We start from the raw sequence: 144,179 nt of genomic DNA, 5'->3' as shown, positions 1-144,179 counted from the left end.
CTTTAATTAACCTTCTGCAACAGTCACATATATACCTTCCCTTGCATTCCACCACTATCTGACAGACTACTAAAAATGCAGTGAGCCTGCAGCCATCCTCGCGTGGGGGGTGATCCCTCCATCTTTGAGCTTCGGCACACAGGTACGCGGGGTGTGCAGGTGGCATGGGGCACAGAGCACCACAGCTCCCAGTGCCTACTACATAAAATTCTCCCATCCTGGCCTTCAAATTCATCTTTGTTTTCCCTGAGGTCCTTAATTATCCGTCTTCCTTAAGGAAATGATAACTTAATGATAATTCTTGAAATGATCTTTTGTATCTGAAGGTTATTGGAATATGCCTACACTGATAAACACCATTAGGCACCTTCAGCTAGGTATAAATCAACTAGCTTGGACACTAGACAAAATGTAGCTGAGACAACCTCAAGCTTTGCATGTGCTAAACTCCTTGGGAGGGAGAATGACCTGTAATGAGTGCCATACAGCTGCGTCTAAAGTTTTTGTGATATCCAAGCTAGCCTGGATACTGTTAAGGCAATTTGCATCTTCCTATGTCAAAAAAGCCCAGGGCTTTTTCAGGAGTTGTTTGGTGATAAAATTTGAATATGGCAGGGACAGGGATTCATGTTCTGTATTTATGCCTTAATTTCTTTCTCTAGCAACTTATTACTGAATTTATGATTTGACTTCTTTAGCAAGGTGTTCGATATGGCCCCTCTTATTCTTGAATCCAAATTGGGCAGGTATTTGTCAACAAAGACAAATACAAAGTCTTGCACCTGTGCTGGAGTAATTCTAGACAAGAGCAGAAGCTGGGATCTGGGGGATCCAGACCCAAGGGACATGGAGACTTAGAAAAGGAGTGGTGGGCCCTAGTGGACCAGTCAAAGCTGAGTCAGCAGTGTGCCCTTGCAGTAGGGAAGGCAGAGCTGCAAATTCAGCAGTGTTAGCAAAAGCATATTCAGCAGGTCAAGGGAAGCAATTATTTCCCTCCATTGGGTACTTGTGAGGCTACATCAAGGATACCATGTCCAGCTTGGGGCCCCAGTACAAGACAGTTATTGGCAATCTGGAGTTTGTGGGTCCAGAGGAGGATGGACTGGATGCCATACAAGGAGAGTCTAAGGCAACCAGGATGGCTTAGTCCATGGAAGAGAGAGCTGAGCTGGGATCTTAATGATGCCTTCACCTATTTAATGGGGGATGTAGAGAAGATGGAGACAGACTTCTCTCAGAGGTGCACAGTGAAAGGAGAGGAGGCAGCAAATGCAAATAGCAGCTAGGGGAATTTCTACTGCATATAAATGTCCTGGTTTCAGCTGGGATAGAGTTAATTTTCTTCCTAGTAGCAGGCACAGTGCTGTGTTTTGGATTTAGTATGAGAAGAATGTTGATAACATGCTGATGTTTTAGTTGTTGCTAAGTAGTGTTTATATTAGTCAAGGACTTTTCAGCTTCCCATGCTCTGCCAGGTGCACAAGAAACTGGGAGGGGGCACAGCCAGGACAGTTGATCCAAACTGCCCCAAGGGCTATTCCATACCATACAGCGTCATGGGCAGTATAGAAACTGGGGGGGGTTGGCCAGGGGGCAGCGATTGCTGCTCGGGGACTGTCTGGGTATTGGTCGGCGGGTGGTGAGCAATTGCATTGTGCATCACTTGCTTTGTATATTATTATCATTATTATACTGTTACTATTAGCATTACTATTTTACTTTATTTCAATTATTAAACTGTTCTTATCTCACCCCAGGAGTGTTTCTCACTCTTACTCCTCTGATTCTCTCCCCCATCCCACTGGGGCAGGGGGAGTGAGCGAGCGGCTGTGTGGTGCTTAGTTGCTGGCTGGGGCTAAACCACGACAATAAAGAAAAAAATTCTTGAGGGGGTGGAGTACATGCTGGGACAGGTTGTGCAGAGAGGTTGTGGCATCTCCATCCTTGGAGATTTTCAAAATGTAATTAGCCAAGACCCTGAGCAATCTGATTTAACCTGGAGTTAGCCCTGCTTTGAGATGGAGGTTGGACCAGCCACTTCTAGAGATCTCTTTAAACTTAAATTACTCTCTGATTTTGTGAGAATTACTATTAAATCTATCCTGTCCCATCCTATCTACCAGCATATAAAACCTTTACTGTTTGCATTGCTCCACTAGTGCCTTGTCATTTCATTTGGGTTTTACCACCTCCTTCATTCTGATTCTGACTTAGAAGGCATATAACAGATATTTATTGCTGTGAACAGAAAAGTTTCTACTCTTATTTCAACTGTGTTACCTTAATGTCATGGTTTAACCCCAGCCGGCAACTAAGCACCACACAGCCGCTCACTCACTCTCCCTCCCAGTGGGATGGGGGAGAGAATCGGAAGAGTAAAAGTGAGGAAACTCATGGGTTGAGATAAGAACAGTTTAACAGGGAAAGCAAAAGCCACGCACGCAAGCAAAGCAAAATAAGGAATTCATTCACTACTACCCATCAGCAGGCAGGTGTTCAGCCATCTCCAGGAAAGCAGGGCTCCATCACACATAACGGTTACTTGGGAAGACAAATGCCATCACTCCAAACGTCCCCCTTTCCTTCTTCTTCCCCCAACTTTATATTGCTGAGCACGATGTGATATGGTCTGGAATATCTCTTTGGTCAGTTGGAGTCAGCTGTCCCAGCTGTGTCCACTCCTAATTTCTTGTGCATCCCCAGCCTACTCGCTGGTGGGGCAGTGTGAGCAGCAGCAAAGACCTTGACTCTGTTCAAGCACTGCTCAGCAATAACTAAAACATCCCTGTATTATCAACACTGTTTCTGGCACAAATCCAAAACATAGCCCCATACTAGCTACTATGAAGAAAATTAACTGTATCCCAGCCAAAACCAGCACAGGAGCTTAATGTGCTGATGTCTCAAAAGATAAGTTCCAATAAACCTAGTGCAGTGGTATAGATTCAACATTATGTTTAAGTTCATTTTTAATAGATCTCCTTTACTGTTGTTCTTTCTCTATTTCTTCTTCTGTGCTGGAATAGGTATTTTATGTGGTTTCTTTGTTTTCATTCTGAATTTTATATTTGTGGTTCCCTATTTTTTGTTATTGTTGAACTTCCTGCTCTGTTGCAGTTTATTAAATTATTCAGTTTTTGCTTGGCTTCATCTGTCTCTCTCTGGAGATCAGGGTTTCAATAAATGTATTTCATATGGCTCTTACAATGTTTCTCCTTTTTATTTTCAACCCAAGGGATAAAGAAAAATAGGTCTAGAAATCAAAGAACACATCCAGAGATAAGTAAATGTGGGAAGGAGCCTCATTCCCTCTGGAGGAACAGCATCACTTCCCAACAACTCCTGAACAAGTCCTTCAGGACCAACACAGGAGATGAGGCATTTATAGCTAGCATCACTCTCTCTCCTTTCTTTATGAGTTATTTGTTGTGGGCACTTATTCAGTTTATTTCTGAGCTGGTTCTTTCAAGGCTCTAAATAATTTATCGTAGAATCATAGAATATCTTGAGTTGGAAGGGAGCTATAAGGATCACTGAGTCCAACTCCCTGCTCCTCGCAGGACTACCTAACACTAAACCATATGACTAAGAGCGTCGTCCAGATGCTCCTTGAACTCTGACAGGCTTGGTGCTGTGACCACTTCCCTGGGGACCCTGTTCCAGTGACCGACCACCCTCTCAGTGAAGAACCTTTTCGTAATGCCCAATGAAAAAGGTTCTTCACTGAGAACCTTTTCACTGTTTCAACAGTGAAAATTGCCATCCAAAGTACCCCCATAAATTCACTAATGACACCTCAGCTTTTGAAAGATGAGACAACAAAATCCTTCCAGGATTTGGCTGGGACAGCTGACCCAAAGTGACCAAAAAGATATTTCATACCATATAACATCATGCTCAGTATATAAACAAGTGGAAAAGCTGTCCAGGGGTCTGCTGCTCGGGAACTGGCTGGGCATCGGTCAGCAGGTGGTGAGCAATTGCATTGTTCATCACTTGTTTTGTATATTCTTTTATCATTATTTTTATTTTCCCTTTCTTTTCTGTCCTATTAAATGTCTTTATCTCAACCCAAGAGTTTTACCTTTTTGTTTCGTTTCTCTCCCCATCCCACTGGGTGGAATAGAATGAATGGCTGTGTGGTGTTTAGCTGCCTGCCAGGTTAAACCACAACAACAGGAAAGAAATGGACCTGTTGGAGTGGGTCCAGAGGAGGGCCACAAAAATGATTAGGGGGATGGAACACGTCTCCTATGAGGAAAGGCTGAGAGAGTTGGGGTTGTTCAGCCTGGAGAAGAGAAGGCTGCAGGGAGACCTTATCGCAGCCTTTCAATTCTTAAAGGGGGCTTATAAGAAAGATGGGGACAGATTTTTTTAGCAGGGCCTGTTGCAATAAGACAAGGGATAATGGTTTTAAACTAAAAGAGGGTAGATTCAGACTAGATATGAGGAAGAAATTTTTTACAATGAGGGTGGTGAAACACTGGAAGGGGTTGCCCAGAGAGGTGGTAGATGCCCCATCCCTGGAAACGTTCAAGGTGAGGTTGGACAGGGCTCTGAGCAACCTGATCTAGTTGAAGATGTCCCTGCTCATTGCAGGGGGGTTGGACTATATGACCTTTAAAGGTCCCTTCCAACCCAAAACATTCTATGATTCTATGATTCCATTCTATGATCTTGAAAACTGGTGTTTAATTTCACACTGTTACTATTATTCCAGACTTGCAAGTTATCTGTTTCTACGTGTACCATGTTCAGATGTCTTTCTGTGCCAAGATGTCTCCTGTAAGTGGCTAATCAGCAAATTTCATTAACACGCTGTTGTGGTTTAGCCCCTGTCGGCAACCAAGCACCACACAGCCGCTCGCTCACCCTCCCCCCACGGTGGGATGGGGAGAAAATCGGAAGGGCAAAAGTAAGAAAACTCGTGGGTTGAGATAAGAACAGTTTAAAAATTGAAATAAAATAATAATAGTAACAAAAGTTGTAATGAAAAGGAGAACAATGAGAGAGAGAAACAAAATGCAGGGAAAAAAAAATGAAGTGATACAACTGCTCCCCATCTGCCGACCCATGCCCAGCCAGTCCCCGAGCAGCAATCGCTGCCCCCCGGCCAACTCCCCCCAGTTTATATACTGAGCATGACATCATATGGTATGGAATAGCCCTTTGGTCAGGATGAGCAGGTACATGGTGCGCTGGGTGAAGAACTGGCTGAAAGGCAGGGCTCAAAGGGTTGTAGTGAATGGGGCTACATCTGGCTGGCGATCGGTCACCAGCGATGTTCCTCAGGGCTCAATTCTAGGGCCAGTACTGTTCAATATATTTATACCAAACTGGGAGGTGCTGTTGACTCTTTTGAGGGACGAGAGGCTTTGCAGAGGGATCTAGATAGATTGGAGCACTGGGCAGTGATTAATGGGATGAAATTTAACAAGTCCAAATGCCGGATTCTGCACCTAGGACAGAGTAACTCTGGGCACAAGTATAGATTGGGAGAGCAGTGGCTGGAGAGCAGCCCTGCAGAAAGGGATCTGGGGGTGCTGGTCAACAGCAGGCTCAACAGGAGTCAGCAGTGTGCCCTGGCAGCCAAGAGGGCAAACTGCATCCTGGGGTGCATCAAACACAGCATAACCAGCCGGTTAAAAGAGGTGATGATCCTGCTGTATTCAGCACTGGTGCAGCCTCACCTTGAGTACTGCGTGCAGTTCTGGGCCCCACAATTTAAGAAGGATGTGAAGGTCCTTGAATGCATCCAGAGGAGGGCAACAGAGCTGGTGACAGGGCTGGAAGGCATGTCCTGTGAGGAGTGGCTGAGGACTCTGGGCTTGTCTAGAGTGGAGAAAAGGAGGCTGAGGGGCGACCTCATTGCTCTCTCCAGCTTCCTGAGGAGGGGAAGTGGAGAGGGAGGTGCTGAGCTCTTCTCCCTGGGGTCCAGTGCCAGGACGCGGGGGAATGGTTCAAGGCTGTGCCAGGGGAGGTTCAGACTGGACGTTAGGAAGCTTTTCTTTACGGAGAGGGTGGTCAAACACTGGAACAGGCTTCCTAGAGAGGTGGTCAATGCCCCATGCCTGTCAGTTTTTAAAAGGCATATGGATAATGCCCCTAATAATATGCTTTAACTTTTGGTCAGCCCTGAAGTGGTCAGGCAGTTGGACTAGATGCTCATTGTAGGTCCCTTCCAACTGAAATAGTCTATTCCTATTCTATTCTATTCTATTCTATTCTATTCTATTCTATTCTATTCTATTCTATTCTAAAATGAAGTTGTCTTTGTTGATTATCTCTTTCCTCCTTTTCCAATAGATAGTGTGCCAGACTTTCTAAGGTGGTCCTCCATTCATTTTGGTCTGCAGCCCATTCCTGCAAGGTTTCCTCCTTCTTTGTGAAGCAAATTCTAGAGAGCTCCTTGCAGCTTTTATTGAAAAGACATTACAGGTCTTCAGCTGAAGTACCCTACAACTCTTTGGCCTGACTGGCTTCACTAATAAGTTCTCTCACCTTCTGAAATCTGTGCTCTTGAAACTGAAAATCCAACTTGGTTTTGTATATCCCTCCATTTCATCTAAAACAAATTAACTCATTTTCGCTTATGGCTCAGTTTAGCTATGAAATTAATGTTAGTCTTTCCACTGGCTGTAGAAACTTGGATCTGTCCTGTTCTCCATGGCTGAGGGTGTAACCACAGTATTATGGGCCATTGTTTCATCTGTTTTAAATTGCTAAAGCTCTGCTGTACTCTGGCCAGTCACGTGGAGTCTCCCTTGTTTAAGAAGCTGAAGTTTTCATCAAAGTATTTTGGAAGCAACTGCAGTCTCTTAAATTACTAAGAAAAGAAATATTTTTGCCATCTTTCCACAGATGAAACTGCAATAAAATCTATGTTCTCACACTGTTTATAGTAGTCTCCAAATTAATTTACTGTACCTGTCATAATATATTATCAATGCCTTCCATGTGCATTATCTCATTTGAGACCCTATTCTTGTTGTTTATAGCAAATGGCAGGAAAAATTTAATCTGATACAAATAACCTTTGGACTGATTTAACTCTGCATGCCCAGCCTCTCCCAGTCCTCCTACTTGCGGTGATTGCAAGTTAGCATTCAGACTGTAGCAGCAGTAATGAGAAGGAGAGACCAGCATCAGTCTTCAAAAATCTCCTGTCAGTTAAGCAGAACAGGCTACAAAGGGGCCAGAGGCTAATTATCATATCAAAGTTTGAATAAGGGGTAGCACACTGAATTGGACAGCAAGATTACACAGTCTGAGAGTGTTAGATCCTCATTGCTTCTTCCCCTCCATTAAACTCTATCACATCCCTATCACTGGGCACGTCTAAAGACATGCCAGAGGAGAGAAGAGGAGGACAGAGAAGTCAAAAGGACTGTAGCTGCACAAGTAAAACGTACCAGTACCCTCTGAGGGCATTTTGTATCTTAAGGCAAAATAATATATTTCCATAAGGTTAAGGGTGAAGTCGTTCAATGCAAACTAATAATAGCAAAGCCCATAATGGCTTTCTGCCACCCATCACCCAATGTTAATATTGCCTGATAGCATGTGGTTACTCATTCAGTAATAATACAGTGTTAGCTAGTGCTGAATAGCTGCTCACACTTAACATGAAGTATTGGTATGGGTAACTCCTATGTACCGGGATTTAAACAAAGGGAGGCGTGAATTCCAGCATTCAGCTCATCCTTTCATTCCTGCATCTTGTCACTTATACCTGCTCTAAAATACATAACAGCCTTATCACAGGCTGCTCGGTTCATTGTAATAGGTAGACTGAGAGCAAATGTGGTTTTCAATGATTACCTACCTGGTACAGGAACACAGGTTGGCAAACATTAGCCTAAGAACAAGCCACTTCATTTTTGACAGGTATTATAGACTACCGAGGAAAACAAACTAGTCCTCTTTCTATTTTTAACTCTCTTATTGACACAGTGCCCATTTTAGACTGACTGCAAGCCCGACTGTTGGACTCTGCCGATGGAGAGGAGGAGGACTCACACCTCTGATGAGCTGCGGGGCAGGAGGAGGAAGCTGGAAGCAGCAGTGCAGGGAGGAAAATGGAGGCAAAGATGAGTCTGTTGAAGGCAGGGGCAGCTGTTTCAGCGGTAGATGCCTGCTCACAGTCTCAGCAGCGGATCAACTGAGGCTGAGCTGAAGAGAAATGCTTGAGTCTGAAAATGTGTCCATTTTGCTTTTTTTCTTCCCTCCAAATCTTTCCTCTCTTAAGGTATTGAATCCAGTTCAGCATTAGGTTAGTGCAACTCAAACCACTTGGGCCACTCCAACACCAAGCTAAACTCTCAGCGGTCCAGTAACTAGTCCATCCCCTCTTAGCATACAATGTCTCCCTGAGGCACAGGTCATAGTTTTCTAAAGACTGAAAACCGTCAAAATAAGTAGGAGTGTCACCAAAACTCAAACACTTCTTGATCCTCTATAGTTTATACTGCACTCATTTCTGACATGGACCGTACATTATTATTAGCCTTAAAGAGCAAACAAACAAAAAAACTTTCACGCTCTTTTTCTGTCTAACGTGCAAAGCACCGTTTCCTTTTTGGAGGAAAAATCCAAGTCCCAGACGCATGCACATGAAGGCAAGAAAATAATCATAGTTTATATTTGTGTTATACCAACTGTTTTCAGTTTGGGTTTTTTTGCTTTTTCAGTGAAGGTACAGACACCTATATAGCAAGTTTTAGCCTGCTAACATGGTCTTGCTTTTCTCAGTTACATTTTGCAGATTCCATAGAGTTATCCCACAGATTCCCTGGGGTTTCTGGGGCCGTCAGGGTTAAAAAAACACCCACTGCACTATGCTGCAGCACAGAGCTGAGGCTTTGGTGCACTGTGGTTCTGGACACTGTTTTTGCAGCAATGTTAGAAAGCTGAATTCTACGCAGGTAACCTCTCTGGATAGAGGAAACCTTATTTAAAAGCTGAGAAGTCTATTGTAGTTGGAAGTTAAGGTCTTTCCTTTCCTCACCAGGAGACACTGTGGGAAAATGGAGAAAGGGATATCATTAGGGTTTATTGAACTTAGATAATTTAGGATAGTGGGAAAGTCTGAGAAAATCTATTGCTTAATGTGTTGAGTTTACGAGCTTGGCTACATGAGATATTTAGGGGACTGTTAGTGTGTAGAAGGTAAAAATGGGAATTTAAAAGCCTAATAGCTATTTCTACGCTTGTGTCCATTCCACACTTCTTCCCTGCTATGTCATGTAATCTGCATATAGTTTATGTATGTAATATTTATGCATAGTTTATAGTATGCATACAGTTTAATCCAATAATTTTATGCCATTTAGCTTAATCCAGTTTGGAAAGGCCAGCAGAAGACACTGCAGCTAGTACTGTGATGGCTGTCCCCCACCAACTATCATGCATTTTCCCCACTGCTTTTCAGCCAGACCAAATACATCAGTTCTTCATTTTCCTACATTGGTGCCAGCTGCAGTGTCAGAGACACATGCAGCTCTCAAGGAGAACAAGTGCATCTCCCAGGCTGGAGGCTCACCAAGTGACTAGGGCTGGGTGGTACCACCCTGAAAGCTTCAGGGAAAGGTTCCCCCTCCCCCCAGCTTCAGGAGGCAGCGAGCCCACAGGGCCTGCCAGGGCTCTTGGCAGAGGCTGGGTGGAAGATGCAGTGAGCCCTGGCTAGCCCACTCTGGTCATCTCCTGCCCTTACAGTTCACACTCAGAAGAAGAAGTGGGAACAAGTTACTGCAGTGTAAGGTAGGGTGTGAGCTTGCAGTGCATCAGCTATGCTGGGGAAATGCTGTACACTCTTGCCTGGTGGATCCCTCCAAAAAATACGGGAAGTAGCTTCTCACCCTGGGGAATGGGGCACTTTTCTGTCTTTGTATGTCACCATGCAGGGTCTGGAAAGCTGCCTGCAGGCTTATCTGGCCCTGATGGCATTCCGAAGACTTGCAATCAGTCTCTGATGTCCTTTATTGTCCTTTTCCTATAGTTTGTTGTGTTGCCGTCATGCTGCTTTTTACATGAATGATGTTGGTACGAATTTAATTGTGAAAACTTCCAGTTATCAGGCTCGATCTTGACTGTTGGTACCTGGAGGAGCTTCTACTCTTTCCTGCCATTACTAATTCATGTGAGCTTTTTTTTTTTTTTAAACAAGCACATAATAATGCTTAACCAGATCCATAATTCCTGAGCTGGAAACTGCAATGATAAGCCCTTCTAAGACTGTTGTCATGTGTTTGTCCCTCTAGTTCACCACTAGAAATGAGCACTGAACTCACAGCATTGAGGCCAGGTTTAAAATCTGACATCATGGTACTTTTTGCTGTGATTGGGCCTGGCTGGTTAATCCCACTGTTGCTAAGCTCCTCTCCCTTTTCAGATGACCAGGGCCAATGCAAACACCAGGTAATGGCTTTCTCAGCTGCAGGTCCTCTGTCCTGGCAGAGCCACGGCTGCTCTCTGACATTCCCCTGCTCTCCATTTTCAGGATGCTGGTAAAGCCATTAGGAGCACCACATGCTCCTCGCTCTACCTCACCACAAATAGTTTTTCTGTCAACATGGACAGTGGATATAGATTAGATCATCTTCTAGATTGTTCTAGGAGTCTCTTGGGCTCAGGCCAAAATAGCCTGTTTCAAGAGTCACTTGACTGTAAAGAGCTTTTTAAATATCCTTTTTTTTCCCTGGGCTTTGCTGGGGGGCAGAGACTGTCCTTTAAGCTGAAGCATCTGCTTCCACGGTGCTCTCTTCAAGAATTAAGAATGGGGCTCTTTATTTTATCCCAGCAGTGTGATGTAGGATTGAGGTTGTTACGCTAGAAGTGGTTCATGTTTTTCTGAATTATGCTCTAGAGCTCCTTACGTTTTCTCACTGCTGAACAAAACAGTTGTTCTGACTCTGCACCTTATCTAATCCCCCCGATGTCCTGCTGGGGTGGGTATGTGCCATTGCCACCTCTGGTCCAGCTCCAGGGAGGCTGAGGAAGTCCCCGTCCCCTTCAGGGTGGGAGTCCATGAGCGGAGGGCAGCCGATGGCCCTGCAGCTGTGGCTGGCTGTGAGGCTTCTGCCTTCCCCATTTTGCAGCTTTTATAGCCAGCAAGAGGCAGTAGGTTGCCTTGCTAGAAGTGAGTGGAAATACTGAAGGGACTAAGGACTGTAACAACAGCGTACGGTGTGAAAACCAAGACCATTAAACACGCTTGCAAGCACCACAGTGCATCGGTGTTGTGCCAGCTTTGAAATAAGTGATGCTGCAGAGTGGGGCACATGGCCCGAGAGCCGGGGTGAGCATCCCAGGGCAGCTCTGCTGCCACCCTGCCACTGGCCAGAGGGGAGGACAGGTGGGGGGATTGCAGGGTCTCAACATGGCCAGGCAGTGGGGGTCTCACACATCCAGGCGGGCTGCATTTCTCTCCTGGCTGCATGCAGCATCTTAGTATAGGGAAAGAACTGCCAATACAGTGCTAAGGATTTCCCTTTATTTACTGGCCAAGGGCTTTGTTTTGTAAAAGCCATAGTAAGAAAACAGCAGCTTGTGTCAAAAGAGAAAGTGAACAAAAATGATGGGTTGTACTGAATTTGGCACTGGCTTCCAGGGTTTGTTAGGAGGAATTGCAGGGGCTGGCTGTCATATTGTCTCATCTTCTTGAACCATGGCACCGTGTAAATGTTTGATTTACTCCTGCTGTCTCCATCTGTCCTGGTTTTGGCTGGGATAGAGTTAATTTTCTTCCTAGTAGCTGGCATAGTGCTGTGTTTTGGATTTAGGATGAGAATAATGCTGATAACACACTGATGGTTTAGTTGTTGCTAAGTAGTGCTTACACTAGTCAAGGACTTTTCAGCTTCCCCTGCTCTGCCAGGTGCACAAGAAGCTGGGAGGGGGCACAGCCAGGACAGCTGACCCAAACTGCCCCAAGGGCTATTCCATACCATATGACGTCATGGGCAGTATATAATTTGTGGGGGAGTTTGCCAAGGGGCAGCGATCGCTGCTCGGGAACTGGCTGGGTATTGGTCAGCGGGTGGTGAGCAATTGCATCGTGCATCACTTGCTTTGTGTAGTAGTAGTATTATTATTACTACTACTACTATTTTACTTCATTTTATTTCAATTATGAAACTGTTCTTATCTCAACCCACGAGCTTTCTCACTTTTACTCCTCCAGTTCTCTCCCCCATCCCACTGGGGCAGGGGGAGCGAGCGAGCGGCTTCGTGGTGCTTAGTTGCTGGCTAGTGTTAAACCATGACAGCATCCTAAAATATTAGGCCAGTGAGAGGACTCTCACTGTAATTTATGATCCGTCAAAGGAAGATCAAAATGTGATTAAAAAAACTCCAACAACAAATCAGAGGAAAGGGAAGACTAGCTGCTTGAGAGGCAGGCAGTCTCTTTGTACCCATCTCCCTTCTTACAGTCAGACAAATCTGACTGTGGCTCCTAGATGAAATTACATTCATCTAGTGAACTCAGCTTTCATTATTCAGGATTTCTGTACTTTTTTAAACCCCAAAAAGTTTGCTTGCTATGAGCGTAGTGACCTGATATGCTAGTGAGAGAGGTTTTGCCTTTAGCAAGAGTTTCTTTTGAACAAACTGAATGGTCTCTTGTGTCAGTCCATTCCCACACAGCATTTTCACCCTCCCACGTGCAGCCCAGATGGCAAGAGGAGAGTTTCAGAGCATCCTGCTTCTCCCAGTCTGTTCATTTGCATGGATGTTCCCAGGGTATCTCACAGCTACTTGTTTTTTCTACTGTCGACAGTCTTTCTAGCTAGAACGAGTGATAATGAAAACAACACTGGCACTTTCACAAATGGAATGACATTAAAAAAGTCAAATCCACCATCCAAACTACTCGCTGAGGTGAGCAGCACTGGCACGATCTGCAGCGGAGTGCTCTGGCGTGTGCACAGGAGGGGTTTCTTGAACCAGGGGAACCTCAGGGGGAGCCAAGAGAGCCGCCAGGAGCCCGCAGCTTGCGAGACAGCAGCTGACAAGACCTGGGTGGGGCCAGGAGCAACGGTGGCCAAGCCCCCCCCCCCCCCCCCCCATATAAAAGAAGCCCCTGGGGAGCACTAGTGACCAGGGTGGGCAAACAGGGCGTGGTGCGGCAGTATGCGCAGAAGGGCACTGTAGCTCTGCCAGCTTGACCAGGGAGCAATGGTATCTACCTGGCAGAAAGCCATGGCCTCTCTAAGCTCTGCACCTGCCACGATTGATGCAGCTTCCCAGACAGAGCTCTGATGGGAACATGCTGCCACCCAGGTGTCAGGCTGCAGGGTGTGCCCTACTCTTATGCCAGTATCGGATGGCAGTAGTGAGCACACCTGTGGGAGGTGTGCCCAGGTAGAGGAACTCCTTCACTTATTGACAGAGCTCTGGGAGAATGCGAGTAGGCTGAAGAGTATCAGGGAGTCTGAGAGAGAGATAGACTACTGGAACCACACCCTTAACCGACATTAAGTCAGCCTGTGCCTTGCATCAAAACTACTTCCATAAAAAAAAAAAAAAAAAAGGGTCGTTGTCATAGGAAACTCTCTCCTGAGGGGAACAGAAGGCCCAATATGCAGACCAGACCCACTTCTTAGGGAAGTCTGCTGCCTCCCTGGGGCCCGGGTTAAAGATGTGAAGAGAAAACTCCCTACCCTCATATGGCCCTCAGATTATTATCTATTATTGATTTTTCATGTAGGCAGTGATGAAGTTGAAACAAGAAGTCCAAGAGCAATCAGGAGAGACTTCAGGGCCTTGGGATGACTGGTTAAGGGGTCAGAAGCACAAGTAGTGTTCTCCTCTATCCTTCCAGTTGCAGGGAACGATGAAGAAAGAAACAGGAAGAGCCAGCAGATCAATACCCGGCTCCAAGCCTGGTGTGACCAGCAGAATTTTGGGTTTTTTGATCATGGGTCGGTCTACACGACACCAGGCTTGCTGGCGACAGATGGGGTACACCTGTCTCAAAGGGGGAAAAGGATCCTTGCACAGGAGTTAGCAGGGCTCATTGAAAGAGCTTTAAACCAGATTTGAAGGGGGGAAGGGAGAAAACCAGGCTCAGTAGAGATAAGCCTGGGGGCAGAATGCCAATGTTTGAGGCATGGTGTGCTAGCAAGGTCCTTGGGTCTGCCATCTCAGTGGAGGTAGGGGACGGAGATCCACGTGGCAGTATGTGGAGTGATTGCTGGAGGTGACTTGGACAATAGACTTAGATTTACGATTTCAAGAAAGGCACAGCATTTGAAGAAGCAATCCGGGTGGTATACAGCTGGAATTGATTCCACAGGAAGTTCCCCAAGCCTGTAATCTTGGATGTCGCAACCCAGGGGAGCCTGGTGTGCTGATTCTAAGAGGAACTGCCCAGGGGGTGGAGTGGTGTGGAGACAACACGGCCAAGCCCTGTGATAAGGGAACTGGGAGGGGCACCATGGCCCTGATAAGCTGCATAAGTGATACCCGGAGGCAACAAACTGTCATGAGGTTGACAAAATGCTGTCCTTTAGTAACCTTTACTCATGATAATGTCATTATAATACTAGAACACACTCCCATCCCAAAATCTACCCGCCTCTAAGGTGAGACCACTCCTCACTGAGCCTGCGCTCTGAATTTTTCTGAGCCTATACCTTTAAAACGAAGCGAGAAAACTTTACACCAATCGTAACAAAGTATGTATGACTAGAGTCCCTCAAGCTCCACCTGAAAGGTAAAAAATAGTATAAATTAGCCTAAAGAGAGAGGGGATGTTGGGGAAGATACCACCGTGTACTACTCTGACCTCTGGGATCAGTCGACGGGCTGAGCCTCTCTTTCCGCCCCCCATTGGGATGCCTTTGGGTAAGAATCTAACACTTGGTTATACCAAGTGCCTCCCTGGGAAACTTAGAAACCTCTATAGTGTCACTTTTATGTCTTTTGATGCATCTGTGTTATTCTAAACTTTGGCATTTGTATGTGCCTTGCAGTCAGTGAATTTATCACCGGTAATCCAAAGAACCTGTGTGTCTGTTGCTTTAATAAATTGCTTTGATTTATTGGTCTAGCGTGATAGTGGTCATTGAACGCGACCAGACGCTTTAAGTGTGGCCGTGATAGTTCATGCAGCACGACTAGACAAAAGGTGCCTACGTTATTTGTGAATCCGTAATCGTGATAGTTCAGTGCACTGAACGCGACCGGACTTACAATGATAAATTGGGTACCTTCCAAAGCCTCTCTTGACGCAACAGAGTAAAGACGCAAGGGTTATTGATGTGTTAGAAACCGCGGAAGTGCCTGAGAATGGTCATGTAGGAATTAGGGCTTCTCCCCCCAAAAAGGTGGCAGGATCAATAGCCCAACTGAAGTGCATCTACAGCAATGCATGCAGCATGGGCAACAAACAGGAGGAGCTGGAAGCCATTGTGCAGCTGGAAAACTATGATAGTTGCAATCACAGAAACATGGCGGGATGACTCACACAACAGGAGTGCTGCAACGGATGGCTATAAACTCTTCAGAAGGGATAGGCAAGGAAGGAGAGGCAGTGGGGAAGCCCTGTATGTTAGGGAGTGTTTTGACTGTCTAGAGCTTGACGATGGTGATGAAAGGGTTGAGTGTTTATGTGTAAGAATCAGGGGAAAGGCCAACAAGGCAGATATCATGGTGGGAGTCTGTTATAGACCACCCAACCAGGATGAAGAGGCAGAAGAAATATTCTATAAGCAGCTGGGAGAAGTCTCACAATCACTAGCCCTTGTTCTCATGGGGGACTTCAACTTACCAGATGTCCACTGGAAATAAAACACAGCGGAGAGGAAACAGTCTAGGAGGTTCCTGGAGTGTGTGGAAGATAACTTCCTGACACAGTTGGTGAAGGAGCCAACTAGGGAAGGCGCCCCGCTGGACCTGTTGTTTGCGAACAGAGAAGGACTTGTGGGTGATGTGATGGTTGGAGGCTGTCTTGGGTGCAGCAATCATGAAATGATAAAGTTTTCGATTTTCGGAGCAGTAAGGAGGGTGGTTAGCAGAACTGCTACCTTGGACTTCTGGAGGGCAGACTTTGGCCTGTTTAGGAGCCTGGTTGACAGAGTCCCTTGGGAGACAGTCCTGAAGGGCAAAGTAGTGCAGGAAGGCTGGACATTCTTCAAGAAGGAAACCTTAAATGTCAGGAGCAGGCCATCCCTATGTGCCAAAAGATGAGCTGTCGAGGAAGAAGACTGGCCTGGCTGAACAGAGAGCTTTGGCTGGAACTCAGGAAAAAAGAGAGAGTTTATGACCTTTGGAAGAAGGGGTAGGCAACTAAGGAGGACTACAAGGATGTCGTGAGGTTATGCAGGGAGACAATTAGAAGGGCCAAAGCCCAACTAGAACTTAATTTGGATACTGCAGTAAAAGACAATCAAACATGTCTCTGTAAATACATTAGCAACAAAAGGAAGGCAAAGGAGAATCTCCATCCTTTATTGGATGTGGGAGGAAACATAGTGACAAAGGATGAGGAAAAGGCTGAGGTACTTAATGCCTTCTTTGCCTCAGTCTTTGATAGTAAGACCAGTTGTTCTCCGGGTACCCAGCCCCCTGAGCTGGAAGACAGGGACAGGGAGCAGAATGGAGCCCCCATAGTCCAAGGGGAAATGGTTAACGACCTGCTGCGCCACTTAGAGACATGCAAGTCTATGGGACCGGATGGGATCCACCCAAGGGTACTGAGGGAGCTGGTGGAAGTGCTCACCAAGCCACTTTCAATCCTTTATCAGCAGCCCTGGCTAACCGAGGAGGTCCCAGTTGACTGGAGGTTAGCAAATGTGACGCCCATCTACAAGAAGGGCCAGAAGGAGGATCTGGGGAACTACAGGCCTGTCAGCCTGACCTCAGTGCCAGGGAAGGTGGTTATGGAGCAGATCATCTTGAGTGCCATCACGTGGCATGTACAGGACACCCAGGTGATCAGGCCCAGTCAGCATGGGTTTATGAAAGGCAGGTCCTGCTTGACTAACCTGATCGCCTTCTACGACAAGGTGACCCGCTTAGTGGATGAGGGAAAGACTGTGGATGTTGTCTACCTGGACTTTAGTAAAGCCTTTGATACCGTTTTTCCACAGCATTCTCCTGGAGAAACTGACACCTCGAATACTGTGTTCAGTTTTGGGCCTCTCACTACAAGAAAGACATTGAGGTGCTGGAGCATGTCCAGAGAAGGGCAACGAAGCTGGTGAAGGGTCTAGAGAACAAGTCCTATGAGGAGCAGCTGAGGGAACTGGGGTTGTTTAGCCTGGAGAAAAGGAGGCTCAGGGGAGACCTTATCTCTCTCTACAACTACCTGGAAGGAGGTTGTAGTGAGGTGGCTGTCAGTCTCTTCTCCCAAGTAGGAAGTGATAGGATGAGAGGAAACAGCCTCAAGTTGCAGCAGGGGAGGTTTAGATTGGTAATTAGGAAAAATGTCTTCACCAAAAAGGTTGTCAAGCACTGGAACAGGCTGTCCAGGGAGGTGGTGGAATCACCATCCCTGGAGGTATTTAAAAGATGTGTAGATGTGGCACTTAGGGACATGGTTTAGTGGTGGACTTGGCCGCGTTAGGTTTATAGTTGGACTCGATGATCTTAAAGGTCTTTTCCAACCTTAATGGTTCTATGACCCTCCTTTTAAACATCCAGCCCAGCACAGGAAATCAAGGTGCCAAGAGGAGCTGTGCTTCAGTATGAACTACTTCTGAAGCAGCTTGAATTCCTGCATATGCTGCTAATATTTCTTTTTCAGTCAGGGTGTAGCAGGCCTTGGATCCTCTATATCCCCAGCTCCAAAACTCTAGAGGTTGACCTCAACTCTCTCCAGTTGCTTTCTGCCAGAGGCTCCAGGTGGGGCCATGGTCCCTGGCTGCAGTGTAAAGCACATTTTTTACATCTTGTCCTGTCCAGACTGACCCAAGGGCTACCGCACAAACTATCTCCCATTTAATTTGTTCAAAGCCTTGTTGCTGCTCAGGGCCCCGTTCAAAGTTGTTCTTCTTCCGGGTCACTTGATAGAGAGGGCTTACGATCAGACTATAACCTGGAATACACATTCTCCAAAAACCCACAATGCCTAAAGAAAGTTTGTGGGGTTTTTTTTTTCTTCGCTGGTGGAGACAGAGCTGTTATTTTATTGATCACATCCATTGGGATATGACAACGCCCATCTTGCCATTTTATTCCTAAAAACTGGATTTCCTGTGCAGGTCCTTTGACCTTACTTTGTTTTATAGCAAAACCAGCTTTCAGAAGAATCTGGATTATTCTTTTCCCTTTCTCAAATACTTCCTCTGCTGTGTTGCCCCATTCAACAATGTCATCAGTATATTGCAGGTGTTCAGGAGCTTCACACCCTGTTTTAGTTCAGTATGTATTAATCTATAGGAAATGGTAGGACTGTGTTTCTACCCCTGGGGCAGTGAATTACAGTTTTACCGGATACCCCTTGTGGGAAAATAACAGAAGATTGGCAAGGAGGATCGTAAACACGCTCAAGTGACTTGCAGTTGTGGTTTAGAAAAACATATCATACTAATTGTTGTTTAGCCTTGTGTGTTGGACAAGTAGAATTGTGTTTAGATAACATAGGCCTGTGATAGACTTAGAGGCACCCTATCGAACATGCTTGAGATTCCTGCCCTGCTGTGGGAAAGATCAAAGCACAGTGGTAAACTCCACCTGCACAATAAACAGGCAAAACCAGCAGGTTTGGTGATCCTCTAGCATGGACCAAGGTCCATGGTGCCTGCGTCCCCACTTGTGTGCCTCTGTCCGGGTGCTGCCTCAGGGATACCCCAGTTGGCAAGGTAACAAAAATAAATTTGCTCTTTGCGTTTCATCTGTGGTTCTGTGGTTGTTCCTGCACCCTGCCTGTGCTGGCTCACACACCCCTCCACGTGAAAGCAAACTGTGGCCTGCACTCTGCTGCCAAAGGGATCAAGAAAAATACATTAGTGATATCAGTTGTGGCATACCACTTGGCTGCCTTTGGTTCATACTGGAGTTCTAGCATGTCTGGTACAGCAGTACTCAGTGGTGGTGTGACTTCATTCAGGCCACAATAGCCCACTGTTAGCCTCCACTCTCCATTAGATTTTTGCACTGGCCATATAGGACTATTAAAGGGTGAGTGAGTCTTGCTGATCACTCCTTGGCTCTCCAGTCACCAAATTAGGTCATGGATGGGAATCAGGGAGTCTTGATTTGTGTGATATTGTCACTGGTGCACTGTCATGGTAGCAATCAGCACCTGCTGTTCTTTAACCCACAGCAACCACTGTTTGGAAAATCTCATTTCCTAACTATTGTACCAATTAGCCTTTATTGTATGAAATTGTATGAACTTTCTTAAGATTATATATAGTTTATGTTGTATACTGCATAGTCATGACTAAAGGACCCCAGCTTATTGCAAGGAGGATGACAGCACACACCCTGAAGAATAAAGGGTACCCCTGGACTACCCAGATCACACCAGCATCCCAGCCCCTCTAACACCTCTCTGAAACCCTCCCGTTATCTGGCATCATAGATAAGTAACTGTAGCAAGACCAACTCCAGGGACATTTAAATCAAGAAAGAAGCAGATGGATGATGACGCCATAGAATTATAGTTGCTTTGCAAAACAGTAGTATGTGTGTGTTAAATAGTGATTGGTCGAATCATGTTGTATCTGAATGCCTGAAAGGTATAAGAACCAGCATGATCTTTTCAGGTGCTCAGTTCAGTTTGAGACAGTCTGTATCATAAGGGAGTCTAACTCGTTAGACACCAAATTAACACAGATTTTTATTTCCTCCTCCTGATTTCAGAGTATCTCCTTGTGTACTTTAATTCCTATATTCAACCAGCATCTAAAATTTGACATAACAGATCACATCAAAGATGATGAAATGATGGGACAGCTGCTTTGAAAATATAAGAAATATAAGGATTTCATGTGAACATATTTTAGCATGTTACAGTGTCCTGGTTTCAGCTGGGATAGAGTTAATTTTCTTCCTAGTAGCAGGCACAGTGCTGTGGTTTGGATTTAGTAGAAGACTGTTGATAACACGCTGATGTTTTAGTTGTTGCTAAGTACTGCTTATGCCAGTCAAGGACTTTTCAGCTTCCCATGCTCTGCCAGGTACACAAGAAACTGGGAGGGGGCACAGCCAGAATAGTTGATCCAAACTGACCAAAGGGCTATTCCATATCATATGACATCATGCTCAGTATAGAAACTGGGGGGAGTTGGCCGGGGAGCAGCGATCGCTGCTCGGGAACTGTCTGGGTATCGGTTGGCGGGTGGTGAGCAATTGCATTGTGCATCACTTGCTTTGTATATTATTATTATCATTATTATATTGTTATTATTATCATTACTATTTTACTTTATTTCAATTATTAAACTGTTCTTATCTCAACCCAGGAGTGTTTCTCACTCTTACTCCTCCAATTCTCTCCCCCATCCCATCGGGGCAGGGGGAGTGAGCGAGCAGCTGCGTGGTGCTTAGTTGCTGGCTGGGGCTAAACCACGACACACACGAAGTGACAGTGCGAGTACATGCCTGGTAACACTGGTTGGGTTTGCAGCTGATGTTTCTCCACTGGCAGCAGTGGAGGTCTGCAAGCACAGATCTCTCTTCTCTCTCACTAGAACGAAGTCCTTCGGCATACACATCACATCCAGACCTCCTTTACACATTGTTCTCCTTTTATTTCTCCGCTGTTCAGGGTGTTTCCCTTCTTTTTCTTCCCACTTTGTCAGCAGCTTGTTAAAAGTCAGCAATAGTTCTGATAATGAGATGCTAACACTGGGTGCAGGCCAGCCTTGCCTGCTTGTGGTTTAAGCCATTGCACACGTTTCATACATTTTCAAGTATGTTGAAAATACAGTTCCTTGAGGTTACTGTTGGCTCTGGTAATTCGTCAACATATGCTTAGCAAGAGAGTGACTATGGATTTCTATACTAGGTTACCTCTGGTCTCTATATTGTCTTTGAAAGTACTACATAGATGCTAGCTTTCTAAAATGTCTTTGCAAAATTAAAATTGAGTAATATAAAGTAAGAGAGAAAGTTTCTCCAAAGGATGACCCTAGGATAGCCATGCTCACTGACTGAAACATCCCCACTGCTAGATTGCAAACAGGAAAGGAAAATGTTCAAACTGATTGTGACACATAATTCCTTCCCTTTAGCACACTCTTGTATGCTTTGTAGAAAGTTTAAAAAAAAAAAGTGGTTTTGCATGTCTGTAACAATGTCACTCTTCAAAATATTATTACCTGCCCCTGACAGGACTCTGGAGAGTCAGATGTGCTGGGGCTGGAAAGCATCAGGTGGAGACCACTGCTGTGGGGTTGCAGGCAAAGAAGTGACCCCAGCCAGTCAGCTTTGCAATGTGCTTGGACTGCTTTGGATGGCATAAAGTCCATAGACTTGGTAGTTATAACATCTGCTTTAACCAGTAAAGAGGAAAGTTTCACCTAAACCCAACTCAGAATAGACCTTCTCTTCAGCATTCCAGTAGAGCTAGCCTTGAAAGGGTTACTATCCATTTTAGATAAGTGACATTAAAAAGAGATATCAGTTAATCTAGCCTGGGCCTCAACTTGACACCCAGCTTCAATTTACTACCCTGCAACTGTTCAGCATGTATCTTACTTTTGTCTTAAAGTAAGAGTACAATTCTCATTCAGAAGCTTGAAAAACAGATTAAATCAATGCCAGAAGTCATCTGGGGAAGTAAATTGACTATGAACACCTTTGACAGAAATCCCCAGATGCATGAGTTGCTTTTGCCTTGTCTAGCTGTCTCTGCTGTTCTTGGACTTGTTTATATCCCCTTCCACCTTCAAACCTAGTTTAAAGCCCTCTCAACGAGCCCCACCAACTCCTTATCCCCTTTGGAGACAGCTGATCTCCATCAGCCGCCAGCAGGCCCGGTGCCATGTAAACCTCCCCATGATCAAAAAAACCAAAATTCCACCGATGGCACCAGCCTCTGAGCCACCTGTTAATCAGGTGAGTTTTCCCAGTCCTTTCAGCACTCTTAACTGCCACTGACGGGATTGAGGAAAACACTACCTGCGCTCCCGACCCTGCGACTAATCGCCCCAGTGCCCTGAAGTCCCTCTTCATTGCTTTAGGACTTCTCTCTGTAATCTCATCACTGCCAACCTGTACAACCAGCAACGGGTAATAATCGGAGGGCCTCACGAGGTCGGGGAGTTTCCTAGTAACATCCCTAAGCCGGGCCCCAGGGAGGCAGCAGACTTCCCTGTGGGATGGGTCCGGACGGCAGATTGGGCCCTCAGCTCCCCGCAGGAGGGAATCACCCACCACAATTACCCTCCTTTTTTTCTTAACAGGGGCAGTCGTAATCCGTGAGGCAACTCCCTGGCTGGACCTTCACCTTCACCTCCCTCCCGGCTTGCCTGGCCCTCAACTTCCAGGGCCCCATACCTGTTATGTAAGGGGCAGCTGGGAAGGTGAGGGAGGCCGGGAGGGGATTCGCCTGCCACCCTGGGCAGGGACCTGTTTCCATTCCCCCCCATCTCTTGGATCCCCTCCTTTTGCTTGCCGGCAAGAGGGCAGGGGATCCTCCGCTCCTTGTGGGGCCTCCGCCTGCTGCCCTGGCCCCAGGGACGGTCGGGTGCGGCTCCACCAGTCTATTTCCCTCTCACACTCCCTGATACTCCTCAGCCGTTCCACCTCCTCCTTCAGCTCTGCCACCAGGCTGAGGAGATCATCTCCCTGGTCACAGCCAAGACATTTGCCATCTCCGCTGCCCTCCGGTACGAGTGACAGGCTCAGGCACTCCCCGCAGCCGGCAACCTGGATGGCTGCATGTTTGTGCGGGAGCTCCGGCTGGGTCGCCGCATTCCTTCTGGCAGAGGCTTTCGGGTGGGTGGTAACCACAGCTGCCAGGTGTTCTCCTGGGCGGACGATGAGCGCTGCCTGAGTTTCCCTTTGGAACTAGGAGCGGGGGCACTCGGCCTTCCCCGCGCGCCCTGACCACGCGAACTGACGCGCAAACTTCCGCGCCACGCCCTCCTGACGCGCCGCGCCCTGTTTGCCCATCCTGTTCGCCGTCACTCCGGGCCCCGCCCATGCTGCGTCAGAGCTTCCCCACGTCAGCAGCTCGCCCTTTCCCGCTCTTTCCCGCTCAAGGCGGGGGGCTGGGCTGCCCGCTCTCGCCCTGTGCTTTTTGCCGCCTCAGCAAGGGTGCCCCGGCACGAGCGGCCGCTCCGGAGCCCTTCGCCTCGGAGACTGCCAGATTCAAGAAACTCTGTAACCTGACTTTAACTGCACACCCTTATGTTTTTGAGATGGAGGAAAGTAATCAATCAGTAGGAAAAGTTAAGGCCTTTCATAATTTCATGGCCCAGATGTAATATAATAGACTATTTCAAACACACCCCCAAAAGTCACACTCACCACATCACTTAAAGGAAGACAGCAGTGACATCTGGACTTTGCTGTAAGAGACAAGTATCCATATTCCTCAGGGGGAGTCATAAGGAACTTTCCAACCTCGAAAACACACTGAAGGCCCTTCTTCCCATCTCAGTACGACTGTATTTGCCTAAGGACTTTTCAAAAAATCTCCAAGCACCAGCAGAGAAACACCCACCCACAAATAAATTCTCTCTCCTCTCCCCCTCTCCTTACAGAATTGCATGGTCATGGTAACTTACCAAGGAAACTGATTCTATTACAAATCATAACACATATCCAAACACCTACTGAGCAGGAGCCACCAATACACACCCCAAAAGTGGCTAGCGTAATCTCAAATGCACCTGCTCACCCCACAGGGACAGAGTAATCATTATATTCCGCATTGTAGGCTAACGTCCTTTCAGGTAGTTGTAGGGAGCGATAAGGTCTCCCCTCAGCCTCCTTTTCTCCAGGCTAAACAACCCCAGTTCCCTCAGCAGCTCTTCATAAGACTTGTGCTCCAGACCCTTCACCAGCTTTGTTGCTCTTCTTTGGACATGCTCCAGCACCTGTAGTGAGGTGGGAGTTAGTCTCTTCTCCCAAGTAGGAAGTGATAGGACGAGAGCAAATAGCCTCAAGTTGCACCAGGGGAGGTTTAGATCGGGTATTAGGAAAAATGTCTTCACTGAAAGAGTTGTCAAGCATTGGAACAGGATGCCCAGGGAAGTGGTTGAGTCACCATCCCTGGATGTATTTAAAAGTCATGTAGATGTGGTGCTTAGGGACATGGTTTAGTGGTGGACTTGGCAGTGCTAGGTTTATGGTTGGACTTGATGATCTTAAAGGTATTTTCCAACCTAAACAATTCTATGATTCTATGATTTTATGATATGTGGGCAGCCTAGGTAGAAAACAGGAGGAGACAGTGGTTGCAGAACTATGACATCACTGGAGTTAGCAAGCCAGATTTCTGGAGGGTGTCAGAGAACTTGTTAACACACTTGCTGGATGGGCTGACCGCAGTGATGCTCTCCTGGGTCTGCTACCCATGAACAAGGAAAACTGGTTGGGGATGTGACAATCAGTGGCAACCTTGGCTATAGCAATCACAAAACAGTGGAGTTGAAGATCCCAGGTAGAATGAACAAAGTGAGTAGCAGAGTACAAACCTTGGACTTCAAGAGAGCATACTTCAGCTTGTTCATGAAGTTAGTAGGTGGGATTGTGTGGGAGTCAGCTCTTGTCGTGGTTTAACCCTGACCGGCAACTAAGCACCACACAGCCGCTCGCTCACTCCGCCCCCCGGTGGGATGGGGGAAGAGAATTGGAAGAGTAAAAGTGAGAAAACTCGTGGGTTGAGATAAAGACAGTTTAACAGGTGAAGCAAAAGCCGCGCATGCAAGCAAAGCAAAACAAGGCACTCATTCGCTACTTCCCATCAGCAGGCAGGTGTTCAGCCATCTCCAGGAAAGCCGGGCTCCATCACGCATAACAGTTACTTGGGAAGACAAAACGCCATCACTCCGAACATCCCCCTTCCTTCTCCTTCCCCCTTCTTCCCCCAGCTTTTTATTGCTGAGCACAATATCATATGGTGCTGGAATATCCCTTTGGTCAGTTGGGGTCAGCTGTCCCGGTTGTGTCCCCTCCCAGCTTCTTGTGTACCCCCAGTCTACTTGCTGGTGGGGTGGGGTGATAAGCAGAAAAGGCCTTGACTCTGTGTAAGCTCTGCTCAGCAATAACTAAAAGATCCCTATATTATCAACACTGTTTTCATCACAAATCCAAAACATAGTCCCATAGAAGCTAATATGGAAAAAATTAACTCTATCTGAGTCAAAACAAGCACATTCTCCACCCCTTATTCCATACCATTTATGTCATGCTCAGGTCCCACACTATCCAATACATCCTCATTAACCACCACCCCCCTTCCCATCCTTTGATATAATACACAGATATCATTCCCTTAGTCTATGGACCACCCCTGTAAAATGTCTTTAAAATGTCCACAAAATGTCCATTGAGTTCATGTAGTCCATGACCTTGGGCTCCATCTCTTATGGTGGTCACTCAGGACAGGAGAGGTGGTGTGTTGCGTGGAGTTATTGGGCACCAAAGCCAGCTCAGGTTGGGTCACTGCTGCACTTGCACTGCTTCTTGTAAGACTTGTCCTCCACTGTTTCGGCGGTTCCTGCTATAGTAATTCCCATAACATGCAACTCAAATCCCGGGTTACAGCAACTTAAAGGTATATCCTTTACAATCTCCACCCTGGTCCCTTTGGACCAGACCATAGGGTTTAGCATTGCAATGAACTCATCCCCTTGCCCCTGCTCTGGCTTGGACTTATCCATAGACAACAGTCCTTTAGGGGTGTACCTGCTCCAAGTGGAGCCTTATCTATGAGCCACAGTGTCTCCAGGGGAATACCTGCTGCGGCATAGACTTATCTACAGCCACAGTCGCTTTGAGGTGCACGTGTTCCAGCATGGCCTTCTCCATGGGCCACAATGCCTTCAGAGATATACCTGCTCCAACATGGCCTTACCCATGGCTGCAGTCCCTCCAGGGGTGTACCTGCTCTGTTGTGGGCTTATCCATGGCCACATGCTTTGAGGTGCTCCAGCATGACCTCATGCACAGCCACAGATGCATCGAGGTGTACCTTCTCCAGTGTGGACTTATCCTTTGGGCCACAATCCCTTCAGAGGTATACCTGCTGCGGCACAGACATAACCACGGCCACAGATGCTTTGAGATGTATCTGCTCTAGCATGGGCTTATCCACGGCCACAGATGCTTCAGGGTGTCCTGCTCCTGTGTGGACTCATCCACAGGTCACACTCCCTTCAACTCGAGTTCACACTGGAGTTCCAGCCTGTCCAGTACAGCAGCACAGAAACAGCAGCGATGCCCTGGGCTGGCAGTCAAAACAAGCACAGCTCTGAAGGGCAAAGGAGCTCAAGAAAGCTGACAGGTCTCCAGAAAGCTGACTGGAGGCCAGTTATAGGTGGAGTACTGCAGGGTTCTATCCTAGGACCTGGCCTGTGTAATGCCTCTATCGGTGATCTGGTGGAGGTGGCAGAATGCACCTCATCAAATTTGTGGATGACACCAAACTCAGGAGTTGCAGTCGATATGCTCAAGGGTAGGGCTGCCATTCAGAGGGACCTAGACAGACTGGAGGAATGGGCTAACAGGAACCTCATGAAATTTAACAAGGACAACTGCCAAGTCCTGCACCTGGGAAGGAAGAGCCTCTTGCAATGATACAGGCTGGGGACTGAGTGACTGGCTGGGGAGCAGCTCTGCTGAAGAGGACCTGGAAGACAGTAAGCTAAACATGCGTCAGCAGTATGCCCTGGCAGTGCTGAAGGCTAACAGTATCCTGGTCTGTATCAAGAGGAGCGTAGCCAGTAGACTGAGGGAAGTGATTATCCCCCTCTACTCAGCACTTGTTAGACTGCATCCAGTTTTGCCCCCCTCTACTCAGCACTTGTTAGACTGCATCCAGTTTTGCCCCCCCCCCCCCCCCCCCCCCCAATACAAGGAAGATGTTGCTAAATTGGAGCAAGTTCAGTGGAAGTTCCTAAGCTGGTCAGGGAGGTGGAGCACTTGCCCTGAGTCAATGCTAAGGGAACTAGGCTTGTTGAGCCTGGAGAAGGCTTTGGGGGAACTAATAGCAGCCCCCCAATACCGAGGAGGTTGTCAAGAAGATGGAACCATGCTCTTCACAGCAGTGCACAGCAGGAGGATGAGAGACAATGGGCATAAGTTGAAATGGGGGGAAGGGGGTCTGACTGGATATAAGGAAAGTTTTTCACCATGAGGACAATCAAGCAGTGGAACAGGGGCTCAGAGAGGTTGTGCAGTCTCTATCCTTGGACATTTTCAAGACCAGACTGGATACAGTCCCTGAGCAACCTGTTCTGACCTCAGCTGCCCCTGCTTTGAGCAGGAGGTTGGACTAGAGTCCTCCTGAGGTGTCTTCCAATCTGAATGATTCTGTGACAACAGCAAAAATGGACAAGACATGAAGCAGCTCCTAACCTTAGCTTCAGAGAAGGTATATGTTTGTACCTATGTGCATGCTCCTCTTATACCATTCTTTCCATACTGTCATCCATCTTCTTCCTTTGCTGCTTGCGCACGCGCCCTTCCTTCTTATTCCTTTTCCCCTTCCCTATAGTCTCCGAACAGCATCTATTGCCTGCTGTTCCTTCCCCCTCGTCTTCATACGCGGAACCGGTGCGCGCGTCCTTTTCCCTCTTCCCCTCCTCCCTCCTTTCCGGGGCGGTGAATGCGACTCCTGGCCCTGGACCGAGCTGCGGCGGAGGTAGTGGCGACGGGCGCTTCTCTATATTTATTCTTTTTCTTTCTCTCACTCCTGGGACGTGCGGGAGCAGTGAGCGTGGAGGGTGCTTCGCTACCGCCATACAGATCACGCTGAAAACACTGCAGCAACAGACTTTCAAGATCGACGTAGACCCTGAAGAGACGGTGCGGGCCCCATGGTGGGAGAGGGTGGGGGAAGCTCTCTCGCGCTCTGTTCTTTTAACTTGCACCGGTTCACTCCTGCCGCAGGCGCTGCACCTTCCTTTCTTGGAAAAGGGTGGGGGGGGGGGGGGGGGCGGGCGAACACCCTACCCCTTTCTTATTAGGGGTTGGCGGGCAGGGGCAAGAAGTGAAGCGGGGGGCGCAGTGTGTGTGTGTCCAGTTCTCCATAACCCCTCTCAGTACTGCCCTTTCTCGTTTGGTTGGAGAAAGCCTGTGTGGCAGGTAGAGGAGGATAGCATGAATTGTACCTTTTTCTTTGGAGGAAGTTGGCAAAGAGAACTGTATGGCGTTATAACATTTTTTTTCTCAGTAGCATGTCTGTGTGCATATGGGTGGGTTTTTATTAATTTCCTTTTTTTTAAAAAAAGACCAAACCTGTCAGCACAACACTTGAGCATTTGCCCTCCTGTTCCCCATCAGAAATCAGTAATTTAAAAGTCAGGAAATACTAAGTGCTGAAGCCAACGGGCTAGCATTTTGCTATTTATTTCCTTCTGCCAAACTCTGAAAAATTCCTTTGTATAAATTAAACGATGAAAAAAAAATGTTATTTTCAATTCTATATCATTACAGTCAACATAACAATGCTTCTAAAATGTGTGTCCACAATATATCAGGTATACATTTTTAGGAAAAGGAAAAAAAAAAAAAGACATTCTAGGCTTGTTAAAAGGATAATGGTCCCATATTTTTATTAACAGGTTAGCAAACAAAATCCAATGGATTACAATATTTACATGTTATATGAAAAATAAAATAGTGATAAAAGCATGTCACAATTGTTTCATTTTTTTGTAACTGTTACAAACATTCAATCCAGGTATGAAACTTTTTAAAGACATTTGAAATGAGGCCAATTAAAAAACAAATACAGGCACAAAATTTATACTTTTCCCTCCAGTGTGTTTTCTACATGATACTCCCTCCCTTCTTCAAAAAAAGCACCCCCCCCCCCAAACAAAACCAAAAAATCCTGCAAACCCACAACTGACAAATCTTTAAAAGCAAAACACCATGCTTCTCAAATAGCACTAATTCAACAAATGCAATTTTTGCCATCGATTTTATTTGAAGCTGTCTAGGGCAACATTTCCTCAGCAGCTTCTTTACCCCCCCCCCCCAACCAAAAAAAAACCCCACCCTCAAGACAAAGACACATGCATTTCTAAAACTAGGTTTTAGTCAAGTATTTCCTACTTTTTGGAAAGAAATTCTTTGTTCAAAATTAGAACATACCATGGGTACCAGATCCTGTATTCCTTATTCAGGCAAAATTACTGTTGAGTATGATTTCCACCAAAGAAAAAGTGCAGGATCAGCCACAAGGTATGTGGATTCCTATTCATTCTATACTGCTCCCCTCATGCTAAAAGCTAAGGAGTAGGGGGGAAAATTACCAACTCCCATCTTGGATCAAGTAGCTCTCTAGACTCAATGTATTATGTAACTATTTCACTTGTGCTTGCAAAAAGATGCAAGAACTGACATAATTCTCTCCCACTATACCAAAACAAAAAAGCACACACACCCACCCCACAGACTGGGGCGGGCAGGGAAGAGATGATGACACCAATCTTGACAGAAAGTACTGGTGCGAGACGAATAGATGCTCATTTGAAAATTGACAGAATTATGAGGACCGATGTGTTTGGCCCATAAGCTGCATAGCTGTGCTGTTAGTTTGGTTCTTTAGTTAAAAAAAAACTTATTTTTTTAAAACGCTAAACACAGAAATAACAAGTTTTATATTCACAGGAACTCTTTTCCCTGTCCCCTTCCCCTTTGGAAAAAAATAACACCACCACTCATTTTGCATGAGGAAGTTAATTGTGTCATTTTTGCAACAGTTCAAGCTGATAGGAAATAAACATCTGGCAAACAAAACCACACAATCAGTCACATGAAATCTATCAAATACTAAAATTATAGTTGAATATTAACAAACAGCTTACCTGGAATAAAGGATGGCAATTCACAAACCATTATCTAGAAATTAAAGACTCTCTCTTTTTTTAATTTTTTTTTTATTTACTAAAATAATTAAAAAAAATCACAGTATTTTAAGAAATAAAATCCACAGTGGGATTTTAAGCACAATTTGTTTTCCTTTCTTTAAAACTTTGTTTCTTCCTCCTTTCACCACCTTGCCCAGCAGTCTCTCTACTTTAATCATAATGACAACAGGCAGTACTAACAAATGCAGAGATGTCCCTTTGTTAATTTTGAGGTATTAAGAAACAGGTGGCTGTTTTAAGCAAAGCAGTTTCTGTCTTGTTTTTGTTTTCTTTTCTAAAGCAGTTGCATTCAGTCTGGAAAATCATAATGTATTGAAATTAGAAAAACACACCAAAATTTGCATGTTGAAAAGTTACACCACCCCCCAACCATGTTCATTATGCTTCTGTTTGCAGACAATACAAGTCTCCACTGCAAAGCACATCATGTAACGTAGAGACACAGGGAGCTGTTTCATTAGTCCAATATGAATGTAACTTCGCATTGTCAAGATCCAGAAGATAAGATGCAGTGATATCATGGAACCACTTATTCCATCATTTAAATAGCTTTAATATACACACACTCACATAGGTACCAGTGTTTTGAAAATAGATCATTCATTCCTAAAAGCAGCTTTGTTTCTTCCTTCTGCCCACCCCACCTACCCATCCCTTCCCATTCACCACTGTTCAAGTAAGTTGATTAAAATCACACCAAATTTTTATTGATTTTTGGCCTCAGAGATCTCTCGGAGAGGTTTGTCAGTAGCTACAACACTGACTGTAGTTTCACTGTTGTGGGATAAGTCCACCACCATTTTCTCAGTGCTTTCCTTTTCTTCTACTGTCAGTGTATTAATAGTCTTTTCTGTGTTCTCCTTCAGTTTGCTGTCCTCTCTGGTCCCTTGCTTACTTTCATTCAGAGCCCTGAAAATCCAAGCAGCAGAAAATGGAAACCTTTACAGTCCAAACATGCTTTGGATACAAGCAAATAGGGAGAGTACGTCTCCTAAAAAGTTAATAAACCAATAAATCTTATTAAAGCTTGCAACATTTCAAGTACTTTTATTTAAACAGACATGAAATAATACTTTCTCTTACCCTTTATCCCTCCACAGCCTAACTACAATATTACATTCAAATGTTTTCCACATGCTAGTAATCCTGGCTGAGATCTCCTCTTTGAAGAAACTAGCCAGCAAAGACATCTGTTCTATTGGATGCTGTCCTGGTTTCAGCTGGGATAGAGTTAATTTTCTTCCTAGTAGCTGGCATAGTGCTGTGGTTTGGATTTAGGATGAGAAGAATGCTGATAACACACTGATGGTTTAGTTGTTGCTTAGTACTGCTTATGCCAGTCAAGGACTTTTCAGCTTCCCATGCTCTGCCAGGTACACAAGAAACTGGGAGGGGGCACAGCCAGAAGAGTTGATCCAAACTGACCAAAGGGCTATTCCATACCATATGGCATCATGGGCAGTATAGAAACTGGGGGGGGGTTGGCCGGGGAGCAGCGATCGCTGCTCGGGAACTGGCTGGGTATCGGTCAGCAGGTGGTGAGCAATTGCATTGTGTATCAATTGCTTTGTATATTATTATTATTATTATTATTATTATTATTATTATTACTACTACTGCTACTACTACTACTACATTGTTACCATCATCATTACTATTTTACTTTTTTACTTTACTATTTCAATTATGAAACTGTTCTTATCTCAACCCAGGAGTGTTTCTCACTCTTACTCCTCCAATTCTCTCCCCATCCCATTGGGGTAGGGGGAGTGAGCGAGTGGCTGCGTGGTGCTTAGTTGCTGGCTGGGGCTAAACCACGACAGATGCCTATTATTTCACAGCATGGACTGATATTTATGAGCATGAAAGGAAAAGATTTTTGCTATTAACTTCACCATGTGCTTTTTGGGGAGAGAGCACACTTACTGAGATTTTCCTTCACTTGAAGCCCTTAACAGTTCTCTGTACATAATTTTTTGCACTGGAACTCCAAGTTTAGTTGCAAGCATGCTAAATAGAAATAATAAGGAAGAGAAAAGGCCAAAAGAAACCCAGATTTCATATAATTTGCTGCCATTTCCATGCTGCTCTACTAGCAAGCAACATCAACAAAAGATTCAAGTAATGTTAATTTTGGACCAACAAATTGGTATTCACCTTGAAATTAAATTTAAGCTTTAGGATCATAGTAAAGAACATTTATGTGCTACATTTGGATTTAATAACACTAGATTTTAACTCCCAAACAGAGGGAATTTCTGGAATGATCTGTATTCTGGAAACCCTTGGCCATCTGTAGATAAATTTTCTTTCAGTTTGAGGTCTGATCTAGACCTGAAACTGGAAGGGTGTTTGGACATATGGAGATATTTTGGTACAGGTTTAAAAACAACAGTTACCTTGGATTTCTGGGTTCCTGGGTCAAACAGGATGGACAGAAGCATCTAGTTGAGTAAATACATCTGATAATTGCATCCAACAATGTTTGTGTTAGACAGAATTCTTCCCTTGTTAGAATAATCTGTCATATCCCTGTGTTTGCTTTCATTACAGGGATTTTTTTGGGGGGAGGGAGGAATGGATGGGGAGATGCACAAAGATCAACTGTTACATTTGGCTGTTATGCAAAGGAGTCTGCAAACCAACTTACATGCCGTGCCTCAGCACATGTCGTTCCCACTCAGAGCCCTCTGTAAATGATCGGCCACAGAACTCGCATGGAAAGCGCTTCTCTGGAGCTCCACTGTCAGGATACATCATGGACTCTGGGAGAGAACAAAATTATCTGCACATTCATGAGCATCAGGGCAAGAAGGGACCTTTATGATTATATTCTGATCTTCCCTGCTGCCCTTCAGGGAAGAAAAAAGCAAAAAAAGATTTTCCTTTAAAAAAGTAGGTATTTCTGAAATTATCCTCCCTATCCTAAAAATGCAAGGTGTGAAAATTCTATAACCACCACTATGAGAAAAGGTCAATTAACTACAATATGGAAATGGGGGGTGGTGGGGACTTTCAAAATAATGGAGTGCTTCACACTTAGACACCTACACAAACAGCCAAGGTTTTGTATTAATACCTAAAAGTGAACTGAGGTTCTCTGAAGTGACCAGGATTTCAAGAAGCTACAGAGCCATCCTGAAAAGTTACAACACACATTGCAGCTGAAAAATCCCATCCTCCATCTTAAGTCTGTTATATCTATTTGCAGAGATGTTTTTTTGCTCCCTGTATTTGAACAAGTGAAGAGATTGTGGGGTTTTACGTCAAAAACAACATTGAGAGTTTAGTGTGGAAATAGCTTGAAAGCAAAACCAAAAGAGAACACTTGAGTCAATATGTAATTTTCAAATCAGTGGTGCAAATCTTAGGAAATTGAGACTTGGTATACTTGGCATCTGAGACTCATAAGAGGTTGTCATCCCCTCAACATGAAGTCTCATGAATAAGAGAATATCACTGAAAGGATGGTATCTTAACTGCACAGGTGTTTCATCTGATCCTAATAATTTATACAAAACATTTAGGGCCTCATTTGCAGAAGTGTCAAGCACCTAGCTTTGCATCCAAAGTCACTGGCAGCTGAGGGGACAGCATTTCTGAAAGCCAATCCCCATGTGAAAAGAGCCAGCTTTAACAAAAGATGAAACATTTTCTAATAAATTAAGATCACCACATAAGCCTTTAAAAATAATTGCATGGACCATCTCACTTTATTCTTTACAGTGGAAATGAGACTGCATATACTCAGAGCATTAATTTCTTAGCAGGAATTATCTTAAGTAAGAAATCAACAGAATGTCTTTCTGACTCCTCCCAAATTACATAATGAAAGAAAAGGGATTTTGCTTCATTTCAGTTCTTATATCTGCTCGCTTGGTTTCTTCACTCAAATTTACTCCATTAGAGATCAACCTATAAACTCAGAACCGCCCATGTACTCACTTTTCTTCTCCATATGTTAAATTTTGTAAAGCTATTTTTGCTACATGTTTCCCACTGGTTGTCCTTTAATAAAGTTCTAGATGGAATGGTTCTTTACACTTTTTTTTAAAAATCCCTTCCATCTAAAAGAAAAAAACTTATTTCATATTTCTTAGCATCAGTGATTTACTATGTGGTTAAACAACAACAAAGCAAGGTCCCCTCCTGATATGAGCAACAGAAAGTAAGTCAGTGCCATGGGCTCCATTTACATCTGGAGCTGATTCCTACAGTTAATACCATATACATGGTCCAAATTTATAAATAACACTGAAACACATTGCCCCTGTACCATGACTAATCCAACACCTACGGAGGGTAGAAGTTTTGGAGGTGACAGCTGCTCTTCTGTACAAGAACAAATCCAGAGTACAGTAGACGATAGGAAATTTATTCTAGGACTGTGCAGACATAATTGAGCCTATTTTGCTCAAATGAGTAGGGAGAATTTATACTTATAATTCCCATTAACAAGCACTACCCTAACAATTCTGCTGTCCCTTCTGAATACATTATATGTTCTCACCTGCTTCCCCATGAGTCCCTGATTAGTTTGTTTTCTTGGACTGTGAATTCAGACTGCCTCCTAGAAAGAGTAATCAGGCTGTGCACTTACCTGGGATCTACAAAAGAGGGGTAACATATTGCATAGACACCTGACTTGCATTTGATTTTCCCGCATTACACACACAAACTCACATGCACACTTATTTTTATCTACTGAAGAAAAACAAACCAGAAAAAAGATTCAGATTTCTTTTAAAAGTAAGATATAAAGGTCAGTAGAGAAACACAGTCCCTCTGGGATGCAACTTCTAGCAAGAACAGCTACTCTTAACCTAGAGTATCTCAGATGAATAACTTAATCCTTTTCCATGCGCATCTTCTTCCTTCTAGGTCCAAATATTTTCTTTTGTCCTTTACCAACAACCAACCATTCCTTTCCTTTCTCCCTGTACAGCTTTTGGCTGGAATAAAGTTTTCTTCATAGCAGCCTGTATGGTGCTGTGTTTTGGATTTGTGACCAAAACAGTGCTGATAACACAAGGATGTTTTAGTTATTGCTGAGAAGGGCTTACACAGTGGCAAAGCTGAACATGGGTTACCAACACAGAATAATCTGACAGCCCACTAAAATACTCCACTTTATTTTTCTAAGCCCTCACAGATGTTACCTGCACAGTCACAGATGTTACCAGCATTTTCTCATAACCTTTTTTTTTTTTTTTGTGCATGATTTGGTTTTCTTAAACAGAAATCTTGTCATAAGCATTAGAAACACAAAATTCCTCCAGGAAGTGTCTTGACAAAAGCTCCATTTTGCCCATACTGACAAGCTTCCACGACTTAAGGAATCTGCTGTAGAGTCAACAGTTGATCTTGCTTGATGGAACTGGCAGGGTCTGTTACAGTATCTAGCATAAAAGAAAAAGCAACTATACTGACCTCTTTCTTCAGTCTTGTGGCTTAACTCTTTTTCTTCCTCATCGCTGCTGGAGCTCTCAGTTTTTCCCTTCATTTGTTCCAGCTGATCCAAGTTAACCCGTCCAACTAGCTCAAAATTACGACTCACCTTAAAAGAAATGGTTTCATCAACAATCAACACCATCATCAACTATTGAAAAAACAACCCACCAACAAAGCTATAGGCTGAACTGGGAAATTTATCATTCAAATTAATACTCATTTCCCTTCAAACACAATTACATTCGCTGTTAATGATTCTTCTTTCCTTTTTTATACTAAATTTCTCAATTTTCCTTCTCAAAATTATACTATTATTTGAGAAGCTTCCCTTATTTTGAGGTATTGAAAGTAAAAAAAACAAGCAATGCTAAGCACTCTGTTGTATCCCTCCTTTCATGGGAGTGTAAAACTGGTAGGATCAAGCATCACTATTGCACACCATCACTGCAGAAAAATCCTTTGTTCAGCTTCATGTGTGAAAAGATGGGACCTGAGTGACCACTTAGAGCCCAAGTCATCAACTGTTCTTATGGACATTTGGGGGTGGGGAGCATGGAATGGGGGAATAGCTGCCCTGGTGTAGGTTCTCCATAGACTGGAGTCCCTTTGAGAGTATCTGCTCCACCATGGAGCACCTCCTACTCTGTTGTTCCCCCCCAATTCCCTCCTCCTCTCAGGTTCCTCGTTCTCTCTGCGTTCCCACATACTATCTCCATCATTTTCTGCCCTTTTTTAAATATGTTTTCTCAGAGTAGCGCCACCAGCTTCACTCATGGGCTCAGCTTTGGCCAGCGGTAGGTCCATTACTGAGCTGGCTGGAACCATCTCTGTCCGGCACAGGGCAGCCCCTGAACTCCCTCCACAGAGGCCCACCCCTGCAGCCCCCCTGCTACAAAAACCTTGCCACATCCACCTAATATAAACATATAACTTAAGACAGTACATATTGTGAGAAGAGATCAGGAGCTGCCCTGTGCCAGAGCCAATTCTAGCCAGCTCCACAACAGACCCACGGCTGGCTAAAGCTGAGCCAATCAGCAAAGCCAGTGGTGCCTCTATGGTAACATATTTAAGAAAGGGTAAAACACTGCATGGCAGTGTGAGGAGTAGAGAAAATAAAGTGTGAGAAACAACCCTGCAGACACCAAGGCCAGAGAAGAAGGAGGGAGAGGAGGTGCTCCAGGCACCAGAGCAGAGATTCCTCTGCAGCCCATGGAGAGGACCACACCGGAGCAGATGGATATTCCCTGAAGGAACTGCGGCTCATGGAGAGCCCACGCAGAAGCAGGTTCTCCTGACAGGAACTGCAACCTGTGGAGAGGACCTATGCTGGAGCAGTTTGTGAAGGACTGTGTGCCCTGTGGGAGGGACCCTATGCTGGAGCTGAAAAAAAAGTGTGAGGAGGAAGGAGCATCAGAGAGGAACTGTTATGAAATGACTGCAACCCCCATTCCCCATATCCCCTGCACCACTCGGGGTGGGGGGAGAAGGTAGAGGAGTTGAGAAGGAAGGAGTAAAGTTGAGCTTGGGAAAAATAGGCTGGGGGGGAGGGGGAGGTATTTAAGTTTTTTTGTCTTTGTTTCTCACCATCCAACTCTGTTTTAATTGTCAAGAAATTAACTTAATTTTCCCCAAGTCAAGTCTGGTTTGCCCCTGATAGCAATTTGTAAGCGATCTTCCTGTCTTTCTCTTGATCCACAAGCTTTTTCATCATATTTTCTCCTTGTACTGGTTTTGGCTGGGACAGAATTAATTTTTTTCATAGTAGCTTGTATGGGGCTGTGTTTTGGATTTGTGACCAAAACAGTGTTGATAATACAGAGAGGTTTTAGCTATTGCTGAGAAGTGCTTACACAGCATCAAGGCCTTTTCTGCTTCTCATGCTGCCCTGCCGGTGAGCAGGCTGGGAGTGCACAAGAGGGGACACAAGGAGAGGACACAGCTGGGACAGCTGACCCCAACTGACCAAAGGGATATTCCAGACCATATGATGTTGTGCTCAGCAATAAAAGCTTTGGGAAGAAGAAGGAAGGGGGAGATGTTCGGAGTGATGGTGTTTGTCTTCCCAAGTAATGCGTTATGCGTGATGGAGCCCTGCTTTCCTGGAGATGGCTGAACACCTGCCTGCTGATGGGAAGTAGTGAATGAATTCCTTGTTTTGCTTTGCTTGCATGCACAGCTTTTGCTTCATCTGTTAAACTGTCTTTATCTCAACCCACGAGTTTTCTCACTTTTACCCTTCCCATTCTCTCCCCCATCTCACTGGAGGGGGAGTGAGCGAGCGGCTGTGTGGGGCTGAGCTGCCCACTGGGGTTAACCCACAACACTCCCCCTGTCCTGTTTGAGGAGGCGTAGTGAGAGTGACTGGGTGGGCCTCTCCCTGCCTGCCAAGATCAACCCACCACACAGTAGCATATCAGCAAATAGCAAGCTACCCTAAATACAGCAGTGTGTTAGTATCATGTTTCTAGAACTGACAGCTGTGTTGACATGCTCTGACTTAACAAGTTACCTATTAGATTTAAGCAAAGGCGGCCACATGCATGGCACTTACTGTGAGTCAGCTCATGCACAGGAACTCTTTAAGATGCAGTAAGTTAATTGTGCACCTGAGCCCAGAGAGTGGGCACAAATTAGCCAGATAATATTTAGAAATGATTAAAGAAAGATGGGGGAAAATAACCCTTACTACTGGGAGTAATCACTTCAGGTTTTTATTGGGAGAAGGGAGATCCAAGTAGAGGGAAAATCTTCCCAGCCTGATGCACTCACTCAGAGGGGTGGGGAATAGTGCTTCTTGGATCTCCTAGGACCCTTTCTGTGGTCACTGGGAGATGTGCAACATCTCAGATAACAGTTAAAGTGTAGAAAGATTCTGAAGTAGCAATAAGGAGCAATAAAGGGAGACAAGCATACCAAGCCAACATAAGTTCACAGTGTTCATTTTTAAAATGCAGTCAGTTTTGCTGGTACTTTTGACACTCATTTTGTCAATTTTTTTTTTTTTTGGGGGGGGGGGGGGGCAAAATGTTGTTCAGTCAACAAAGTATGAACAAGTTTTTAGTGAGAATCAGGCAGCTCAGCTCCTGATAGTTGGATTCAATTAGTTCCCTCCCCACAAACTGACAAAAAAAATACTCTGTAAACATGCCTCAGTTCTAGAATTTTGCTACCCTCACAGCAACACATCTGAGAACTACAGAAATCCAAAGCAGACAGAAGTCGGTGGAAAGCTTTCTAGTGACTTCTCCAAGTATGGATCAAGTCTGCACTCAGAAGGTTCCACACAAACACCAAAGTAGCCTTAACTTAAGCAATAAGTATAACAAGCTTCTATCTTTCCCTTGTTAAAGGTAAACTGGAATGTACTGCCTTGTGTTACTAAAATATGCATGGCATGTCACTTTGCCCAAGTTGCCAAAGGAATCTTATGCTTTGGAAGCTCCTGTGTCTTAGAGTGTCTGAATCACAGCCTTAATGTTGTTTCATAACTTTAAAAAAAAAAAAATAATCTCACAATATATACAAATGCTTTTTCTGAAAAAATACAGAACTTGTGAGAAATTGTAATCCAGCACAGAAGCCTTCTCCAAAGTTTTGAAAAAAAATGCAGGTTGGCTATTCAGAGTGGACATGCAAATAAACTAGATATAGCATTTGCAAGAAGTAGATTGTTACCAATTAAATCCCTTTGGATGTTACCTTGTGCTCATCTCGAAGATGAGTGTCCAGCTCCTCTGTGTGTTTGGTCTCATAGTAGCAGAGTTGACATTTGTAAGGGTTAAGTTCATTGTGCTTCTTTATGTGTTGCTGCAAACTCTCATCGCTGGAGCAGGTAAAGGTACACTTATCACAGCGGAAAATAACTCCCTGCAAGTATTTTGACAGTTTGGAACGGCAAACTTCAATGGGAACAACCCGCTCTTCTGTGGGGAGAGGGGAATGTTTATTAAGCTTTAAGAAATAAAAACCATCAGGCAATGTGTCAACAGCTTGTAACATACCGCCCACACAAGAAACAGGATCTGCTATTTGTGTATGCAATGCATCTACCAAGCTAAAACTGGACCAACAAAGAAATACAAGAAAATTCCCTTTCTGTGCAGACAGAGTTAATTCTACATGACTACAAATGCAAGTGTCCTTGCAAATGTAACCACTCATTAGGTGAACAGGATGTGAAGAGATTTGGGGCAGATAAGAGTGTTGGAGCAGATTTGTGAGACAGAGTAGCAGAGCCTAGGAATATAAAAGCAGACATAAGTCAATCAGACCAAGCTCCATTCTGGTTCAATACATGACAGAAGCCAGTAAAAGGTGCTAGAACTGTAATAAACAGGGAGCATGTAGGGTGATTCCCAATACATCACCCTCCCAGCTTCTGATGATCAGAGCTGGTATTCTTACCATCACATTTAATGCTACTCACTGGGGGAGTGAGAGGTTGTATGCAGCAGTATCTTCTCCTGAAGGTGGTTGTGCAGAGATCAGTCAGGGGCAGAAACTTTCAGTTCACCCTCAGCTTTTTAATAGTTAAAATTCAAAATCCACACATACTTAATTTCATGCTTCCCACAATTCTGATTATGCTACAAGCATGTATTAAAAATGCTCTCACTGAGTTATTAAACTCTCTACTTCCTTCCTCTCATGCAAAACACACACTTTTAATAGGGCAGCACAATTAATTTCAGTCTTTCTATAGAGCCAGAATCCTGATGCATGCAACATTTATCCACTGTGGTTCTCTGAGCTGTGCATGCAAGGGAAATCCCAAATTTGACCTTTCTGCAGAGGGTCACCAGAAGATCTTCACTACAGCTTTTGTTACTCAAATGTCTTTTTGAAGTAGAACACTGAAATGTAGTGCTATTATTCTTTATGGACTGCAGATTAGAGGAAGAGTTTGAGCTTCCTCATGAAGATCATCATTAATGATATCTTCAAACAAACAAACAAACAAAAAAAATCCCAGGCCTGATTCTTAGAGGGTAAACATGAAGGGTAGGGGAATTGTGTGCACTGACACATCTCTTATAATTTCTATAGGGAGGCAAGAGCTACATTTGTCTTTGGCCAATGCATAACCCCCACTGCTCATGAGCTTAATTTTCCACAGCCCATCTAAATATTCCCCCCTCCTCAGTTTGTTCTCCTCCCTGTCCTCCAGGGGTTTTTTGAACATGGAAGTTTTCCTACCTCGGAACTTTCTCTTTGTGCACTTTAAAAAGTGGAATTTTTCCCCAAAGCTATATCTGAGTGAGACCCTGAAAACTTGTGGTTCCTCTCCAGCTAAAGAAGTTGTTGCAAAAAATTGCTAAGTTGTGTCCATTGAGGGTCAAGTGGGAAAGGGATGGGGTGCACATGCTCTAAGAGCTAACAGGAGTTAAAGCTGTGATTTTGAATGCATAACAAGAATATTTTAAAAGATATTTACAGCTCTGTGCAATTCAATTCACTGAAATAAGGTAAATTGTTTTTAAAAATTAAAAAAGTTCCAACAAAAAGTTTTTAAAAGAGAAACACTATTTAAAGCATTTGAAAAATTAGATTTTTCTCTAGCACATGACACATTTTAAAAAACATTAAACCAGGGGATGGTATAAAAGGTTTTATCCACCACTTTGGAGCAATGCACCATCCTAATTCATATCAGTAAAGCCCATCATCTCACTGACAATCAGCCCCCACCCCCCTGCCAAATCACAGGCAACACAACATAGACTGACTTCCCAGCCTGATCTTGGACTTGCCTTATCACCATGGACCTGCTTGGCAATCACTGGATCTGGTTCTGACCTGTGGTTTAACAAAAGCGCAGGGCAAGAGCGGGCAGCCCAGCCCACAGCCTAGAGTGGGAAAGGGCGAGCTGCTGACGTGGGGCAGCTCTGACACAGCGTGGGCGGGAACAGGAGTGTCGGCGGCCAAGTCCGGTGAAGTCCCTGCTGACTGGAAGAAGGGGAATGTTGTGCCCATATTTGAAAAGGGAAGAAAGGAGGACCCTGGGAACTATCGACCTGTCAGCCTCACCTCTGTGCCTGGGAAGATCATGAAGCAGATCCTCCTAGAAGATATGCTCGAGGACAGGGAGGTGAGTCGATACAGCCAGCATGGCTTCACCAAAGGCAAGTCCTGCCTGACCAACCTAGTGGCTTTCTATGAAGGAGTGACTGCATCAGTGGACAAGGGAAAAGCAATGGATGTCATCTACTTGGATTTCTGTAAAGCGTTCGACACAGTCCCCCACAACATCCTTCTCTCTAAATTGGGGAGATATGGGTTTGATGGGTGGACTGTTCGATGGATAAGGAATTGGCTGGATGGTCGCATCCAGAGGGTCGTGGTCAATGGCTCAATGTCCACATGGAGACCGGTGACAAGTGGAGTCCCTCAGGGGTCCGTACTGGGACTGGTGCTATTTAACATCTTCATCAGTGACATAGACAGTGGGATCGAGTGCACCCTCAGCAAGTTTGCAGATGACACCAAGCTGAGTGGTGCGGTTGACACACCACGAGGACGAGATGTCATCCAAAGGGACCTGGACAAGCTAGAGAGGTGGGCCTGTGTGAACCTCATGAGGTTCAACAAGGCCAAGTGCAAGGTCCTGCACCTGGAATGGGGCAACCCCCAAGATCAATACAGGCTGGGGGATGAAGAGATTGAGAGCAGCCCTGCGGAGAAGGGCTTGGGGCACTGGTGGATGAAAAGCTGGACATGAGCCGGCAATGTGCACTTGCAGCCCAGAAAGCCAACCGTATCCTGGGCTGTATCAAAAGAAGCGTGGCCAGCAGGTCGAGGGAGGGGATTCTGCCTCTCTGCTCTGCTCTGGTGAGACCTCATCTGGAGTACTGCGCCCAGCTCTGGGGCCCTCAGCACAAGAAGGACATGGACCTGTTGGAGCAGGTCCAGAGGAGGCCACAAAAATGATCAGGGGGCTGGAGCACCTCTTCTACGAGGCCAGGCTGAGAGAGTTGGGGTTGTTCAGCCTGGAGAAGAGAAGGCTGCGAGGAGACCTTATTGCAGCCTTCCAGTACTTAAAGGGGGCCTACAGGAAAGATGGGGGAAATCTTTTTAACAAGGCCTGTTGTGACAGAACAAGGAATAATGGATTTAAACTAAAGAAGAATAGATTTAGACTAGACATAAGAAAGAAATTTTTTACACTGAGGGTAGTGAAGCACTGGAACAGGTTGCCCAGAGAGGTGGTAGAGTCCCCATCCCTGGCAACATTCAAGGTCAGGTTGGATGGGGCTCTGAGCGACCTGATCTGGTTAAAGCTGTCCCTGCTCGCTGCAGGGGGGTTTGGCTAGATGACCTCTAAAGGTCCCTTCCAACCCAAAGCATTCTATGATTCTATGATTCGTGGCTTGATCTTGGATCTGTATCATTGCTGGAAATTTGCCTGATGATCTGGACTCTTGGTAGAACCTGGCCATTGTCTCTGGGTCTGCCCTGCTTGCCTTGCTCAGGTACTGTGGGGCTGGTCCCTGGCCAGCAAGGCTCCACCCCTACTGTCCATGTTATCCTCCTCTACTCCCTGGACCTTGGGGAGTAGCTAGCCCCTTGCTACTCCATGACAGTAATGACTTAAAACTTAAATGTGTATGTATTCATGTCAGTGAGCTTTATCCAAACAATTAACTTAAAAATTGCAAAGTGATTTGAATGTAAAACATCATATTTAGCAAGTTGATGCTCTCATAATCTCTGACCACTTTAATAGCTGTCTGTCATCACCCCTCCTCCCCATTCTCTATATTTGGCTACTCATTTATACACTTATTGTATCTGAGCAACTGGCAAAATTGCAACAAATGGTGAGTCCTATCCAGAAATTGTGAAACTTAGCTTTGGCTTCTGTACACAAATTTCATTAAAGTTCAGCAGTGCCCAGAAAGGCTATCATGTATGCACTGTAAAAAGATGACATGCTGTGGAACAGTTTAGCAAAAGGACTAAGGGGACCTCTCCCCCCCCCCCCCCCCCCCAGCATCATCTCTGAAGAAATTTAATCACTGCTTTAGACTGAAACATTTGGGCTATTTGCAATATAGATCTGAGATTAAATAAAAAAGCAATTAATGTGCTAAATATTTATAGTATGTAAAGTCAAAGAAGCATATGTTTTGCTCACAACATGGGGAAAAAAAAAAAGCGTTAATACTCTAAACCCCTTATATATGAAATTTTACTATTCCAGAGAAACAGATGACAATTCTATGAAATGGAAGGACAAAACAATTATTTATATCAAGAAAAAATTAAAATAATTACTAAAAAACAAATGCCTTGAGGATTAGAAACAAGGAGCCCTACTATTGATCTTGGTGGGTTGTGTTCAGTGCTGGAAAAATATCAAGGCATTTCATGATAGGAAAATTTGCTGGAAGGGATAATAAAAACTAATTGCACTGTCTGGACTAAATGAAAGGCCAACAGCTCTGCTGGGCATGGAGCAGGAGTTCAGTCTCCATTATGAAACTTTCAAGTTTTTCCTGTTATGAAGGCCAAGAGAAACTCAAGAGCAAAATCTCTTCTCACTGTTTGCCTGTAGAGTAGCTATTGACTTTGTAATTTCCATACTCACTCCCTGCTTCAGCCCACAAAGGATGAATTGTGCTTGACCAACCTGACTGCCTTCTATGATGAAATAACTTGCTCAGTGGATGAGAGGAGAACTGTGGACATCATCTACCTTGATTTTTAGCACGGTCTTTGACATGGTCTCCAACAACACCCTTGTTGACAAGCTGGAAAGATTTGGAGTGGAAAGATGGACCACAAGATGGGTAGAAAACTGGCTAAACTGAGCCATTAACCACCTTTTGAGGTAAGAAAAGTCAGACTGGCAGCTAGTCATGAGTGAAGTTCCTCAGAGGTTGATTCTGGGTCTGGTACTGTTCAATATCTTTATAAATTATCTGTATGTCAGTATTGAATACACCCTCACCAAGCTTGCAGATGACACCAAACTGGGGGGAGAGGTAGATACACCAGAAGGAAGAGCAACCTTACAGAGACTTCGACTGGCTAGAAGAATGGGCCAACAAGAATTGATTGAGGTTTAATAAAGACAAATGTCAAGTCCTGCACCTGGAACAGAATAATCCCAAGCAGCAGTACAGGCTGGGGTCTAACTGGCTGCGGTGGAACTCTGCTGTAAAGTACTTGGGGATCCTGGTGGGCAGCAAGCTGAATGTTAGACAGTAGTGTGCCCTGGTGACAATGAAGGCAAACCAATCCCTAAAAGGTACTTATAGAGAAGATGGAGGTACTTCCTTCATAAGGATGTGTGCTGACAAGACAAGAGGCAATGGGCACAAGTTGCTTCAGGGGCAATTCCATCTGGATATAAGAAAATTCTTCACTATTAAAACAATTAAACATTGGAATAGGTTATCCAGAGAAGTGGAATCTCCCTTGCTGGAAATATTCAAGACTTGGCTTGACAGGGCCCTGGATAACCTAATCTAAGGTCCTGCTTCCAACAGATGGTTGGACCAGATGATCTCCAGAAGTCACTTCCAATGTAGACTTTTCTATGATTCTATGAATCAAAGTTAAATCACTCAGAGGAACTGATTGAGCAGAGTAGGTGACACATGACAGAAGGCTCTCAGTGGCAAACTGGCAACATCCTGCTGGCCATAACATTTAATAACATTGTAGCTCGGTAAGAATCAACTTCTGGAGCTATTCACTAAGAGGCAAATAGTCTTCATTTCAACTGCATGCTGCCAAATCAGGGACTTGGGATGCCACCATTTTGAAAGCTATAATGCAAGTTAGAGATCTATAACTGTTTTCTCGCTTTGCTGGAGGGGTTTTTGCATAGGAGAGAAGATAATACAGAAAATGGATCAAAACCTTCAATTTTCTGACTTTATACAATGTACTGCTTCCTCTACCTGGAGAACAAATGTGCTTAGACCACAGCTTGAGACTGTCCTTGTTTTATCAATCCAAATGGCTACAAGTAAGGAAGGCTATCTGAGACTGTGCAACATCCCTCAGTCCTGTCTGCACAGCAGCACCTTCTTTCTGTGCACATTAAACCCCATCAAAATCCTCTGCTTTAGCTGCCACAATTAGACACAACAATAGGTTTTAATCTGGATATATACACCAGAAAGAAAAAAATTAAGGACGGACCTTAATTCCTTTACAGTCTGGGTGCTGCATGCCTGAGAAAAATCCTTGCCCTTCCCTCAGGGGCCTATAAAACTCTTTAAAGGCTAAATTTTCATTTGCATTAAAGCCTTTATTCTGTTTTATCTCCCCCAATGCTCTAGTGAGCGTATAATCACATCCCTTCCTAGTACAGTTTTGTTTCAGCAGCACAAGGGCTCAAGGGTGCTTTGTGCAACTGAAGCTACAGCTATACAAAAGAACAGATCCGGTGTCACATATTCGGGGGTAACCACCCCTGCTTCCTAGCATTTGGTCAGAAACAGCTCTGTAAAGCTAGTACAACTGCTTGAACCCATGAAGTACTACTCCACTGTTGCATCTCGACATTCTTAGCATTGTCTGTTTTTGCTCGATGTTTGCCAAACTAGGCCCAGCAAGATCTCCCTCTCTCTGTTTATTTGCATCTGAACTATCAGACCTTCTCCACTTGATCTTGGACACAGCCACAAACCAGAGAACACTATCTCACAAGATGCGCCTAAGCCAGTATTTGGAGCCCCAGGGTTTGTGTTCCCTGCCCCCCCTCACCTTCCAAACCCACCTTTTTCTCCAGAGGAGTAATCCTGGAGCATGCCCTAAAGCTGGACAAAATACAACACTATGATACCTTCAAGGACAAGCTTGCACCTAAGTAAAAGCACCTCTTGAACCCTTACACTTACTAAGACAGTTTCATTATACACCTTTTGGGTCCTTGAACAGTCCTTAGTCTGTTTCTTAAATACTCCTTCAAAATAGCCTTTACAGCAGAAGGAAGTTTGAATGATATACATATACTTCACTGCCTTGGTACAGGAAGGACTCTAAATAACCGGCATTGAAAAGTGGTTTGCTACAAGGGATTATGACAGTGGTTGCAACACCAGAAGCTCCTCCAAGAAGAAGATGGCATGTGAAATGTGTTTGCTCACGAGGAATACAATACTCAAAAAATCTGCCCAACCTACAAGCAGGCAGAGAACTATCCCAACACAGGTTTGAATTTTGGTAGCCAACAGACCTACAAGCATTAAGTGTGATAGCTCTAGGCAGGTGTACTGGGTCTGGCTGGGATGGAGTTAATTTTCTTCATAGTAGCTTGTATGGGGCTGTGTTTTGGATTTGTGACCAAAACAGTGTTGATAATACAGAGAGGTTTTAGCTATTGCTGAGAAGTGCTTACACAGCATCAAGGCCTTTTCTGCTCCTCACACTGCCCTGCCAGTGAGTAGGCTGGGGATGCACAAGAAGTTGGGAGGGGACACAGCTGGGACAGCTGACCCCAACTGACCAAAGGGATATTCCAGACCATATGATGTCATGCTCAGCAATAAAAGCTTTGGGAAGAAGAAGGAAGGGGGGACGTTCGGAGTTATGGCATTTGTCTTCCCAAGTAACTGTTGAGCAAGGTGAAGCCCTGCTTTCCTGGAGATGGCTGAACATCTGCCTGCCAATGGGAAGTAGTGAATGAACTCCTCCTTTTGCTTTGCTTGCGTGTGCAGCTTTCGCTTTCCCTATTAAAGTGTCTTTATCTCAACCCACAAGTTTTCTCACTTTTACCCTTCTGATTCTCCCCCTCATCCCACTGGAGGGGGAGTGAGCGAGCAGCTGTGTGGGACTTAGCTGCCCACTGGAGTTAACCCACAACAACAGGAATCTCAGTCCAGAGCGCCACAAAAGATGTCTTTTCTGAGCTTGCCTGTAGTTAATAGATTAAGAATCCCTAATCTTGCTTTAGCTGGATTAAAAGAAAGAAAATGGGGGGAGTCTTAAAGAAAAAAAAAACATTCTAATTTTTGTCTTGTTCCTAAGAATGGGTGAGGAAGATGTTATGAAGAGAGAAATTTCAAGCAAGCAGTCAAGGGATATTTTTAAGCCTCTAGAGTTAATTTATACATCCTACCACAGTGTTTATGATAGCAAGCACTTTAGAAACACATACATAGGAAACAACCTTGGCCTAGGTCTGAGTTGTAAATTAGTCTAACTCTTGCTAAATAGGTACTTGACGACTGTTGACCTCTCAAGAGGAAAAGCTTAAAAAGGATTTTAAATATGCCCCACTTCTACATTGGTAAACTTTATATTTCACAGAAAAGAAGTAAGATGTACTTAGGCCTGATCTATTCACCATATCTGAGCTCACATACAGAGAAAAAACTTAAAGGATCAATCTGAAAGTGGTGTTCTGTTCAGCATTCTCTTTGTCAGATATAGATATATACAGGGACATCTTTACCTCTGTGCAGAACTATATGATCAATCATGTTACGTTTGTATTTGGTGTGATATAGGCAAAGAGGACAACGAAGGTCTTTGGGTCCTTCCTCAGGAACTGCCGAATGCCCAGCTTCCACGTGCATAGTAAAAGCAGATCTGTGAAATGGGAGGGAGACATGGAAGCAGTCAGAAGAGGTGTGTATGGAATGCTGAAGTGTCACAGCTCTATTACAGAAGTGTTGTATAAAATGCTACAGATACCACTCAGCCTTCTCTTCATAAAGCCACATGGCATTTCAGCAGGACTACTCACATGGCTATCACATGAGCATAGACATTTGCAGGCTCATATTCCTAAGTAACTGAACACACATTCTGCACAAGATATTCTTTTGCAGTGATTGCTCTATAGTCACATTGCTATAGTTAAGATGGCAAAAGTATTTCCAACTTTTGTGCTCATTATTTGCTTGACTTTGGCAGAGAGAGACATTTTAGCAAGTTGAGTAAAATCCTTTCAACTGTCCTAGACTCTGAAGGGTGAAAACCCCCTTATTTCTGATGAAAAAAAAACCTCAACAACCTCTCTCTTTGTAGGACTAGCCCCACAACAGCTGAAATGTTCAGATTCAAGATATGAAATAGACTTGCACCTACAGTAAGTTTGACACCGAGTTGATAAGTTTGAAAGCCTCAATTATGAGGACCTGAAAATGCAAGACTGAGAATACTCCACAAATGAACAGTACTTTTGCACAACAAATCTCATACAATTAGCTGCATACTTAAAAGATACAAGAGACATACATGCAGAGGAAATTAACTATGCACCTATCAGTCCACAAGGTCAAGTACTAAAATGAGAGGTGTTTGTAAACTTGGGGGAATTAGGTAATTTTTTTTTTCCTGGGGTAGTGCTAAAGCTTGCAAGAGCTAAGCTGCTGGCCGCATTAAATTACAGAATTTAAAGCCCCTTTGAAAGTTCTCCAAGTCTGTTAGCTTGCATGCAAAACAACTTACTAACACAACTGGCTTTGGGCCTGATCCAATGGTCATTGAAGCCAATAGGTGAGATTTTATCAACTTCAGTGGATGCTTTCATGTATTTAAGTCTCTATGGTGACTGGAAGTTTTGGGTTTTTTTAAAGAGAGCTCACGTGTGTATGTTGTACATTTAAAGAGAAAGAAAGAAAGACTTAATCCCAGAAAGACTGAGACACCACAATAAAGAACACAACTCTCTTTATGTAACTATGAACATATGAAATTACAGCTTGATTTAAGGCAATTTTGTTTAATCTTGAAAGGTGAAAAGGGAAATAGGAAAATGTGAAAAGACACATTGGACCTGTCAAGAGTTGGAAATGCTTAAAACAAATAATAATCTGGAGCAGCGATAGTTATAGCAATCTGGAATTAAACATCAAGTTATGCCATGTAACCAGAAAGCAGCTGAAGCAACAAAGCCTGATCCCTTATGGATGTATAACTTGAGGCTACTCTTGTATGAGGTCTCTCATGTCCTAATGTTCAGCATATAGATAGACACGTACACAATACGAAGGGTGAACAATTGGCTGATGGGTCAGGCTCCAAGAGCTGTAGTAAATGGGGTAACATCTGGCTGGTGGCCAGTCAATAGTGGAGTTCCCCAGGGCTCAATTTTCAGGCCAGTTCTCCTCGGTGTTTTTATCAATGACCTGGACACGGGAGTTGAGTGCACACTAAGTAAGTTTGCCAACGATACTAAACTAGGAGGAGCTGTTGATTCCCTCGAGGGTATGAAGACCTTATAGAGAGATCTTGATAGATTAAAGCGCTGGGCAATCACCAACCATATGAAATTTAACAAGGACAAATGCCGGATTCTGCACCTGGGACAGTGTAATCCTGCATGTATGTATAGATTGGGGGACAAGAGGCTGGAGTGCAGCCCTGCAGAAAGGGATCTGGGGGTTTTGGTTGATGGTAAGCTTAATATGAGTCAACAATGTGCCCTGGCAGCCAAAAGGGCCAACTGTATCCTGGGATGCATTAAGCACAGTATAGCTAACCAGTTGAAAGAAGTGATTGTCCCACTATACTCAGCATTGGTGCAGCCTCACCTCGAGTACTGTGTGCAGTTTTGGGGTCCACAATATAAGAATAATATAAAAATATTAGAATGAGTCCAAAGGAGGGCAACAAAGATGTTGACTAGACAGGACTAGAGGGCATGACTTATGAGGAGAGGCTGAAGATACTAGGTTTGTTCAGCTTAGAGGAGACTGAGGGGTGACCTCATTGCTGTCTACAACTTCCTCATGAGGGGGAGTGGAAAGGGAGGTGCTGATGTCTTCTTGCTGGTGTCCAGTGATAGGACATGAGGGAATAGCTTAAAGCTGAGTCAGGGGAAGTTCAGATTGGATATCAGGAAAAAGTTCTTCACTGAGAGGGTGGTCAAGCACTGGAACAAGCTCCCCAGGGAAGTGGTCATGGCCCCAGGCCCATCAGTGTTCAAGATGTGTTTGGACAATGCTCTTAGATATATGGTTTAACTTTTAGGTTGCCCTGTGTGGAGTCAGGAGTTGGACTCGATGATCCTTGTGGGTCCCTTCCAACTCAGGATATTCTATGATTCCAATAGAAAAGGTTGAGCATAATTCTTCAACAGAACCTCTCTCTTTACCCAACCACACTATCTATTTTCACAAATCTCCTAAGGACATAACAGCTTTGAGACCTTGAATGTCAGCTAAGGGGGCTATGACTGAGGGTTCAAAATATCAGAAGGAAACTGAGAAACAGCACAACTGCATAAACCTTTTTTCCTTAGGGAACATGGCTAAACATCCTACTCCCCCGCCCCAAATCTTTAAATTTTGCAATGTTTAATTAGATTTGCTGAAATGCTTCTATATGCTATCAGGCACTTTGGAGTATGCTTTATATTTCAGTGAGATAAATTGCGGGGGTGGTGGTGTAGGGATTTTGAGAGCTTTCTTCATAGAGGGAATAGAAATTCTATAACCTACCTAGAACACTTGACCACCCCATGCATCATGCTAATTGTTCCAAACATATGCCTTATTTTTGGAGAGAAAACTCCTTATACTTGATGGTGAGGACCAGCATCTAATTACAAATTGTGAGGGGAAAAAAAACCCACTCCTTGTACTATTTACTGTAGTGAGTACAACCTACTGCAAGTGTTTCTTACACTTTCCACTTCAGCAGATGGTACAGGCTGTTGTAGACATGAAGAAAAAGAATTACATGGATGCTGCTGTGATCTGGTATGGCATTTCCCTGGTCACCATTGGTCATGTTTCTCTTAGCTACAGCCATTTCTCACAAAGATTTCAGAAGTCTTTTGAAGTGCTAAAAAAAAAATCCCATTAGAAGTTCAGTTTATTTGTTTTGCACAATACTTACTTAAAGCCTGTGTAAAAGGAACAATCTTTGCACTTGAAGAGTTTCTTCCCTCCGTGCTTGTCACGGTAATGACGTCGAATGCTCTGTATGTAACCCGAGGAGAATTCACAAAATTCACAGTTAAGGATAGCTTCTGTTTTTTCCACTCCTGCAGCACTCACAGAAAGTGGGATTCGGCTGATGTTATTGTTCCTGGCCAGAGCTGCAGACTGGTAGTGGTTCAACTGTTGCTGAACATCAGGAGGTTCCGAGTATGAAGAGTCTATAAAGAAAGAGAGAGAGAAGTTGTCATTCCAGATGAGTCAATGAAATTTAAAAAGATTCCAGGCCTGCTCCAGTATGCAGCCTTCTGAAGAGATGAGGATTACCATTTCTTCATCTAACCTGATTTGTATTCTACAAAGTAAAAGGAGGTCAACTGAGATTAGGCTTTTTAAATCTGGTCTGGAGAGGGATAAAAATATGAGGGGAACCTATTAAAGACAAAAAGAAAAAGGGAATGGATACAATATTTCCCTCCCCCTTATACAACCCAACAGAAGGCTGTCACACTATTTTAATGACATTTAAAAAACCTCAGACAAGCTATGTTTTAGCACACAAACTGAAAACTAGAATACTTTATTAAAAAAAAAAAAGAGAGGGGAGTCTTGGATGTTTCCTAATACATTGATTTGAATATGGAAGTTAGGAATTCAGCTACTTTGTCCTATATAATCCACAACTGCCCATGAATGGTACAAATGAAAGCAGACAAAGCACAGATGAATTTCAGTGTGACATTCCTGAAAAGATAACAAAAGGCTCTTTTCTTAAGCTTTTTGAAACAGAAAACAAAAGATGATTTAAAAAAAAAGTCAGAATACAAAGTGTGCCAGCCACCTCCTGTTTTGATGGGTGCTTCATTTCCAAAGTATAATTCCCTGAGGCTGCATATGTATGAATTCTCTAAAACACATATTTGTTGGAAATTAATACCATCCATTCTAACCAATTAGTAAAGAGAAAAGAAAGGCAAACAGGTCTGTACAGCACTCAGTGTGTAGACTTCATCTGTCTTCAAGAGAGTAAAATGATTGCTTTCTTTTCTCACTGCCATAGAGATAGTTATATATATTTTAGAAATGAAAAACAAACCAATAGCAACAATAAAAAGTACCAAACAAAAACAAAACATAGGAAGGAAAAGGTCTCCAGGCTCCCCAGCTTCATTATCAGGTGTACAGCAGAGACATGAAAGCTTTCTGGTAAAAGTGTTTTTTTTGTTTCTTCTATCTGAGTCACATGAGCAGAGACTGTATCACAATATATTTATTCTCTTTGTTCTCATTACTTCTATAGCATGTTTGCTCACCACAATGAGTTCTACCCATTCAAATCTTAAGGCCCTGTGTCACTCACAGCTGCTTCCAGCCTGCCATGAGGCAAATGAAAGCAACTGTGGGAAAGAAAAAAAACCTCACTTCACACTAAAATTTTATCCAATAAAAGAAATACATGGCACTACTGCTCAAACATATTTAAGAAATACGCAGGCAGCCAGAGGTGGCTGGAGAGGCACTTTGTGTGTGTGTGGGTGGTACATACACCTCTGAAGGGAATGCAGCCTGTGGGCAACCCATGCTGGAGCACGCACACAGGGCAGAAACTGTTACACATATCACCTCAACCTTCTACACCACCCATTTCCTTATTAGAGGAATTTTGACAGACTGAGTGTAATTTGTGTTTATGTGTTTGTCTAATTGTTGTCTTTTTTTCCTCAATGCCTAAATCAGTGATCGGAGGTTTGTGCTGGTTGGCAATAAATTAACACAAGCAAAATACCCCAACTTTAAACTGTTTTGCCCATGACAGTAATTAGCAGAGAATGTGGGCAACACTAGGAACTGTCATGGGCTGGATCTGGAATAATTGGAATGATTTTTTTTTTTTTTTAAAAACCCAGTGTAACTGCCACTTGAGCGTAGTCACCGAGGCAAAGGGCTCCGGAGCGGATGCTCGCGCCAGGGCACTCTTGCTAAGGCGGCAAAAAGCGCAGGGAGAGAGCGGGCAAACCACAGCAGGAAAGGGAGAGCTGCTGACATGCGGCAGTGTCCTGGTTTCAGCTGGGATAGAGTTAATTTTCTTCCTAGTAGCTGGCACAGTGCTGTATTTTGGATTTAGTAGAAGAATGTTGATAACACGCTGATGTTTTTAGTTGTTGCTAAGTACTGCTTATGCTAGTCAAGGACTTCTCAGCTTCCCATGCTGTGCTAGGTACACAAGAAACTGGGAGGGGGCACAGCCAGAATAGTTGATCCCAACTGACCAAAGGGCTATTCCATACCATATGACATCATGCTCAGTATAGAAACTGGGGGGGGTTGGCCGGGGAGCAGCGATCGCTGCTCGGGAACTGTCTGGGTATCGGTCGGCGGGTGGTGAGCAATTGCATTGTGCATCACTTGCTTTGTATATTATTATTATTATCATTATTATACTATTATTATTATCATCATTATTATTATTATTTACCTTATTTCAATTATTAAACTGTTCTTATCTCAACCCAGGAGTGGTTTTTTTTCCACTCTTACTCCTCCGATTCTCTCCCCCATCCCATCGGGGCAGGGGGAGTGAGCGAGCGGCTGCGTGGTGCTTAGTTGCTGGCTGGAGCTAAACCACGACAGGCAGCTCTGACGCAGCGTGGGCGGGGACAGGAGTGACAGCGGCCAAACCCCCCCCACCTATAAAAGCAGCCCCCAGGGAGCGCGACGAACAGGACGGGCAAACAGGGTGTGGTGCGTCAGTTTGCACGGCAGTTCACCCGGTCAGGGCGTGCGGGGAAGGCCAAGTCCCCCTCCTAGCTCAAGAGGTAGGTTCGGTAAGTTCAGCTGGTGAGAGGGAGCCTAGGCACGGCCATGGTACCCACCCGGTGGGAGGCTGTACCCTCTGCATTACCCAGAAAGGCTGTATCCACCCAGACTGAGCTCCCAGGGAAACACACAGCCATCCAGGTCTCCGGCTGCAGGGAGTGCCACCAGCTTGCTCTGGGAACAGATGGCAGCGGAGCAAACAGCTGTGTGCGCTGTGACCAAGTACACTATCTACTCGGCCTGGTGGCAGAGCTAAGGGAGGAGGTAGACAGGCTGTGGAGCATCAGGGAGTCTGAGCAAGAGAGAGACTGGTGGAATCATGCTCTGAGCTCCTGGAAACCTGACCAGGGACAGCCTCCAGAGAAAGCCTGTGACCAAAGGGAGCCAGTATCCTCCCCCACCAGGATGTAGGCAGGGTCTTAGAGGGAAGCGGCGAGTGGAAACAAGTCCACAATCGGGGCGGCAAGCGAACCCTTCCCTTGCCCACCGTGACCCCCCCCCAGGTGCCTCTGCACAATAGGTATGAGGCTCTAGATGTGGAGGACCAGTCAGTGGACAATGTGGGCGTCGATCCATCTACACCCGAAGAGTTGCCAAGACCACAAAGACCTACCCCCCATATTACTACCACCTCCACAAGGAAGAAAAGACGGGTCCTAGTCGTAGGAGACTCCCTCCTGAGGGGAACGGAGGGTCCAATATGCCGGGTGGACCCTCCTCATAGGGAAGTCTGCTCCCTGCCAGGAGCCCGGGTCAGAGATATCACCAGGAGACTTCCCAGCCTGGTATGGCCCTCAGACTACTACCCCTTACTGCTCTTCCACGTGGGTGGTGACGAAGTTGCAGTGCACAGCCCAAGGGTGATTAAAAGAGACTTCAGGGCCTTGGGACGCTTAGTGAGGGAATCGGGGGCACAGGTCATCTTTTCCTCCCTCCTTCCAGTTGTGGGAGGTGACATTGGTAGGAACAAGCACATCCAATCTCTTAACACATGGCTCCGAGGCTGGTGCCACCGTCACAACTTTGGGTTCTTCAACAATGGGACGGCCTACATGGCACCAGGCTTGCTGGCGACAAATGGGAGCCACCTTTCTCAAAGTGGAAAGAGGGTCTTTGCTCAGGAGCTTGTGGGGCTCCTTGACAGGGCTTTAAACTAGATGTGAAGGGGGAGGGGGAACATATCAGGCCTGCCTGTGACAAGCTGTGGGATGGTAAGCAATGGTTAGAGGGACGGGGTGCTACTGTGAGCCCTCAACCTGCCGCCCAGAGGCATGATGGGGACACTGCAGCACAGTTGAAGTCTTGCAGAGATGAGCCGGGGGGTTCTTGAGGTAGTAGGAGCTCACAAGGAAACCTTCGTGGAACACCCCGAGGGAAACAAGGGATGTTCCACTAAGAAGGTGACACAGCCAACAGCCCAGATGAAATGCCTCTACATGAACGCACGCAGCATGGGGAACAAACAGGAGGAGCTGGAAGCTGCTGTGCTACTAGACAGCTACGACCTGATTGCCATAACCGAAACCTGGTGGGACGAATCCCACGACTGGAATGTGGCTATTGATGGCTACAGGCTGTTCAGAAGGGACAGGCAAGGAAGGAGGGGCGGAGGCGTTGCCCTCTACATAAAGAAATCAATACAGCGTGAAGAGCTGTCCCTGAAGAATAGCCACGAGCAGGTTGAAAGCTTATGGGTAAGAGTCAGAGACAGAGGCAACAAAGGGAACCTGGTGGTTGGTGTCTACTACAGGCCGCCTGATCAAGGGGAGCCTGCTGACGAAACCTTCTTCCTCCAGCTCCGGGGGGCTTTGTGCTTGCAGACTCTTGTCCTGCTGGGGGACTTCAACCACCCCGATATTTGCTGGAAAAGCAACACAGCGAGCTGTAGGCAATCCAGGAGATTCCTGGAATGCATTGAGGATAACTTCCTAAGCCAGGTAATCGACACCCCTACCCGAGGGGATGCAATACTGGACCTGATGGTCACCAATGCAAGTGAGCTCGCTGGTGATGTCAAGACTGGAGGCAGCCTGGGCTGCAGTGATCATGCGTTGGTGGAGTTCACACTCCTGAGGGACATGGGAAAAGCGAGGAGTACAGTCAGGACCCTAAATTTTAGAAAAGCAAACTTCCAGCTCTTCAAGGAGGTAGTCAGAAGGACCCCCTGGGAGACAGTCCTCAGGGACAGGGGAACGGAACGGAGCTGGCAGATCTTTAAGGACACCTTCCATAGAGTGCAAGAGCTCTCAGTCCCCAAGTGTAAGAAATCAGGCAAGGAAGGGAAGAGACCAGCATGGCTGAGTCGAGACCTGCTGGTCAAACTAAAGAGTAGGAGGGAACTGCACAGGCAGTGGAAGCAGGGACAGGTGTCCTGGGGGGAATACAGGGAAACAGCCCAGTTGTGTAGGGAGGGGGTCAGGAAGGCCAAGGAGAGGATGGAGCTGAATTTGGCAAGGGACATAAACAATAACAAGAAGGGCTTCTACAGGTATATCAGCCAGAAAAGGAAGGTTAAAGAAAGCGTACCCCCCGATGGACAGGAAAGGCGAACTTGTATCAACGGACGAGGAGAAGGCTGAGGTACTCAACAACTTCTTTGCTTCGGTCTTCACCGGCAACCTCTCTCCTCACCCCTCCCAAATCGATGGACCACAAGATGGGGACCAGGGGGGTAAAGCCCCTCCCACTGTAAGGGAAGATCAGGTTCAAGACCACCTGAAGAACCTCAATGTACACAAGTCCATGGGACCAGATGAGATGCATCCCAGAGTCCTGAGGGAATTGGCTGATGTAGTTGCCAAGCCACTCTCCATGATATTTGAAAAGTCATGGCAGTCCGGTGAAGTCCCTGCTGACTGGAAGAAGGGGAATGTTGTGCCCATTTTTAAAAAGGGAAGAAAGGAGGACCCTGGGAACTACCGACCTTGTGAGCCTCACCTCTGTGCCTGGGAAGATCATGAAGCAGATCCTCCTAGAAGATATGCTCGAGGACAGGGAGGTGAGTCGATACAGCCAGCATGGCTTCACCAAGGGCAAGTCCTGCCTGACCAACCTAGTGGCTTTCTATGAAGGAGTGACTGCATCAGTGGACAAGGGAAAAGCAATGGATGTCATCTACTTGGATTTCTGTAAAGCGTTCGACACAGTCCCCCACAAAATCCTTCTCTCTAAATTGGGGAGATATGGGTTTGATGGGTGGACTGTTCGATGGATAAGGAATTGGCTGGATGGTCGCATCCAGAGGGTTGTGGTCAACGGCTCGATGTCCACATGGAGACCGGTGACAAGTGGAGTCCCTCAGGGGTCCGTACTGGGACTGGTGCTATTTAACATCTTCATCAGTGACATAGACAGTGGGATCGAGTGCACCCTCAGCAAGTTTGCAGATGACACCAAGCTGAGTGGTGCAGTTGACACACCACGAGGAGGAGATGTCATCCAAAGGGACCTGGACAAGCTAGAGAGGTGGGCCTGTGTGAACCTCATGAGGTTCAACAAGGCCAAATGCAAGGTCCTGCACCTGGGACGGGGCAACCCCCAAGATCAATACAGGCTGGGGGATGAAGAGATTGAGAGCAGCCCTGCGGAGAAGGGCTTGGGGCACTGGTGGATGAAAAGCTGGACATGAGCCGGCAATGTGCACTTGCAGCCCAGAAAGCCAACCCCATCCCGGGCTGCATCAAAAGAAGCGTGGCCAGCAGGTCGAGGGAGGTGATTCTGCCTCTCTGCTCCACTCTGGTGAGACCTCACCTGGAGCCCTGCGTCCAGCTCTGGAGCCCTCAGCACAAGAAGGACATGGACCTGTTGGAGCGGGTCCAGAAGAGGGCCACCAAAATGATCCGAGGGCTGGAGCACCTCTCCTACGAGGACAGGCTGAGAGAGTTGGGGTTGTTCAGCCTGGAGAAGAGAAGGCTGTGAGGAGACCTTATTGCGGCCTTTCAGTACTTAAAGGGTGCCTATAGGAAGGATGGGGGCAATCTTTTTAGCAAGGCCTGTTGTGACGGGACAAGGAATAATGGATTTAAACTAAAGAAGAATAGATTTAGACTAGACATAAGGAAGAAATTTTTTACGATGAAGGTGGTCAAGCGCTGGCACAGGTTTCCCAGAGAGGTGGTGGAGTCCCCATCCCTATAAACATTGCAGGTCAGGTTGGATGGGGCTCTGAGCAACCTGATCTAGTTAAAGCTGTCCCTGCTCACTGCAGCGGGGTTGGGCTAGATGACCTCTAAAGGTCCCTTCCAACCCAAAGCATTCCATGATTCTATGATTTTGAGTCTCCAGAAGGAGCCTTGATTCTGCTATTGGGAATTTGTGGTGGTGTACTGTGGTGTGAGTGGTGGGTCCATTATGTGTTTGGGGGTGAGTGTGAACACTGAACAGTTGGGAAAAGAAGGGTCCAAAGGGACGCAGGAAAATGGTACTGGGATGGGAAGATGATTGGGTGGAGATGGGATAGTGCTTGCTTCAAGCCCATGTTTGAGTTGCCTGGAACCTGGACCACCTTCTAGTAACAGACTCCAAGAAAATTAGCCTGGGCCTTGCAGACAGAAGAAGATACATATAAAATACTAGGAGAGAGATGTGCTGCTTTCTGTGAAGGTATGCCAGCACATATTGTAGGTAGGCTTCAAGTGGCGCTCCAAAAATATTTGCAACAGAGGTTGCAAATCAAACTGACATTCTCTCCGAGAGTAATGGTTTGCTAAAGGAATCAGTAATAAATGCTCAGTGCGAAAGGGAGAGTCTTAATCAGACTTTAGTAGCTAGTGGCACTAATTAGCCAGATTAAAGACTATGCATTGAGCCACTACAGGAACAGTCAGTGAGCACAAAATGTCTGGTGTGACTGCCATTGACTGGACTGTGATCCTGAAACCTGGGATGATGATATTTGGGACTCTAATGATGAATTAATAACAGAAGCCTATCAGGCAGCCCCTAGTTACTGTAATTAAGTAGACCTATGCAAACAGGGGCATTGTTCCCTAGAACATGATCATTCAACAGGTCCTTTACTCAGAGTAAGATTAAGGCTGTGTGAGAAACGTATAGCCAGCACCCTCAGGAAACTGCCTTGCAGTAGCTATGGAGGTGCTGGGAAACCAGAGGAAGTGGGATACAGCTCATGGCTCAGCAGAGCAAAGTTCTTGGGGGTTTGTCCTGGTTTTGGCTGGGATAGTTAATTTTCTTCCTAGTAGCAGGCATAGTCCTGTGTTTTGGACTTAGGATGAGAATAATGCTGATAACACACTGATGGTTTAGTTGTTGCTAAGTGCTGCTTATGCTAGTCAAGGACTTTTCAGCTTCCCATGCTCTGCCAGGGGCACAAGAAGCTGGGAGGGGGCACAGCCAGAAGAGTTGATCCAAACTGACCAAAGGGCTATTCCATACCATATGACATCATGCTCAGTATAGAAACTGGGGGGGGTTGGCCAGGGAGCAGCGATTGCTGCTTGGGAACTGTCTGGGTATCAGTTGGCGGGTGGTGAGCAATTGCATTGTGCATCACTTGCTTTGTATATTATTATTATTATTATTATCATTATTATACTATTATTATCATTACTATTTTACTTTATTTCAATTATTAAACTGTTCTTATCTCACCCCAGGAGTGTTTCTCACTTTTACTCTTCTGATTTTCTCCCCCATCCCATCGGGGTAGAGGGAGTGAGCGAGCAGCTGTGTGGTGCTTAGTTGCTGGCTGGGGCTAAACCATGACAGGGTTTGGGTCCTATGCCACTTGTAAACACTGCCCTATGTAATGGGGGTGGATTTGGGGATCAGCTGACGGAGGGATATGTTAAGAAATGGTCTGATCTTGCTGATCCCAAAAATAAGAGATTCCCGTGGATGGACTGGGAAGAAGGAGGTAATCAACTGCAGTTGCTTGGGTTGATGGAATGTGTTCACAGGCAAGGGGGGAGGGACCCCAATAAGGCTGTGGTCACTGATGCCATGGCGCAATAGTTCTGATGATTAGACAGTTATTAATGCCCTTCTGGTATCACCTGACAGCTCGGTGGGATGCCCTGTTGATCAACAAGTGACCTATATGTACTGTACTAGGAAGAGCATTGTTGGTAATATCTAAAGTCCAGCGGTCTGGCTGACCTCAAAAAAAACATCAGGAAGGTATGAGAATTCTCCATGCTCCTGCCCTACACACTAGGACTTATGGATGGTCCTGAAGGAAAAGGGAGAGAATATGACTGAGTGGGATGAAAAAAACCCATTAGATACCTAGCACTGTGAGTCAAGGAATTGCAAGTGCAAGGCAAAGGTCAGAGCTCAGTTAAAACATTGGGTCCTCCTGCTCTGACTTCCAGGCAACATACTGTTTGGGTAGCTGAATTGAATTTACTGCATTATAGGGGCCTCACCACTGGCCTGGCAGCAAATGGGGATAACAAAATCTATTGGACTATCTGGGTACCTCAACACTATTATGTCCTAGCACATGCTGCCCTCACCATGCAAAAAAAACCCCTGAGTTTTGATATATGTACATACCTGGTTATAGCCAATTGACCAAATCTTTATATCGAGTAACCTGGTAAGAGTCAGTTTGAACAGGCAGAGGAACAGCAGCAAGCTTTTGAGCAGATCAACCAGGAAATAGCCCATGCAATAGCATTAGGACTTATCTGGGAAGGTAGTGATGTAAAACAATTGTTATATACCAGTGCAGGAAAAAACAGCATCATATGGAGCTTGTGGCAATGAGCCCCTCAAGCACAAGCCCCTCAAGAACTCCTCAGCACAAGAAGGACATGGACCTGTTGGAGCGGGTCCAGAAGAGGGCCACCAAAATGATCCGAGGGCTGGAGCACCTCTCCTACAAGGACAGGCTGAGAGAGTTGGGGTTGTTCAGCCTGGAGAAGAGAAGGCTGCGAGGAGACCTTATTGCGGCCTTTCAGTACTTAAAGGGGGCCTATAGGAAGGATGGGGGCAATCTTTTTAGCAAGGCCTGTTGTGACGGGACAAGGAATAATGGATTTAAACTAAAGAAGAATAGATTTAGACTAGACATAAGGAAGAAATTTTTTACGATGAAGGTGGTCAAGCGCTGGCACAGGTTTCCCAGAGAGGTGGTGGAGTCCCCATCCCTATAAACATTGCAGGTCAGGTTGGATGGGGCTCTGAGCAACCTGATCTGGTTAAAGCTGTCCCTGCTCACTGCAGGGGGGTTGGGCTAGATGACCTCTAAAGGTCCCTTCCAACCCAAAGACTTCTATGATTCTATGAAGGTCAAGGGACCTGCACAGGAGATCCAGTTCTTAGGAATAAAATGGCAAGATGGACATCGTCAGATCCCAATGGATGTGATCAACAAAATAGCAGCTATGTCCCCACCAACTAGCAAAAAGGAAACACAAGCTTTCTTAGGCGTTGTGGGTTTTTGGAGAATGCATATTCCAAATTACAGCCAGATCGTAAGCCCTCTCTATCAAGTGACCCGGAAGAAGAACGATTTCAAATGGGGCCCTGAGCAACAACAAGCCTTTGAACAAATTAAACGTGAGATAGTTCATGCAGTAGCCCTTGGGCCAGTCCGGACAGGGCAGGATATTAAAAATGTGCCCTACACCACAGCCGGGGAGAATGGCCCTACCTGGAGCCTCTGGCAGAAAGCACCAGGGGAGACTCGAGGTCGACCCCTAGGGTTTTGGAGTCGGGGATACAGAGGATCCGAGGCCCATTATACTCCAACTGAGAAAGAGATATTGGCAGCGTATGAAGGGGTTCGAGCTGCTTCAGAAGTGGTTGGTACTGAAGCACAGCTCCTGCTGGCACCCCGACTGCCGGTGTTGGGCTGGATGTTCAAAGGGAGGGTCTCCTCTACACATCATGCAACTGATGCTACATGGAGTAAGTGGGTTGCATTGATCACACAACGGGCTCGAATAGGAAACCCCAGGAATCTTGGAAGTGATCATGGACTGGCCAGAAGGAAAAAATTTTGGAATATCACCAGAGGAGAAGGTGACACATGCTGAAGAGGCCCCACTGTATAATAAATTGCCAGAAAATGAAAAGCAATGTGCCCTGTTCACTGATGGGTCCTGTCGCCTTGTGGGAAAGCATCGGAGGTGGAAAGCTGCTGTATGGAGTCCTATACGACAAGTCGCAGAAACTGCTGAAGGAGAAGGGGAGTCGAGTCAGTGTGCAGAGGTGAAAGCCATTCAGCTGGCTTTAGATATTGCTGAAAGAGAAAAGTGGCCAGGCCTTTATCTCTATACTGACTCATGGATGGTGGCAAATGCCCTGTGGGGGTGGCTGCAGCAATGGAAGCAGAGCAACTGGCAGCGCAGAGGCAAACCCATCTGGGCTGCCACATTATGGCCAGATATCGCTGCCCGGGTAGAGAACGTGGTTGTAAAAGTACGTCATGTAGATGCTCATGTACCCAAGAGTTGGGCCACTGAAGAACATCAAAACAACCAGCAGGTGGATCAGGCCGCTAAGATTGAAGTGGCTCAGGTGATCTGGACTGGCAACATAAGGGTGAATTATTTATAGCCTGGTGGGCCCATGACACCTCAGGCTATCAAGGAAGAGATGCAACATATAGATGGGCTCGTGATCGAGGGGTGGACTTAACTATGGACAGTATTGCACAGGTTATTCATGAATGTGAAACATGCGCTGCAATCAAGCAAGCCAAGTGGTTCAAGCCTCTCTGGTATGGTGGGCGATGGCTGAAATATAAATATGGAGAGGGGCTTGGCAGAGTGATTATATCACACTCCCACAAACCCGCCAGGGCAAGCGCTATGTGCTCACCATGCAAGCAACCACCAGATGGCTGGAAACATATCCCATGCCCCATGCCACCGCCCGGAACACTGTCCTGGGCTTTGAAAAGCCAGTCCTGTGGCGACACGGCACCCCAGAAAGAATCGAGTCAGACAACGGGACTCATTTCCGAAACAACCTCATAGACACCTGGGCCAAAGAGCACGGCATTGAGTGGGTATATCACATCCCCTACCATGCACCAGCCTCGGGGAAAATCGAGCGATACAATGGACTGTTAAAGACTACCCTGAGAGCAATGGGTGGTGGGACATTCAAACATTGGGATACACATTTAGCAAAGGCCACCTGGTTAGTCAACACCAGGGGATCTGCCAATCGAGCTGGCCCTGCCCAATCAACACTTTTACGTACTGTAGAAGGAGATAAAGTTCCTGTAGTGCACATGAAAAATATGCTGGGGAAGACAGTCTGGGTTACTCCTGCCTGGGGCAAAGGCAAACCCATTCGTGGGATTGCTTTTGCTCAAGGACCTGGGTGCACTTGGTGGGTGATGCGAAAGGATGGGGAAGCCCAATGTGTACCTCAAGGGAATTTGATTTTGGGTGAAAATAGCCAATGAACTGAATTGTATGATATTAATTGCTTTATAATCCTGTATGTTATCTCTTAACTGTATGTTATCTCTTAACTGCATGTTAATATAATAATATAGTAGGTTAATATTAAGTATATAATACTATATATTATGATTGCTATATGCCGCATCAATGGTATTGCAGTAAGAATTGCCCAGCTTAATGAAAATGAACTTTGATGAAACCACAGGACTTGCTTTTCAAGGCCCAGGATGGTGTTCCGGGCGGTGGCATGGGGCACGGGATATGTTTCCAACCATCCAGTGGTTGCTTCCACCATGGTGAGCACATAGCGCTTGCCTTGGCGGGTCTGTGGGAGCGTGATGTAATCAATCTGCCAGGCCTCCCCATATTTATATTTGAGCCATCGTTCACTATACCCAAGGGGCTTGAACCGCTTGGCTTGCTTGATTGCAGCACATGTTTCACACTCATGAATAACCTGTGCAATACTGTCCATAGTTAAGTCCACCCCTCGATCACGAGCCCATTTATACGTTGCATCCCTTCCTTGATGGCCTGAGGCGTCATGGGCCCACCGAGCTATAAATAATTCACCCTTATGTTGCCAGTCCAAATCCACCTGAGCCACTTCCATCTTAGCAGCCTGATCTACTTGCTGGTTGTTTTGATGTTCTTCAGTGGCCCGACTCTTAGGTACATGAGCATCTACATGATGAACTTTTACAACCAGGTTCTCTACCCGGGCAGCAATATCTTGCCACAATGCGGCAGCCCAGATTGGTTTGCCTCTGTGCTGCCAGTTGCTCTGCTTCCATTGCTGCAGCCACCCCCACATGGCATTTGCCACCATCCATGAGTCAGTACAGAGATAAAGGACTGGCCACTTTTCTCTTTCAGCAATATCTAAAGCCAGATGAATGGCTTTCACCTCTGCAAACTGACTCGACTCCCCTTCTACTTCAGCAGTTTCTGCGACTTGTCGTATAGGACTCCACACAGCAGCTTTCCACCTCCGATGCTTTCCCACAAGACGACAGGACCCATCAGTGAACAGGGCATATTGCTTTTCATTTTCTGGCAATTTATTATACAGTGGGGCCTCTTCAGCACGTGTCACCTCCTCCTCTGGTGATATTCTAAGGTTTTTTCCTTCTGGCCAGTCCATGATCACTTCCAAGATTCCTGGGCAACTGTGGTTTCCTATTCGAGCCCGTTGTGTGATCAATGCAACCCACTTACTCCATGTAGCATCAGTTGCATGATGTGTAGAGGGGACCCTCCCTTTGAACATCCAGCCCAACACCAGCAGTCGGGGTGCCAGCAGGAGCTGGGCTTCAGTACCAACCACTTCTGAAGCAGCTCGAACCCCTTCATACGCTGCCAATATCTCTTTCTCAGTTGGAGTATAATGGGCCTCGGATCCTCTGTATCCCCGACTCCAAAACCCTAGGGGTCGACCTCGAGTCTCCCCTGGTGCTTTCTGCCAGAGGCTCCAGGTAGGGCCATTCTCCCCGGCTGTGGTGTAGGGCACATTTTTAATATCCTGCCCTGCCCGGACTGGCCCAAGGGCTACTGCATGAACTATCTCACGTTTAATTTGTTCAAAGGCTTGTTGTTGCTCAGGGCCCCATTTGAATTCGTTCTTCTTCCGGGTCACTTGATAGAGAGGGCTTACGATCTGGCTGTAATTTGGAATATGCATTCTCCAAAAACCCACAACGCCTAAAAAAGCTTGTGTTTCCTTTTTGCTAGTTGGTGGGGACATAGCTGTTATTTTGTTGATCACATCCATTGGGATCTGACGATGTCCATCTTGCCATTTTATTCCTAAAAACTGGATCTCCTGTGCAGGTCCCTTGACCTTACTCTGTTTTATGGCAAAACCAGCCTTCAGAAGGATTTGGACTATTTTCTTTCCCTTCTCAAAAACTTCTTCTGCTGTGTTGCCCCACACAATGATGTCATCAATGTACTGCAGATGTTCTGGAGCTTCACCCTGTTCCAGTGCTGTCTGGATCAGTCCATGGCAAATGGTGGGGCTGTGCTTCCACCCCTGGGGCAGTCGGTTCCAGGTGTACTGAACACCCCTCCAGGTAAAAGCAAACTGGGGTCTGCACTCTGCTGCCAAAGGGATGGAGGAAAATGCATTAGCAATATCAATTGTGGCATACCACTTAGCTGCCTTTGACTCCAGTTCATATTGAAGTTCTAGCATGTCTGGCACGGCAGCACTCAGCGGTGGTGTAACTTCGTTCAGGCCACGATAGTCCACTGTTAGTCTCCACTCCCCATTAGACTTTCGCACTGGCCATATGGGACTGTTAAAGGGTGAGCGAGTCTTGCTGATCACTCCCTGGCTCTCCAGTCGACGAATCAGGTTATGGATGGGAATCAGGGAGTCTCGGTTGGTGCGATATTGCCGCCTGTGCACAGTTGTGGTAGCAATTGGCACCTGTTGTTCCTCAACCTTCAGCAACCCTACAATCGAAGGGTCCTCTGAGAGACCGGGCAAGGTGGACAACTGTTTAATTTCCTCTGTCTCCAAAGCAGCTATACCAAAAGCCCACCGGTACCCTTTTGGGTCCTTGAAATACCCTCTCCTGAGGTAGTCTATGCCAAGGATGCACGGAGCGTCTGGGCCAGTCACAATGGGGTGCTTTTGCCACTCATTCCCAGTTAGGCTCACTTCAGCTTCCAGTACAGTGAGCTGTTGGGATCCCCCTGTCACTCCAGAATTACAAATGGGTTCTGCCCCTCTAGAGTTTGATGGCATTAGCGTGCACTGTGCACCAGTGTCCACTAGAGCCTTCTACTCCTGTGGGTCTGACGTTCCAGGCCATCGAATCCACACAGTCCAGTAAACCCGGTTGTCCCTTTCCTCCACCTGGCTGGAGGCAGGGCCCCTCTAACACTGGTCACAGTATTCGCTGTTCACTTCCTGTAAATGTGAATCAAAAGTCCCCTGATCAAGGTCGGAAGTAAAATTAGCCCTCTTACTCTGTCTCGGGAACTGCTCACTGGAAACTGGAGCTGGAATTTTCCTGGGAGAACCGCCTTTTCTAATAGTTTTTCCTTGCAACTCACGCACCCGTGCCTCTAAGGTTGAGGTGGGTTTTCCATCCCACTTTCTCATGTCCTCTCCATAATCACGCAGGTAAAACCACAGGGTGCCCCATGGTGTGTATCCTCTATATCCTCTCTCTTGAGCATAGGGACGTTGACTCCTAATGGCTGAGACACTGGTCCGTGCAGGTGGGGAGTAGGACAGATCCTCTCTGAGTTGTTGGAACTCTTGGCACAGTTTTTCCACAGCCGAGACACAGGCCCGTAGGGAGGAAGAGAGCTTTTCTTCGTAGTCCCGGAGTCGTCTAGCCACTTCATCCACCGTTGGTGCCTCGTCATCTTTCCAGGCTAGTATTGCCAACGAGTTGGAATACGATGCTGGTGCGCTCCGTACCAACTTCCGCCACATGGATTGTGTGCACCTGACTTCATCTGGGTCTTTGGGTAACCGCTCATCATTCAGGTCACTGTAAATCACCTCCAGCACGCCTAATTCCCTCAGGTACTGCATACCTTTCTCTACGGTGGTCCATTTGCTTGGGCGGTATAAAACATCCTCCTTGAAGGGATACCTTTCCTTCACGCTTGACAGAAGTCGCCTCCAGAGGCTGAGCGGTTTTGCCCCTTTTCCAATTGCTTTGTCAATGCCCCCTTCCCTGGAAAGGGATCCCAGCTGCTTGGCTTCCCTACCCTCTAAATCCAGGCTACTGGCCCCGTTATCCCAGCATCGGAGCAGCCAGGTGATGATGTGCTCGCCTGGATGACGACCAAAATCTTTTCGCATATCTCGCAGCTCACTCAGGGATAGGGATCGGGTGGTCACCATCTCATTTATGGGTTCTTCCTCCTCTGGTTCTCGTGATGGCCCTGGTTCATCTTCATCCCTTACTAAACGAACTGATTTCCTCGTGTATTTTTTCTTCTGTATAGGGGCAACTGATACCGGCGCAGGTTGGTTCTCTGGTTTAGCCGCAGTGTCTGTCACTGGGGTTTGAGTAGCCGCAGTGCCCATGGCTGTGGTTTGAGTAGCCGCAGTGCTCATGGCTGTGGCTGGAGTAGCCACAGTGCCTGGGGCAGGGGTTTGAGTAGCTGCAAGGCCTGTAGTGGGGGTTGGAGTAGCCACAGGGCCTGTAGTGGGGGTTTGAGTAGCCACAGTGCTTGTTGTTTTGTCATCAGATCCAGAGACCTTCTCTTTCTTTTGAGGGTACTGATTAGCGTTGACCACGGCTCGATAGGCATGGGCCAGTCCCCAGCATGTTGCAATGATTTGTGTCTCTCTGGAGCTACCAGGGTGACAACATACTTCTTCCAAATACTTTACTAATTCTTCAGGATTCTGCACTTGTTCAGGGGTGAAGTTCCAAAACACTGGAGGTCCCCACTGCCCTAGGTACTTGCGCATACGATCCCACACACCCTGCCACTCATAACTATCCAGCCTTGGGGTAGATCTCTGGATGGTATTTTTAAACTGCTTACTGACCTTTATCAAAACGGAAACAACATTCCCAAGAATTATCAATAGAAGTATCTTAACTGCCCAGGGGTGTTCAAGATACAGGAAAGTTGTTGTAATGAAGGAGGAAACATCATAGAAGAAAGCAGCAAAGGTGCCATTCTGTATTTCCTCCACAAGAAGCCTCTCAGAGTAAGAAGTATAATTGCTAACTCTCTCTATGAGGTAGTACCCGAAGTACAGTAGTGACTTCTGTATGAAACCCAAATACCAAAGAATGCTCAAGGTCAGGGTTTTGATAAGGAGCCTCCCAAGCAGAAGATCATGAATCACTGCAGAGCATAGCACACTACACAAACTGACAGCAAGCTTTAACGCGTGCTGCAAAAAAAAGAACATGGTGCAGATCAGAAGAACTAATATCGTGACCGGCAACTGTTAACAGACTCCTTAATACACTCTGGTTAATCTGTTGTTATCTCAAACCCTTCGTGCCCCACGTTGGGCGCCAAAAAGGACTGTCGTGGTTTAGCCCCAGCCAGCAGCCGCTCGATGGGATGGGGGAGAGAATCGGAGGAGTAAGAGTGAGAAACACTCCTGGGTTGAGATAAGAACAGTTTAATAATTGAAATAAAGTAAAATAGCAATGCTAATAGTAACAGTATAATAATGATAATAATAATAATGATACACGAAGCAAGTGATGCACAATGCAATTGCTCACCACCCGCCGACCAATACCCAGACAGTTCCCGAGCAGCGATCGCTGCTCCCTGGCCATCCCCCCCCCCCCCCCCCCAGTTTATATACTGAGCATGACGTCATATGGTATGGAATAGCCCTTGGGGCAGTTTGGATCAACTATTCTGGCTGTGCCCCCTCCCAGTTTCTTGTGCGCCTGGCAGAGCATGGGAAGCTGAAAAAGTCCTTGACTAGCATAAGCAGTACTCAGCAACAACTAAAAACATCAGTGTGTTATCAACATTCTTCTCCTACTAAATCCAAAACACAGCACTATGCCTGCTGCTAGGAAGAAAATTATCCCAGCCGAAACCAGGACAAAAACACAGAATAACAATAGGAAGGCTGCAAATCTCATTACTGAAATTTTAACTATAAAACTTACTTACAGATTACCTGTACAGAAAGAGTAACAAGATTAGCAAGATGTTAAATTCCCGCCTGCACTATGGACCTAAAAGACTTCAGCATCTGAATACAATTGTATTCTCATACCCAAAAAGGAAAGTAGCTCTCTGAACAGAAAGCAATAGAAATGACTGTCCACATGTGCACCATTGCCCTTCCAGATGGGCAGACAGTGAGCTCCAGTGAGGCAACAGCCAATTGTTAGGAACTGCAGGAATTTCAGCCAATCAGAATTGGGTATTCTCTACCCAGTCCTATAACTGACATGGTGTGCAGTTGCTCAGGGAGACACCTGACAGAGACCCCACAAGAGGCCTTAGGAGCACCTGAGAGCAAACAGTGGAGACCCCCAGCCCTGCACCCAGACTGCATATTGTGCAGCTGGATCTGCTACGCTGACCCATCCAACTTCCTACTGGTTCATGCACAATCATACTTTCTCCCCTGTGGGACAGTGAGGTCATGTTAGAAACCATTATGCTGACCCACCCAGCTCCTCTCCTGGACTGTGTTGGCCCTTCCATGGAACAGGGAAGTTGTATCACTTGTTAACATTACTTATATCTGCAACTAAAAGTGCTTTAGTATCTGAGCCCATTTGGTCTCCACACTGCCAATTTGGTCTCAAACTGCAACAAGGAATTACTGCAGTTTCCTGGTATGCTTACTGGAAAGCCAAAGGACGTCTTAGTGACTCAGTAAGGGGTGGAGAGAGACAATATTTCCATAAGTGCCTAAAAAGCAATTTTGCCATTCTGAAAAATTTATCCAGAGTATAGGGATGATGACTCACACAAACTGTCAACTCTGCTGAAAATCATCATCTCTTTCAAAAGAGCCTACATATATGAAAGGAACTCATGGTCTCCACTACAATGGAACACAGAAAATGTTGGTTTCATACATGCCTGGATAACATAGGTTCATACACAGGGGAAAAATATATAAAGACACCCCCCCCCGCCCCCGCTGAAGCAAAATGAACATTCAAGTTTTATATGCTACATATAAACTATGAAACGTGTGTCAGAGACCTAACAGAAGAGAAACAATGATACTTTCAGAAAGAAAAAAATATTTAAAATTAATGTTCTCATCCAGTTACATAAAACTTATTTGGAAATCAAATTATGCTCTAGCTATTTGTAGATATTTTAAGAGCCATCAATAGACATGGACACAACAGCTAAACACTAAAAACAAACCACCTAAAACAAGCAGTAAGAACAAATCAGAACAATACATGCAAATGTTTAAGTATTAGAGAAGCAGTTGAAAAATTAGAGGGGGGGAAAAAGTATTTAAAAAACCCCATAACTAGACAAATCTAAAACAAGTATTTAAATGCTTGCAAAGTCAGAGTTGGGGATGAAGGGAAAAATATTACTTAAGAAAAGCAATAGACTTTCTGGTTTTAGTGCACTGAAAAGTAAGCATGTTATACCTGCTAAGTACTAATAAAGAAATATCTCAAAGACCACAGGGAGTGAGGCAGATAAAACTGAAAACATCACACTTCCGTGGTAACTCCGTACTAGAACATCAACTACAGAGTCAGATAGATCAGCATCTATATGACAAAAGAAACTCATGAAAGAGATGTTTAACTCCTGAGTTCAGAGCAAAGATGGAGTGAGCACAGAAAATCTCAATGAGTATTTAAAACCTCTTTGGGGAAAAATGGGAATGTAATATCAAGTAGAAATGCAGGGCATTACAGATCTGTGAGAAGAAGTCCTAAAGAGACTGAAAGGAAAATATCTGGAATGCTATTTAATTTAGCATGCATGGATTCAGAGAAAGAGATAATCACAACAAAGAATGTCAGAGAAACATCAAGGAAAAAAAGCAGGAGACAAAATCTTTCCTCTTTTGATAAAAAATATGTTCGTGAAGACAAATCAGGTGTGGCCTCACCAGTGACGAGTACAGGGGGATGATCACTTCCCTAGTCCTGCTGGCCACACTGTTTCTGATACAAGCCAGGATGCTGTTGGCCTTCTTGGCCACCTGGGCACACTGCTGGCTCATATTAAGCTGTCTATCGACCAACACCCCCAGGTCCTTTTCCGCCGGGCAGCTTTCCAGCCACTCTTCCCCAAGCCTGGAGCGCTGCATGGGGGGGGGGTTGTTATGACCCAAGTGCAAGACCTGGCACTTGGCCTTGTTGAATCTCATACAATTGGCCTCGGCCCATCAATCCAGCTTGTCCAGATCCCTCTGTAGAGCCTTCCTACCCTCCAGAAGATCGACACTGCCACACAACTTGGTGTCGTCTGCAAACTTACTGAGAGCGCACTCGATCCCCTCGTCCAGATCATTGATAAAGTTATTAAACAGAAATGGCCCCAATACTGAGCCCTGGGGAACACCGCTTGTGACTGGCCGCCAACTGGATTTAACTCCATTCACCACCACTCTTTGGGCCCGGCCATCCAGACAGTTTTTTACCCAATGAAGAGTATGCCCGTCCAAGCCATGAGCAGCCAGTGACTACAGGAGAATGCTGTGGGAAATGGTGTCAAAGGGCTTTACTAAAGTCTAAGTAGACAACATCCACAGTCTTTCCTTCATCCACTAAGCGGGTCACCTTGTCATAGAAGGAGATCAGGTTAGTCAAGCAGGACCTGCCTTTCATAAACCCATGCTGGCTGGGCCTGATCGCCTGGGTGTCCTGTACATGCCACGTGATGGCACTCAAGATGATCTGCTCTGTAACCTTCCTCAGCACCAAGGACAGACTGAAAGGCCTGTCGTTCCCCAGATCCTCCTTCCGGCCCTTCTTGTAGATGGGCGTCACATTTGCTAACCTCCAGTCAGCTGGGACCTCCCCAATTAGCCAGGACTGCTGATAAAGGATTGAAAGTGGCTTGGTGAGCGCTTCCACCAGCTCCCTCAGTACCCTTGGGTGGATCCCATCCGGCCCCATAGACTTGTGTGTGTCCAAGTGGTGTAGCAGGTCGCTAACCATTTCCCCTTGGACTCTGGGGGCTCCATTCTGCTCCCCGTCCCTGTCTTCCAGCTCAGGGGGCTGGGTACCCGGAGAACAACTGGTCTTGCTATCAGAGACTGAGGCAAAGAAGGCATTAAGTACCTCAGCCTTTTCCTCATCCTTTGTCACTATGTTTCCTCCCACATCCAATAAAGGATGGAGATTCTCCTTAGCCCTCCTTTTGTTGCCAATATATTTATAGAAACATGTTTGATTGTCTTTTACCACAGCAGCCAGATTAAGTTCTAGTTGGGCTTTGGCCCTTCTAATTTTCTCCCTGCATAACCTCCTGTCATCCTTGTAGTCCTCCTTAGTTGCCTACCCCTTCTTCCAAAGGTCATAAACTCTCTCTTTTTTCCTGAGTTCCAGCCAAAGCTCTCTGTTCAGCCAGGCCAGTCGTCTTCCTTGACAGCTCATCTTTTGGCACATAGGGACAACCTGCTCCTGTGACTTTAAGATTTCCTTCTTGAAGAATGTCCAGCCTTCCTGGACTACTTTGCCCTTCAGGACTGTCTCCCAAAGGACTCTGTCAACCAGGCTCCTAAACAGGCCAAAGTCTGCCCTCCAGAAGTCCAAGGTAGCAGTTCTGCTAACCACCCTCCTTACTGCTCCGAGAATCCAAAACTATCATTTCATGATCGCTGCACCCAAGACAGCCTCCAACCATCACATCACCCACAAGTCCTTCTCTGTTCGCAAACAACAGGTCCAGCGGGGCGCCTTCCCTAGTTGGCTCCCTCACCAACTGTGTCAGGAAGTTATCTTCCACACACTCCAGGAACCTCCTAGACTGTTTCCTCTCCGCTGTGTTTTATTTCCAGTGGACATCTGGTAAGTTGAAGTCCCCCATGAGAACAAGGGCTAGTGATTGTGAGACTTCTCCCAGCTGCTTATAGAATATTTCTTCTGCCTCTTCATCCTGGTTGGGTGGTCTATAACAGACTCCCACTATGATATCTGCCTTGTTGGCCTTTCCCCTGATTCTTACACATAAACACTCAACCCTTTCATCACCATCGTCAAGCTCTAGACAGTCAAAACACTCCCTAACATACAGGGCTACCCCACCGCCTCTCCTTCCTTTCCCATCCCTTCTGAAGAGTTTATAGCCATCCATTGCAGCACTCCAGTTGTGTGAGTCATCCCACCAGGTTTCCGTGATTGCAACTATATCATAGTTTGCCAGCTGCGCAATGGCTTCCAACGCCTCCTGTTTGTTGCCCATGCTGCATGCATTGGTGTAGATGTCCTTCAGTTGGCTTCCTTCAGGGCATATCTACCTGTTGCAGTGTGGTCCTCTCCATGGATTGCAGGTTGTACATCTGCTCTGGCATAGGGATAACCTGCTTCACCATGGTCATCTTCATAGGCTACAGGGGAATCTCAGCTCCAGCACCTGGAACACCTCCTCCCCCTCCTTCTTCACTGGCCTTGGTGTCTGCAGGGTTGTTTCTCTCACTTCTCTCTCTCACAGCTGCTGCACAGTGTTTTTTACCTTTTCTTAAATATGTTATCACAGAGGCACCATCAACGTCACTGATTGTCTCAGCTTTGGGTCCGTTTTGGAACCGGCTGGAACTGGCTGTCTGTCACAGGGTCAGCCCCTGGTCTCTTCTCACAGAAGCCACCTCTGCAGCACCCCTCTACCAAAACCTTGCCATGTAAATCCGATACATTTTCTTACAATTCTTCAGCTCCAAATATAGTTACTTTTATGCTGAGCACAATACTCTTTTTGAAAGCTGCAGCTGTTCTGCCATTTGCTTGCTTTGTAACAGCAATTCCAGGCCAGTATGGCATTCTTTCCTACAGCCTGCTTTGTCCACTGCTGCTTTTCCTCACAACACAGATGATCCATGTGGAGTGCAATATGTTCCCCTTCTCCTGGCATTTGCAGTATCTCTATTCACTGTCATCCATTTAAAGTAAGAACATTGCATGCTAAGAGTCTGTGTCACGCACGTAACTGGATGACCAGTTTCTATCGGTCAAGTTTCAATCCTGTATTCTCATCATTTGTTGCACAAGCAATAAAACTCCATAGCCTAAATACAAGGCAAAACTTAAAAATAAGCCATCTGTCCATATTTCAAACATCAGAATCTGTGTACACACCGATTTCCATAAAAAGCATAAAATAGCAAGTTGCCTAGCTATTCCCTCTGGTTTTTACACTTAATCTTTAGTGGCTTCACTAAACTGCTCTGCTAACAAGATAAAGGGGTGTTTTTCAGAAGTGCAAATGGAATTAGATGCTCTCTTTCCCACTGACTTTTAATGGGAGCTCTGCCGCTATAAATTTCCTATGTTGTAAATCTTTGCTGAAAAGTAAGGTCAGCTTGACTTATTCCAAAGGCCAACCACTGGCAGTATAAGTTGGTAAAGAATAAACTGGTGTGATTCGACTGCAGATCAAGTACTAGAACACCACCTTTATTCTTTCTTTTCATGCAACTTTGGATTTTTCATAATTGCTTCCTTTTTTTTAAATAAAAATATCAAGTAGTATTTTAGACAATTAAATTCTTGCTCTGAGGCACCTCTTACCATTAGAGTCCTCCACCTCTTCAGCAGAAGTGTGGTTCTTGGAGGTGTGGTAGCCAAGTGAGGCCGAGAGGCTCACAACACGTGGTCTTGGTAGTGTCAGTGCTTTCCCATGCACTCTCAAGGAATGCTCTTTCAGCTGGCTGATTGTCATGGTGGAAAATGTGCAGGAAGAACATTTGTAGGCATGTTCACCTGGGTGAGCGAAATACAGGCAAGTCATCAGCTCACAAAAGAAACAAAATGTGATCCCCATTCTTTTCCTGCTGAACTCAGCAGTAAAATTCCTATGGTGTACTTCAGTGTGAGACTTATTCCAAAGAGAACAAACTGTGCATCTCCCTGTTGAAACAGTCTGGAGTCTGCAGGTACAGACAACTGCTTTTTGGGACCAAAGTTTTGCTTTCTGACAACTCTAGATCCTTGTTAAATGACTGATGCCAGAAAACAAAGACCAGACTCTTAGCATGCCTGTGTTGCATGGTATAAGAAAACAGAATCTTGGATGAAAATAGAGCCACTTGACTAGGGCATTTCCAAATTTCTTTGGGAGGAAAGAAAGGGCGAAGTCCTCTGTGTTTTTCCATGCAACACATCCAGAATCATTACTAAAGAATGACTATAAAACGTTAAGTAAGGTTCTTAAAAAAAAAAAAAAAACACACACCAAAATTTAAAAAAAACCAAACCATCCACTGCCTCCCCGACACTTAATTCAAGGAGGATCCCATTTTCCTTATATTAAACCTGCCTCCAGGCAGGAATGAGCTCCATAGATCTAGTAACCAAGTCAAGATTGGTTTACTACAAGAAGTGGACATGGCAATACCAAGAGCAGTACATATTTATAGGGCTATGGGAAAGCATATTATGGAAAAATATTGAGAGAAGTGAAAGAGAAATAATGAACAGTAGTGAATTTGGTTCCAAATACATTCCAAGTCATAAAGACAGAATACAATAGGAAACAAATTCCAAGACAAGACTTGTTCTGTGTTAAGCATGGAGGCACCTGAAAGAAAAAGTGAAATGTCCAATATAAGTGATGTGATGTTATACGTGTGGCAAGTAATTGTTTTGGAAGTGCTGCTTCCAGGTAAAAGGGCTACACTGAATACATGCAAGTTGTACATAAAATGACAAAACTAATACAAGAGTGAAATATTCATGAACACTAATGGAAGGATAAGAGCTCTGGTTATGAAAGACGCAGAAAAATGTTTTCCATTTCTCAACAAATAAGGTTCTAGAACAGAATGGTTTCAAACATCAGAAATAAGTGAACAAAAAGAGAACAAGGAGAAAAAAAAGTATCACAGCCAGTCATAACAAGCACATAAAGAGATTAGCAACCATTCTACATGAAAATACCCACACACCACCCCACCCCACCCCCCCAAAACTCCTGTGCTAATCACAGGGACAAAATACAGACTCTTAGAAACCCACATTGGTGTATCTGAAAAAGATCAGAATCTGAAATGGTGAAACAAAATGTCACACGTGGATTCTTTTCAAATTATATTCTGCACCTGAATATTATTGCCACAGAGGTATAGTCAGTTTACAAAGATAAAGAAAATGGTTTTCATAAAAGCATATATGATGGATTGATTAATGCGACAGGATGAACTAAAGATAAAAGAATATAAACCCCTACAATTTGCTAAATATAAGCAATTCCTGGCAGGCACCAGTTGACTTTTAACATAAAATCACAATAAGAAATTAAAGAAAACTGAAGACTACTACAAAGGAAGGAGAGGCGGTGGGGTGGCTCTGTATGTTAGGGAGTGTTTTGGTTGTACAGAGCTCAATGATTGTGATGATAAGGTTGACTGCTTATGGGTAAGGATGAGGGGGAAGGCCAACAAGGCAGATATCCTGCTGGGAGTCTGTTATAGACCACCCAACCAGGATGAAGAGGTAGATGAAGCATTTTATAAGTGGCTGGCAGAAGTCTCACAATCACCAGCCCTTGTTCTTGTGGAGGACTTCAACTTGCCAGACATCTGCTGGAAATACAACACAGCAGAGAGGAAACAGTCTTGGAGGTTCCTGGAGTGTGTGGAGGATAACTTCCTGACACAGCTGGTAAGCGAGCCTACCAGGGGAGGTGCCTTGCTTGACCTGCTGTTTACAAAGAGAGAAGGACTGGTGGGAGATGTGGTGGCCAGAGGCCGTCTTGGGCTTAGCAACCATGATATGATAGAGTTCTCGATTCTTGGCAAAGTAAGGAGAGGGGTCAACAAAAGCACTACGATGGACTTCCGGAGGGCAGACTTTGTCCTGTTCAGGACACTGGTTGGGAAAGTCCCTTGGGAGGCAGTCCTGAAGGGCAAAGTGGTCCAGGAAGGCTGAGCATTCAAGAAGGAAGTCTTAAGGGCGCAGGAGCAAGCTGTCCCCATGTGCCATAAGACGAAATGGCAGGGAAGACGACCGGCCTGGCTGAACAGGGAGCTTTTGCTGGGACTCCGGAAAAAAAGGAGAGTCTACCACCTTTGGAAGAAGGGGTGGGCAACTCAGGAAGAGTCCAGGGATCTCGTTAGGTCATGCAGGGAGAAAATTAGAAAGGCAAAAGCCCAGCTAGAACTCAATCTGGCCACTGTTGTAAGAGATAATAAAAAATGTTTTTACAAATACATTAACAACAAAAAGAGAGCCAAGGAGAATCTTCATCCTTTATTGGATGCGGGGGGGAACATTGTTACCAAGGATGAGGAAAAGGCTGAGGTACTTAATGCTTCCTTTGCCTCAGTCTTTATTAGTCAGACCAGTTATCCCCAGGGTATTCAGACCCCTGAGCTGGAAGACAGGGACAGGGAGCAGAATAAACCCCCCATAATCCAGGAGGAAGCAGTTAATGACCTGCTATGCCACCTGGACACTCACAAGTCTATGGGGCCAGATGGGATCCACCCGAGAGTAGAGGGAGCTGGCAGAAGTGCTCACCAAGCCACGCTCCATCATTTATCAGCAGTCCTGGTTAACAGGGGAGGTCCCAGACGACTGGAGGCTTCCCAATGTGACGCCCATCTACAAGAAGGGCCAGAAGGAGGATCCGGGGAATGACAGGCCTGTCAGCCTGACCTCGGTGCTGGGGAAGGTTATGGAGCAGATCATCTTGAGTACACTCAACAAGCATGTGCAGGTCAACCATGGGATCAGGCCCAGCCAGCATGGTTTCGTGAAAGGCAGGTCCTGCTTGACCAACCTGATCTCCTTCTATGACCTCGTGACCCAATTAGTGGATGAGGGAAGGGCTGTGGATGTCATCTACCTGGACTTTAGTAAAGCCTTTGACACCATCTCCCACAGCATTCTCCTACAGAAGCTGGCGGCTCATGGCCTAAGCAGGTGTATTCTTCGCTGGGTAAAAAACTGGCTGGATGGCCGAGCCCAGAGAGTTGTGGTGAATGGAGTTAAATCCAGTTGGTGAATGGTCAGAAGTGGTGTTCCCCAGGGCTCCGTATTGGGACCAGTTCTGTTTAATATCTTTATCAGTGATCTGGATGAGGGGATCGAGTGCGCCCTTAGTAAGTTTGCAGATGACAGCAAATGGGGCGGAGTGTCGATCGAGGGTAGGAAGGCTCTGCAGAGGGATCTGCACAGGCTGGATCGATGGGCCGAGGTCAATTGTATGAGATTCAACAAGGCCAAGTGCCGGGTCCTGCACTTGGGTCACAACAACCCCATGCAACGCTACAGGCTTGGGGAAGAGTGGCTGGAAAGCTGCCTGACAGAAAAGAACCTGGGGGTGTTGGTCGATAGACAGCTTAATATGAGCCAGCAGTGTGCCCAGGTGGCCAAGAAGGCCAACAGCATCCTGGCTTGTATCAGGAATAGTCTGTCCAGCAGGACTAGGGAAGTCATCGTCCCCCTGTACTTGGCACTGGTAAGGCCACACCTTGAATACTGTGTCCAGTTTTGGGCCCCTCAGTATAAGAAGGACATTGAGGTGCTGGAGCGTGTTCAGAGAAGGGCAACAAAGCTGGTGAAGGGTCTAGAGCACAGGCCTTCTGAGGAGTGGCTGAGGGAGCTGGGGTTATTTAGTGTGTAGGAGAGGAGGCTGAGGGGAGACCTTATCGCTCTCTACAACTACCTGAAAGGAGGTTGTAGTGAGGTGGGTGTTGGTCTCTTCTCCCAAGTAGTTAGCGATAGGATAAGATGAAATGGCCTCAAGTTGTGCCATGGGAGGTTTAGGTTGGAAATTAGGAAAAATTTCTTTACGGAAAGGGTGGTCAAGCATTGGAACAGGCTGCCCAGAGAGGTGGGGGAGTCCCCATCCCTGGAAGTGTTCAAAAAACAGGTAGACGTGCCACCACAGGACATGGTTTAGTAGGCATAGTGGTGTTGGGTTGACAGTTGGACTGATGATCTTAGAGGTCCTTTCCAACCTTAATGATTCTATTCTAGTTTTACTTTCATTAAAAATAATCCAGCCACTAAGCCAGGAAAGATGAAATTAATTATTACTCTACCCTTAATTGGTTTAGTGGTGGACTTGGTAGTGTTAGGTTAATGGTTGGACTGGATGATCTTAAAGGTCTTTTCCAACCTAAATGATTCTATGATTCTATGAAATTAAGAAATTAGAAGACAGCTAATAACTATATTCCTTATTTATCAATAACAGTTCAGGTGGACAGCACCATGTGAAAATGTGTTTGTTTTCAGAGGCAAAACTATAGTTTTCATTAGTGTGAATCCACAGAAAAGTTAGGAAATTTTCTACTGCTAGTTTTGCATCTCACAATTATTATTTTGAAATATATAAATAAGTGTATCTTCATAATTTTTCCATGGGACTGTCTCAACACCTGAGATGTATCCAAAGCATTGTGTCCCAGGTGATTTAGATTCTGTGCAAAGACTCTAGGTTACAGTCTGATTCAAAGTGAAAACAAATTAAAGCACATTCAGAGATACTACATACAGTTCTGCTCTGTGCCAAAGGAAGCAGCACATACTGAATGAGAACACATGCTAGATGCTTACAAGAACCAAAAGGTTCTTGTAAGGGTATGTGGAAGGAAAGTCTGTTCCTTTAAGGGTATCTGGTCAAGGGCCTTCTTCAACACAAAAAAGGATAATAAGAAAAGGAGAAAGCCATAAACAAGAACATTCAGGGACACAAACCTGGCCGAAAAATGATAAGGGAGTCAGTGATGAGAACCACATCTGGTCAGTCACACTAATTGATGAGAATGTGTGAGTGTGAGAATGCTTATTCCAGCAAGGTTATCTGATCAGGGACCTTGTCAATTGGGAAACCAAGGGAAAAAGGGGGAAACCAGAAACAAAAATATACAGAAACAGATGTGGCAGAACATGGAGACAATGACAAGAAACAAACCTCTCCAACCACACTAATTGATGGGCTACCAAGAAACCACAGGCTCCACTTCCAGGAAGATCAACCTGGACTTTGAAACTGATAAGATTACAAACCAGGGGGGGATCGCAGATACTGGACTGGGAGGGGTGCAGGAATCCATAGAACTATACAAACTCATGAGGTGACATACAGGGGGAAGGGGGAGCAGGGAGGAACAAAAAGGGTAGTAGACAGAAAGGGGTATAAAAGGGACCAGTCACAAGTAAAACAGGGCCAGTCAGTATGCTTGCCTGACTGAGCTCTGCGCCTGATCGCCACAGTCTGTCCTGTCTTCTTATATCTTATTAAATCTTTTCTTAACTATTTCTCTGCGTAATCTCACTCTATCCTGTGTGCATGCGTGCTACAAAGGACTAAGCGCCAGCTACTGGTGAGACCTGTGTGAGTGGAATCTGGTGCCAGCTACTGGAGTCAGACTGAGGTGTAGGTACCCCTGGCCTGTGGTGTCATATACTGGCATGAGTGTCAGTCTTTAACCTCCAGCCACTGGGGCGGGAACGGTGTGTGTCTTGACAACCAGCTACTGGGAGGGACTGGTATGAGTGAGGAGAGTGAGTGGCTCTGCACCAGTGGCTGGAGCAGGACAGTGGGTCACAGCCCATGCGCCTGGTGCCAGGCTTCCCCAAACTGAGTGTGCGGGGGGGGAGTGTGGGGGGGGTGGGGTGTATTTGCTAGCAAACTTCAAGCTGGACTAGCCACTGGTCCCAGTGGCTGGCCAGGAAGAAGTCCTGGGCTGGAACAGCTGGAGGAGGCAGCTGCTCCTAACATCCCTTAACAGTTCTAGCTATTATGCAAGAATGCATTTTATAATAAATGGAGTTTGACCACTCCCCAAAAGATAATGGACGTGAGGAGACTGAGTGAAAGACACCTGGATTTTTACAACTGCCAAGGCACTTTAAACAAATGTATGGGCATGCTGCACATCTCTAAGAATAAATAAAATAACTGAATATCTACAAGAGAGAGAGGAAAAAAACTTTTAACAAATGAAAGTCACAGAAACACTGTATTACTGGAAGACTGGTGAAAAAGATGCACAAGGTTATTATTCAATAGGATATATTGCTAAAGAACTTACTGGAAACAAAACAGGGAAAAGAGAGACCCAGAGAAAGAGAGCGCGCTACAAAGAGGGAGAGAGAGTGTTCTGAACGGGGAGAGAGAGCAAGCATCTGACCAAGACACAGCACAAGCCCAATGCAGAGTGTACATGTGACACAGATAGAGAGCACATGCTCTGCAAGTGTGCATGACAAAGAAACCGCGAAAGAGCATGTGCCCAAACCAGAGAGAGATCCCACGCGAGACCCAGAGAAAGAGAGCATGCACAAGCTAGAGAGAGAGACACCCAGAGAGGGAGAAATAAAGAAATAGCACGTGATCCAGAGGCAGAGAAAGCATGTGACCCAAAGAGAGAGAGTGCGTGACCCTGAGAGAGAGAGCATGACACAGACAGAGAGAGTAAGCGTGACCAAGAGAGGCAGAGAACATGCGTGACCCAGAGAGAACGTAGGCATGGCCCAGAGAGAGATAGCGTGAACCGGATAGAGCACAACCCAAAGATATAAAGTGAGTGTGACACAGAGAGAGAGTCTGAGACAGAGAGACCCAGAGAGAGAGTGCAACCAAGAGAAAGAGATAGAGAGAGCGTGTGACCCAGAAAGACATGGAGCATGACCCAGAGAGAAAGTGTCCCAGAGACAGAGAATGTGACCAAGAGCGTCACCCACAGAGACTGAGAAAACATGTTGGGATGGGGGGTGGGAAGCGTGACCTAGGAGGGGAGACAGCATGACGGGGGGGGGGGGGGGGGGGGGTGACCCAGAGAGAGAGAATGGCCCATGGGGGGGGGGGGGGGGGGGGCGGACTCAGAGAGCGCTGGTGTGACTGAGAGCGAGCATGACCCACAGCGAGAGACACAGTGTGAACCAGAGAAGGAGAACACACGTGACAGAGAGAAAGAGAGCTTGACCCAGCGAGAGAGCAAGCGTAGCCCAGAGAGAGAAAGTGATCCAGAGAGAGAGAGAAAAAAAGACCACTGCCTGGAGCAGGAGACCACCCATACATAGGGGGCAACTCAAAGAGAGAATGAGTGTGCGCGACCCGGGGGGGGGGGGGGGGGGGGGGGTGGGGCAGCTTAACCCAAAAAAAGAGAGAGTGACCCACAAAAAGAGGGCGGAGGGAGATCCAGAGGAAGAGACAGCTTGCAGGACAGAAAGAGAGGGAGAGAGGTTGGCCAAGAATGGGGGGCGGGGGGGGAGATATATGTCAGCGGGGGGGGGGTGTGGGGGGTGTGGGGGGGGGTGTGGGGGTGGGGTAACCAAGAGAGAAAGACAGACAGAGGTCAACCCAGAGAGAAAAAGATAGGGGTGGGTGGACCCAGAATGAGAAAGAGGGTATCCAAGACAGAGACACAAACACCACTGCCAGAGAGGTCATCCCACAGAGAAAGAGCGAGAGGATGACCCAAAGGAGGGGTACAGCAACCCATGGAGAGAGGGTAACCCACAGAGAGGGAGAGAAAGAGAGATAAAGCGAGAGCAAGAGAGGTCGGTAAAGTGTGGGGGGTGGGGCATGGGGGATGGGGGGGGGAGAGAAGGCAAGCCAAAAAGGGTGTGGGGAACCAAAGGGAGAGAGAGGTTGCGACCCAGAGGGAGAGAGAGTGGGCATGATAGAAGTCAATCCAGAATGAGAGAGATAACGGGGGGTGGGGGGTTGGGGGGGGTGGGGAAGAGGGTTGAGGGGGGGCAACCAAGAGGTAAATACAGATGAATCATAGAATCATAGAATCATCTAGGTTGGAAAAGACCTTTAAGATCATCCAGTCCAACCATTAACCTACACTACCAAGCCCACTCTAGACTAATCAAGGGTAGACCAGACTAAACCATATCCCGAAGTGCCACATCTACCCGTTTTTTAAACGCCTCCAGGGATGGTGACTCCACCACCTCTCTGGGCAGCCTGTTCCAATGCCTGACCACCCTTTCCGTAAAGAAATTTTTCCTAATTTCCAGTCTAAACCTCCCCTGGCGCAGCTTAAGCCCATTTCCTCTTGTCCTATCGCTATCTACTTGGGAGAAGAGACCAACACCCACCTCACTACAACCTCCTTTCAGGTAGTTGTAGAGAGCGATAAGGTCTCCCCTCAGCCTCCTCTTTTCCAGGCTAAACAACCCCAGTTCCCTCAGCCGCTCCTCATAAGACTTGTTCTCCAGACCCTTCACCAGCTTCGTTGCCCGCCTCTGAACACGCTCCAGCACCTCAATGTCTTTCTTGTAGTGAGGGGCCCAAAACTGGACACAGTATTCCAGGTGCGGCCTCACCAGCGCCGAGTACAGGGGGACAATCACCTCCCTGCTCCTGCTGGCCACAGCATTCCTGATACAAGCCAGGATGCTGTTGGCCTTCTTGGCCACCTGGGCACACTGCTGGCTCATGTTCAGCCGGCTATCTACTAACACCCCCAGGTCCTTTTCGGCCAGGCAGCTTTCCAGCCACTCCTCCCCAAGCCTGTAGCGTTGCATGGGGTTGTTGTGACCGAAGTGCAGGACCCGGCACTTGGCCTTGTTGAACCTCATACAGTTGGCCACGGCCCATCGATCCAGTCTGTCCAGGTCCCTCTGCAGGGCCATCCTACCCTCGAGCAGATCGACACTCCCACCCAATTTGAAAGTCGACCCAAGGAGAAAGAGACAGAGAGATATTAACCCAAAAAGAGAGGATGATCCAGAATGAGAGAAAGAGGGCAGCCCAGAAAGAGGGAGAGGGCAACCCAGAGATAGAAAGGCAGGCAACCAAGAAAGACAGATAGAGGTCAACCTTGAGTTTGACCCAAAAAATTAAAGAGAGACAGCACGGACGGATGGAGAGCTACAGTGCCAAAAGGGGGGGAGGAGGGAGAGGGAGAGAGAGAGACTGGTTAAGAATTACAGAGAAAGATAGGATGACCCAACCGGGGGGGGGGAGATATACATATATACCCTGAGAGAGAGAGGGATGGAGGAGCAACAAAGAGAGAAATACAGATAAAAGTTGACCCAAGGAGAAAACTAGAAAGTTCACGTGACCCAGAAAAAGAGAGGGAGTGTGACCCCAAGGGCAGGGGGGGAGGCGTGAAACCCAGAGAGGGAAAGAGACCCAGAAAAAGAAAGAGGGTGACTGGGGTGTGTGGGTGTGACCCAGAAAGAGAAAATGAGAGAGTGTGTCACCCTGACAGAGAGAATGACTGGGGGGAGGGCAGAGAGAGACGGGGGGGGGGGGGGGGGGGGGGCTGAGACACTGACCCATAGGGAGAGCGCATGACCCAGAGAGAGAGAGAGAGAGAGAGCACGAGCAACTCAGTGAGGGAGAGGGAGGAAGGGAGAGAGCGAGCCCACTTGAACCAGAGATACAAATAGACCGCATAACCCAGAGAAAAATAGCATAACCTAGAGAGATAGAGCGCACGTGTGGCCCAGAGACAGAGCACACATGACCCAAAAAGCAAGAGATCGCACAGGTCCCAAAGAATGTGACCCAGACAGTGAGGGTGTGTGCATGCAAACCAAAGCTTATAACCCAGAGAGAGCATTTGACCCAGAGAGCAAGAGTGCATTCTCTCTCAAGGGAGAGCTCGAGCATAATAATATACAACTATAATATCAGGCTTGCCCATGACAAGCTGTGGGATGACACGCCGAGGTTAGAGGGACGGGGTGCTAGCGAGGGCACTCAGCCTGTTGCTCTGAGACGTGCTGGCTACACTGCAGCACACTTGAAGTCTTATGGAGATGAGCCAGGGGCTCCTGAGGTAATAGGAGCCAACAGGGAAACACAGGGGAAATACCTCAAAGGAATTAACGGGTGTTCCTCTAAGAAGGTGACATGGCCAACAGCCCAGCTGAAGTGCCTCTACACCACTGCACACAGCATGGGCAACAAACAGGAGGAGTTGGAAGCTGCTGTGCTGCTAGAAAGCTACAACCTATCTGCCATTACTGAAACTTGGTGGGACGAATCCCACAACTGGAGTACGGCTATCAATGGCTACAGGCTGTTCAGAAGGGACAGGTGAGGAAGGAGGGGCGGAGGCGTTGCCCTCTACATAAAGAAATCAATACAGTGTGAAGAACTGTCTCTGAAGAATGGCCATGAGCAGGTTGAAAGCTTATGGGTAAGAATTAGAGACTGAGGCAACAAAGGGAACCTTGTGGTTGGTGTCTACTACAGGCCGCCTGATCAAGGGGAGCCTACTGATGAAGCCTTCTTACTCCAGCTACAGAAGGCATCACGCTCACAGGCTCTTGACCTGCTGGGGGACTTCAACTGTCCCAACATCTGCTGGAAAAGCAGCACGGCGAGCTGTAGGCAATCCAGGAGACTCCTGGAGTGCATCGAGGATAACTTCTTAAGCCAGGTAATAGACAGCCCTACCAGAGGGATGAGATACTGGACCTGATAGCCATCAATGCAAGTGAGCTAATCAGAGACATCAAGACTGGAGGCAGTCTGGGCTGCAGTGATCATGCACTGGTAGAATTCACAGTCCTGACGGATATGGGTCAGGCGAAGAGTAAAGTCAGGACCCTGAATTTTAGGAAAGCAAACTTCCAGCTTTTCAAGGAGTTAGTCAATAGGCCTCTGGGAAACTGCCCTCAGGGACAAGGTAGTAGAACAGAGCAGGCAGAGCTGTAAGGACACTTTCCATAGAGCGCAAGAGCTCTTGATCCCTAGGTGTAAGAAATCAGGCAAGGAATGCAAGAGACCACCATGGCTAAGTCAAGACAAGAAGGAAATGCACAGGCAGTGGAAGCACGGACAGGTATAGAATCATAGAATGCTTTGGGTTGGAAGGGACCTTTAGAGGTCATCTAGCCCAACAGTGAGCAGGGACATCTTTGACTCGATCAGGTTGCTCAGAGCCCCATCCAACCTGACCTTGAATGTTTCTAGGGATGGGGCCTCCACTACCCCTCTGGACAACCCGCTCTCAACCTCTTCATCCCCCAGCCTGTACTGATATCAGGGGTTGCCCCAACCCAAGTGCAGGACCCTGCACTTAGCCTTGTTGAACCTCATGAGGTTCACACAGGTCCACCTCTCCAGCTTGTCCAGGTCCCTCTGGATAACATCTCATCCTCCTGGCATCAACTGCACCACTTAGCTTGGTGTCATCTGCAAACTTGCTGAGGTTGCACTCAATCTCACTGTTATGTAATTGATGAAAATATTAAACAGCACTGGTCCCAGTACAGACCCCTGAGGGACACCACTTCTCACCGGTCTCCATTTGTACATTGAGCCCTTGACCACGACCCTCTGGATGCGACCATCCAACTAAATCCTTATCCACCGAACAGTCCACCCATCAAATCCACACATCCCCAATTTAGAGAGAAGGGTGTTGTGGGGGACTGTGTCAAAGGCTTTACATCAGTCCAAATAGATGACATCCATTGCTTTTCCCTTGTCCACTGATGCAGTCACTCTTTCATTGAAAGCCACTAGGTTGGTCAGGCAGGACTTGGTGAAAAGGGGGGGGGGGGGGGGGGGGGGGGGGGGGGGTAAAGCCCCTCCCACTGTAAAGGAAGATCAGGTTCGAGACCACCTGAGGAACCTGAATGTACATAAGTCTATGGTACCTGATGAGATGCATCCCAGAGTCCTGAGGGAATTGGCTTATGTAGTTGCCAAGCCACTCTCCATGATATTTGAAAAGTCATGGCAGTCAGGTGAAATCCCTGCTGACTGGAAGGAGGGAAACATTGCACCCATTTTTAAAACAGGGAGAAAGGAGGACCCTGGGAACGACCGACCTTGTGAGCCTCACCTCTGTGCCTGGGAAGATCATGGAACAGATCCTCCTAGAAGCTATGCTCAAGCACATGGAGGACAGGGAGGTGATTCAAGACAGCCAGCATGGCTTCACCAAGGGCAAGTCCTGCCTGACCAACCTAGTGGCCTTCTATGATGGAGTGACTAAATCAGTGGACAAGGGAAGAGCTACATATGTCATCTCTCTGGACTTCTGTAAGGCCTTTGATATGCCCCCCACAATATCCTTCTGACTAAATTGGGGAGATATGGATTTGATGGGTGGACTGTTCAGTGGATGGTCACATCCAGAGGGTAGTGGTCAACGGCTCAATGTCCAAATGGAGACCAGTGACAAATGGTGTACCTCAGGGGTCTGTTTTGTATCTGTTTAATAGCTTCATCAGTAACATAGACAGTGGGGTTGAGTGTACCCTCAGCAAGTTTGCAAACGACACCAAGGTGAGTGGTGCGGTTGACATGCTTGATGGACAGGATGCCATCCAGAGGGACCTGGACAAGCTGGACAGATGGGCCCATGTGAACCTCATGAGGTTCAACAAGGCCAAGTGCAAGGTCCTGCACCTGGGTCAGGGAAACCCCGATATCAATACAGGCTGGGGGATGAAGAGATTGAGAGCAGCCCTGCGGAGAAGGACTTGGGGTACTGGTAGATGAAAAGCTGGACATGAGCCGGCAATGTGTGCTCGCAGCCCAGAAAGCCAACCGTATCCTGGGCTGCATCAAAAGAAGCGTGGCCAGCAGGTCGAGGGAGGTGATTCTGCCCCTCTGCTCTGCTCTGGTGAGACCTCACCTGGAGTACTGCGTCCAGCTCTGGAGCCCTCAGCACAAGAAGGGCATGGACCTGTTGGAGCGGGTCCAGAGGAGGGCCACAAAAATGATCAGGGGGCTGGAGCACCTCTCCTACGAGGCCAGGCTGAGAGAGTTGGGGTTGTTCAGCCTGGAGAAGAGAAGGCTGCGGGGAGACCTTATTGTGGCCTTTCAGTACTTAAAGGTGGCTTATAAGAAAGATGGGGACAGACTTTTTAATAGAGCCTGTAGCGATAGGAGAAGGGGTAATGTTTTTACACTAAAAGAGGGTAGATTCAGACTAAATGTAAGGAACATATTTTTTACAGTGAGAGTGGTGAGACACTGGAAGGGGTTGCCCAGAGAGGTAGTGGAGGCCCCATCCCTAGAAACGTTCAAGGTGAGGTTGGATGGGCCTCTGAACAACCTGATCTAGTTGAAGATGTCCCTGCTCATTGCAGGAGGGTTGGACTAGATGACCTTTAAAGGTCCCTTCCAACCCAAACCATTCTATGATTCTGTGTGACCCAGAGAAAGACAGAATGCATGCCCCAGAGAGCGAAAGAGGACACGTGCCCCAAAGTGTGACCCTGAGAAAAGCATGCATGACAAAATGAGTGCGCACATGATCCATATATATCAAGCAGGCACCCGCCACCCAGAGAGAGGGAGCATGAGTGTGCAGAACCCAGAGCAAGAAAGAGATCACAGCCTAGACCGTGCAAGAGCATGTTTGCCTGACCAGGGGAGGGGGGGGGGGGAGAGAGCACATGTGACCCAGAGCGAGAATGCACATTCACAACCAAAACCAAGTGCATGTGCACATCCCAGAGAACTCACATGGCCCACAGAACAAGCATATAACCCAGAGAGATCATGCAAGAGTGCACACACAACCCCAGGAAACAGAGCGCATGCCCAAAGGGAGCAGGGCCTAAAGGAGCGCACAATGCAGAGAGAGCGCACAACCAAGAGTGTACCAAGAGACAGAGAGATTGTACACCCCAGAGAGACTGTTTGTGACACAGATCGAGAGAGGATCACACAAGGCAGAGGGAGCACAAGACCCAGAGAGAGTGTGTGAGAGCATGCAACCCACAGAGCAAATGTGCCATCCAGAGAGAGCATGAATTACCAAGAGCGCAGAACCCGGAGAGAGAATGCAAGACCCAGAGAGAGAGCACGAGTGTGCACCCCGGGGAGCACAAAACGCAGCGAGAGAAGAGCATGCAATGCAGGGAGAGAGCATGCATGTGTGCACACCCCAGAGAGAGAGAGCACATGCACACACATGTGCCCCAGGGCAGCGGGTGGGAGAGAGATAGGGGGAGCAAGGATGCAACTCACTGAGTGGGAGAGCACGTGCATGCAAGAGTGCACAATCCAAAGAAAGAGCAAGAGTGCATGTGACCCAGAGTGGGCAAGCACGAGAGCACAACCCAGAAAGCACGACCCAGTGCGCACAAGACAGAATGAGCCAGTGCATGACAGAGTCCCAGACTGAGAGCAACAGGAAGAAAGACCAACACAGACTGAGACACTGTGTTCCAAAGAGAGAAAGAGTGCATGACCATGCCAGAGACAGAGAGAGGAAGAAGATGTGACTGATACAGAGCATGTGACTGCAAGAAACAAAGTACACGGCCAAGAAAGAGAGCGCAAGACCTTGACCAAGAGAGGAAGGGAAAGTTAGCAACAGCAAACACATGACCGCTAGAGGGAGCACGTGAGAGGGAGAAACCACAAGCAAGAGAAACCTAGCCTGACTTGGAGAAATGTAGAGCAGGTGACCAGGCACAAGGGAGTGCAGGAGGGAGCAACAGAGAAGGAGAACAAGCATGTCCCCCAAGAGAGTGCGACAGAGAGAGGGAGAATGCGTCACGGAGAGAGAGGAAGGGAGCATACACAGCCACACATGAGATACAGGGAGAACGTGACCCAGAGAGGGAGAGCAAACATGACTGTGTGTGAGGGAGAGCATGCAATGGTCTGTGAGAGAGAGAGCGCACACGTCTGTGAAAGAGGGAGCCACAGACATAAAGAATTTGTGACCAAGTGAGGGAGCGCATGTGCCATCACACCCAAGAGAGGAACAGCATGCACAACCTAGAGAGGGAGAGTGAGCACGACCATGTACAAGGTTGAGCAACAGGGAGCACATGACTGTGAGAGTGAGAGGAAGCAAGCAAGAAGCAGCTCATGAGAGCACAGCCACACATGAAGAGGGAGCGCAAGCATAATCATGAGAGTGAGCAAGCAAGAGAGAAGGCTAACACATGACAGACAGAGACCACACGCAACCACATGTGAGAGAGGGAGATCACAACCTAGATAGGGAGGGAGAGCGATTGTGACTGCAAGTGAGGGAGAGAGGGAGAGCAGGAGAGCGAGTGCAACCATGCACAAGGTTGATTGAGAGGGGACACACAAGAGTAAGAGAGAGCATGTGACCACACATGAGAGAGGAAGAGTGCACAACTGCGCAAGAAGAGCTTGTGACCACGCAAGAGAGTGCAGAGAGCACACATGACTGCCCACAAGGGGGAGAGAGATAGAGAGACTGTGTGTGACATTGAGCAAGAGGAAGCACACGAGCAAGTATGTGTGCCTGATAGCAGGAGAAAGAGATCGAGAGAGGACAAGGGAGAGCGCGAGCAAGGAACTGATTGACTTACCAGCATGAGCTTTGAGTATATGGGTTTTCAAGCGGCTATTGTAAGAGGACTTGAATGGACAGAGCTTGCAACGGAATGGCTTATGGTGTCCATGATGAGTCTGCATATGGCGATCCAGACTGATCAAAACACAGACAAAAAAAGGAAACAAAATAGTAAATCATTTTAGCTATTCCTTCAGATGCAAGCCAAAAGCCTAATAACAAAAATAAATTTTAAATAAGAGCAGGCCAGGCTCAGCTATCCTTCTCATGCTGGTTCTTTATATCCAACAGGTCTGCTTATAGAACAAGGCAGAATCTAATCCAAGGAATAAAGAGATCTGTGACCAATTTTATCACACAGAATGCAAGCCACTTTAACTCAATAGGGCAAAATTACTATCAATTAAATTATACCCAATCCAGACTAACAAGAAAGTCACTTATAGGATAAAGGCTATTTGAGGAAAAAACAAAAACAAACAAGAAAAACCCCAAGCAGAACAATAAAAATATTAGTACAGGATTTTTCTGTGAAGTGTTTTTCTGAAAATATGCCCCCTTTTCTCCTCCTAAGGAAAAGAAAATATTTTTCTAGCTCTCCTGAAGAAACCTTCATTTGGTTACAGCAGCAAAAGCAGATTAGACAGCCTACTCTGGGGGGAAGGTACCAGCAAGCTGTCTATAGACAATGACTTTTACTCCTAAAAGGTGGCAGAGTTTCAGATGTAATGGACTGGGAGACCCTGCATGAAGCTCAACAACAGAAGAAGAGGTGGAAAAGACCAGATGCTATTTTTCTGCAGGGGAAATCAGAGCAACAGAAAGCCTGACATCGAAGGGGGGGAGAATTCATCACCCATCTCCATGGCTTCAGATCAGGATGGAGACATTTCCAATATAACCTCTTCTTTGGGAACATTAATGCTTTGTGATATAAGAGTAGTCTGAGCCTGTTTATGCGCAGCAGTGAAACAACAAGAAGGTGTGGACAAGTTTGGAGACGGTTGGTATATTTATCCCCCCCAAAACAATCATCCTAATAGTTCCAGGCATACTTTAGCTTTATTTCCTATTAATTGATCTAAATTGTTCTCATTTTTTCTACTGAATATCAAGATCTAGATCAAATGGAGTCTACTCCAGCCACTCACACTACAGAGGGTCTCATAGGCTCTTTAGTCTCACACTGACAGAGTTTGAGCCAAGAAAATCCCTGTTTACCAGTGCTAACACCAAAGTCTGTGTATTCAAAGATCTAATGATAGCAAAACCAAAAACCAGACCATATATCCAATTTCAGGGCTACTTCATAGAAACATAATATTAATCATAATATTATATTAATATAATTAATCATAAATCTAACAGGGAGTTTGTGGTAAGATAATTTTTTCCCCATTTCTCTGGAGTACCAGTATGTCTCCTAAATAAGAGAGGCTGAACATTTGTGGTCAGTATTTCATTAAAAAAAAAACCCCACATTTTAAATAGATGATAGAAAAATAAGCTAGTATAAAACTAAAACAGATTACCAAAGATGTATACAATGCATATCTCAAGCTCAGCACTGAATGGAACAACTACCCCTGGCACATCAGAAGCTCGTACTCAGAGCTCCTGAGGAAGGATGCAGCTTTCCATGTCACAAGCAAGTTATTGCACAGAGCTGTAAGAGGAACCCCTCTTTACCCTTTCAGCTACCTTTACAGAATAGGTATGAAGCTCTGGGTATGGTAGATGAAGGATATGATCACACAGAAGAGGAGGAATCTGTGCAAGTACTCTCATCATGGTCAGATCAACCAATCCCTCACATCAACACCTGCATTAAGATCAGTGCCAAGAAGAAACAATAGCAAGTTATGGTCATTGGTGACTCTCTCCTGAGCGGAATGGAGGCACCCATTTGCAGACTAGATCCTCTTTTCAGAGAGGTTTGCTGCCTCCCTGGGGCCTGAATCAGGGATGTAACCAGATGACTGACGAGCTTAGTGCAGCCTTTAGACTGTTACCCACTCCTGCTCTTTCACGTAGGTACTAATGACATCGCAAAAAGAAGACCGAGGTCAATCAAAAGAGATTTCAGGGCCCTGGGAAGAATGCTAAAAGATTCAGGAGCACAGGTAGTGTTTTCCTCAATCCTCCCAGTAATGGGGAGAGTCAATGGAAGAAACAGGTGTGCCCAAGACATCAATACCTGGCTCCAGGACTGGTGCCTCCACTAGAACTTCGTTTTTTTTATAACCATGGAAGAGTCTGCGAGACACAAAGTACGCTGGGGCCTGATGGGATCCACCTGTCCTGATGGGGGAAATGCTTCTTTGCTTGTAAGCTGGCAGGACCAATTGAGAGGGCTTTAAACTAGAATCAGTGGGGGAAGGGCATGCCATCAGGAGAGCTGAAGTAAGCCAAGGGTTGGCATGGCACAACCTGAGGGCGGCAATGCTAATGGGAACATTTACACTGCTCCTGGGAGCACGGAGGGCTCAGGAGCATATCTGAAATGCTTGTACACCAACGCACGCAGTATGAGAAACAAGCAGGATGAACTGGAAGTGTTGGTCAGCTCCCAGAGCTACGATATCATTGGTATTAGTGAGACTTGGTGGAATGAGTCCCACGATTGGTGCGCTGGAGGGCTACAGGCTGTTCAGGAGGGATAGGCAGGGCAGGCGAGGTGGAGGTGTCGCACTATACGTAAGCGAGAGGTTTGATTGCACAGCCCTTACAGTTAGTGATGATATGGTGGAGAGCCTTTGGGTGAGGATTAGGGGGATGGAAAACAAAGGAAATGTTGTAGTGGGTGTCTACTACTGATCACCCAGCCAGGATATAAGCACTGATGAGTTATTCTATAGGCAATTAGGAGAAATCTCTGGCTCGGTAGCCCTGGTCCTTATGAGAGATTTCAACTTCCCAGACATCACCTGGGAATATCATACTGCTGTGACGAGCAGGTCTGGGAAATTCCTGAAGTTTGTGGAAGATGATAACTTCTTGTCACAAGTACTCAGTGAGCCAACTAGGAAATGTGCCTTCCTAGACTTGTTATTTCTGAATGGAGAAGGACTCATGGGAGATGTGATAGTAGGTGGCTGTCTTGGCCACAGTGATCATGAAATGGCTGAGTTTAAGATTTTCAGTGTAATGAGAATAAAGGTCAGCAGAGTTGCTACCCTGGACTTCAGGAGAGCAAGCTTTAATCTATTCAGGGAGCTATTTAGCAGAGTACCCTGGGGATCTGCTTTTGAGGGCTTAGGAATCCACAAGGGCTGGTCAGTTTTTAAGAACCAACTTTTAGAAGCACAGCAGCAGGCAATTCCACTGTGTTGAAAGTCAAGAAAGCGGGGCAGAAGACCAGCTTGGCTGAAGAGGGAACTCCTCGTGGCGCTCAAGAGGAAAAAGAAATGGTATGGTCTCTGGAAGCAAGGTCAGGCTTCGCAGGAAGATTATAGAGTCACAGTTCATGTATGCAAGGAGAAGACACAAAAGGCCAAAGCTCAATTAGAGATGAAACTGGCCAGTGTTGTTTCAGATAACAAGAAGGGCTTTTTTAAGTACAATAATAGCAAGAGGAGGTCTAAGGAAAACATTGGACCAATACTTGTTGAAGATGGTCATCTGACTAATAGGGATGAAGAAAAAGTGGAGGCATTCAATGCTTTTTTTGCCTCAGTCTTTAGTAATATTGATAGACCTTGGTCTGCCCAGTCCCCTGAGTTGGAGGACTATGAGTGCGAGAACAGTGACTTTCCATTTGTGGACACTGAAGTTGTAAGGAACCAGCTGTATCAGCTGAATGGTCACAAGTCCATGGGGCCTGATGGGATTCATCCCAGGGTACTGAAGGAGCTAGTGGATGTTACTGCAGGAGCCCTCTCGATCAGCTACCAAAGGTCTTGGGAGTCTGGGGAGGTCCCCACTGACTGGAAGCTAGCCAATGTTATTCCAATTTACAAGAAGGGCGTGAGGGAAGACCCAGGGAACTACAGACCTGATACTCTAACCTCAGTTCCTGGAAAAATTATGGAGAAGATCATACTGGGTACTACTGAAAGGCATTTAAAGGAATATGCATCAGGCACAGTCAACATGGGTTCACGAAGGGAAAGTCCTCCTTAACTAATTTGATATCTTTCTATGATAAGGTCACCTGCCTAGTGGATGAAGGGAAGGCGGTGGATATAGTTTTCCCGGATTTTGGTAAGGCTTTTGATACTGTCCCTCACAGCATCCTTCTGGACAAGTTGTCCAGCTGTGAGATGAGCAGGTTCACGGAGCGCTGGGTGAAGAACTGGCTGAAGGGCAGGGCTCAAAGGGTTGTAGTGAATGGGGCTGCATCTGGCTGGTGACCGGTCACCAGCGATGTTCCTCAGGGCTCAATTCTAGGGCCAGTCCTGTTCAATATTTTTGTCAATGTTCTGGATGCGGGAGTTGAATGCATCATTAGCAAGTTTACTGATGATACCAAACTGGGAGGTGCTGTTGACTCTCTCAAGGGAGAAGAGGCCTTGCAGAGGGATCTGGATAGATTGGAGGATTGGGAAATCATTAATGGCATGAAATTTAACATGTCCAAATGCCAGATTCTGCACCTAGGATCGAGTAACGCTGGGCACAAGTATAAAACTGGGAGACGAGTGGCTGGAGAGCAGCCCTGCAGAAAGGGATCTGGGGGTGCTGGTCAACAGCAGGCTCAACAGGAGTCAGCAGTGTGCCCTGGCAGCCAAGAGGGCAAACTGCATCCTGGGGGTGCATTAAACACAGCATAACCAGCCAGTCAAAAGAGGTGATTATCCCACTGTATTCAGCATTGGTGTGGCTTCATCTTGAATACTGCGTGCAGTTCTGGGCCCCACAACTTAAGAAGGATGTGAAGGTCCTTGAATGCATCCAGAGGAGGGCAACAGAGCTGGTGACAGGGCTGGAAGGCATGTCCTATGAGGAGTGGCTGAGGACTCTGGGCTTGTCTAGAGTGGAGAAAAGGAGGCTGAGGGGCGACCTCATTGCTCTCTCCAGCTTCCTGAGGAGGGGAAGTGGAGAGGGAGGTGCTGAGCTCTTCTCCCTGGGGTCCAGTGCCAGGACGTGGGGGAATGGTTCAAGGCTGTGCCAGGGGAGGTTCAGACTGGACGTTAGGAAGCTTTTCTTTACGGAGAGGGTGGTCAAACACTGGAACAGGCTTCCTAGAGAGGTGGTTGATGCCTGTCAGTTTTTAAAAGGCATATAGATAATGCCACTAATAATATGCTTTAACTTTTGGTCAGCCCTGAAGTGGTCAGGCAGTTGGACTAGATGAGTGTTGTAGGTCCCTTCCAACTGAAATAGTCTATTCTATTCTATCCTGTTCTATTCTATTCTATTTTATGTCTGGGTCTACAGGGAATGTCTGAGGCTTCTCACTGAGGATGGGGCCCAGCAGATCTGCAGCTACAGAATAGGTTGTATAGTTCTGCATCTGGTTGCAGATGAGGGGCTGGGCCTGCCCAGCCCTTAGACTATTCTCCCCTGCTGCTCATCCACATAGGAACCATGCTGTGATACTGACAGAAATGCTGCTTTTCTAACACAAGGGTTTAAATATTTCTTATATCATGCTTTCTTTCCCACATGCTTTTAATTACAGAAGAGTGACAACTTAACTCAATTTAAGGGTGTCACTGACAGTGCTATCAATGACTATGTTAAACGAGCACCTGGATATCTCTCCTTTGGGGGGAAGGGGGATGGACACGGGAAGGGGGGGATGGGACAGTTCCCCCCCGAGAAGCTACAGAAAACATGTACATGTGTTTGTCAGTCTAGGATGCCAGTTAAAAAAAAAAAACAAAAACAAAAAAACCAAAACCCAATAAACCTCATTTCTTTGTGGCAAGCCATGAATAAATATGATTAAAAGAATGCTAAAGATTCTGTCCTGGTTTCGGCTGGGATAGAGTTAATTTTCTTCCTAGTAGCAGGCACAGTGCTGTGGTTTGGATTTAGTAGGAGAAGAATATTGATAACACACTGATGTTTTTAGTTGTTGCTAAGCACTGCTTATGCTAGTCAAGGACTTTTCAGGTTCCCATGCTCTGCCAGGTGCACAAGAAACTGGGAGGGGGCACAGTCAGGATAGTTGATCCAAACTGACCAAAGGGCTATTCCATACCATATGATGTCATGCTCAGTATAGAAACTGGGGGGGTTGGTTGGGGAGCAGCGATCGCTGCTCGGGAACTGTCTGGGTATTGGTCGGCGGGTGGTGAGCAATTGCATTGTGCATCACTTGCTTTGTATATTATTATTATATCGTTACTATTATCATTATTATTATGTTACTTTATTTCAATTATTAAACTGTTCTTATCTCAACCCAGGAGTGTTTCTCACTCTTACTCCTCCGATTCTCTCCCCCATCCCATGGGGGTAGGGTGAGTGAGCGAGCGGCTGTGTAGTGCTTAGTTGCTGGCTGGGGCTAAACCACAACAGCTTCCTAGCTGTAGACAAAGATATAACTCATGAGGACCTTGATTATTACGACCATGCATTTTTCATGGGTCACATCAGATAAGGGGTGATTTCCTCAACTCATTTCAAGTATACCACTGATGTGAAGACCATGTTCATACTGTCCTGGTTTCGGCTGGGATAGAGTTAATTTTCCTCCTAGTAGCAGGCACAGTGCTGTGTTTTGGATTTAAGATGAGAAGAATATTGATAACACACTGATGTTTTAGTTGTTGCTAAGTACTGCTTATGCTAGTCAAGGACTTTTCAGCTTCCCATGCTCTGCCAGGTGCACAAGAAGATGGGAGGGGGCACAGCCAGAATAGTTGATCCAAACTGCCCAAAGGACTATTCCATACCATATGACGTCATATGACGGGGACTCAGGGAAAAAAGGAGAGTCTACCACCTTTGGAAGAAGGGACAGGCAACTCAGGAGGAGTACAGGGATCTTATTAGGTCCTGCAGGGAGGAAATTAGAAAAGCAAAAGCTCAGCTAGAACTCAATCTGGCCAATGCTGTAAAAGATAATAAAAAATGCTTTTAGAAGTACATCAGCAATAAAAGGAGAGCCAAGGAGGATCTCCATCCCTTGCTGTATGTGGAGGGAAACATTGTCACCGAGGACAAGGAAAAGGCTGTGGTACTTAACGCCGCCTTTGCTTCTGTGTTTAACAGCCAGACCAGTCATCCCCAGGGTACTCAGGCCCCCAAGCTAGAGGATAGGGACGGGGACCAGAATGGAGCCCCCATAATCCAGGAGGAAGCAGTTAACAACCTGCTATGCCACCTGGATGCTCACAAGTCTATGGGGCCAGATGGGATCCACCCGAGAGTATTGAGGGAGCTGGCGGAGGAGCTCACCAAGCCACCCTCCATCACCTATCAGCAGTCCTTGTTGACAGGGGAGGTCCCTGATGACTGGAGGCTTGCCAATGTGGCGCCCATCTACAAGAAGGGCCGGAAGGAGGACCCGGGGAACTACAGGCCTGTCAGCCTGACCTCGGTGCCGGGAAAGATTATGCAGCGGTTCCTATTGAGTGAACTCAAGAGGCATGTGCAGGTCAACCAGGGGATCAGGCCCAGCCAGCATGGGTTCATGAAAGGCAGGTCCTGCTTGACTAACCTGATCTCCTTTTACAACCTGGTGACCCGCCTGGTAGATGATGGAAAAGCTGTGGATGTCATTTACCTGGACTTTAGCAAAGCTTTTGACACCGTCTCCCATAATATTCTCCTTGGGAAGCTGGCAGCTCATGGCTTGGACGGGCGTAGTCTTCGCTGGGTAAAAAACTGGTTAGGTGGCCGAGCCCAGAGAGTAGTGGTGAATGGAGTTAAGTCCAGTTGGCAGCCGGTCACGAGCGGTGTTCCCCAGGGCTCTGTTTTGGGGCCAGTCTTGTTTAATATCTTTATCGATGATCTGGATGAGGGGATTGAGTGCACCCTCAGTAAGTTTGCAGATGACACCAAGTTGGGTGGGAGTGTTGATGTGCTTGGGGGTAGAAAGGCTCTGCAGAGAGACCTGGACAGGCTGGACCGATGGGCCGAGGCCAACTGTATGAGGTTCAACAAGGCCAAGTGCCAGGTCCTGCACTTCGGTCACAACAACCCTATGCAACTCTCCAGGTTTGGGGAAGAGTGGCTGGAAAGCTGCCTGGCTGAAAAGGACCTCGGGGTGTTGGTCGACAGCCGGCTGAACATGAGCCAGCAGTGTGCCCAGGTGGCCAACAGCATCCTGGCTTGTATCAAGAATAGTGTGGCCAGCAGGAGCAGGGAGGTGATTGTTCCCCTGTACTCGGCGCTGGTGAGGCCGCACCTCAAATACTGTGTCCAGTTTTGGGCCCCTTAGTACAAGAAAGACATTGAGGTGCCGGAGCGTGTTCAGAGAAGGGCAACAAGGCTGGTGAAGGGTCTAGAGCACAGGCCTTATGAGGATCAGCTGAGGGAACTGGGGTTGTTCAGCCTGGAGAAGAGGAGGCTGAGGGGTGACCTTATTGCTCTCTACAACTATCTGAAAGGAGGTTGTAGTGAGGTGGGTGTTAGTCTCTTCTCCCATGTAGTTAGCGATAGGACGAGAGGAAATGGGCTCAAGCTGTGCCAGGGGAGGTTTAGGTTGGAAATTAGGAAAAATTTCTTTACGGAAAGGGTGGTCAAGCATTGGAACAGGCTGCCCAGAGAGGTGGTGGAGTCCCCATCCCTGGAAGTGTTCAAAAAATGGGTAGATGTGGCACTTTGGGACATGGTTTAGTCTAGTCTACCCTTGATTGGTTTAGTGTGGACTTGGTAGTGTAGGTTAATGGTTGGACTGGATGATCTTAAAGGTCTTTTCCAACCTAAACGATTCTATGCTCAGTATATAATCGGGGGGGGGGGGTTGGCCAGGGGGCAGCGATCGCTGCTTGGGAACTGGCTGGGTATCGGTCGGTGGGTGGTGAGCAATTGCATTGTGCATCACTTGCTTTGGATATTATTATTATTGTTATTATTACTACTACTATTGTACTTTATTTTGTTTCAATTATTAAACTGTTCTTATCTCAGCCCAGCAGTGTTTCTCACTCTTACTCTTCCGATTCTCTCCCCCATCCCACTGGGGCAGGGGGAGTGAGCGAGCGGCTGCATGGTGCTTAGTTGCTGGCTGGGGCTAAACCATGACAATAGACTGAAATTGCATAACAAGAAAAAAAAAAACCAAACCTTTAAGATTGGTTTGTGATAACTGTTCAACACTCAAAATGAAATCTCTCTCAATTAAATAAGAGTCACAGTACTATTTAAAAATAAGGTAGTTACATGGAAGGCTAGTGAAAAATACTCTTTCCCTCTTTACGGCTTTTTTAATTGCATGCATTTGACAGGACTGCATAAGTGGTGAGTATCTTTTGCTTCGTGTGCATTTCCCCTACACACAACAAAAAGAGAACTTGAATTCCAGGAGATATAATAATGGGACTTTTTATAGTCACGGGCAATGGCAAAAAATTTGGGGGCACAGAAAATACCTAAAGCCTGAGAAAGATAAAAACGTGGCTTGAAATCAAATAGTGTGTGCTCTCCTTCAATGTCAACCAACATAAAAAACAAAAAATGCTAGTCTGTGCTTCTGTTGAAAACAAACCATAACTTACTTGTGCCTGAAAGCAGAGACAAAGGAGCAATACTGGCAGCTGTACTTGTCTTCCCGGGTAAACATGGCCAGAGCCAAGTGACTCCTCTCATGAGATCGCAGACCCTGCATAGACATCAAAACCCGGTCACACTGGCTGCAGTGGTAGCCCCCAGGCCTGGTTTCATCTTCCAAGGATGCTCCAGATTCAGCTTCTGTAAATTCCACAGTGCCAGGGTCTTTGGCTCCCTCAAAACCCTCCAAAGTTGTGCTTGAAGACTCTTCAGCTTCCTGCTAAAAAACACATACCCCCCCCAAAGCCATCAATTCTCTCTCCCTTCTGCCCCTCAGTCTCTCCTATGTATTAATTTTAATATCTACGTTTCCCACTGCATTCACTTTCTAAACGTATCCCTACCATACTACACTAATGACTTTCTGTATAAAGAGCTCCTAGTCTTTAATTATATATATCTGTATATACATTAAAAAGCAAACAACCCATCTCTTGGTCCTTTTCCTAAGTGTTAATTAGCATAGCATGCATTTGCAGCAACATTAAAACTGAAAAGTAAATTTACATCATGTTTTTTTGGGTCTTGGATTTTAGTTTTTGTTCCCTGCTGTTTAGTATCTACTTGCTCAAAAGATGCTATTGAACCCACATAAACTTTACTTGAGAAGCAAGGAAAGAGCAGGAATCATTTGATAGAAGGGAAGCATCCCATTCTGTCAGTAGTATTGGATAAGCTAAAGGAAGGTCAGTGGAAGGATAATGAAAGTTCTTAGGTAGAACCGTTTAGACTCTGAAGGACTTGGCTACTTTACACAGCACACAGTTGATGTCATGAAATAGGCATGCTTTAGGTCACATTCCGAGGACTGCAGAATGAGATTTTGCCGAGTACTCACTGCAGCAAGAAAAGGAGGAGAACTGCATAACCAGTTCTTGCAACCTTACCGCACCTGAACTCCCCCTGCTGATATCCTGTAAAGCTGGCTGTGGAGCACAGCCTGTCCTCAGAGACATTCTAGGTGGTGTCCACTTGCATAGGGAGGAAACAGCAACACATTTACAATTAACCACTTGAATTGGACCCCTGGCTCAGCTGGCTATTTCACTTTTGCATATGGGTTGGAGAAAAAAAAAAGAACACACACACACACACTTTAAGGGTCTAAGAAAGCAGAAAAGTAGCCCAGAACAGCTGAGGGAGAAGCTCCTGCTCATAAATCAAGCCTTTCAGTCATCCATGATATCAATTCCTTTGTGGCAAATAAGAAATGAGAATTAAATAGTTTTTGTGCCCAGGTGAAGAGCAGAAGAAAGCCAAAACATCTTAAACAAAATGTGCTGCAGAAACCTTAAGAATTAGATTAGAATGTCATGCTTAACTGTTCAGAATATCCAATCCAAAACCCACTTGACTCCATGGGAGCCCTCTACGGGCTTTCAGTTAGGCAAACAAAAAATGCTGTCAGTTCACAGAATTCTCACCTTTACTGTAGCTGACACAGAAGAAACATTCCCATACTGGACATGCTTACGGAGATGATTACAGATGGCTCGAAGTGTTGGATGAACTTCCACACAAAATTTACATTTGTAGCCAACTACTTTCCTCTCCTTAAGTTTTGAATCATCTTCCAATTGTCCAAAAGCCTATTGAAATATACGAGTGTTAATCAGTTATACTAATGTAATACTGAAACATGCTTCTGATATCTCACTTTTAGGAATATATCCAGACCAGATTTTGCACCTTAAGGGAAATTGCATTTAGTGTACACATGTGTATTGGGCCTGGCTGAAATGGAGTTAATTTTCCCCATAGCAGCCCTCATAGCGCTGTGCTGTGTATTGGTAGCTGGAAAGGTGTTGATAACACTCCAGTGTTTGGGCTACTGCTGAGCAGTGCTCCCACAGCATCAAGGCTGTCTCTCCAACATTCCCCCCCTTACCCCCAAAGGCCAGTAGGCTGGGGGTGGGCAAGAGGTTGGGAGGGGACAGAGCCAGGACAGCTGACCCAAATTGACCAAAGGGATATTCCATACCATATGACATCTGCTCAGAAATAAAAGCTAAGAGGGGGGAGGGGGGGCATTCGTTATTAAGGTGTTTGTGTTCTGAAGCAACCTCTACGTGTACTGAGGCCCTACTTCCCAGCAAGTGGCTGGACGTCGCCTGCTGATGGGAAGTAGAGAATAAATATTTTGTTTTCCTTTGCTTCCGCATGCAGCCTTTGCTTTTGCTTTTATTAAACTGCCTTTATCTTGACCCACAAGTTCTTTTCCATCTTATTTTCTTTCCCCCCATCCTGCTGAGGAGAGGGAGTGATAGAGTGGCTTGGTGGGCACCTGGCAGCCAGCCAAGGTCAACCCACTACAACATGCTATTGTGCAAAACTTCAACCTCAATTTGCGCTGACTTCTATTAAAGCCCTCAAAATAGGTGGACAGGACATGTGCACAGGAAAAATCTTGAGTTTCTGCATAATAGTAGTCCCATAAAAGACCGTTCAGTTTTAACTTACAAGACGAAACCATGCTCTTTCATGGTTCCCCCCACCCAATTGTATGCTTTTCTACAGCAAGTAGGGTTACTGCAGATGGGGAGAAGGGTACAGAAAAGAGTAGCAGAATTTGGTTTTCTGTTCACAGGAACGCTTGCCCAAAGCTTGAAGTTATTGGATAGATGCACATAAACATCAGGTTCTTTATCAGAAAATGTACTGAAATAGATAAGCTTGAGAAGGAAATTGGTGTGTTATTTCAAGGTATATTGATGAGCAGTAGAATGGGACATTTGCGAAAGAATCTATGAGAAAGCAAACAGCAGGCTTGCAATAGAAGAATAAATAACTGTCAGCTACAGATAGCCATCCATAAGGAAGAAAGATAGGGAAAATCCTGAAGGAAACAGTTGGAAGGAGCAGTTTCCCATGGAGCCTAGGAATAGGTGAAGAATGAAGGAAATTAAAGCAGAATATGTAACCAACTTATAGAGCCCATTGACACGCTGAGTCACTCATTAACCTGCATTCATTTGGCTGTCAAAGAGAACATGCAAGCGGGTATTAGTAATAAGGAGCCTCTTGGGGTACAGAAGAAGAGCTTTTGGTTTGTTTTTCTCCCTGGGGAGAGGAAGCAAAGAAAGAGACCAGACACACAGATCCTTACCCTCTCTTGTTTGAAATCTGTAAAAGCACCATCTGCATATTTCTGCTTGCTCAAAAGCTGTTTCCTCCTCTCCTGACGTTTGGCACGCTTCTGGAATTCCTCATTGTGATTATTCAAGTGTGAGGTCAGCTCTGCCATGCTATGCAATTTAGTATCACAGTGCTTGCATTGGTAGACAGCATTATGAGAGCGGGTGCCACTTCCCAGTATGGTAAAGTCTCTCTTCAAATCCTTGCTGTGGTGGTCAGCGTAATGCATGCACAGCAGCTCTGCTGTGCTGAAGGATAGCTTGAAACATTTTATGCATCCGAAGGGAAGCCACTCAGTTTCCTGAGCCTCGCTTTCCACCTCAGGATTTTCAAAGTCATTCCTTTCCTCAGCTGGAGTTGACTTTTCACGTTCATCAGCATACACGGCAGAGAAGTAACCCCCCAGCTTGCTCGCATGCTGCTTCTTAGGAAAAACACCGGGGTGACGCTTCATGTAGTGGGACACAATACCTTTTTTGCTAAAAGATTGAAAGGAACAAAGCGAGCATTTCTTCTTTTCCACAGCCCTCCTCAGCTCCTCACTTAACTGAGGAGTGTCATCTTTGGGAGGAGATGGAATGATCACTTTATTGGGTTTGTTGCTTACTGTCCTGGAGGCTGCTAAACAATGAGTGTAGTAAGCATCAATGTCATGCCTTTTCTGGTAGTGTGCTGCAAGCCCTTTGCGGATAGGGTTGGTGTAGGAACACAAAGCACACTTGAAGAGGTTGTTCTTGCCTTCTGGTTGTGCCCGAACATTATTGTGTTTGATGCGGTAATGCCTGGCTATCCCCTTCCGGGTAGAACAGAAGTATTTGCAGAGCTGACACCGGAACACTGTGTGAGACACTAAGTGAGAACTGGAAAAATGAGGTGCTGAGGTAGAGATTTCTCCAACACCATCATCAGCAATTTCTGGGGGGGCCTTGATTTCAGTTACCATGTCTGGCTCCACTGAGGCAGACACCTTTGGCGGTGACTGAGCAAAAACATCAAATTCAGGCTGATTATGGTATTTCTCATAGTGAATTTTGAGCTTCTCTAGTGTGCCATGGGTGTAAGGGCATAGTTTGCACCGGTAGGCACCATAGCCTTGCTTGAAAATCCTACTGGTCTCTTCTATGTCATTCTGGGCAATGTCATTCGACTGTTCCACATCATGCACAAAGTCTTCAGCAGTGACCTTTACTGATGGGTGCCGTTTCTGGTAATGTGTGAGGACACCATGAATGCGTGTGTTAATGTATGGGCAATGTCTGCACTTGTACACAGCCCCTGGGTTAATGTCTATGTCCTGTGCAAAGTCAGCAGCTTTCACTTTCATGCCAGGATGCTTTTTGCCATAATGTGTCAGGAGGCCATGCAAATTATTGTACTCAGACTGGCAAACTGTACACTGATATGGAGAGGAGGAAATGGCAGGGTTTGCAGAAGTCAGCTGAATAGTTTTTTCCTGGGAAAGGCCGGGGTCCTCCACATCTTGGTCCATCTGTGATGTTACCTGGTTTTCAGAATTAATCCTGGCCCTAACTTCATCAAGTTGTGTGCCAATTTTCTCAGCAGCATCTTTCTCCTTAATGATGTCTAACAATACAGATTCGTCTCCATTCATAGCCCAAGGGTGAAAAGCCTGGTAGTGATTAGTAATATCCCAAATGGAAGATGCTTCAAAAATGCAGTCTCTGCATTTATAGGTCTTTGCCTCTGTTGGCATCACTAGGGTAGGAGGGGAAGGATCCGGACCTGCCCAGAGTTTAGTTGCCATATATGTATAGTCAACATAATGTTCAGGATGTCTCCTTTGGTAATGCACAAGCAAACCACTTGGTTCCGTATGTGAATAAATGCACCATTCACAGTGATAACCAGCTTCTATCAAGCCATCCAAAAATGCCCATCTTAGAATGGACGTGACCGTGGCCTTCAGATTCGGGTGGTCTTTCTTAATATGCTTCCTCAACGCATAGAAGTAAGGTGATGTGTAGCTACACTGCCTGCATTTGAGGGCTCTCAGCTTTGTCTTGTCCTGTTCAGTGTTGGAGGTGTGAGCAGGCATGCTGCCAGATGATTTCTTCTGGTTATGATCACAAAGGCTTCTAATGGTGGCTGTATGTTGCCTAATCACATCTGCGTTGGCTTTGAAATCACGATGCTTCTTTTGATAATGAATGAGCACACCTTTCACGGTCCGGTTTCCATAATCGCAGTGCTGGCAGAAGAACATTTCGTTCTCAAGGGGATTCACAGAGCTCTCGGAACTGCCCCGGCTCAATTGCTGCACTGACACTGGCAGTTTCTGAATCCCAGGTGGCAGCTCACCAGCCTTCATCATTGCCGCAGTAGGGGGTGCCTGCCTGATGTACTTGGCAGTGACTTTTATTTCCGGATGCCTTTTCTGGTAGTGGACAAGCACTCCCACAACTGAACGGTTGCTGTATGAACAGTGTTTGCAATAATAGAGTTCAGGAGCAAGGTCTGGGGGCAGTGGTGGGGGAGGTGGAGGTTGAGAAGCCAAGTTGGACAGTTTTGAGGAGACAGACACCCCCATCTCAAAAGACATTTGAGCCAGGGCAGAGGCCCTGTCAACAGAAGCTATATGCATGGTCTTCTGAATTCTGAAATACGATGCTTTTTCTTCGGGGTGTTTTTTCTGGTAATGCACCAGAACTGAATGCATGTTAGGGCTTGCAAATGAGCACACATCACAGTCATAAACAACCACAGAATTGACTGAAGGTGCTTTCTGATTTTCACATTCAGGACTAAAACTCTTTGTGGCACTTTTGTTAAAACTTGCTGGCACAGTAGTCCCATGAGCCACAGGGGTGGAGGTTGCCATAGTTTTTGGAGCAGAATTCAAGATCTCTCTCAGTGTCTGAGGCTCTGTGTTTAACCCCTCTTGCTGCTCAACAACATAGCTTGAAAATATCATTGCATTGTTAATTTTCACTGTTGGATGCATTCTTTGGTAATGCGGCATCAGGCTTCTAACATTTGGACTAGTGTAAGAACAGAAGCGACAGCGGTAGATCAGATCAGAGTGATCGAAGTTCAATACATTCATAGCTTCAGGGTGATGCTCTCCATAGTGTTGCTGCAGGTCTTCAAAGTTTGTATAGTCAATATAACACTCAAGGCATCTGTATACTGCACTGTGATCATTGGGATCCAAGATATACCTAAAGCTGAATTTTATGTAGGGGTGCATCCGTTGGTAGTGGGTGCTAACGCTCCTGGCAGATTTGTTGCTAAAATCACAGTGTTTACAATAGTAAAGCCTGCCAGAATTGTTAATCTCCACATTTTCGTTGTTCTGATCAGGGCCATACATATTTGGCTGGCTTTCCAGAACAGAGGCATTAGGGCTCTGTTGGTCTTTCATGTTAATGGAAGAAAAATAATCTTCCTCATCTTCAGATAAAGTGAGCTCAATCTCTGCTCCATTGGTGGAATTATAATCATGATGCATGTTTCTGAAGTTTGCGTCCTTCTGGGAATCATTAGTCTCTCTCCCCCACATTTGCTGGGGTGCATAAGAACTAGAAACCTCCACCATTGGTTCTGTTTGTTCTTCTTCTCTGTCTAATTCCACTTCTATCTCCACCTCGTTGTCTTCCTCCTCTTCCTCATCATCGTCTACATTAACCACAGCATCTTCTTGCTGTTTGTTTTGGTTTATTTTGCTCTGCAGGTTGCTTGCTATTTCATCAATTCTAGTTCTTTTCTTCACTGGTGAGAGATCCAAAGGGCAGTCATTTGACACCTTCCGAGCGACCTTAGCAACAAAGTTATTTTTAGACGAGAGACCAAGAATTGAGGTCTGGCTTTTCTTCACTGTGCTGACAGAGGTGAGACCATCTGCCTCGCTCTCTTGTGGCATGTTGGATGGCAGTCCATCATATTTTGGTAAGTTGTCACAAAATGAGTGCTTGTGCTGCTGATGAACTCTGAGGCCTTTCAAAGTAGTGGTAGAATAGTTACACATTGTGCACTTATAAGGATGCTGTGAATGGTGTTGAGGCAACTGCTGCTGTTGCTGTACTGTTTCTGTCATCCCAGCTGACTTCCTTCCGTTTATATTTCCACTTTCATAAGAAACTGTGTTGTCATTCAAAGAGGAGACAATGTTTTCACTCTGAGAATTCACAGTGTCCCAGTCTGATGTTGTACCTGCATGACATTGCCTATGAGCTCCAAGCTTTAACGAACTCTTACAGGTGAAAGGGCATTCATCGCATTTGTATACAGCTGTCTTCCCAGACAGGTGAATATTCTCAATGTGACGGGAGATGCTTCGGCGGTGCATTGTGAGGAAAGGGCAAAAAGGACATTGGAACCTGTTCATGTATCTTCTAAAGGGAATCCCTTTTGTTTCCAACAGCTTGTTGCCATCAGATCCCATCAGCTGCTCTGCAGATATTCCTGAAGTCTGGTGGTCCACAGAGTTCAAGCCATTCTCACTGTCCACTTCATTTAGCTCTTCATCTGAGCTGGAGTCATTTAGCATACTGTTTGTTTCCAAGTCAGCAGAAGAATTTGTCATGTCAGCAACTCCATAGCGGGATCTATCAGACAAATTAACTATGCCCGAGTTGTGAGGTAATTTAGACTTCATTTGAGGATAAGACACAGAAGAAAACTTAGAGGATATAGAAGAGTTGGGCCTGATAAGGGAATTGCCCGTAGAGCTTCTGAAGTTTGAGACATCAGCATTCAACATACCATGTCCTGTCATATTCATAGAGATATAATTAGAGTTTGGGGAGGCATTCTGGGCACTCTTACTCTGCACATCAGGCACACTGGTTCTGTCTTGTTCCTGCCTCAAACTTGACAGTATTTTTACCATGCTGCGGTGCTTCTTCATCATATGGTCACACCAGCGCTCCCTTCGAGGTGTCTGGTAACTGCACCATTCACAGCAAAAGTTGCCTCTGGACTTTGTTAGAGGCTTGACCATGGACTCCAAAATGCTCCGTTCTACCACCTCTGCAGGCAATTCCTTGCAGGGCTCCTGCACTGGCGCAGAGGCAGATGTCAATTCAGATACAGCAGAGGTAGCAGTAGGAGTTAAACTCTCCTTCAGATTGTTTTTGTGATACATTTTCTGATGCTTAATAATCCTTGCACGCCTTGGTGATTTGTAGGTGCAGAACTGGCAAGAGAAAACTTTACCAAACCCCTCATGCATCGTGATGCTGTAATTTAAGGATCCAGCAGTGTGTGACCCTACTGAGCTCCCCCCAACTTGTGCTCCATGAACCTTGCGAGTGTGCTCTATGAGGAGGTTTTTAGATCGGAAGTAACGCACACAGAATTTGCACTGGAAAAACTTGTTGGTTGGATTAGGATTTGGAGCCATATGTTGACCATAAAAACTTTGGCTCTGGCTATAATAACTTCCAGTTCCCATCTGAGTTGTTGTATTTTGCCCTAAAATAAGAATTAAAAAGTAAATATGTAAATAAGTAAAATTATACAGTTTCCCCCCCATCTACCCTGTATGCATATGAATACACACACATCCTGAACACATTAATCACACCAGGATTCCCTCACTTATTTATGATTAGACCTGTGCATACGAGAATGGTCAGAAAACTAACAGATGGTACATAATTTGGGATAGACAATTTCCAAAATAAGCTTCTTGAAATAAAAAGGTAAACTAATAAAGTTCAAAACTCTTCTAGAGCTCATGGTGGTGTAAAGCAAGGAAAAGAAGCAATATGAAGAAGCATGTGAAAAACAGCAAGATGACAAATCCACACATTTGCATTTACAGAAAAAATATGTCTGTAACTAAACATTCACTTCACTGCCATAGTGATAAAGATAACAATTTTTAAAAATCACACTGAAACATACCAATTAAAATGCACTGAAATAAGTCACATGTGAGATAGGGGCTTAGGGTTGAGGTTTACCTGCTATTTCATCTGCAATTGTAAATTCATCCTTTACAGAAGAAAATTCAATCTCAGTCTGGTTGCTAGCATTCATGGAGCCAGACCTTGGTTGGCTAGGGTTTTCCTCAGAGACATCTGTTGGCTGCAGAAAAGCAGTATGAACATCCTGAATGTGAGCTTTTAGGTCTTCATAGGATGGAGCTCGGAAATCACAGCCATCGCACTGCAGCACCTCCATGGTTCAGGAATGATCTTTTGCATTAGAAAATTCTGCAAAAAAAAACAAGGAAAGGAGAAGGAAAGAGGCAGGGGGTTGTTTTGGTTTGGTTTTCTCTGGTTGGTTGGTTTTGGGAGGTTTTTTTGTTTTGTTTTTACAGAAATGCCATTCAGCGAATTCTGAAAATATATTAACACCAAGCTTCCTATCACATGACAATGATTTCCAGAAATTCCATAATTATTGCAGCCTAAACCTCAACATTTAAAAGGCATCAAGGCAATTTTGATTCAAAGAAAGCCCTATCTAGGTAGCTTGCAGGTTGCTGTTATCAATGCTACAGTTAGCCTTCTGACAAATAACTACTGTTTCAATGGACTTTGTCCTCCAGGCTTTTCTATTACTCAGGAAAGAGCTGTTGTTAGGAAGTTTGTCTCATTCAGAGACTAGCAGCTATATGCTAGAACAACCACCACATTACTCCCAAACGTTCATGCACTGAAACTTACAAACAGATGACAGGGGTTTCTGCTTCTATTGGACCCACTCTAACCTTCTTGGAAGCTGAGAAAGTGCTGCCAGTTTCATTATCCACAATTAAAAAGCCCTTAAAATGGAAACACTTTTCAAAATCCTAGAATTCCTGACTTCACTGGAAAACATAAGCTTAATTGCAAAGTGAGATCTAAATATGTGTATTCAGAATATAATGCTGTGCATTGGAATTAATCCCACCAAACACCGAGAACATCTCCACTCTTTGTTATAACTCTTACAGAGTTCCATTATGGTCTGTCATTGGGGACATATCTTTGGTGGCATAGGAGTTTGAGGAAGCGATGGGCAGTAAGAAGAATAGGAATACTGCAAAAGTACAATGGAAATATAAGTAACAGTGATCTTTCCTAAACACTTCATGACTTCATTGATTAATCCCAAACCTCTGTATACTGTAATGTACAAAGTAACAAAATTTGGCAACATTGAGTTCAGTATGTGACCAATTAATCCCGCATCACAGAACACTAAGGAGGAATTTATCACTGGACTCTTAGCTTATGTACTGCCATAAAAAAGAGGACACACAAAATACAAGAAATGCAAAAGGCTGAGACCCTCCTGCCCTGTACAGCAATTGGGCACAAAAGCAACCTATTATTTTAAAGTAATAACTCATTTATTAAGTTTCCCACACATTGCACTGGACCAAGATAACCTAGGAGTTCCAGAGGTCCAAGATGCAATAGCAGACAAAAACATTTTACTGTGAAAATTCCATGTATTTACTGCAGAATGTAAAACTACTTCTATAGCAAGATGAAAACTTGCCACAGGCAAAACAGTCTCGACTCAGGGAATTTTACTTCATTTAGTTTATTGTCAACTAACACGAACTTTTAATTACTGATTTGGATACTGAGAAAGAAAGAAAACAGTGAAACAAACAATTAGGGAAACACCTTTCCTCCCCCTTCCCCAGGGTCAACTATAAGCCAGACATTTATCATCCACCACCCCCTTAGTCTCAACTCCCCTTGTTTTTGCCACACCTTACACCCAATCAGTTCCAATTCCTTCAGCGAGGTGACAGGCAGCACAGGAGATTGGGGGTCAGCACATAATGGTTTCTTTCTGCCCCTCATTTCTTACTCATCTTTCTCCACTGCTCCTTGCTTCTTACTGCTCTGCTCCAGTGTGGGTTCCACCATGGGCCGCAGTCCCTTTTGAGGGTGTCACCACTCCCGTGTGGAGCACCTCCTTCCAAGAGTGCGCCTCCTACCCCTATTGGCAACTGCTCTTTCTTAAATATGTTTGAGCAGAGGCACCATATGATCCTCCGATTCTTTGAAAGTTTGGCTCGCAATGGGTTCTTTCCATTTGTTTCAGAACTGGCTGGAACTGGCTGTTCATGGCCTCCTCCCACACTGCAGCCTCTTGCTACCAAAACCCAGCCATTTATGCCCAATATAAAACCCAAAAACACTAGGGCACAAAGAGAGAACACTGCATAAAATAATGCTTTGTCTTATAGCCTGCTAAAATAAACTTCTGGCAAGTCTATTTCTGGACAGCACACAGACACTCCACATGTTTAATCTACATTACTGTGCTCACTGCAATATGTGTCCTCCACCACCTCCAACAACAACAAAACAACCAAAAAAAGCACAAACGGTACACCAGCTTCTTTTCAGCTAGCAAAGCTGCAATGATTAAGATACTTGAGCTTTTATTTGTAAGCACCAGATCAAACACTGTGGAAGAGGTTACTACCTGTTCTGGGACCAAATTACAGTACTGAGTGAAGCCCCACTCCATGTCTCCTTTAGCACAGTCCATTAGACCTGAAAACATTTTTTTTTTCCATGGAGCAAATGACTCCTGCATTTAGAGCACTTCACAGAAAAGCAGATCACTATCTGTTCCCAGGCTTAGTCTTCTCATCTTAACCAAACAAGCCACAGCTCTGCTGAATGTGTTTATCGCACTTTCAAGAGGTATGAGCCCCTGCGCCACTGAAGCTTTAAGACTCACTAAGCTGCCCTACTCCTCTGAGCTTTGGGAGCAGCCATTTTAGCTCAGACAACTGCACTCAGTGGCTCATAGCTTCTTGCCTGTGCACAACATGGCCTCACTTATCTCTCAGATTCATCTCGGGTATACAAGATTTTTTTCGCCTCGGATGATACAAAAAACCAAGCTAAAACAAAACACCACCACCATCATCTAAGAACAGGACTCTCCCTCTTTTGTATGATTTACACACGCACACACAAATAGTATCTGTTCTCATGTGCTGTCAAAACAGCACCTTTTCTTCCTGAACAATCATTTGCAAAGATCTCCAAAAGTTCTTTTAACTCATGAATGATTGTCCTGGTTTCATCTGGGACAGAGTTAATTTTCTTCCTAGTAGCAGGCATAGTGCTGTGTCTTGGGTTTAGTATGAGAATAACGCTGATAACACACCGATGGTTTAGTTGTTGCTAAGCACTGCTTATGCTAGTCAAGGACTTTTCAGCTTCCCATGCTCTGCCAGGTACACAAGAAACTGGGAGGGGGCACAGCCAGAATAGTTGATCCCAACTGCCCCAAGGGCTATTCCATACCATATGGCATCATGGGCAGTATAGAAACTGGGGGGGGGTTGGCCGGGGAGCAGCGATCGCTGCTCAGGAACTGTCTGGGTATCGGTCGGCGGGTGGTGAGCAATTGCATTGTGCATCACTTGCTTTGTATATTATTATTATCATTATTATATTGTTATTATTATCATTACTATTTTACTTTGTTTCAATTATTAAACTGTTCTTATCTCAACCCAGGAGTGTTTCTCACTCTTACTCCTCCGATTCTCTCCCCCATCCCACTGGGGCAGGGGGAGTGAGCGAGTGGCTGCGTGGTGCTTAGTTGCTGGCTGGGGTTAAACCACGACAATGATAAATGTGTTTATTAATTCCAGCAACACAGTCTTACACAGTTCTACAGACTTAATCAAAACACAGTAACCTCCCAGCAGGAGGATGGGGAAGCAGAAAGGAGGACCCCCCCCAGACTACCCTGTCCTCCTTCCTTGGGAGTCATCTGTCTTCATGCAGAAGACACCCCACTCCCCTGCCAGATTCCAAAGTCTAATGACCTTTGTTAATCACCAGCCAGCCTGTCTGCATCAGCAAACCCCGGCAGCAGATACACCTTTCAACACAAATGCTGTAACCATGCCTTTAAAAGAGGTTCCCTGAAAGCTCCATTATGTAGAAGAGGGGGGGAAATCTCTCCTCTTTAAACTTCGGCCCCTTTAGAAACAACACAAAAACCTTTCTGTGTGTCTTCAGGAAAACTTTAAGCCAGTTTACAAAATAAGAACCAGGAGGGAGGAAAAAAAAGAAATTGAGGTTTTTAAAAGGATAAACATAACCGCTTCAGCCCGGCACAATAAGTGGTAAAAAACAACCACCATCGCTAGTGTATACTGTTAACGTTCTTTAATGTTCTGACACTGTCGAGACAACAGCCAGCAACCTCGAGGATAACTTCAGAAAAATCTCTAACCCTTCTGCTACGAAGTAAAATAAAGAGTTGAGAGATCAGTAATAGCTACTGATTATAAAAAAGAACCTTTCTAATGAGTTCTAGCTTTAATATCACAACAATATCTCTGACAAAACCAGCACAGAATCATAGAACAGGTTAATCTTACAGCAGCTAAGAACAAATATTATGTACAGCTGAACAGCCTTCAATTTCATGTTTTTACCAAGCACCACCTTGAAGTCAGGATGAAGCATTTTGTAAGGAGTTCTACTTTAATATTTGCACATTTTTCTGTAACATTCAGATATTGCTCAAAGGAGAAACAAACACAGAAACTGTTAGTTTTATCAAAAGAAACTGAAACACATGTGCCTTTTTTTTCCTCCCCTCCTTTTTGTCCATGTGGCATATAGAACTGACAATGGTGGCATATTTTCAGATAAGATGTTAACGACTGACCTATCATCTAGAGAGGTTTGCTGCCTGCCGGGGGGGCCCAGATCCAGGATACTGTGGAGATACTGCCAAAGCTCATGCAGCCTTCTGACTACTACCCCTTCCTGTTCTTCCCTGCGGGCACCAATGATATTGCTAGAGGCAACCTGGAAAATATCACAAGTGACTACAGAGCTCTGAGGACAGTACTCAAGGGCATTGGGGCCCTGGTGTTCACCACAACCCTGCTGGTGAGGGGCAAGGGTGTGAGGAGTGGGGCACTGATAATGCATGTCAATAACTGGCTGCAGAACTGGTGCTGGTGACAGGGTTTTGGATTCTATGTCCATGGAACCGTTTGCAGATGTCTTGGTTTCAGCTGAGATAGAGTTAATTTTCTTCCTAGTAGCAGGCATAGTGCTGTGGTTTGGATTTAGTAGGAGAAGAATGTTGATAACACACTGATGGTTTAGTTGTTGCTAAGTACTGCTTATGCTAGTCAAGGACTTTTCAGCTTCCCATGCTCTGCCAGGGGCACAAGAAACTGGGAGGGGGCACAGCCAGAATAGTTGATCCCAACTGCCCCAAGGGCTATTCCATACCATATGATGTCATGCTCAGTATAGAAACTGGGGGGGTTGGCCGGGGAGCAGCAATCGCTGCTCGGGAACTGTCTGGGTATCGGTCGGCGGGTAGTGAGCAATTGCATTGTGCATCACTTGCTTTGTATATTATTATTATATTGTTACTATTATCATTATTATTATGTTACTTTATTTCAATTATTAAACTGTTCTTATCTCAACCCAGGAGTGTTTCTCACTCTTACTCCTCCAATTCTCTCCCCCATCCCATTGGGGTAGGGGGAGTGAGAGAGCGGCTGCGTGGTGCTTAATTGCTGGCTGGGGCTAAACCACAACAGCAGATCAATGGCTGCTTGGGAGAGATGGGATTGACCTCACTAAGCAGGGCAGAGCTATTTTTGTCAAGAAAAAGGCTGACCTCATAAGGAGGGCTTTAAAGAATAACAGGAGAAGAGAGAGTAACCAGCAGCCCTGTGAGGAAGTGATGGACAAGGTCCACAAGGAAAGGGTCTGGGATGATGTGACAGGAATGGAACACAAAATTAACAAAAAGCGGGATTACCTCCAGCAATTGCATGTAAGCGAGGAAGTGCCTACACGGCACCATTATAGAGAAGTCCCCCAAACCCTTTCTAGGAAGTCAACATGCCACTCTGAAGTACCTGTACACTAATGCATGCAGTATGGGGGGTAAACACGATGAGTATGACCTTGTTGGGATTATGGAGACATGGTAGGATGGTTCCCATGACTGGAGTGTTGCAATGGAGGGATACAGGCTTTTTAGGAAGGACAGGCTGGGAAGCCAAGAAGGGGGAGATGCACTTTATGTGAGAGAGCAGCTGGAGTGCATGGAGCTCTGCCTGGGGACGGATGAGGAGCCAACTGAGAGTTTATGGGTTAGGATTAAAAAGACAACAGGTAAGGGTGACTATAGAATCACAGAATAATTTAGGTTGGAAAAGACCTTTAAGATCATCCAGTCCAAGCGTTAAGCTAACACGGCCAAGTCCACCACTAAACTATGTCCCTAAGTGCGACATCTAAACATCTTTTAAATACCTCCAGGGATGGTGACTCAACCACTTCCCTGAGCAGCCTGTTCCAATGCTTTACAACCCTTTCACTGAAGATGTTTTTCCTAATATCCAATCTAAACCTCCCCTGGCGCAGTTTTAGCCCATTTCCTCTTGTCCTAACCCTTGTTACTTGGGAAAAGAGACTGACACCCACCTCGCTACTACCTCCTTTCAGGTAGTTGTAGGGAGTGATAAGGTCTCCCCTCAGCCTCCTCTTCTCCACACTAAACAACCCCAGCTCCCTCAGCCGCTCCTCATAAGACTTGTGCTCTACAACCTTCACCAGCTTCGTAGCTCTTCTTTGGACACGCTCCAGCACCTCAATGTCTTGTAGTGAGGATCTTGCATCCCTTCCTTGATGGCCTGAGGCGTCATGGGCCCACCGAGCTATAAATAATTCACCCTTATGTTGCCAGTCCAAATCCACCTGAGCCACTTCCATCTTAGCAGCCTGATCTACTTGCTGGTTGTTTTGATGTTCTTCAGTGGCCCGACTCTTAGGTACATGAGCATCTACATGATGAACTTTTACAACCAGGTTCTCTACCCGGGCAGCAATATCTTGCCACAATGCGGCAGCCCAGATTGGTTTGCCTCTGTGCTGCCAGTTGCTCTGCTTCCATTGCTGCAGCCACCCCCACAGGGCATTTGCCACCATCCATGAGTCAGTACAGAGATAAAGGACTGGCCACTTTTCTCTTTCAGCAATATCTAAAGCCAGATGAATGGCTTTCACCTCTGCAAACTGACTCGACTCCCCTTCTACTTCAGCAGTTTCTGCGACTTGTCGTATAGGACTCCACACAGCAGCTTTCCACCTCCGATGCTTTCCCACAAGACGACAGGACCCATCAGTGAACAGGGCATATTGCTTTTCATTTTCTGGCAATTTATTATACAGTGGGGCCTCTTCAGCACGTGTCACCTCCTCCTCTGGTGATATTCTAAGGTTTTTTCCTTCTGGCCAGTCCATGATCACTTCCAAGATTCCTGGGCGACTGTGGTTTCCTATTCGAGCCCGTTGTGTGATCAATGCAACCCACTTACTCCATGTAGCATCAGTTGCATGATGTGTAGAGGGGACCCTCCCTTTGAACATCCAGCCCAACACCAGCAGTCGGGGTGCCAGCAGGAGCTGGGCTTCAGTACCAACCACTTCTGAAGCAGCTCGAACCCCTTCATATGCTGCCAGTATCTCTTTCTCAGTTGGAGTATAATGGGCCTCGGATCCTCTGTATCCCCGACTCCAAAACCCTAGGGGTCAACCTCGAGTCTCCCCTGGTGCTTTCTGCCAGAGGCTCCAGGTAGGGCCATTCTCCCCGGCTGCGGTGTAGAGCACATTTTTAATATCCTGCCCTGCCCGGACTGGCCCAAGGGCTACTGCATGAACTATCCCACGTTTAATTTGTTCAAAGGCTTGTTGTTGCTCAGGGCCCCATTTGAATTCGTTCTTCTTCCGGGTCACTTGATAGAGAGGGCTTACGATCTGGCTGTAATTTGGAATATGCATTCTCCAAAACCCCACAACGCCTAAAAAAGCTTGTGTTTCCTTTTTGCTAGTTGGTGGGGACATAGCTGTTATTTTGTTGATCACATCCATTGGGATCTGACGATGTCCATCTTGCCATTTTATTCCTAAAAACTGGATCTCCTGTGCAGGTCCCTTGACCTTACTCTGTTTTATGGCAAAACCAGCCTTCAGAAGGATTTGGACTATTTTCTTTCCCTTCTCAAAAACTTCTTCTGCTGTGTTGCCCCACACAATGATGTCATCAATGTACTGCAGATGTTCTGGAGCTTCACCCTGTTCCAGTGCTGTCTGGATCAGTCCATGGCAAATGGTGGGGCTGTGCTTCCACCCCTGGGGCAGTCGGTTCCAGGTGTACTGAACACCCCTCCAGGTAAAAGCAAACTGGGGCCTGCACTCTGCTGCCAAAGGGATGGAGAAAAATGCATTAGCAATATCAATTGTGGCATACCACTTAGCTGCCTTTGACTCCAGTTCATATTGAAGTTCTAGCATGTCTGGCACGGCAGCACTCAGCGGTGGTGTAACTTCGTTCAGGCCACGATAGTCCACTGTTAGTCTCCACTCCCCATTAGACTTTCGCACTGGCCATATGGGACTGTTAAAGGGTGAGCGAGTCTTGCTGATCACTCCCTGGCTCTCCAGTCGACGAATCAGGTTATGGATGGGAATCAGGGAGTCTCGGTTGGTGCGATATTGCCGCCTGTGCACAGTTGTGGTAGCAATTGGCACCTGTTGTTCCTCAACCTTCAGCAACCCTACAATCGAAGGGTCCTCTGAGAGACCGGGCAAGGTGGACAACTGTTTAATTTCCTCTGTCTCCAAAGCAGCTATACCAAAAGCCCACCGGTACCCTTTTGGGTCCTTGAAATACCCTCTCCTGAGGTAGTCTATGCCAAGGATGCACGGAGCGTCTGGGCCAGTCACAATGGGGTGCTTTTGCCACTCATTCCCAGTTAGGCTCACTTCAGCTTCCAGTACAGTGAGCTGTTGGGATCCCCCTGTCACTCCAGAAATACAAATGGGTTCTGCCCCTCTATAGTTTGATGGCATTAGCGTGCACTGTGCACCAGTGTCCACTAGAGCCTTCTACTCCTGTGGGTCTGACGTTCCAGGCCATCGAATCCACACAGTCCAGTAAACCCGGTTGTCCCTTTCCTCCACCTGGCTGGAGGCAGGGCCCCTCTAACACTGGTCACAGTATTCGCTGTTCACTTCCTGTAAATGTGAATCAAAAGTCCCCTGATCAAGGTCGGAAGTAAAATTAGCCCTCTTACTCTGTCTGGGGAACTGCTCACTGGAAACTGGAGCTGGAATTTTCCTGGGAGAACCGCCTTTTCTAATAGTTTTTCCTTGCAACTCACGCACCCGTGCCTCTAAGGTTGAGGTGGGTTTTCCATCCCACTTTCTCATGTCCTCTCCATAATCACGCAGGTAAAACCACAGGGTGCCCCGTGGTGTGTATCCTCTATATCCTCTCTCTTGAGCATAGGGACGTTGACTCCTAATGGCTGAGACACTGGTCCGTGCAGGTGGGGAGTAGGACAGATCCTCTCTGAGTTGTTGGAACTCTTGGCACAGTTTTTCCACAGCCGAGACACAGGCCCGTAGGGAGGAAGAGAGCTTTTCTTCGTAGTCCCGGAGTCGTCTAGCCACTTCATCCACCGTTGGTGCCTCGTCGTCTTTCCAGGCTAGTATTGCCAACGAGTTGGAATACGATGCTGGTGCGCTCCGTACCAACTTCCGCCACATGGATTGTGTGCACCTGACTTCATCTGGGTCTTTGGGTAACCGCTCATCATTCAGGTCACTGTAAATCACCTCCAGCACGCCTAATTCCCTCAGGTACTGCATACCTTTCTCTACGGTGGTCCATTTGCTTGGGCGGTATAAAACATCCTCCTTGAAGGGATACCTTTCCTTCACACTTGACAGAAGTCGCCTCCAGAGGCTGAGCGGTTTTGCCCCTTTTCCAATTGCTTTGTCAATGCCCCCTTCCCTGGAAAGGGATCCCAGCTGCTTGGCTTCCCTACCCTCTAAATCCAGGCTACTGGCCCCGTTATCCCAGCATCGGAGCAACCAGGTGATGATGTGCTCGCCTGGATGACGACCGAAATCTTTTCGCATATCTCGCAGCTCACTCAGGGATAGGGATCGGGTGGTCGCCATCTCATTTATGGGTTCTTCCTCCTCTGGTTCTCGTGATGGCCCTGGTTCATCTTCATCCCTTACTAAACGAACTGATTTCCTCGTGTATTTTTTCTTCTGTATAGGGGCAACTGATACCGGCGCAGGTTGGTTCTCTGGTTTAGCCGCAGTGTCTGTCACTGGGGTTTGAGTAGCCGCAGTGCCCATGGCTGTGGTTTGAGTAGCCGCAGTGCTCATGGCTGTGGCTGGAGTAGCCACAGTGCCTGGGACAGGGGTTTGAGTAGCTGCAAGGCCTGTAGTGGGGGTTGGAGTAGCCACAGGGCCTGTAGTGGGGGTTTGAGTAGCCACAGTGCTTGTTGTTTTGTCATCAGATCCAGAGACCTTCTCTTTCTTTTGAGGGTAGTGATTAGTGTTGACCACGGCTCGATAGGCATGGGCCAGTCCCCAGCATGTTGCAATGATTTGTGTCTCTCTGGAGCTACCAGGGTGACAACATACTTCTTCCAAATACTTTACTAATTCTTCAGGATTCTGCACTTGTTCAGGGGTGAAGTTCCAAAACACTGGAGGTCCCCACTGCCCTAGGTACTTGCGCATACGATCCCACACACCCTGCCACTCATAACTATCCAGCCTTGGGGTAGATCTCTGGATGGTATTTTTAAACTGCTTACTGACCTTTATCAAAACGGAAACAACATTCCCAAGAATTATCAATAGAAGTATCTTAACTGCCCAGGGGTGTTCAAGATACAGGAAAGTTGTTGTAATGAAGGAGGAAACATCATAGAAGAAAGCAGCAAAGGTGCCATTCTGTATTTCCTCCACAAGAAGCCTCTCAGAGTAAGAAGTATAATTGCTAACTCTCTCTATGAGGTAGTACCCGAAGTACAGTAGTGACTTCTGTATGAAACCCAAATACCAAAGAATGCTCAAGGTCAGGGTTTTGATAAGGAGCCTCCCAAGCAGAAGATCATGAATCACTGCAGAGCATAGCACACTACACAAACTGACAGCAAGCTTTAACGCGTGCTGCAAAAAAAAGAACATGGTGCAGATCAGAAGAACTAATATCGTGACCGGCAACTGTTAACAGACTCCTTAATACACTCTGGTTAATCTGTTGTTATCTCAAACCCTTCGTGCCCCACGTTGGGCGCCAAAAAGGACTGTCGTGGTTTAGCCCCAGCCAGCAGCCGCTCGATGGGATGGGGGAGAGAATCGGAGGAGTAAGAGTGAGAAACACTCCTGGGTTGAGATAAGAACAGTTTAATAATTGAAATAAAGTAAAATAGCAATGCTAATAGTAACAGTATAATAATGATAATAATAATAATGATACACGAAGCAAGTGATGCACAATGCAATTGCTCACCACCCGCCGACCAATACCCAGACAGTTCCCGAGCAGCGATCGCTGCTCCCTGGCCATCCCCCCCCCCCCCCCCCCAGTTTATATACTGAGCATGACGTCATATGGTATGGAATAGCCCTTGGGGCAGTTTGGATCAACTATTCTGGCTGTGCCCCCTCCCAGTTTCTTGTGCGCCTGGCAGAGCATGGGAAGCTGAAAAAGTCCTTGACTAGCATAAGCAGTACTCAGCAACAACTAAAAACATCAGTGTGTTATCAACATTCTTCTCCTACTAAATCCAAAACACAGCACTATGCCTGCTGCTAGGAAGAAAATTATCCCAGCCGAAACCAGGACAAAAACACAGAATAACAATAGGAAGGCTGCAAATCTCATTACTGAAATTTTAACTATAAAACTTACTTACAGATTACCTGTACAGAAAGAGTAACAAGATTAGCAAGATGTTAAATTCCCGCCTGCACTATGGACCTAAAAGACTTCAGCATCTGAATACAATTGTATTCTCATACCCAAAAAGGAAAGTAGCTCTCTGAACAGAAAGCAATAGAAATGACTGTCCACATGTGCACCATTGCCCTTCCAGATGGGCAGACAGTGAGCTCCAGTGAGGCAACAGCCAATTGTTAGGAACTGCAGGAATTTCAGCCAATCAGAATTGGGTATTCTCTACCCAGTCCTATAACTGACATGGTGTGCAGTTGCTCAGGGAGACACCTGACAGAGACCCCACAAGAGGCCTTAGGAGCACCTGAGAGCAAACAGTGGAGACCCCCAGCCCTGCACCCAGACTGCATATTGTGCAGCTGGATCTGCTACGCTGACCCATCCAACTTCCTACTGGTTCATGCACAATCATACTTTCTCCCCTGTGGGACAGTGAGGTCATGTTAGAAACCATTATGCTGACCCACCCAGCTCCTCTCCTGGACTGTGTTGGCCCTTCCATGGAACAGGGAAGTTGTATCACTTGTTAACATTACTTATATCTGCAACTAAAAGTGCTTTAGTATCTGAGCCCATTTGGTCTCCACACTGCCAATTTGGTCTCAAACTGCAACAAGGAATTACTGCAGTTTCCTGGTATGCTTACTGGAAAGCCAAAGGACGTCTTAGTGACTCAGTAAGGGGTGGAGAGAGACAATATTTCCATAAGTGCCTAAAAAGCAATTTTGCCATTCTGAAAAATTTATCCAGAGTATAGGGATGATGACTCACACAAACTGTCAACTCTGCTGAAAATCATCATCTCTTTCAAAAGAGCCTACATATATGAAAGGAACTCATGGTCTCCACTACAATGGAACACAGAAAATGTTGGTTTCATACATGCCTGGATAACATAGGTTCATACACAGGGGAAAAATATATAAAGACACCCCCCCCCGCCCCCGCTGAAGCAAAATGAACATTCAAGTTTTATATGCTACATATAAACTATGAAACGTGTGTCAGAGACCTAACAGAAGAGAAACAATGATACTTTCAGAAAGAAAAAAATATTTAAAATTAATGTTCTCATCCAGTTACATAAAACTTATTTGGAAATCAAATTATGCTCTAGCTATTTGTAGATATTTTAAGAGCCATCAATAGACATGGACACAACAGCTAAACACTAAAAACAAACCACCTAAAACAAGCAGTAAGAACAAATCAGAACAATACATGCAAATGTTTAAGTATTAGAGAAGCAGTTGAAAAATTAGAGGGGGGGAAAAAGTATTTAAAAAACCCCATAACTAGACAAATCTAAAACAAGTATTTAAATGCTTGCAAAGTCAGAGTTGGGGATGAAGGGAAAAATATTACTTAAGAAAAGCAATAGACTTTCTGGTTTTAGTGCACTGAAAAGTAAGCATGTTATACCTGCTAAGTACTAATAAAGAAATATCTCAAAGACCACAGGGAGTGAGGCAGATAAAACTGAAAACATCACACTTCCGTGGTAACTCCGTACTAGAACATCAACTACAGAGTCAGATAGATCAGCATCTATATGACAAAAGAAACTCATGAAAGAGATGTTTAACTCCTGAGTTCAGAGCAAAGATGGAGTGAGCACAGAAAATCTCAATGAGTATTTAAAACCTCTTTGGGGAAAAATGGGAATGTAATATCAAGTAGAAATGCAGGGCATTACAGATCTGTGAGAAGAAGTCCTAAAGAGACTGAAAGGAAAATATCTGGAATGCTATTTAATTTAGCATGCATGGATTCAGAGAAAGAGATAATCACAACAAAGAATGTCAGAGAAACATCAAGGAAAAAAAGCAGGAGACAAAATCTTTCCTCTTTTGATAAAAAATATGTTCGTGAAGACAAATCAGGTGTGGCCTCACCAGTGACGAGTACAGGGGGATGATCACTTCCCTAGTCCTGCTGGCCACACTGTTTCTGATACAAGCCAGGATGCTGTTGGCCTTCTTGGCCACCTGGGCACACTGCTGGCTCATATTAAGCTGTCTATCGACCAACACCCCCAGGTCCTTTTCCGCCGGGCAGCTTTCCAGCCACTCTTCCCCAAGCCTGGAGCGCTGCATGGGGGGGGGGTTGTTATGACCCAAGTGCAAGACCTGGCACTTGGCCTTGTTGAATCTCATACAATTGGCCTCGGCCCATCAATCCAGCTTGTCCAGATCCCTCTGTAGAGCCTTCCTACCCTCCAGAAGATCGACACTGCCACACAACTTGGTGTCGTCTGCAAACTTACTGAGAGCGCACTCGATCCCCTCGTCCAGATCATTGATAAAGTTATTAAACAGAAATGGCCCCAATACTGAGCCCTGGGGAACACCGCTTGTGACTGGCCGCCAACTGGATTTAACTCCATTCACCACCACTCTTTGGGCCCGGCCATCCAGACAGTTTTTTACCCAATGAAGAGTATGCCCGTCCAAGCCATGAGCAGCCAGTGACTACAGGAGAATGCTGTGGGAAATGGTGTCAAAGGGCTTTACTAAAGTCTAAGTAGACAACATCCACAGTCTTTCCTTCATCCACTAAGCGGGTCACCTTGTCATAGAAGGAGATCAGGTTAGTCAAGCAGGACCTGCCTTTCATAAACCCATGCTGGCTGGGCCTGATCGCCTGGGTGTCCTGTACATGCCACGTGATGGCACTCAAGATGATCTGCTCTGTAACCTTCCTCAGCACCAAGGACAGACTGAAAGGCCTGTCGTTCCCCAGATCCTCCTTCCGGCCCTTCTTGTAGATGGGCGTCACATTTGCTAACCTCCAGTCAGCTGGGACCTCCCCAATTAGCCAGGACTGCTGATAAAGGATTGAAAGTGGCTTGGTGAGCGCTTCCACCAGCTCCCTCAGTACCCTTGGGTGGATCCCATCCGGCCCCATAGACTTGTGTGTGTCCAAGTGGTGTAGCAGGTCGCTAACCATTTCCCCTTGGACTCTGGGGGCTCCATTCTGCTCCCCGTCCCTGTCTTCCAGCTCAGGGGGCTGGGTACCCGGAGAACAACTGGTCTTGCTATCAGAGACTGAGGCAAAGAAGGCATTAAGTACCTCAGCCTTTTCCTCATCCTTTGTCACTATGTTTCCTCCCACATCCAATAAAGGATGGAGATTCTCCTTAGCCCTCCTTTTGTTGCCAATATATTTATAGAAACATGTTTGATTGTCTTTTACCACAGCAGCCAGATTAAGTTCTAGTTGGGCTTTGGCCCTTCTAATTTTCTCCCTGCATAACCTCCTGTCATCCTTGTAGTCCTCCTTAGTTGCCTACCCCTTCTTCCAAAGGTCATAAACTCTCTCTTTTTTCCTGAGTTCCAGCCAAAGCTCTCTGTTCAGCCAGGCCAGTCGTCTTCCTTGACAGCTCATCTTTTGGCACATAGGGACAACCTGCTCCTGTGACTTTAAGATTTCCTTCTTGAAGAATGTCCAGCCTTCCTGGACTACTTTGCCCTTCAGGACTGTCTCCCAAAGGACTCTGTCAACCAGGCTCCTAAACAGGCCAAAGTCTGCCCTCCAGAAGTCCAAGGTAGCAGTTCTGCTAACCACCCTCCTTACTGCTCCGAGAATCCAAAACTATCATTTCATGATCGCTGCACCCAAGACAGCCTCCAACCATCACATCACCCACAAGTCCTTCTCTGTTCGCAAACAACAGGTCCAGCGGGGCGCCTTCCCTAGTTGGCTCCTTCACCAACTGTGTCAGGAAGTTATCTTCCACACACTCCAGGAACCTCCTAGACTGTTTCCTCTCCGCTGTGTTTTATTTCCAGTGGACATCTGGTAAGTTGAAGTCCCCCATGAGAACAAGGGCTAGTGATTGTGAGACTTCTCCCAGCTGCTTATAGAATATTTCTTCTGCCTCTTCATCCTGGTTGGGTGGTCTATAACAGACTCCCACCATGATATCTGCCTTGTTGGCCTTTCCCCTGATTCTTACACATAAACACTCAACCCTTTCATCACCATCGTCAAGCTCTAGACAGTCAAAACACTCCCTAACATACAGGGCTACCCCACCGCCTCTCCTTCCTTTCCCATCCCTTCTGAAGAGTTTATAGCCATCCATTGCAGCACTCCAGTTGTGTGAGTCATCCCACCAGGTTTCCGTGATTGCAACTATATCATAGTTTGCCAGCTGCGCAATGGCACACCAATATCTGCTGGAGAGATAACGCAGCAGGGCATAAGCAATCCAGAAGGTTCCTGGAGTGCATTGATGATAACTTCCTCCTCCAAGTGATAGATGAGCCAACAAGGGGAGGTGCACTGCTAGACCTCATACTCACCAACAAGGAGGGGTTTGTTGGGAATGTGAAGGTCAAAGGCAGCCTTGGCTACAGTGACCATGAGATGGTGGAGTTCAGGATCCTGATGGCAGGGAGGAGGGTGAAAACAAGCTCATGGACCTGGACTTGAGGAGAGCAGACTTAGGCCTCTTCAAGGTTCTGCTTGGAAGAGTCCTGTAATATAAGGCCCTGGAGGGAAGTGGGGTCCAAGAAAGCTGGTTAATATTCAATGATCACCTCCTTAAAGCTCAAGAGAGCTCCATCCCAAGGAGTAGGAAGTCAGGCAAAAATGCCAGGAGACCTGCATGGATGAACAAGGAGCTCCTGGCCAAACTCAAACACAATAAGGAAGCATGCAGAGGGTGGAAGGAAGAATGAGTAACCAGGGAGGAATACAGAAACACTATCCGAGCATCCAGGGATGAAGTTAGGAAAGCTAAAATTCAAATCTAATTGAATCTGGCCAGGGATGTCACAGACAACAAGAAGGGCTTCTCTAAGAACATAGGTGACAAAAGGAAGGCTAGGGAAAATGTGGGCCCCTTACTGAATGAGACAGGGGACCTGGTGACACAGGACATGGAAAACCTGAGGTACTGAATGTCATCTTTGCCTCAGGCTTTACTAGCAAGACCAAACTTCAGGAATCCCAGGTCCCAGACACCATGGGGAAAATGTGAAAGAAGATGTACGCTTGTGTGGAGTGATTGCTGGAGGTGAATTAGACATCAGACTTAGATTTACGATTACAAGAAAGGCACAGCATTGAAGAAGCTCTCTGGATGGAATGCAGCTGGATGCAAGGAATCTATCCCACAGGAAGTTCCTAAGCCTGTAATCTTGGATGTCGCAACCCAGGGGAGCCTGGTGTGCTGATTCTGAGAGGAGCTGCCCAGGGGGTGGAGTGGTGTGGAGACATCACGGCCAAGCCCTGTGATAAGGGAACTCGGAGGGACATCATGGTCCTGATAAGCTGCATAAGTGATACCCTGAGTCAGCAAACTATCATGATGTTGACAAAAATGCTGTCCTTTAGTAAACTTTACTCATTATAATATCATTATAATACTAGAACACACTCCCATCCCAAAACCCACCCGCCTCCAAGGTAAGACCCTCCCTCACTGAGCCTGCGCTCTGAATTTTTCTGGGCCTGTACCTTTAAAATGAAGCGAGAAAGTTTTACACCAATCATAACAAAAGTATGTATGACTAGAGTCCCTCAAGCTCCACCTAATGTGTAAAAATACTATAAAATTGGCCTAAGAGAGAGGAGATGTTAGGGAAGATACCATCGTGTACTACTCTGACCTCTGGGATCAGTCGACGGGCTGAGCCTCTCTTCCCCCCCCCATCGGGACGCCTTTGGGTAAGAATCTAACACTTGGTTATACCAAGTGCCTCCCCAGGAAACTTAGAAACCTCTATAGAGTCGCTTTTATGTCTTCTGATGCATCTGTGTTATTCTAAACTTTGGCATTTGTATGTGCCTTGCAGTCAGTGAATTTATCACCGGTAATCCAAAGAACCTGTGTGTCTGTTGCTTTAATAAATTGCTTTGATTTATTGGTCTAGCGTGATAGTGGTCATTAAACGCGACCAGACGCTTTAAGTGTGGCCGTGATAGTTCATGCAGCACGACTAGACCAAAGGTGCCTACGTTATTTGTGAATCTGTAATTGTGATAGTTCAGTGTACTGAACGTGACCGGACTTATAACGATAAATTGAGTACCTTCCAAAGCCTCTCTTGACGCAACAGCTTGGTGGAAGAGGATCAGGTCAGAGAATACTTAAGCAAACTGGACATACATAAGTCCATGGGCCCTGATGGGATGCACTCGCGAGTCCTGAGGGGGCTGGCTGATGTCATTGCAAGGCCACTCTCAATAGTATTTACTTGGTCATGGTGATTGGGAGAAGTGCCCGAAGACTGGAAGAAAGCAAATGTCACTTCTGTCTTCAAGAAGGAGGATCCAAGGAACTACAGGATGGTCAGCCTCACCTTGATCCCTGGAAAGGTGGTGGAGCAGCTAAACATGGAAACCATTTCCAGGCACATCAAGGGCAAGAAGGTGATCAGGAGTAGCCAGCATGGATTCACCAAGGGGAAGTTATGCTTGACTAACTTGATAACCATCTATGATGAAGGGACTGGCCTGGTAGATGAACATCCCCGCCTTCCTTCCTTCTTCCCTGGTGTAGTCGGCAGTGGATATTGTCTACCTAGACTTCAAGGAAGGCCTTTGATACTGCCTCCCATAAGATCTTCATAGAGAAGCTGATGAAGTATGGGCTGGATGAGCAGACAGTGAGGGGGATTGAAAACCGGCTGAACAGCCAGGCCCAGGGGGTGATGATCAGTGGCACAAAGTCAGTCGGAGGCCAGTCACTAGCAGTGTACCCCAGGTGTCAATACTGGGTCCAGTCCTGTTCAACATCTTCATTAATGATCTGGATGATGGGGCAGAGTGTACCCTCAGAGAGTTTGATGATAGCACAAAACTGTGAGGAGTGGCTGATAAGCCAGAGGGTTGTGCTGCCATCCAGAGTGACCTCCACAGGCTAGACAACTGGGCTGACAGCAACCTCATGCAGTTCAACAAGGGGAAGTGCCACATTGTGCACCTAGGGAGGATCAACCCCAGGCACCAATATATGCTGGGGGCCACCCAGCTGGAAAACAGCTTTGCAGAAAAGGCCCTGGGGGTCCTGGTGGACACCAAGTTGAACATGAGCCAGCAATGTGCCCTTGCTGCAATGAAGGCTAAAGGTATCCTGGGCTGCATCAGGAGAAGTGTTGCCAGCAGGTCAAAGGACATGATCCTTCTCTACTCAGCACTGGTGAGGCCACACCTGGAGTACTGTGTCCAGTTCTGGGCTCCCCAGTACAAGAAAGATGGAACTACTGGAGACAGTCCAACAAAGGGCCACAAAGATGATTAAGGGACTAGAGCATCTCTCCTATGAGGAAAGGCTGAGACCTGGGACTGTTCAGCCTAGAGAAGAGAAGGCTCAGGGAGGATCTCATCCATGTGTATAAATACCTGAAGGGAGGGTGCAAAGGGGGAGCCAGGCTCTTTTCAGTGCTGCCCAGTGACAGGACCAGAGGCAATGGGCACAAATGGAAACACAGGAGGTTCCATCTGAACATCAGGAAACGCTTTTTTAACTATGAGGGTGACTGATCACTAAAACAGGTTGCCCAGAGAGGTTGTTGAGTTTTCCTCCTTGGAGATATTAAAAAGCCATTTGGACATAGTCCTGGGCAACTGCCTCTAGGTGGCTCCACTTGAGCAGGGAGTTTGGACCAGATGACCTCCAGAGGTCCCTTCCACCCTCAACCATTCTGTGATTCTGTTGTGGTTTAACCCGGCAGGCAGCTAAACACCACACAGCTGTTCCCTCACTCTCCCCCTCCCCAGTGGGATGGGGGAGACAATTGGGGAAAAAAAAGTAAAATTCGTGGGTTGAGATAAAGACAGTTTAATAGGACAGAAAAGGAAGGGAAAATAATAATAATAATATTATTATACAAAATAAGTGATGCACAATGCTATTGCTCACCACCCGCCGACTGATACCCAGACAGTTCCCGAGCAGCGATCGCTGCCCCCCCACCCAATTCCCCCCAGTTTATATGCTGAGCATGACATCATATGGTATGGAATAGCCCTTGGGGCAGTTGGGATCAACTATTCTGGCTGTGCCCCCTCCCAGTTTCTTGTGCCCCTGGCAGAGCATGGGAAGCTGAAAAGTCCTTGACTAGTATAAACACTACTTAGCAACAACTAAACCATCAGTGTGTTATCAACATTCTTCTCATCCTAAGTCCAAAACACAGCACTATGCCAGCTACTAGGAAGAAAATTAACTCTATCCGAGCTGAAACCAGGACAGATTCTGTGTCAAGACACAGCAAATAAAGACTACAAAGAGCAAGATTTGCACATTTGTGCACTGAGATGTGCTAAGGTCATGCTGTCTGTGCATTTCAGTTACATAAATAAAACTTGCATTCCCTAATCAATGTCATTTCCAAATAGTACTAACAGCAAAATTTGGGGAAAGATTGGAAGTGGCGTGGGGTGGTGGAACACAGGAACACGTTGTCCAGAGAAGCTGTGGATGCCCTATCATTAGAAGTGTTCGAAGTAACATTGCTTTGAGCAACCTGGTCTACTGAAAAATGTCCCTGTCCATGGCAAGGTGGTTTACTAGATGATCTTTAAAGGTCCTTTCCAACCTAAATCATTCTATTATTCTGTTATTTGCCCACTGACTTGCTGGTGGAACAGCAGCCAGCATCTTTGCCCCTACATGAACGCACACAGCATAGGGAACAAACAGGAGGAGCTGGAAGCTGCTGTGCTACTAGACAACTACGACCTGATTGCCATAACTGAAACTTGGTGGGACGAATCCAATGACTGGAATGTGGCTCTCGATGGCTACAGGCTGTCCAGAAGGGACAGGCGAGGAAGGAGGGGCAGAGGCGTTGCCCTCTACGTAAAGAAATCAATACAGCGTGAAGAGCTGTCCCTGAAGAATAGCCACGAGCAGGTTGAAAGCTTATGGGTAAGAGTCAGAGACAGAGGCAACAAAGGGAACCTGGTGGTTGGTGTCTACTACAGGCCGCCTGATCAAGGGGAGCCTGCTGACAAAGCCACCTTCCTCCAGCTCCGTGAGGCTTCGCACTTGCAGACTCTCGTCCTGCTGGGGGACTTCAACCACCCCGACATTTGCTGGAAAAGCAACACGGTGAGCTGTAGGCAATCCAGGAGATTCCTGGAATGCATTGAGGATAACTTCCTAAGCCAGGTAATAGACACCCCTACCCGAGCGGAAGCAATACTGGACCTGATGGTCACCAATGCAAGTGAGCTCGCTTGTGATGTCAAGACTGGAGGCAGCCTGGGCTGCAGTGATCATGCGTTGGTGGAGTTCACACTCCTGAGGGACATGGGAAAAGCGAGGAGTACAGTCAGGACCCTAAATTTTAGAAAAGCAAACTTCCAGCTGTTCAAGGAGTTAGTCAGCAAAGCCAGCTTTCAAAAGTGTCTGGATTATTCTTTTCTCCTTTCTCAAACACTTCCTCTGCTGTGTCACCCCACATGATGAGGGGAGGGAGTCATAGAGCACCTTGGTGGACACCTGGCGGCCAGCCAAGGTCAAACCCACCACACTGTGGGAGCACTGCTCAGCAGTGGCCAAAACATTGGTGTGTTATCCACACCTTTCTAGCTACAAATACAAAGCACAGCACTTTGAGGGCTGCTAAGGGGAAAAGTTAACTCCATCCCAGACAGACCCAATACAGGCATCTAGATTAGGGTGGGATGAATCACCTTCTAGAATTGTCTGTCTCCCACTATCACATCTAGAGAGAGCCTAGACTCATCTTAGACTTGATGCCTTATTTTTCTGAGTCCATAAATTATTCCAATGGCTCATACTTTTCTTCCACTATTAAATAATAAGGACTATTTATATTGCAACCATTTTCTAGTATTACATTCCAGCTACTTCATCTTGTTATAGCTTAGAACAGATTCCTATAGTATCAGGCACAGACTGGCAAAGTAACTTCATTAGTCCTCTAAATGTCACTTCTAAAAAAATCTTTGAAAAGCTAAGGAGACTGAACTTGCTGAAGGCTCTTACTCTGAACCACGACTTTTCAGACTTCATACCATTCCAATCCCCTGAATCCCAACATTTCCACCCTCTGTTTAAGAAAGTGCTGACTTCACAAATGGATTCAGTATCTCAGGAAGAACACGTATAGACAGGTAAGCTAGATTATAATATCTCCTTCTGTTGAACATATCTACATTATTCCATTTATCCATTCCAGCCATTTTGAATCATATCTACTACTACTCAGTATCACCGATTTATGAAGAAGTCAGGACATAAGAAATAAAATGAAGTAATTTCTTAAGCAAGTCATAGAATGGTTTTGATCCACATTTTCTGTCCATTAAAGATATAAACTGAATGAAGAGCTTCTTTGTTTGTTTTATATTTAAACATAAACTACCAGTACAGAGAAGAGGAAAAAAAAAAGAGAAAAAAGTGTCTTTAAATAGTCAGACACCTTTCTTGTCTAACCTATAGAATGCTTTCTGTTTGCAGTTAGTCCTAGTTCTATAAATGGTAAAAATACCATTCAGTGTTAAGAATCAGGGAAAGACAGAAGGGCAAAACTGCATCACAATCAGCCATGACTTGTATCCTGGCCCTATCAACCAAAATTTTCATCTGGCCCAGTGTCGCAAGATCCACATGAAGGGTATCACTGAGTCAAAGAAGCTCTAGGAACAAGACCCAATCAGGAGCAAATAACTTACAAGAGGTCTCACCATTTCTCTGACGTGCTACCCCAACACTGATCAGCAACAGTAGCCTTTAAAGATACTGCCAGCTCACACTTCTTCCCACAGCTAGGAATTTGGCTGGCTCAGCAGCCCCCACACACTGGTACCTCTGCCTGGCAGATAACATACCTTTGCCTAGAACTCACACACGGAGTGCTTGTAATCCATCTGCAAGTGAAGAAACAGGTTAGCCACTGCCAGGTTATATGAATATTCAAAGCAATATGTATGGTAAACAGTTCATTTTCCCACACTGACAGCAGAGTACTAAATCAACTCATCTACTGATACTGCTATGAGCTCTCAAAAGGTTACAAAGGATAGCTTTACTTTTCCCTTCTTCCTCTCTTACCATAAGAGGGGGAACAACTGTTTTCACACACCCTCATTTTTCCTAGTAAACAAAATCATATTAACCAGAAAGCACAGTCCATAGGTTCTTCAGAACTTCAGTCTGTCACAAAGTTACTCACTCAGGTTGGAGGTTACACTGTATCTATGACCTCCAAATTTCCTGTATTTTTATTTAACCTTGAATGCGTGTGCTCCGTTGTATCTGATATCAGGTAAATCTGAATCCACAATTCATAATTTTGGCTTCCAGCTTTTGGCTCCTGCCTTTAACTAAACCTTATCTCATCTAATCTTTCCCCACAGCTATAACTTCATTCCAATTTCACTAACTTTAGCTTTATACACAGCACAGAGAATTACAGATACAAACCTTTTTTACAAGGCACCTGTGAAAAAAAATAAATGTATGGGTCTAAAAAATACTCCTGGGCTTGCAACTATAATCAGTAAGTAGTCCCATGAAGATATTGGTATTTTTTGTTAAAAAGCCCTCCAAAATGCAATAGTATTATATGGTTTCTCTTTCATACAGGTTTTTACTTTCCTGCTATGATCCTAGTCTTGTTTTAACACATATTTTATATTAGAATGTGTTCCAAGAAGCATATGGCAATAGAACTAGGTCAACCATTAACCAAATAACAGGAAGCTGCTCTGCAGAGCACACCCTTCAAAAGCTTGCTTAAGGAGCTAACTCTTCAGAATGTGTCCTTCAGTAAGGTTGAAGCTAACAGTTTCAAATTATTTTCTTTAAAGCTACAAGGTCACTCACATTAGAAAGCCTCTGGTATAAACCAGTACCACACTTTTCAAACTTGAAATAAGTCATTATCAACCCATGAGACTATAATCAAATCTTGAAGTCAAATGTGTAACAATATTAACATTGGTCTTCTGATGACCTCAAAGATGGATATGGACTTTTATCTTTTTATATCACTGTCTTTCTTTTTGGGTAATACTTTTATTTTAAAATCCCATAGATTTTGAAGTAATTGTTTTATTTATCCAAAGAAAGCAAACAAAAAAATCCTCTATACTTTTTTTTTTTTAATTGCAGGTAGCAGATCTGTGTTTCCTCATCATGTCTAACAGGAAAGCATGTTGGGATTAGGTATAAATCACAGTTTCATCAGGAGTTTACATGGCCATTCTTAAAGATATCCATTGACAATCATTAATAGTTTGTAGTACCTGATGACAGAACATGCCCAATGTTCTCACTTACAGGATTACTGCACAAAACCTACCAGGGTCTCCAAACCCAAAAACTTCCCTAGCATCTAATACTTATGAGATGAGAAGTCGGGTCCATCTCTCTGGTGCTAGATCCTGCTAGTCTCCCAAATAATAATTCCAGTTCCTAATCATCAGACAGGAAATGATGATGCATCTATGAACAAAGAAAACACAGAGTGTGTATGCGTGTATGCACACAATCATATTTTCCTGTAGACTGCTTTGTACCTTAAGCAACAGCTCCTTGCTGAGACAGGCTAACTCAATGGAAGGCTGCCAAGCCTTCTGTGATAAATTATCATCTTAGTAGTTATTTGCTGAAGACAGTTTATTACAAGTAGCACCTTTTTGGTATGGAAAAGTCAAGAACAATGCATTTTCTTTACACTACAGAGATGTTCTGGTTTGGCTAAGAAAAGGTGCAGACAAATTCTGGAAGCATTACATATGAAGAAACACTTCTGATTAAAGTTCAACCCAGGTCTCTCTAAAAATTGTCCAACACTGCTATTAAAAAAAGCACCACAGAAAAAAAGCCCAAGCCAAAACCAAAAACCAAACCAAAACCACCAAACAAAAAAAACCCTTCAAGGTTACCAACTACTAGAAAAATGAAACCTGCAAGGAAAATTATATAGACACAACAGAGCAACCATACATTAAAAAAGTTATATATCTTGATGGTACCCTTGATACTTTCTAATGCTGAAATAGTTAACTCCATGTTCTTGTAGCTATGTAACCAAGAAAAAGTCCTACCTTGGGAAATGGTGTTCAAATTCCACTCAACTCTTCAGTGCTATTTCTTTGCAAGTTTCAAAAACAACTGCATCATATGCACAAGTGCTAGACTTCGAAAGCTTCAACCAAAAATCTCCTGAATGGGGCCAGTGGAGGAAGTAGGACAGTGTAGGGATGAAGTTACTGCAGATTTGAACAGTCTTCATAGACAAAACATGGTTTACATGCATTTCCTCTTCCCATCACCAAAGTGTTATGGGAAAAAAAACACACCTGAGGGTTGCTTAATCCAGTCATTCAGCTCTTAGGAGCATATGAAGACAGTCATACTTTTGCAGAGCTATCGCAGAATAGCATTTAAGATGAGGATTCATTCAAGGGGAACTATAATATTATTCTTGTAAAATCCTGCCAAATAGGCAACAAATTGCGAGAGTTCTGGTTAGGAAGTCCAGCTGTGGCATGCCTGTCACAGAGTAAGTTCTAGTATACTAGAGCTTCCCAAGCTTCAAGTATAGGAAGACATCCCTGAACTTGGGGGAAAAGCAACCCCACCTGCCACCACCATCTCCCACCAAGTTGACAAAAGACCAATCACTGGATTTTTAAGAGTTACGGAGATCACAGAACACCTGGGAAGTTTATTTATGAACTCTTCCTCTGCAGATTTAGACACTCCAGTAACAGTATTTGGCTCATAAAAACTGGTGCCATGGTTAATTTAGCTTTAATCAAATAGAAAAAAAAAAAATCTAAATAATAGGACATTCCTGCTAAGAAGAAAGCAGAAGCAACCACAACATGTTTATATGGTTTCTTAGTAGTTACATAATTATAAAGTCTATGCAGTATCACTTGCGGAATTTCATACTATTCTTTGTTTCACAACTGCAGTGCAATGCTCTTAAATGATTACAGCTTTTGAGCAAACTATCTCTATGCTAAAGCCAAAAGGCTCCACAATGAAACTTCATCTGAAGCTTGGGACTTCCACATGAAGTCTCTTACAAATGAACTACAACCATGCCCTCACACAACCACAAACTAGCACTTCACTTACATGAAGTGGTAGTTGTTAAAAACGAAGGACATCTCATACATAAGATTATTTCCAAATGCCTCACTGAAAACTTCAAGATAATCAATCCATGTAGCTAAGAACCTGATCCTCTGAATGTTTACTCACATGATTAATTGCAGTAAAACTAAAAATTAAATCACAGGGACTATTCACAGAAATAAGTTTTTGCAGGATGAGGGCTTCAGGCCCCTATCTTTATTATCTGCCAAATGTACTATGGTAACAAGAGTATACAACAGTAGCTGAGATCTGACCTAATAAAAAAATCTTTGTTTATGATCCTAACAGTGTCAGTAAGAATTTAATAAAGCATATGCATTTGCCCACAAAACAAAATCCCAGAAGTGTAAGAAGAGTCCTGTAGAGGTTGCAGTTTCACTGCCTTCCAAAGAAAATTAGGAGGCCAATTCATATAAAATCTAATCATAATAAAAATCTGTTCCTCATGGCTACCACTACCCTGCAGTGTCTCCAAAGCAGTTCTGGATTCACTTTTCAGTTTGTTGCAAGCACACATTTGTTAAACAAGGTTTCCTCATCCTAAAGCTCCCAATCTCTGCAGAGCTGGGATCTCAAACATGTTCAAACAAGCATTAGAGCACTACTACTATCCAGTTTCCTCCGCTGTGTTGGCCTACTGAGCTGACATCACTCAAGTAGTTAGGCCAATGTCAGAGGCTCACAGTTTGACCTTTGGTATGTTTCTCTCTAGTTGTTAGAGGTGTAATTAAGCACAATTAGATAGGTTATGAAAAAGGAAAAAAAAGCATAATTGGCAGAAATAGGAAAATTAAACTTATACAAGAATATTTGCCCAATGACTTGTTACAGAAATCAACGAGCAACAGCTCAGAGTGACCCACCAATAAAAAAAATCAGATGATCTGAAAGATGCTGTCCACCTCATAAAACTCATCTACCTCAACCTGAAGGGATGAAGCACATCTCTACCTTCAGGGATGCCTGACTGTGGAGGCCCTCCAGTGACTGTTGGGACCAAGCTCATACGGCCATAATCGACATGCTCAGCACCCTGCTCTTTCCACCTACTGACAATTGCCACTCCTGTCAGCAAGGAAAGGGGAAGTAGAGATAACCACTTTTCTGTAGCTCTGAAGTGTTCTTTGCATTATTAATCATTCTTTCACAGAGGCAACAAATATCCAAACTCCTTCACATGGAACCAATTGTTGAGTAGAAATTAATGCATGCATTTAGTCTGTCCTGACCTAAAACACAACACCCACACGGCTAAGTTCTGACATGAAAAGAGGTCACAAATCAACCTCTTAGCATCCCTTAGGCAATTTCAATTAAAAAAAAAAATATCCTTTTTTAATTTAACCATTATTAGAAACATCACTTGGACATTAATTTCTCTCCAATTTGGATGTCAACAGATCAGCAGGCATTGCCATCAGCCCATAAGCAGGCTGTTTATTTCACCTGTAAAGAGGATTAGTCTGCTGCATGTTGAGGTAGCAAGTATAGAAATAGACAGCGTGGCATTTTACCTCCATCCATCTTAAAAAACACACCCTACTCTGAGAAAATGTTAACATCCCATCTAAGTTACTACGTCATCATATGACTGGACTTCACTGCCACGAGACAGAAAAAAATCACTATATGGTAACATCATCTATCCTTCAAACATTAAAAATATTGTTCACCCCCTTGAGATCTTAGCAGCTCATCTGATCTTACAGTACATTAGCAAACCTCAGTAGACATGAATTCTTAAAATAAACACAGATACAACCAGAACACCAGCAAGTAAATTATACTCACATAAACCACTGAAATGATATTGGTGAACTTATGGAAGCACTGAAGAATCATGAAGGACAACCAGCATTTCATATTTATTTTCAAGAAAACACCACATGCAAGGTTTGGTCAATCTACCTGTCATAGAATCATAGAATGGTTGAGGTTGGAAGTGACCTCTGGAGATCATCTAGTGCAACCCCTCTACTCAAAGCAGGGTCAGCTAAAGCAGGTTGCTTGGGGCCATGTCCAGTCAGATTTTGAATATCTCCAAAGATGGAGACTCCACAAACTCTCTGGACAACCTCTCCCAATGTTTGACCAATATCCTACACCAAGCAACTTGTGACTCAAATCTTTGTCTTGAATGACATTTTCCGGTTATGACATCAGCAGTTTTAACATGATTCCTTGGAAGCACAGCACATGGAAAATCTTGTATCCCCCCTCCAGGGTGGAAGTGATGCAGAAAATTTGCAGAGAGGGTGTGAAATGGAAAATTCATTGTAGTACATTATCACATCTGTAATCTGATCATTTAAAAATAATCCAGGTTTATTCATGCAGCTGGGAGATTCAAATATATTGGCTCACACTTTCAGCAGCTCTACTGAGTAATAAGGTTATGCCTGCCCTTAGAGTAAGAGAATCCAAAGTGTCTTATGTGAGAGCAGTGACTCTGATGGCAGAACCCTCATGCTCTTGAGAAACAACAGCTTCTTCTTGACCTAAAAGAACGAGGCCCAGGAAACTAATAGCTTACATAGGCAGCTACCACTTTTGAAGGGTTAAATACACGATTTCAACAATCCCTGAGCCAAGAGGCGTCAGATATGCAGATTCACATAATGGCTTTCCATTACATTTACTTCCTGAAGGTCTGATAAAGTCCTACACTCCTTAGGTCACTGTACTATTGGACAGTGCTGTTTTACATCCTATGCTTGATCATAGGCAAAGAAACTTAACCTCTATACGACCTGAAAGCCAACATGCTGTCTCCCTACTCTACTTCTCCCACCAAAGATAAAAGGTCAATAGACCAAAAGGAATTGGTCCACACTGACTTCAAATTACATTAATTTAACTTTTGAGATGCACTCCTGGCCAAGAACTCAAACCCTTTCTTGCACTGTTGCAAATTCTGGCTTTTACAACTAGTAAAATAGTAACAATTCAGCAGCTGAGAGCTAATTAACTAGACTGAGAGCTGTCTGGCTATTCTCAATTTTCTGTCAGCCATCTGTTAACATTTTTACACTTGTCAAGTTATTTAACTGGATATAATAGAAGAATGGATTTCAGAGCACATCAGCACTTGAAGTTATATACCCTATAGCCAAAGCCACCCAAATGTAGACAAGCAAGGAAAAAACTAGAATGCGATAGGAGTTTCTACTTATCCTAGGCAAGACAAACTCATTTATTTATTTTCCAACTATTGCTCATTATACAACACACACAAAAATAGATCCCAGTAGGATGAGACACTCTTTATGGTTATTTCCCTCCTAGACTTTACTGCATTACCAACTAAACTATGTAGATATTGCATACAATTAGTCTCCTCTTCCATACACACCATAGTCAGCAACGTATCTGAGAACTGATAATCAGTCAGAATGACCAAAGTGACACAGTGAAAAAGTGAGTTTTCTCCATTCCCAGATCTCCAGGTACTCTTCAAACAATGGACCAGATCTGCCACTCTCACTAACCAGAACCACACTCTGAAGGGTTGGGGTTCCCCCCAACTTCTTTTATATTTCAACACACAAAGCAGTATAATCCAGCACCATGGCCTTAATTGCCAATATTCCTCTGAAATCCTATATTATGCCGATTTTACTTCTGGGGAGCACAAGGTTAAAGGAATGCAACAAATTAAGAGCAAGATTTCCAGAGGTGACCACTACTTCTTTAGTCTGAAGTAGGTGGTTGGTCAGAGACCCTTAAAACCCAATTATGAAGAGAGTTCCATGCCCACAATTCCAGCTGAATCTGAAAGGACCTGAAGAATTCAAATTTAAGTTTCAAATAAATATTCAGAGGTCACTTTAAGTTCTGGACAGAAGCAATCTGCCCAACACAACACAAATCATCTTTGGAAACAATAGAGAAACATCCATATCTGATTTACAGCATAGACCACAAGATCATCACTCTAAGCAGTCTCACAAGTCTAGCCTGGACTGGAACATCTACTTTGTTCAAATAAAGGAAGAAACTGTTAGCCAACCACCAGGTGAGTTAACTTTACCAGTCACTCTAGAACTTCTGCCTAATCCGAGTTCGAAAATATGGAATTAAATTAACAGGAGGAAGAAGGCTGAAAAGAAAAAATACTTGCATCACTAGACAACTGAAATGGCATCCAGACTGCAGTGAGCCTGTTATTAACGATTCTTTCCCAGTTTGACATTAAATTAAAATCTTCAGCAGACCAACCATCTTTCAAGTAATTAAAAGGTAAATACACCACCCTGCATGTCAAACAGCACTCACTCTTAACCTGAATCTACAAGCACATACAGCCTTCCCTTAGCATTTTCATTTATTTAATAAATAAGCTACAGAAAAAACGTGTACTTGCTGCTGTAATATACATTTTCACTATCTCCTTCCCCCATCCTTCTCTTTCTTTTGGCAACAATCAGAGATCAGGGAACAATTTGCAGAAGAAACACAGTTGTTACTTATCACAGGAGGCCCAAAGGCATATTTTTAATCATGGCAATTGATTTATTGTGTGATTTATTGTGTTCCAGCAGTATGACCCATCTACTACCCAGCAAGCACTACTACCCTATGATGCTTTCTTCCCATGATTACTGGTATCATCCCAAAGCAAGACTACTCGAACCCTAAGAACTATTATCATCAGTAAAGACTCTGCTCATTGAACCAGTGCAATGAAGCCCCTATTATCCACAAGACCATGGAAACAGTTAACACCAGATTCCATTTTCAGCATCTTTCAGTACAAAAATCTTCTCTTTCATATTATCAGGAGCACATTGAATTCTGTCTGTCTTTATCAATCTTTGTAATATCTGCTTTGTTTTCTCTTGCAAAATCATTCTCCTGCCTCTCTGTCCTATACAATCACTCTATTAACAGCAAGTTTCCTCTACGTGTAATTATGGCATGCCTTATCCTAGTTTTCTTTTTGATGAAGAGTTTGGCCTATTTTCTGTTTCTACTAATACTGACCCAAACTGCTTGTCTTCCTTGAAGGACCTTTCCCTCCTCTTCACAGAATAATCTTTTAGCCCCAGTCAATCACTTAATATATTTCTTCTAGAAACCAACTGTCCATGATTACATCATGAAGACTACTCAAAAATGAAGAGGTTTCTAGATCAAAGGGAAACAGAAGGCCTGGCTTTTATTGCTGTATCTTGGACTGACGTTCAGTTAACCATCACATCTCAAAAATGACTACAGAGCAAACATGACCTCCCATGGTGGGAGGAAAATTTTTTTTTCCCAAAACATTACTTAAAGAAAAGTTTCTTCAATAAGTGATTAGGCAAGAATATTTTAAAGGATACTGCAATAATTAGACACTACCATCTCAAGTTAAACAAGCTACTGTACAAACAATAAAGCATTCTTGCTAAAAAATAAAATCACATATAAGCCTGAGTGTTTCAAATAGATTAAACTGGAAACAAAGATTCTCCTTTCTCCATCTCAAAACCCCTCTTTCAAACTCCTTCAGAGTTGAGTTTGTACTGTGACATCTGGGATAGCTTCATAAAACTAAAGACACAAGTAGCAGACTTGGAGTCTTTTGCTACCGCTTCTAAAGTTAAAAAAACCCAAAATAGTACAAACCCCAAAATAATCTCAATTGACTCTTTATTTACTCATGTATTCAGCTTCTCAAACACAAGCTTAACAGGCAGAATAATACTTCCAAAGCTCAGGACATAAATGAAGACTGAATTATTCTTATAAATCAAATCCCCTCATTCAGAAACTTCTATTAAAGCCTTTTCACTACAACTAACAAGATAGCTCAACTTATGATAATCATCTCACTTCCTCCCCCTTCTTTCAGTACTGGTATACAAACCATACTATTTTATCTCTTTTCCTGTTCTCCTAGAACATTTTATTTTCAACAGTCAACAAGTTTGGAGGAGTACTATGCTGACATTCAACTGATTATAATGTTAACTGCACCTGCCAGCAGCATCACACCACCTTCTCCACCTCCTTGATTAAAGAATTTGTAGCACCTCTGAGTGAGAAGGAGTCATCATCATCTCCATGGCACTAGAGCAGATATTCACTGCAGCCTGTGGAGGATCCATGCCAGAACAGATGGATACTTCGTGAAGGAAATGCAGCCCGTGGAGAACCCACACTGGAGCAGACTTTTTTCCTGAAGGACTGTAGCCTGTAGAAGAGCCCACACCAGAGCAGGAGAAAAGTGTGAAAGGGAAGGAACAGCAGAGAGGAAATGTTATGTACTGACCGTACTCCCCCTTGTGCTGCTCATGGGGAGTAGAGGAGTCTGGAATGAAGGAGTGAAGCTAGACACGGGAAAGGGGGGGAGGAAAGGTGGTGTCTGTCTTTTTGTTTCTCGCTACCCAAATCTATTTTAATTGGCAATAACTTTAATTTTCCCCAAGTTGATTCTGTTTTGCCCATGACGATAACTGGAAAGCAATCTCCTTGTCTTTATCTTGACCCACAAGCCTTCTCATCCTATTCTCCCCCTGTCCTACTGAGGGGGGAGAGCAAGTGAGCAGCTGGGTGGGTGGCCCTTAGCCAAGGCTAACCCACAACAAAGCGTTAAGCAAACCATTCAGTTCTGTCACTAGCAGAATAGTTTTTATCTGGAACAAGTTTACAAAATAGACTATTTCAGTCCAATAGAGAGAATCTTCCATTAAAATGTTTATATGACTTTCTACTATGATGCACTGTAAGTACAAAACAACATATAGAACAACAAAGTAACTAAGACACAAAAACATTTTGCAACTTAATGTTCTCTGTAGACTGTTCCTGATCTGTCAAAAGAGGATCTCCTTCCTCTACAATATTTCAAATTATTTTTTTCAATATTTCAGTGGGTTGTGTTTTTTTAAATTATACATCCATATTTTTTGTCTGTATGTTTGGTTAGTGATAGTTTCATAATAGCACAAAGCTAGCTAATGAATATTACATAGCTATTCACCAATTTCACAGATTTAAGTTCTTTTCCCCCAGTTTCATACTACAAAGCAGTGTTTTGCTTATTTGAGAAGTTATCTGCCAGAACACGCAGAGAAAGTGTTACTGCAAGTTAGAACAATCTCAAATAATATTGTAATGCTACAGGTTTTATTTGTAAACAAAAAACCATGAGAGGAATTGAGTATTGATACTTGTTCCTGGGAGTTCCAAACTTTAAGAAATAGCTGGAGTTTTTTTAAGTAACCTTCCTCAAACTGTAGCTTGTACTATAATAAAACTGTATTGCTTCCAATTTCCTTTGTAAGCCTAAAAATTCAACTTGTCCATTCCTTAAGGCCAAATGTACTCTACATTTATGTTTGGACATCTGACATGTTACAATTCCCATCCAATGTTTCTTAGCTAGCTCTCTTACAATCCACTCACAGCTTCCAACCATCAATCTTCCTTTAAGTCAAAGGCCACAACACTATTAAATTTGGTTCTATCTTTAGTAAATTATAATAATCATTCAAAAAAACCCCCAAACAACCCCCAACACTTCTGCTTGCAGTAGCTCTACTTTCCATCGATCATCCAATTATGTACTCGCATTCTTCATATCCTAATCACCCATACACAGCATTTTTTACTTTCCCCCACATATTAAAATATAATTTCAAATTGATGGAAGAAATAAATGCTAAGTGCAACCTTTTCAATCCAACATTTCTCAACAATGTAATTAATTACAAGTCTAATGGCAACATATAAGGAAATACATTTTTTAAAGTACTGGTTTTAAGTGGTGATCTGAGGACTATTTCTAATGGGCCTAAAAAAGGTAATCAAGAAATTCAAGTTCATATACTATAGAATAAATTATGAATGCAAATTTTCTAAAAGGGCTAGCACTGTGGAAAGTTTCTAAATGCCTGCAAATCAAAAGCTATTACAACCATTGGTTTGAACCAAAAAAATTAATGTCCAATTGCAAAATTCATGAGCTAACAGTGACTAGCATTTTTTCAATACCATCTTTCCAAAATTCCTTTAGCTCACTGGTTTGTAAAATAAAAAAATAAATAAATAAAACAAGAAGTCTCTTAGCTAGTCTTCTGACAGCAAGGTAAACTTCAATTTCAGTCTGGGTATAATTACAGCACGCAACATCATTAGCAGAAATTATGAGACTGAGACTGAAATCTCTTTAGAAAACAAGGAAGAATACCCTCATGGAAATGAAACCACATTCACCACAACTCAAACGTTATATCTGTTGTGATGACCTTTGGTTTTCTAGGGTGTCTGTCACCAGGTGCGAGGAATATATAATATAGGCCCTCCCAAGTACAATACATCTGTAGGTCACACTACAGCACTAGCACTGAGTTGATCTCTTAAAACATGAGGCAATTCACAATACAAAATAAAGATAAATATCTAAGAATACTCTATACATAACAGAGAGGATGAGCATTTAGAGTCTGACCCAAACCAATACGGTTCAGTGAGGAACTTTTAATTTCCTTCAATGTGTGCTGATTTAGGCCCATACCAAGATTGGCAAATCACATCCATCATCATCACATCAGGAAAAAACAGTTAATTTTTCCCCTCTTCGTTCAGTCACAGTGTAACATTAAACATTTAATGTTTGGACTGGATGATCTTAAAGGTCTTTTCCAACCTAAACGATTCTATATATGAAATTGTACGTTCCACAGTCCACCTCACAAAGGACTTTATTTCAAAGATATGGAGATAACTATAGTATCTCAGTAATTTGGGTGACACATCTGCAACCAGAACTTAAGAAATACATAACTGATAATGCAATATATTTTCAAAGTATGTTATATTATATACAGAACAATTTATTGCTAGACATATAAAATGAGCATTAATTTTAACCTTGCAGCAGCTGGAATTCCAAAGTTCATCACTAACCACTACCATCTTTCTATTCTTGGTGCATGCATGGAAGCATGGTTACTTGTATTCATTCGCTGGTCTCTCATCCTATCATTTCTACCATACATACATCTATATTTCACATTTACTCTCGAGCTCTTCTGAGTATTCCATCTGATACTTTCCCCATGGAGCTGCACTTTAAGATGCTCAGACACTAAAGCATTTAATTTGAAATTCTGATGAACTGTATCTACTATACAACCGATGTGCAAATTGATCTTGGTGGGAAAAAAAGGTCACGTG

General features: G+C 45.2%; 1 protein-coding gene across 2 annotated transcripts; it reads right to left on the bottom strand.

Annotated features, from left to right (window-relative positions):
* Positions 1-30,709: 30,709 nt before the first annotated feature.
* Positions 30,710-109,303, bottom strand: LOC142596516 (zinc finger protein 462-like). Of its 2 annotated transcripts, none has more exons than XM_075725660.1 (12): positions 109,084-109,303; positions 103,128-108,589; positions 101,446-101,610; positions 99,970-100,073; positions 90,372-90,490; positions 74,694-74,885; positions 51,264-51,525; positions 47,869-48,005; positions 39,159-39,382; positions 35,436-35,562; positions 32,656-32,770; positions 30,710-30,914 (listed from the first exon to the last, which is right to left on the bottom strand). In XM_075725660.1, exons 1-12 carry the CDS (start codon positions 109,301-109,303, stop codon positions 30,710-30,712), a joined length of 7,332 nt encoding a protein of 2,443 aa, XP_075581775.1. The 2 variants fall into 2 exon arrangements, with proteins under 2 accessions (XP_075581775.1, XP_075581776.1); XM_075725661.1 differs by having other exon boundaries at positions 105,699-108,589.
* Between the last annotated feature and the right edge of the window lie 34,876 nt (positions 109,304-144,179).

The sequence above is a fragment of the Pelecanus crispus genome, chromosome W, assembly GCF_030463565.1.
Source record: "Pelecanus crispus isolate bPelCri1 chromosome W, bPelCri1.pri, whole genome shotgun sequence".
NCBI lineage: Eukaryota > Metazoa > Chordata > Aves > Pelecaniformes > Pelecanidae > Pelecanus > Pelecanus crispus.
Note: the sequence above shows the minus strand (reverse complement) of the source record. Positions and strands in the feature narration are given on the sequence as shown.

Coding starts and splice junctions, on each gene's coding strand:
- LOC142596516 (XM_075725660.1), bottom strand. CDS start 109,303: ATGGAGGTGCTGCAGTGCGATGGCTGTGATTTCCGAGCTCCATCCTAT. Junction 100,074..101,445: donor CTGTGTCAGCTACAGTAAAG/GTGAGAATTCTG, acceptor ATGTCTATGCAG/GGTCTGCGATCTCATGAGAG. Junction 39,383..47,868: donor TCATATAGTTCTGCACAGAG/GTAAAGATGTCC, acceptor CTCTCCCCACAG/AAGAGCGGGTTGTTCCCATT.